Consider the following 143,317-nt stretch of genomic DNA (forward strand, 5'->3'; position numbering starts at 1 on the left):
CACAACTACCATAACAACCCTCACACAACTACCAATATAATATATTTAAATAAATAAAACATCCACCCACTCACACATTCCATGTGATGCCTCTTTATTAATATGAATATTATTATCACTTTCATCATTCTTCTATTTTCCAGTTCCCACACGCATGCAACTCTTTTTTTTTTTTCATCATTCTTCTATCTTCCAGTTTCCACACGCATGCAACATTTTTTTTTTTTTTTTTTTGCCATTGTGACACGGTTTCAAAACCTATTTATTATTATTACACACTATTAGAAATCACCCAATACATTGAAATCTTATAATTTTTTTTCCACTCCCACATATAATCATATATTTATTTACTCATATAATTTTTGAAATTTCATTGCTTAGATCTATTCATATAAGAAATTTTGAATTTCCCTATTTTCATCAATAAAACAACCTATATTCCTAATTTCAATATTTTGACCTAAAAGTTTTAAAATAAATTAACCCTAGCCTAAATCGAAATCTTCCAAAGAATTTTTTTTTTCATCTAAAAACTTAGGATTTCCCAATTTTCAACAATAAATCAAAATCTTAAATTTTCAATATTTTGATATTAAAACGATTTTTTTAAAAAAAAAAAAAAAAGTAAACTAACCCTAATCTAAATTAAAAAAATTTCAAAGAATAACTAGCGTGTTCAAAACCAACTAACGAATATAATATATTAATTTAGGGTTAGAATCTTACTTGGAAAAACCTGAACATCAACTTGAACCTTTAACCCTTGAGTCCTACGATCTCCAATTCTCTAATTCTGGTTAATAGGATTTTCTGAATGAAGAAGACAAGAGGAAAATCTAATTTATACCTAGGATTTTTAATTGTAAAAGGACTCTTTCACCCTTAATGAATTTAATTAATTACTTAGTTACTTTATAAATTACCATTTTGCCCTTAGATTAAATTTTGGGGTGTTACATTAGGCTAATGATAACAAGATCTAAGGTTAGTCTTAGAACTATTATAGTACCCTTAAACTAGTCACATATTGAATTGCTCTATGAAAATAGGCTTTGAAGCCTCTTCAGTATCCTCCACCAATAAATCTACCTTATCTACTAATATGATGGTCATAAATGAAGTTTTCATGCCTTAGAAAAATTGAATATATCATAATACTTTCTGCTACAAATCTAAGACTTTGTAATATAAGGACTAGTTTGACACACATTTTTGTTCTTGAACAAATAAAATAAAATAAAATAAAATAAACCCTTAAAAAATGACTGCCAATTACTTTGGATTTGAAGCTCAACAATTAGGGCCTGAGTAGACTCAGTCTTGAGTGTCTTGATATCTTCAGCCTGACTTAGTAGTTTGGGTTTGATATGAATCAAAGTTTCCAATGTGTGAGAACCCTAATCAACAATAATATGATAAAACACATTGCTTTGTCAAAAATGATAAATAAAAGTGAGAAAATAAAAATAACTTCTTAAAGTAGGTTATCATATATTCTAAATGAAATTCAGTATCATCAATCTTAAGTGTTCAATCTTTTAAAGCAACTCCAAATAGAAAAATGTTCATCTTATCACAATAATTCCTTTGGGTCTGACCTAACTTTTAGATTGTTTTATTATCATATTTAGTTAGTGAGGCTTTACGATTTTTTTTATATCTTTTTAATGTCATTTGACCTCTCATTAAATTTTAATAATTTGGATTAGTATAATGAATTACTCTAGATAAGGCCATAACATATGGACAATTATGTGAATATGTAATTTAACAAAAAAAAAGCTTAAAGAGTTAAAATCATATTATTAGCAAGTTGTAGATATATAGGCACTTTAACCCCTTGATGAGCAAGATTTGTTGTCACCCCCTACACCTTATGCTTAAACTCATGAGGATCATTAATTTCAAACATCAAGCTTAAAGGCTTAACATAAATTGACCCCTCAAAGGAAAAATAAAACAAAATAAAAAGATTGATGGAACTAGCCATTAATTTAAACAGTAGATAATAAGACAATTCAACATGTAAATAATAAATCAACTACAAACTATTATAGGTTCAACAAATGAAATTAACTTGAATAATCTAATAATGTTCATGAAGATACTACAAGCAACATAATGCAAACAATTATCAATCTTAGAAATAAATTGAAGAAAGTTCATATTCTAATAATGTTTTTCAAAAAAATAAATTTATTATGTTCTTGAAAAAGTAAAAGGAACCCAAGGTAGGCTTAAGATCCCACTATGGAATAGAAATGCAATATACTTGTGGATAAAGGTATTTAGAAAATAACATTTCAAATAAGGCATGCTATAATTGCACAATATGCATGCTTTTCTTGCAAATAATTCATATTCTAATAATATACATATTTGAATTATATATATATATCTTTGGTTTATTAAATAGCCTCTAGCATTGTGGAACTAAAGAAAAGGCGGCTAGAGCCAAATTGTTCATCTTAATAGTGGGTAAAATTGAACTTGTACTATTAATCCCTAACTTAATGCATAGAAGCTAAGATTGGATTCATCACATTCCTCACTAAAAGGAATGTTAAGATAAAAACTTAATGCATAAGGTGTAAAAAAAAAAAAAAAAAAAAAGATTCTAAAATGGTATCCAAAATACCATACAACTCATCTTTCTTGATTTTTAAATTTTCAAACAATTATTCTATTTCCTTATGTTATTGCATGAGCAAATTAAACAATAATTCTATATGTAGTATCTGCATTTGAGAGAAAGAATTTCTTTTTTATACAATATAGTGTTTCAATTATATATTTTATTTGTACTAGTTGTAAATGATAATATTTCATGCATATTGGATTAATCTTTATACTTTACTAGTTTTCTTTTCATCCAAAACATGTAAAATTGAAAATAATTCAAAATTCAAAATTTTAGTAGAGATAGAAATCCATTTGCAACCACTCATAAGACATGGCTTAATGCATTAGCACACATGCTAAATTAAAAATAGAATAACCATTTAGGGAAAAAAATATAAAAAAGAAAATGAGAAAAAGAAGAAGAGAAGGTGAAAGAAGATGTAAATAAGAAATGGATAAAAGAAAGAATAAGCTACAAAAGTCTTACTAATGTTTTTAAATTTTAAATGTGTAGAAGAAGTGTGAATAAGCCTTAACAAAAGGCATATATAGGAATAAATATGGTTTGAAAGAAAGCAACAATATCTGCTCATTGTCATGGTAGAATTCAAACTACTATAACTTAAAAATTATATTTGCATAAAATTATCAGACACTAAATTTGAGTAATTGTTATTCATATTTGGTAGGGTTGAGCATTCTAAGTACTTATCACAACTATATAAGTTGTTATTGGTATTGAATTGTAATGATGTTTTTTATTTATACATCTATTTAGAATTTGAATAATGTATGGTAATCATGAAAAAAAAATTAGAAAAATTGATTGCAATCCATTGTTGCAAAACAATATTAAGAATATTTTCTTATTTTGAATTGCTTAATTACTATGGTTACTTTAAATAATTAGTCTACCTCAAGAATTGTTAGTTAGATAAAGTTTGAGTTATTTGATACTGTATCTTTCAAGTATTTAGTTTTTCTAGCCTAAGACAATTTTTGAAAAGAGTTGTTAAAGACATCTACTTGATTTTTGCATAACATACACCTTTTTTTTCTTTTTCTATTTTTTAAATGAATTATAACTATAAAATTACAAAACTATCATCTTCAATCCTAATCCTCTTTGTCTTCCCACCTTGGTCTAGTAGTAAACCTATTTCCCATTCTTCTAATTCTCTTTCCTCCTTCTTTCTTCTTTTCTCATTTTCTTTTCTTCTTCACTCACACCTTTTATTTTAATTTTAATTTTTAAATTTAATTTAACTGAAAAAAGAAAGAGGTGACTATGGTGTATCCTAACGAAAGAGGCAATCACACCATGGCCACCCCCTTCTCTCTTTTTTTTAGTTTATTTTCTTAGTCAATTTTTTTTATATAAAAAAAAATGAATGGAGGCAATCATGCTATACCGCTAGTCATAATAGCCATTGGTGGCTTGCCATGGCTGCCTTTCTCTCTTGCTTGATTTGTTTTAAAGTTGAATAATAAAATAAAAACTGAAGACGAAGACAAGATGAAAAATGAAAAAGGAAGAAGAAGAGAAGGGGAAGAAGAAAGATAAAGGGATTTGAGGTTTGGGTTAGTGTTAGGGTAAAAAGAGAAAGAAAGAAAAGACAATATTGTCCTTTCATATTTATTTATTTATTTATTTATTTATTTATTTATTTAAAAAAAGAAATGAATGTGAAGATTGAAACGATGTATTTGTTTAAAATTTCTCTTTTTGAAAAGTGAGTAGGTAAAGGCTAAATGAGTCATTTCCATACTCGAGGCTTGAAGCCCTGCTAATAAATACCATCTATCTATTCTATACGTAATGATAATAGCATAAAACATAGAGAAGAAGGGTGTCTTAGAGCTTTTAGATCAAGATCAAGAGCGTTTGAAGGACTTGTTATTTTTCAATTTATTCATCTTTGTGTCTATAGGTACGTTCTCTATCTATCTACGAATTTTCTTATTACTTCCTTCTAAGCCCTAAATTTAAAAAGATATAAATCTTAGATGTTTCCTTGGGTTTTTCTTTTCACAGATCTATTAGTTTACCAATAAATCCAAAAGAAAATCCCCTAAAATGCATAATCTAAATAAAAACCCTAGTTTTGATATTGAACCAAGTTTAAGGCATCAACATTGATTGATGGGTATTTGAGATAGATGAAATCTTAATTTATAGAGTACTATCCCAATGGAATTATTTGCAAACAAGAAAAGTGCATTAGAGGGTGTTTTTTGATAGTATCTTAAAAGAATGAGAAATTATACAATGATAATAATGAAAAATTAAAATAGGGTCTTTTCTTCAAATTGTGCCTTGGTTTTTTCCCAATAGGATTATCTAGTTTTGTAGGGTGTTACCTAACAAATAAAGCAACTAAAAAAACCATTATAAACCAAACTAATAGAACCATAAATAATTAACTAAAAAACCATGCTTATAACAAAATAACTAAAAAATTATTCAAATATCCCAAAGAAGAACCAAGGTCACTTATTAAGAATCAAAATAACCGACTTTGTGAAAACTAACAAATATTACTGTATTTTTTTTATCAAAAAAAGTTATTAATCAACGTACTTTTCTTATATATATATAAAAAAATTATTTATATGATCTTTTTCACAAATCAAATATGGCGTCCCAATTCCTAATTGTCCTTTACTAGGTGGAAAAAGAATATGAAGCTTAAACAATTCATGGTATCTCTATCCAACCTAGCTTTGCTCACACAAAATGTTTTAATTTTAATCAAGTCTATCAAACCTTTGTAGAGTATAAGGACACACAAACTAGTTAGCAAACATTATATGACTAATTACTATAATTATATAAGTTATAAACATAAGTAACTATCTAATAATTTTGATTAAGAAAAAAATAGTATTAATATTTTAAATTAGCTAATAAGAAAGAATTCAAGGTTTACTGTCTTGAAATGTGATGAGTTTAAGAAAAAATTACTAGTTAATTACTTATTATAGTGAGTTGAAGAAACAATTTGTGTGCTTTGTTTCATACAATTTGACTTAATTACTAGTTAATTACTTATTATAGTGAGTTGAAGAAACAATTTGTATGTTTTGTTTTATACAATTTGACTTGTCATTGAGTTTGGTTTAATAAATTTAACAAAATGAGTTTTCATGATTAGGTTTAGAGGTTAAATCCCAATAGTGAAGGACAATTTTAGTTTTACAAAATCTTTTACTAATGAAAAAGACACCTTAATTCTAATTTAAATATAATGTAAATATATGAGTCAATACTTCCAAAGAAACTGATAGCATGTCCATTATGGAAAATATGGATTTGCAACAATCTTTAAAATCATTTAGGTAAAATAGTACTTGCCAATCTATGCTAAAAACTTACATTTTCTTTCTTTTTTTTCTTTTTTTTTTTTTTTTTCTTTTTTTCTTTTTTGTATTTCAAATATTATATGTACAAGTAATTGATATCTCAAAACATAAAATGATAAAAATGGTGAGGGTTGTGAAATTTTACCCCTTAAACTACCAAAGTGGACTAAACACTTGCCCAAGCATTCAATTTGACATTTTCCCCATCTTCTCAAATTTTAAGAAATTTTTAACTATTTACTTCATTCTAGAAGCTATTGAACCACTATTAAAAACATAGTAAATTTTGAAAAATAATCATCTACATTTTCAATCTACTTTAATCATTTTTGAACTTCATAATATTGTAATATCCCAATTTCTTCTCGCCTAGTCAAATATTTTTTTTTTAACAATCTATGGAGCATATTTTTAATGTTTTTCTTTTAGTTTTCAAGACTTGTTTCAAATGATAAAAAAAAAGTTTAAAATGAATCACATAAAGTAGCTATTTTTTTTTCCATAAGCAATGAATAGATTAATCTTATATTTATTTTTAATATCAATTATTATTTTTATTATTAGAAAGAGATACTACTTTGGTAAAGAGAGTTTTATATATATACTTTAATTCTAACCTATAAAAAAATGTATATGTTTTTGACTCATCTAACTTATAAAAGTGTTGTTTTTCTTATAACACGTGCAAACCTTTTAAATATTTTATGAAATGGGTTTGAGAGGATTAAAAAAATTAAAATTGAACCCTAGGTTTTAAGAAAGCAATATCTCGACATTGAGATAAAGTGAAGTTAAAATATTAGAAGAGATGATTAAAAAAATATGAACCTAAAACATTTAAAATAATTTTTATAAACTTGATAAAGTGGGTTTAATTTTTTTTTAAAAGAATATTAAAAAAAAAAAAGTTAGGATTGAAAGATTTAGAATGGGTAGAAAATATTGAGAAAATGTAACTTAAAATGTTGAAAATCTAAAATAAATAAATAAATAAATTTTTGGGATAGAATGGGATTAAAAGGGTTAATAAGTAATTTTTATAATGTAGCCTTTTGGTTATTTGGGAGATAATTTACATTTCTTTAGAGGCTTTGGTATAATTTATCCTAATTTTTTAAATGATCTTATTACCCAAAGTAGATTTGTGCCTCTTGTCTATGTCCAAGACTCCATTTCTCTTTATATATATATATATATATATATATATATATATATATATATATATATATATATATATATATATATATATATATATATATATTTCATTTCCTTTACTTTCATTGTTTGATAACTTCTCTATCTTCTTTGAAGAAAAGTGAATACAATGGACATAAACACCAACAACTCCATTGTTAGGAAGGAAGAACAATCAGAAATGTGGATGTCCTCAACATCGCAAATGGAAGTACCATTACAATCTCAACTTACAATTTCCCAACTAATTGATGTCCCTATTGCTGTTCAACTGAATCCAACATCTTTCAACTTGCCTCATAATTGGGTTGTGGAGCAACGATACCGCAATTCCCCTAAATATGCTAATATATCAGACAAGGTATTTTCAATATTTTTAACTTGTTATGTTGATACTTCTTTTAAGGTTTATTTCACTTCAAAATCTATCAAATATGTGTGCATATTTTATAACTTTTGATGGTAAAATTGAGGGTTTTATTTTTATTTAATATTATAAAGATAATTAAGTTTTAGCTTTCAAATAACTAATTTTCTCATAGAAATATCGCCTATGTTTCTTTTGCTTTTCATTTTACTTGGATATCTTTTCTTAGGTTTCTCCTATTGAAATTTCCCTATCTTATGTTATTTTATGATTTTAGTTAAGTTAGCCAATCATTTGACTTAGTAAATTTTGAACAAGTTTTCATTGTTTGGAGGAGTCTTTAAATAAACTAATAAAATTTGTTTATTATACTTTTCACCTTGATGGTGAAGGGTCATCTTAGAGGTTAAACAAATTACATGATTTTTGAAAACATTTGCAAATAGTTATTTCAACATTGGATATTGATGAAATACATCAAATATAAATTACAGGGCTAGGTATACCACTATAAGCATTACCCCATAAGACATATTTTTGTATTCAATCAAAATCATGTTTACACTTTCTTTGTATAATTTCCATCTTAGGGGAATTGTAAAAATAAAATCTTCACTAGCTAATATGAGTATTACTATATGAACAATATTTTATTTAGATTAATTATATATCTATTAATACAAAAATAGTTTTTCCTATTGTTTGAATAAGTGAAACCCTTATATTCACAAAAAATTAAAATTTTCAAATCTTAATATGCTTAGTAATATAGGATAATAACCTTAGATATCTTGTACACAAGTTTGCTTTGATTCAAAAACTAATTTGCATTATGATATTATCATGGTAGTTTGAGAAATGTTTTCTATTTCAAAACAAGATGTAAAATATACAAACTTTTGTGGCTTCAACTCATGTGCAAAGTGGTAACAATGAAGAAACTAGTGTATCCCACATAAATCATGAACTACATGCTAACTCTAGAGGATAAATATTGTGATCAGCTAAGTATTGCAATTAAATAAACATGCAATACAAATAGGAGAGAAGATAAGCAGAGAAGAACATTAGAGAATCTAGAACATGGATTTTGTTCATTTTAACTTCTTTCTAAATTCATTTTTCCTAATTGATTTAGAAAGCTAACATGATGGATGATATTCACAATGTCAAATATTCAAATATTGCCAACCAAAATTAAGTGAACAACTTGTTAACATTATTACTATTCACACACTTTAAAGTAAGAAATTTTTTTATTCTAACAACTATTAATTATAAATATTACAAGCCTAACAACTATTAATTATAAATATTACAAGCCTAACAACTATTAATTATTAATATTACAAGCTATCTTAAGTAAAGGCAAGTTTATAGTTAGTGGATTAGTGATATGTTTCTTTTTATTTGAATTTTTAGATATGATTTGAATAGGTTGATTGTTTGCAAATTCACATGAGCTAAAGATCTAAATGTGTTATCTATGGATAAAAGAGAATATACAACATCATGGGTATATAGTGAGAGTTCTCAAATTAATGGTTTTAATTACTTTTTTTCCTTGACCTCCTAGAGATGGTTCATATAGGATGCATGTCAACATATCAATTTGAATAACATTAGTTAATTATATAAATGTCTTTCAAAAAGATAAAAAGAACAAACATGTATAACATCATGATGGAATATTGCCAACTAGTTACTATATCATAAGATATTATCACTTCTTATATTTCTCAATTCTTTTAATTAGTCATATACATCTCATCAAATCTCTCTAGTGTATTATCATCTCTAAGGCGAATAAAGAGAATAAACATGTGTAACATCATGATGGAATATTGGCAACTAATTACTATATCATAAGATATTATCACTTGTTATATTTCTTAGCTCTTTTAATTAGTCATATATATCTCTTCAAATCTCTCTAGTGTATTATTATCTCTAAGGCCATATAATCTATGCCCTTAATTTATTTTAGCTTTTAATTTTTCCCATTCATAACATTAACATAGATAAGTGATACAATAAGAGAGTATATAAAGAGCCAATTGTAGAGCAAATAATTTACATAATATTTATTAAGTATAATGATTGTAATTTCTTTTTATTTATTCTTTTAGTACAATACATTTTTTACTTTGAAATTTTGTTAAGTGGTCTTTGAAAATTTTATTTTTAGAGTTCAGAATATGAAAATTGTTAGAAGCATAAGTTACTTTTATAAACCCCTTCCTTGTTTAACCCTTTAGGAGTGATATTGTCATGTATATAAGAAAAGAAAATGATATGATAACATAATGATGAGTTAAAAATAATTCATGTATTTTTTTTTTAATACAGTCTCTTAAGGCCTATCAGCTTTTCATAAAGAATCAAATCCGCTAGTGCAAAGTTGATACCAAGTTTATTTACAAGTTTTAAACATGAATTCCATTTGGTAGAATACACAATTGATCAATTAAGAGGTGAATGAGCAATATGAGTGATGGTAAATTTTAAATTTTTTTGCTAAGTATCAATTTCAACATAATATTTCTTTATTTAGGTGACCAATCAACCAATTGCTCCAATTGGAAAACATGACCACCATGAAATAGGGGTTCTACCATGATAGAATGTTATGACTTGTTTAAAATGACTTCAAGACAAGATTAAGAGTATGTTTGACAATTATTCTAGGAAGCGTTTTTAGCCTAAAAATGTTTTTTTTAAGAAAAAAAAAATTTGGTTTTTGGTAAAATTTATGAAGTATTTTTAAAAATCTAAAAAATCATTTAGTATTGAAATATCATTCATAGTTGTTTTTTTTTTTTTTTTTTGGAGAAACACTTGATAAGTGACTCTCTTACAAACACTTCTAAAGAAAACACTTCCACTAAAAATACTTCGAGTATAAACACTATCAAACTCACTATAAGTTATAATCGTTTATTTTCTTGTCATCAAAATTGATTTTAAGAAACCTTAAGCTAACTGTTACACTTTAGGGCATCATGATTGATTTCTATCTCTATACATGGTACATGAAAACATGTTATCTTTCGAAGTTTCAAATTTTACTTGAGGATATATAAAAACTATTCTAAAGTGAGTTCTTTGAAATATTATGCATAAGTGTCTTCTTCTTGTATTGTTAGTCATTATTATTTGTTGTTGTATCCTTTCTTGAAAAGTCAAAATCTTGACAAAGGTTGATTTCATTATGAAGTTCTTCTATGATCCTGACACCGGAAAAAAGTTTCGATCATTGAAATCTGCTCGCAAACATTTGGAGGAAAAGGATAAAAATAAGAACCTACAAAATTTAGAGGTATTAGAGTTGTGTGATTATTTTAAAAATGAGCTCTAAAGTTTACTTTACCTTTTCATCATTGACAATGTAACGACAAAAATGTGTTTCAATTTGATGATTGGTGATTGGATATAAATGTTTTGTTTTGTAGGGATCACAAGATTCCTGAGCAATCGTTGGAGTCTCTATATAAGTAACAAAAAGTCTCCATATGATGTGAAGAATTTGTGGGAAAAAAAACTATTGGAACTATCCTAAACATCATTAATTATAAGTTTCTCTCAAATGAAGTTTAATTAATATTATGATAATTATGATATTATATTGAAATATGTTGAACTCTTACTAACAAATTTCTTATTCTAAACACCTAACAATTATCTTAATGATTAGTTGAATTTATAGCCTTTCTTGCTTTTCTAATGATATGGTTTGTGTTTTTAATAACTAGTTGAATTCTTGTATGAATAATATACACATATTCAATAACTTTGTTGTTGTTGTTTTTACACAAATTCTTTTGAAACAATCTACATTCTGGGTTTTCTTCAACGTTGTACTTTTGGGAAAAAAAAACATTTTTATGAAAAGTAATTATCTTTGTCTAATAATGTTTTTATGTGTTTATAAATCTTCATTTTTTACATTCCTTTAATAAATAAATCTTATTTTCCTAAGAAAAAAAGAATATAAAGAGTTTTATTGTTTTATTTTTCATTATAGGTAACAAAAATTTATTCATAATATCACAATAATAAAATTGAATTGATTGATATTCATGAGTTTAATTAACTCAATGGTGTATCTTCAATAATGTGTCACTTATAAAAAATAAAATAAAAAGATGCATCTAATTAGAGATTATATATGTGTGTGTGTGCGCGTGTGTGCAAGCATGTGCATGTGTGCATACACACATGTTTATTTTGGGCCCAACTAAGGTATACTGTGATAAAAGAGACAACTATTTTATGATAAAATGAAAAAATGAGGTATAACAATTAACCCAAGACAAATCCTTAAGTGATACTTTAGTTTTTTATGACATGAATATTCTTTTTATATTTGTACAAAAGATTAGGGCATGTTTGGTTGCTGTTTTTGAAAACTGTTCTGGAAAACAGTTTTTGGTGTTTTTTTTTAAAAAAAAATTGTGTTTGGGAACTGAATTTTGAAAAACAGTTTTTGTTCTCAAAAACAAAAAAATATGTTTGGTTGAGTTAATAAAAAAAAATATAACAAATAAAATAAGAAACACGTTTGAAAGATGTTTTTTTTCTTTTCTAATTAATAAAATATTTTCTTCAAGTAATTTTATATTATAAATTTATAAATAATTTTTAGATATATAGTTCATTTAAATTAAAAAAATTATTTATTTTATCAATTTTAAAATGAAAATATTTTTTATATTTTTTAAAAATAAATCAAACATAATAAAATCATTTTTATTAATATTTTTTTTATTTAATCTTTAACTTTATTAAAAATTATAGCATATTCTATTAAGTTGAGATAAAATTGTTCTCGTGATTTGTTAATTTTTTTTTATCTCTACTAAATCTAAAATTCAAAATGCCACCCACTTCTCTCACTCGGGCATCAAGAAGCTCTTTTCTGAAGTTGCCCTCCAGTCGGGAAAATCCCTAAAAAAGCCCTTCTCTCACTCTGCCACTCTCAATCCTCGCAGGTACTAATCTAATCATGTTATTATTATTTTTTTTCAACCTCCGTTTGATTCCCAAGAAAATCCATGCCCCATTCAATTTCCGGGAAAATTCATCCTCGTTTGATTTCCGAGAAAATCCATGCAAAACCCCCAAAAATTGCTTTTCTTTTGCTCCCTATGTTTTCTGGATCCGTTTTAGGGGTCTCTTTGCTATTGTGCCATTGGATTTAAATTTCACGAACCCTGAATCAAAACTGAGAAACGGGAAAAATCAAGAAGAGGCGACGCGACTGTGCTGGAGAAGAGATGAGAACGGGAAGAAAAAAAAAAACACGGAGAACAGATGGTTTTTTTGTTGTTTAATTTTGTTCTATAAACAGTAAAAAAACGGGGAAAACAACATTTTGTTGTTCTCTAAACAGTGCCATTTTGAGAACACGGGAAACAACAAAAACAAAAACGACTCTCTCAACCAAACGAGTTTTTGGTGTTTTTTGTTTTCGAGAACAGAAAACAGTTCTTGAAAACACTAAACAAACAGGCCCTTAGTTTTTCTTAGTTTCGTTTAGGGAAAATTTTGATTTTTTAAAGTTTTAAATTTGGTTAATGTAAAATTTGTTTTTTATCTTTTGTATTTTTCTTTTCCATATTTACAAAAATAGATAATTAAATAAACTAAGATAAAAATAGAATTTTCATGTTTACTTGTTTGCCTTATGAATTTATTTTACCATTAAAATAGGTTTTTCTTATTATTTAATTTTAAAAGTGAAGATACGTGTTTTAATAAATTCTAAGAGAGGCAATGTTTAAAATAAAAAATTGAAATATCATGGAAATTAATATTTTATTTTAAATATAGACAATTTCCATGTAATTTTGTTTGTATATTATCCTTACAAATCAACGATGACTCCAAATAGCCATTGGCCTTAAGAGATGTTAATCTCATAACAAAAATAATGTTCTAAGATCTCTAAAAATATTTAAATTAAACACAAAGGTACTCCATCATCTAATCAACATTTGCATATACAAAACCATTTTAGCAAAAGTTACATAATCCATTAGTATAAGTAAACATGAATAAGTATTTCCTAATTAAGCAAAATATTAATTCAAATATTTTAAATTAGCCAACAAATTAGGATATTGAAATAACGGTCTCTATATTAAATGAGTTATAAGAAAAGGTAACATTATTTTTCATCTAAATTTCTATGCTTTCACAATCTTCAAAATTAATAAAACAATAAGTTATCTTTCATTTGATGCCATTGGATATATTGTATTTTCTCGTGACAAAGTGATGATTATCATTTTTTTTATGCACTTGATTGATTTGGTTTCCACCAATGTGACTTTAGTGATTTATCTTTCACAAGTTGTTAGGATAATGGTAGTGGTTAATATGATGTTGTCAATAGAATAACTACCTACTCCAAGTAGTATGTTGGAAATGATGTTATAAACCTACTTATAGATTAATATAGTTCAAAAAATACTAATTTGAGAGGGAGAAAGCGATAGGTCTATGATGAGTTGTAGTGAAAAGGAAGGATTAAAGCTAGGGTTTATGTGGATATGAAAAAGATAAAAACATTTTCATTTTCATATCCATTTTTGGATTTTAAAAAATAAAAATAAATAGGTGGATATAGAAAGAGTTCAAGTGGTTCGTTTGCAATTTCCCTTCATGGAACATCACAGTTGTCAATGAGACCTATGCACTAAGTAATTTTAATAACCCTTGTTTGTGAATTGCTTGTTATTGCATTAAGTTTTGGTATTCTCCTCCATGTAGGTGAAACATATCATGCTTTTGTAGAATCATTAATATAGTGTTTAACAGCTTCCATGAAAAAGAAAGTGTGGGAGCTTGGGGATATACTTCCTAACTTAGAGGACATCTCAATAGCAATGAATAGATTTTCATATAAATGGTTAAATAGTATATAAAATAATCGAAGATGTCTTGTTTTAGTTTACCTCCTAGCTAGATAGCCTAGTTACTTCAAGTAGTTTTGGCCACACCATTTACTATCATCTTCAACGAGTATATATCCTTCAAGGCAAGGCCTCACTTTCTTAGCTCAACAAAAAGTTTACTTTGATAAGTTATCTTGATAACTAATGACTAATCTTGGTGTGTGTGTATATATATATATATATAGTTAAGAGGGATGTGAATCAATGAGAAATAGTTTCCACTTTGTGCTAATGATAGGTTTGAGTCAGGGTTCAAATTTTCACCCATGGAAGTATGAATGTTGGTCAATATGAAATTCTGGCCCATTTTGTGATAACAAATAGTTTATCATTTGTAACTCAAAATTATTCTTTCTATACATTCATCTTGTGCACCCACCTTTCTGTTTCTATATTGTACATATCACTTTCTCTTATTCTATGAGGAGAAGCCACTAGACTTGAGAAATTAATTAGATAGGAATACAATTCCAACAAGGTCGAGTATGAAACATTTCTCATCAATCTTTTCCTAGTGACTCATAACTTATAGTAAATTAATGGGCTATTTGTTTTTTAACTTGAGTTTTGAAGCAAGTTTGTTTTAAGATTTAAGATAAAAGTAAAAAAGAAATTTACTTTTTCTATTAACACAAAACTATCTTAGAAAAAATGATAAGTTAAAAAACAACCATTTTAAAAATGACAAATTTTATAGCAAAAAATAATACTTAACACTATTAAATAGTATTTAGTTTTGAGTTAAATTAAGGTATATATATATGGACACACACACACACACCACCTAAGGTGATGTTTTACTTGGTTGTTTGTTTTTTCTAAAATCTAAATAGATTTGAATTTGGATTGAATTTAAATAGAGCAAAATGTCATAAGTGTTTAGACTCTTTGTGCTTTGTTAGTATTTGAAATATGTTAAGTGTTAAATTGTTTATTTTTACTTATGTCAAAATACTATAAGTATTAAATTTGTTTATTTCACTTGTTAAAAATGTCTACAAAATTAATTATAGTATTTGTTATTATTTTAGTTTTAAAAATTTACAATTTTTAAAACATATAGTAATTTAAATATTTCCAAAATATCAAAATTATTACTCCAATAAAATTTTTATAATAATTAATATTGTAATTATTTAAGCATAATTGGATAATAACGAGGATTTCTTATTATGCTTGGTTACTAAAAAAATATTTTAAAAAAATTCTAATTTGACACTTATTTCTATATGGTGTCTTTAGATTTAAATTTAAATATTTCCCAAAATATCAAAATTTATTACCATAATAAAAATTTTACAATAACTAATATTGTAATTAGTTAAGAATAATTATATAATAATGAGAGTTTCTAATTATGCTTGATTACTAAGAAAATGTTAAAAAAACAAAATTCTAAGTTAACAGTTATTTCTATATGGCGTATCATCGGATTTATGCATTTGTAATTGAAAATTGTGTTTTATTATTGAGATTAATTCATTAATTTTATATTTTAAATTTTTAACATTAAATCCTAACATTTTATTTTTCGAAATTAATTATTTTTGCTTATTCTAATGGATTTTTAGATGAATGTGAATTGTGTTTTGGAGTTCTAACTAAAAAAAATCATTGGAATTGATGATAGTTTATTTTAGTCTTGTTCTACGATAAGAGGTTGAATTATAAAAATTTGTAGTACATACATTTCTAATAAAAATGTTTATGATTTAAGTATTGTTAATTTTATTATTAAATGAGGAATCTACAAAAATTTATGAAATTTAATTTTGTTAAGAATTTGATGAATTATGAAGCAGAAACAATAGCTAAAGGTAGTAGAATTTTGATTCAAGTTTTGGAATAAATGAATTTATTTAGATTAATTTTTTACCCAAAGTAAGTTATTTTTATGTTGTTGGGCTTCTTTTAATAAAAAAATCGTTAAAATTTATAACTAAATTTTATCAAGAAACAAGAGGAAAAATGGACAAAAACAAAGCATATTTCAATCATTTCATTTTTTTTTTCTTGATGACAACTTTGTTAATTTATAATATATTCATTTTTCTTCCAAATTACACAAAATTGAAATAGTTTAATTTGTTTTTAAGATAAAAGTCATCTAAAGTCATAAAAAAAAATGAAATTGATTTTATTTTATGTGAGGAATTAGGTCTAAATATCAAAACAAAGTTAGAGATCAAAAAAATATAAAGAGAAAAAAAATGACTTTTTCTATTAATATAAATGTTACAATTAATTCACTTTTTCCTTAAATATATATATTTTAAAAAAAGTAATAAGTTGAAAAATAAATAGTTCTAAAATGTATTCAGTCATGAAGCACCTTACTTTAAGGTTTGAGTAAAAAAACTAAATAAAAAATAAAAATAGAAAAATCAAACAACCCTAAAGCATTGGATGAGCCAATGATCGGATACTTGATTTTAACTAAGCAGTTATTTGTCAATAATTGAGTTCATGTTCATCTCTACCAAGTACCTCAAAATGAAAAGGAACAAGTTCATATAAAATCTAATTTGTCCTTATCACCCAACACAATTGCAACCATCCACCACCAATTCAATACCTCGAGCAATCAGTCTTTAGGTCAATCCAGAAATAATTGTGAATTTGAAAAAACCTTCAATGTGTCTAATAGAACCAAAATCATGTTATATTTGGGAACATTAAAATCTTGATGTAATGCAACATTTCAAAAGAATTTTTCACTTTGATATATGCTCATATCAACATTTAACTTTGATATAGGCATTTTTCAAAAGAATTTACCTATCTTTTCTTGCTAAAGCCTTAAATTTCTCCCTTCTTTCCATAAACAAACATTGAGCATGCAACTTACTTACTAAATAGACATTACATAAGATTCAAAATTAATTTTCAACAATTCTCAAGTATAGTGTCTATTGCATAAGCAAATATACTTTTCAAGGAAATTTTGACTCAAAACACAAGTGACATAGTCAAATTTTGAAGTAGGAACAATATCTACCATCTTTTTATCATTTCATCTAAGCTTCACCTATTGGCATTTGTTCATCCACTTTCTACCTTCCAATCTATTTCCTTTTGCAACTCTACTTTTTTATCCTTAAGTTAAATTGAGTACCTAAAAATTTCTAAGCATCCAAAACTTTACAAAAGAACTTGTTAGGGTATCCAAATTAACTAATGAACTAAACAAAATGAGAAAAAACACACTCCATGTTTCAACCACAATGATAATGTTTAAAGGCATTATATGCTCCTAACCGACTTTACCAAGATGTCCATATTTTTCATAACCTATTCTATAAGACTTTACAGTTATTTTTCTTAAGGTAAAATGCCATCCACATGCTTTGTCAAGAATAATGTGTGTTAATACAATCACTTTACAAGACTTCTGTAGTTATTTTTATGCATAAAAGCAAAAATTTTCAACATGCATCAAGATAATACGTTTTATGCCCTTCTTGAAACTTACTCTCAAAAACATGTCATCTCAAAATTTGGTATAGACAGTTGTAAACCCATAATTTTGTTCTAATACATATAGCATAGGCTCACTTTACATATTTACTTATGTCAATTTAGGTATTACACTTTAGCATTATCTCAACATTCTCTCTACTATACTTTTATATTAATTATATTTTATTAAATTAAATTAAATTTACATTTTTAAATAATAATATAAAATAAATCATGTGGCAAAAGAATAATAAGTGAGCATTAAATGAAGATGTATTGCAAATGGTGCATGCTTGCTGTAAAAATAAAAAATGAAAAATGATGACTGGATAAGGGATAGAAATGGAACAAAAGACATTGAATTGTTATATGAATTAATATATTTTATGTACTCAAATACAAAAGCATATTATAATAATATTCATAAGGCAAAACCACTATTTTTTTTTTTATTGGGAAACCCATATGAGAACATGGCATGGGGCTCATCATTGCACACACCATTCTCCACAGAAAACCATAGGACTAACACCATGAAAACCCATCATTGGCACCATCCTCTTGACTCTCAATACCTTAACCCTACACATTTTTAAACCAATGTCATCAACCTCTATATATCACGCAACTCATAACCCATCTCTAATTCCACAACTTTCATTACTGTTGTACCACCATTCCCATCATCTCTGCCTCTAAAAACCTACACTCACACCTCTACAAAATGTCACCCTTCCTCACCTTATACAACACCACCACCTCATTAGTTCATCAATGCCTATGGCTAACATAAAAAAACCCACCAGCACCCTCATAAAAAATCAATACTATTTCAAAGTTACACCACATTAATGTCACCATGCACCTTTCCCTCCATTGAATATCCCATACAATCCCTCATTATCACCCTCGTCAAATTCGCAACGCCCCTCTAAATCCTATATGACTCTTAGTTTTACCATTTATTAGGTTAGCGTCCTCTAGTTCTACTCGCAACCACTCTAACTTCCAAAGAAAGAAAATGATAAATGAGCAAGTCATGGAGATTTCTCTTCCTTACAACCTTTTGCTCCAAGTGTTTTGGTATCCTACTATTTGCACATATATGTCTTGACATTAACTTCTACTCAAATATAATCTCTTCTTGTTTTCATGTTTACCTATTTTATACATCTTTCTTTGTAGATTTTTTAATTATTTAATATCTTAAGGTTTGCTTTGGTCATGTTGTATTGTTTACTTTGCACACTAACCAAATGTCAAGGCCCTTTTACATACAACTGGTTCTACCTTAGTCTTTACAATACCTTCCTAAAGTGGACCAAGTGATCTTGTAGAGTATAGTTGTAGATCACTATATCGTCCAAATAATACACCACAAACGAGTCTAGAAAGTCAAATAAGATGTTTATGAGGTTGCAGAAAGTGGCAAGGGCATTAATTAACACGAAATGCATGACCAAGAATTCATAGCTACCATACCAAGTCAAACAAGTTGTCTTTGCATCATCTCTTTAAGCAATGAAAACCTGTCGGTACCCTAATCATAGGTTTATCTTGGTAAAATACTCCACTTCACAAATTGAAGAAGTTTGTGTGTATATATATATATATTATGCCATAGCTTTACATGCCCTCTATTTGACTCCATCTCAACCTTTGATCATCACCCATGGATGCATTATTCTAACTAAATCCACTTCTCCTTCCTTCATCCTCTCTCCATTTTGCATTAGAATTAATCCAATTAACACCACATATTGCTTCTCCATTACCCCACATTGGTATATAGGCAATGAACTTTTTGGTTTTAGCTCCAATGCTTTAGCTACAACTAGGGTCAACTTTATATTATTATGTACCTCAAAATTAAGCACTGATTAATGCACCCTACACATCTCTATTTGGTTCAAATGGCTTGTTGTTGTTCAAATTCATAGTCTCTTCAATATCTTGTAGTTTTCATGAATTCCATTTGGAAGACCAAACTACACATGTATTTTACAAATAGTAAGCCTGAATTTACAACCAACGATCTAACAACTACACAAAGATTCATAATTTCAATAAAATCACACAATATTTATGCCACCTAATTCAATATTTTGAGCACCAGTGAGTGTGAATTAATGGTATTAGAATATTTAGGTATCTTACAGTATGGTTACAAGTTAGTTAAATAATTGTTAGCTTGTTAAATAATCGTTAGTTACTTTTTCTATTTTTTATTTTTTATTGTTTGTAGTTGGTAAACTAGTAGGTTGTGATAGCTTTGTTACCAATCTTTATTATAAAAGCTTTCTTTGTATTACTAAAACATTAAGTGAGAATATTCTAAAATTATCAGAGAACTTGTTTTCTCTTCTTTCCTTTCTCTAGTCAATTTTCTAATATGGTATTAGAGTCATTTCTTTCATCTCTGTGACTTCTCTAACTTTCCCCTCCCATTTATCTGATGGCTTGCAGTGGTGGCAATGCTAATGCAAATCGAGCAGTAGTTAGCACTCCTAATTCCTCTATAATGGAATATTCGAGCAGTCCATTTTTCTTCCATAATAAAGATCACCTAGGCTTGGTTCTTGTCTCACATCAACTCACTAGAGCTAACTATAATTCCTAGAGTAGATCTAAGCACATGGCTCTTATAGCTAAGAACAAGATCAGCTTCGTTGATGACGCTCTTCTTCAACCTCCAACAGACAATCTCATTTCCTTTGTTTGAATCCATTATGATAGTATGCATGACGCTCTTCGTTGATAATGCTTGGGTTGATCTTTATGATTGATTCCACCAAAGCAATGCCCCGCGAATCTTCCAAATCAAGAAACACGTAGTTGTTCTTGAGTAAAGATCTATGGATGTCAACACATACTACACTAAGCTCAAGGTCCTCTAGGATGAGCTCAAAAATTATCAACTCATTCTTGTCTATCACTATGGAGACACAAAGTCTTGGATAGACACCAACAATAGGAGTACATCATGCAATTTCTTATGGGTTTGATTGAGTCAAATGCTTAAACTTGAACACAGATCTTAATGATGTCTTTGCATTAGTTGTTCAAGAAGAATGCCAATGTACTATCAATCAAGGCTCTTTTTTTCTTACCGATTCTCTTATGCCCAACATTTCAAATTCCTCTGCTTTTGTTGCAACAACAATTTTTTCTCGAAATTCAACTTTAAAACCCAAGTGTGAGTGACCCTAATGTTCCCATCGTGGCTTGCAAGGACATACTGTAAATGAATGCTATTAGTTACATGGCTATCATCCTGGCTATAACTCAAAATCAAAGAAACCTAAAGTAAAAAATTCAAGCCACCTAGGCCAATGCAACTATTAATGAGACTATTAACTCTGGTTCACCTCTTGGACCTCTTACTTTAGCTCAGTGTCATCAATTGTTTGCATTCTTGAGCTCTCAACTTCATAACTACTTTCTTGTTATGCCAGAATCTCAATAGCTAGAACACTCTGTTTCCCAGTTCAATGGTATACTATCTTTTTCTTTTGTCTCATAATTTTTCAATTTCTTTTTCCACCTGGATTTTGGACATAGAAGTCGCACATCATGTTTGTTGTTCCTTAAGCACATTTACACAATCTACTCCAACACAAAATTCTTTTGTAACTTTGCCTAATGGTCAATCTGTTGTTATTAATCGCATTGGTTATGTGTTTTTGTCTCCTGATCTCATCCTTAATAATGTCATGTTTGTTCCTAATTTCCATTTCAATCTCCTCTCTATTAGTTCTCTCACTCAGAGTTATAAATCTTCTATTAATTTTATGGTTGATTCTTGCACTATTCAAGGCCATACACGAACCAAAACAATTGGGATGAGTAGAAGACATGGCAACCTATACTTCTTAAATATAGTCAATTTTCATTCCACTACACCACAAATCTTCAGTCCTTGTAATAATGTTTCTTTATCTCAAAATGAAATTTGGTTTTACCGTTTAGGTCACCCTTCTTATGTAACATTACAAACACTCAAAGATGAAATAGAAGTTAAACCAAATTCTGGTGATTCAAGTCATTGTTTAGTTTTCCATTTAGTCAAACAATGCAAATTACATTTTATTTCTCACAATTATTTGTCTGTTTTGCCTTTTCAACTCATACATTGTGATGTTTAGGGTATCCTTCACACATTTACCATTGAAGGTTATAGATATTTTTTACTATTGTTAATGATTGTACTTGTTTTATTTGGGTGTATCTTTTGCGTGCCGAGCTTGATGTTACATAAGTTATTCCTAATTTTTTTTCTTATTGATTCAAACTCAGTTTGGAACACAAATAAAATTAGTTCGCTCAGATAATGCTCCTGAATTGGCATTTTTTTACTTCTTTCGTGCAAAACGAGTCATCTCATTTCATTCTTGTGTTGATTAGCCTCAACGAAATTCAATAGCAGAAAGAAAGCATCAACATATCTTAAATGTTGTATGGTATTTATGTTTCCAATCGTATATTCCATTGGTTTATTGGGGGGATTGCATTCTTATTATTGTACACTTAATAAATAAAACTTCATTCCCACTTTTGTCCAACAAAACAACCTTTGAACTTCTTTGGAAAAAGAAGCTTGCATATTCACATCTTCGTAATTTTGGTTGCCTATGTTATGCATCTACTTTAGATCGTCATAGGACAAATTTCTCACCTCATGTCATTCCTTTTGTCTTTCTTAGGTACCCACCTGGTTATAGAGAATACAAATTATTGAATCTAGTCACTAATTCTGTGTTTATCTCCCATAATGTGGTATTTCATGAGTCTATATTTTCTTTCAAAACTACTCAAACTTATTCTCCTCTTCCAGATATTTTCTCTGATACTGTTTTACTATTTCCTTCTTTTTCTTCCATTCTTGAATCTACATCTTTGCCAATATCAACAATTCCTACTGTTTTCATACCTTCTACGTCTCATTGTCATCCTAATCGTGTTCATAGGCCTCCTTCTTATCTAGCATATTACTACTGCTATTCTTGTTCCCACAGCACATCTTCTACCTCACATCCTCCGACACATGTCCTTGATTACACAAAATTTTCAAATTCATAAAAATAAATAAATAAATAAAATAAAATAAAAAGTTTGTGTTATTTCCTCTAATTTTGAACCCACCACATACTTCAAGGCTGCTACTATTCTAGATTGGCAAGATACAATGTCTGCTGAGTTAGGAGCTCTTGAGCAAAATGACACTTGGTCTTTAACTACTTTGCCACAAGGAAAACATGCTATTAGGTGCAAATGGGTGAACAAAAATAAGTATAGAGTTGATGGAACTATTGAACAATACAAAGCTCACCTTGTAGCTAAAGGCTACACACAACAAGAGGGCATAGACTATCTAGGTACCTTCTCTCATGTTGTCAAATTGGTTACTGTTAAGGTTTTGCTTGCTTTGGCTACCATTAATGGTTGGAGTCTTCCTTAGTTGGATGTTAATAATGCGTTCTTACATGGTGATCTTTTTAAGGAAGTTTATATGACTATGCCTCATAGTTATCACCGTGAAGGAAAATCATTATCCTCACACTCTGTTTACAAAATTCAGAAGTCCTTATATGGCTTGAAACAAGCATCATGACAATGGTTTTCCAAACTCTCCAATTTCTTACTTGTTGAAGGTTTTTAAACATTCTAATGCAAATCACTCTCTTTTTGTCAAAGTTGTCAGTACTCACTTCATTGCTCTGTTAGTTTATGTGGATGACATTGTCATTGTTAGTAATAGTGATGAGCAAGTTGAGAAATTAAAAGTTCTATTTAGGAAAGCTTAAATACTTCTAGGGCCTTGAGGTGGTGAGGTCTAATAAGGGAATTTCCCTTAGTTAGCACCATTATGCCTTACAATTACTATAAGATGTAGGCTATGTTGATTGTAAAACAAGGAAAACACTTATAAATCCAAATGTGAAGCTCACACAAGACAAAGGTGATCTAATAGAAGATCTTTTATTTTACAGAAGAATGATAGGCAAATTGCTTTATCTAACCATAGCAAACCCAAATTTATCATTTTCAGTACATAAATTCAATCAATTTCTTGCAAAGCCCAAAGTTCTTCATATGTGGGCAATACAACATGTGCTTCAGTACTTGAAAAGATGGCTTGAAATATTGGTAAACACGGATATATCGATACTTGGATTTTATGAATATATTGGAAATATTGGTAAAATATCGGTAAATATTGGTAAAATATCGGTGGATATTTTGACAAAAATATTGGTGAAACAAAAATTATTCAAAATTCATGGAAATGTTTGGAAAACTCTAAAAAAATGATAAAATAAGCAAGAATACATATGTTAAAGTTATTGTAAGTGGAATTGACATAAGTATGGTCAATGAGAAAAATATCGAGGGATATATCAATCTTAATAATTTATTATTTATCTTATCAAATTAATTTTAATTTATAAAATATTAGAACTTCATTATTTTTTTATTTTAGTAATGTTTTGAATAAATTTATATTTTTAATATTTTTAAAATAAAAACATTCAAAATTAAATAAAATTAAAAGGATAAACATAAAAAAACAAAAAAGTGAAGTGATAGTAATTTTTAAAAATAATATTAATAAGATAAATGACGATACATTTAATATTAAAACTATAATTTATTTAATTCAAATACATTCAACAATGTAAAATAAATTATGATGCATATATAATTTTTTTGATATTTATATTTTTTTATATAATTGTCATATAAATGATATAAAAAATAAAATAAAATAAAAGACTTGTTAAGAAAATTATAATGATGGTTTTATGCTTTTATTAAATAATTAAATAAAATTTTAAATAAAATAATTAGAATTAATTTATTTATTCTTTTAATGATGAATTTTACCATATTTATTGTGAACATATATTTTCAATGTGGACTTGGCCCAATAGTAGCTAGGCTTCACCCAAGCCTTTTGGCCTAGGTTTGAACCCCCTTGGATGCAATAGAAAAAAATTTGAAGGAATTTACCCGAATATCAGCATCATTTCGATGAAGTCGATTGACTTTCGGTGTACAATATCATGTCGACTCTCCTTGATATTTTGACGATCGACTTTCAGTGTGGAATATCGTGTTAGCTCTCCCTGATAAGCAAAATATCAACAATATTTCACCAAAATTTTGCAACATTTCAGTGTGGAATATCATGTCGACTCTCCCTAATATTTCAACAATTGACTTCCAGTGTGGAATATCGTGTTAGCTCTCCTTGATAAGCAAAATATCGACAATATTTCGCCAAAATTTTGCAACATTTCAAACCATGCTTGAAAGTTATGCAGGACAAGGTTTTTTTTTTTTTTTCATTAATAGAGTTGAAAAGGTTTGTTAATTCAAATTGGGCAACTTGTGCGGTCTGTTAATGGGTTTTGCTTTTATTTTATTTATTGGTGATTCCTTAATTTCCCAGAAATAAAAAATGCAGCATACAGTTTTAAGATCTTTTGTTGAAGTTGAGGACAGATTTATGGCAAATGCAACATGTGAATCGATGTGGTTACTTTCTTTATTTAGAGATTTGCATGTATCTCGTCCTAAGCCTGCCTTGCTATTTTGCAACAATCAAGCAACTCTTTATATTGTAGCTAATCCAATTTTTCACAAGCACACTAAGCACATTGAGATCGATTATCACTTGGTTAGAAAGAAACTGCAAAATGGAAGCTTGAAGACACTACATATTTCGTCTAAACATCAAGTGAGGGACTTGTTGACCAAACCTTTTTCTTCACCTCAATTTCTTTTTCTTCTTAGTAAAATGGGAATTCACAACATTCATTCTCCATTTTGAGGGGGAGTATTAGAATATTTGGGTATCTTGCAGTATGGTTACAAGTTAAGTAAAGAATTGTTAGTTTCTTTTTTTTTTTTTTTTTTTTTTTTTTGCAACTAGATGTGTCTATTCAATAACATCATATGGTTATAGTTAATTAAAGAATCTAAAGAATCCTTTACGTATTAACTATTAAAATAATTTGTTTCCAACTTTCCTATTAAATTTTCTTCTACTTAGGATTTCAAAAATTATAGTTCAAGAAAGCTCTTTCGATTTCTATGTTGCACTGTATCTTCTTATATGCTAGTACAAATCATACTCCTCTTTTTACCTCTTCAATGAATCTTTTTAGGAGTAAGACCACCAAGTGAGCACCCTTATATTGATCCACAAGCTTTTTATTACATATTTTTGGTTTGTGCACACCACCTCAAATTTAAGTGGCCCATAAATTTTATACTTTGGATACCTTACCATCCAATCATAAGCATAAACTAAATTTGAAAGGATAAGATTAGTTTATTTTAGAGAAACTGAGCTCCAAGTCCCCTAGCCAAACATGAAGTTTTGAAGCATGAAATTTTTGTGATGGGACATATTTGCAATCCTTATTAAATTGATCAATTGTGTTATGCCAAGAATGCAAATTATGCATGGCAAAGTGGTTAGAAAGTGTACAAATGCACCATCTTTTTACTTGTTTGTTTACTCAAATTTCTCTGTCAATTTTTTTTTCATTCTTATCCCCCTTGATTGAGGCAAACATGTTTTGGCTAGTGCTATCAAATTCCTTAAATATATTCTTTTCAATATTGTAAACATTTGGCTTGGTCATTGTTATAGTTATCAATTGTGTCAACTTTTACTTTCTCTCATCCCCAATTACATATGCACTTTGTAGTTTTAATTTTTTTTTAGTGATTAATCTTAGTTTTTATCTAATTGTTTGCCCTATAGTCTCTGACATAACTATAAGTGGAACATGCACCTCTCACAAACCAAAAGACATCACTTGTCTTCTTTAATTTAAAAATTTTTGCATCTGTGTAAGATCTGAAACTAGAATTTCACAATATCTCATAGTCATCTTCTCTAGTTGTTTCTCAAAGCTCTCTTCAAGATTTAGTTCATGTTCAATTACCAACTTTGAGTTTTCACTTTTTTTTTTCCCATAAGTCATGAGGAAATGAATTTCAACTGTGTTTCATCTATCCATCTCTCTTAAATTGTTTTATTCAATAGTTACCAATTGTAGAATTGTTTTTATATATTCTTTTCATAGATATTGTTAATAAATTATGCTAAATGAGTAGCTTCCTGATGTGGTGAGAGCTACTTTTGTTATTGCTAGGATAATATCTATTTAACTTTCTTAACTTTTTCCGAATTATAAACCACTCATGCTTTGACCAATCTCCATGTGTTTTTCATTTGTTTGGATTTATGGGCTTTTGATTCTATTTAGTGAATAGATAATAAGGAATTAAGGATCTGAGATTGACATTACTTTAAGGATGTTTGAAGATGACATAGTGAAGTATAGAATATTTTTTTGGGTTGTATCTCCTCGTTTCTCATACTTATGGTGGACATTGATGAGTTGGATTATTTGAATGAAATGAGCTTTGGAAAAATACTAGTAATTACATGAATTGTTGCAATATATTTGAGTGAAAATATTATGTTAGTGTCTCTCCATGTCACTAATTCAAACCTATGACTTTCCATTGTAAGTGGTAGAAATATATCTTTTATTTTCTAGAAAACATTACTCTAACTTGTGAAAAAGGTTCTTATGCCTCCATGTTAAATGTTATATGATGGAAAAAAACCCGAATCTCTCTGTTTCCTCAGTCCGGATCAGGTTAGGAATATGCATAACTATCCTAGGCTTTTTCTAAATTCTATGCACAATAAAAAATTAATTTTTTTTTATACTTTATAAGGATCTAGAAAGTGCTAACGAAAACTATACCTCAAATTTGGATGCTCTCGAGTCTTCCGCCCAATGACTCAAACCTTGATCTTGGCACACTTCCAATGGGGAGGAAATGAGGGTGGAGGCTATAGTTTTCTATCTCTCTGGATGGTGGAAGATAAAAGCTATGGAAACCCTAACCTCTAGGGGGTATTTATAGGGTTCCTAAGTGGGCTTAAGTGACTTGAGCCCATACAGGCTTGGGTCACTTAATCTAACCCAAAATGAGTTCTAACTAATTAATTAACCCAATAAGGCCTGCTAATTAATCAATTAGCCCAATCAAGAGACCTTGTTCACTTACCCCTATACAACCTTGCGTAATTATCAAAATACCCTTATGCACAAAAGTGAACTTAGAGCCAATTCAACCCTCATAACCCATGCCAACAAGGTATATGAGTTCAAAGTTGGGACCATTGGGACCTATAGAAATACTGACTCCCTCAAAATCCAATTCTAAAGTTGATTCAATATCACACTATAGAGAATCAACTAAACTCCAATATCTTATGTAAATAACAACGAGACACTAAGTGATCAGGTGTGTGACTTGCTATCCATTGTGTTCAGTCTCCCCATGAACTAATGTCCATAGTTTAATAAGGTGAAAGCTATTAGTCTTTCAAGACTACCTCTACCTCCTATTTTGTGTTCAATTGACATATCTTAGCTCTTAAAGAGCCTATGTCAAGTTTCATTTAATGAACTACATGACCATAGTTTCCATGAACACACCTCCTTAAGATCACCCAAGGGACACACTATCTCAATCCTAAGAGATATCATAGTGCCTCTATTGAAATACCTATTACTACCAGCTTCTATCAACAATGACCCAATCCATACGGAATATATGATCAGCTTACGATTTCACCCGTAGGTCAAAGTCATTGCCAACTTTAGCGCAAGCTCAATATTCTCTCAAGGTTGAGAGACAACACAATGAAACAGCGTGGTGAGGTCATGACTCAATAATAGCCTTAAGTCATGACTCACCATAGGTCTTGTCCAATGTGTAACCATACACACTAGTGCACTCACCATGGGAAACCCATCCCGATAACCAAGACCAGTGATCCCTCTAATTAGGAGGTGATGCACTACAACCTTTAATGGGTTGCCTAGACCCATGAACCAATTGTGAACAAGTCATCTATTTGCAAAGAACCCATGACTTAGATCTTCTGTGCAACTCCCAATGCATCTAAGTCACGTACAATACAAAAAATGCAGATAAGAATGCTCATAAATTATAATATATGGAATAAGAATAGATAAAAGTGAAACTGGAACATCATTAAAGAAATAATGAATTCCAAATTTATTACATCATGTCATGATTTTAAGGGCTTTATCCTAACATTATATATTTGAGATAAACATGATATAATGAGATTTATGTTTCTTTGTTATAATATTTCAATAAGTAATTGTGTTTTAATTTTAATAAACTATGCATGCATGAAACAATTCAAGTATCATGGGCATCATTGGTATCATTGTGAGACAAAAGTTTCTCTTATTACATACTAAAGAGATTTAAGTTATCAAAAAGTGAAAACGGTTTTATCTAGGCTAGTTTCAAGTTGACAACTTTTAAATTGTTTATCATGTGATAAAGAACTTTTCCCTACAAATGATACTTGAATTGTAAAATTAAACAATGTAGGAAAACATAATATCTATGAAGTTAACTGTTTGTTCTTAATTCAATTTTTAGAAATTTTGGTAGTCTTTCCTCTTATTCTCTGGGTGCATATTTGGATAAAGTTGCATAGTATGCCTTGTCCATTTTACATACTTAGAGAACTATAGGGAAATTCTACTAAAATTTCTTTAAAATGAAATTGACCACATTGGTCATTGACACATAGAGATTATGTATTTCTATATGGGATAGGAACTATTACTGAATTTAGGATGTTGGAGATGTTAGAATGCATAAAACATGCATCAAAATTTGACATACTCAAATGATTTTCTTTATGTTGCTTAAGGAGTTTATTGAGTAAATTGGTATAGACAATGTTTGATGCAAAGGTCATGGACAAACCCAATATAATAATATTAATATGCACTAGTTTTATTGAGGTTATACATCCCTTTTAATGCAAGTATTAATGGTCAACAACATTTATAACTTATTAGTCACTATTACAAATAAGATATACCATGACCTTGTTTTTTCCTTGGCACTTTTAAAAATGTTAATAATTAGCGTGATATTTCAAAAGTGTAGATCTATGTTCATAGATCAAAATGGTTAGAACAATGCTTACTCTTTTTCTTTTAAATTTGGCATCTTAAACAAATGTTGAACTACATTTTCTTGATTATTATTTGAACAAAAAAAAAAAGGTTGTTAAATGAATAGCATACAAAATGTTGCTATTTTCTTCAATTTGAAGTTTGATCACTATTGAAAGTTTGTTCTTAAAAAATGGATCGTTTGTGGATTTCAAAGGATGGAGGATTAAAGGAGTATGGGGATGGGGTAGAACATTTTTATCACGTTTGCAATATAAAATTCTGCATATAAAAACTCCATTAAATGTCCATGCTTGTAGAGTGGTAATATGATATTTCATACTCCTCAAAGATTTCTTCAAAAGATTAGAGAGCATATGTTTTTCTATAGAATTAATCAGAATTACTATATATGGTATTGGCATGGGGAAGCAACTCCAAGTGAACCACCAACTAGAAGGGTAGAACATTATAATATGGTTCAATTTAATGATGTAGATAGTACAATAGAAATGGTTGAAGTTGTACAAGTTGAATGCCAAAATGACCTAAAATTGCTTGGAAGATTACTTCAAATTGTTGAAAAACCTTTTATATCCTAGTTGTAGAAAATTCACACAATTGTTTGCATTGATTAAATTATACAACTTGAAAACACAATGTGAGTGGTCTGATAAAAGCTTTTCAGAGCTTTTAAAAATGCTTAGATATGTTGCCTCTAAATAATGAGTTACCCTTGTCTATGTATGAGGCAAAAATGACATTGAATACATTAGGAATGGAATAAGAAAAAATACACGCATGCCCCATGATTGTATACTTTATAGGAATAAGTTGAAAAATGCATTTTCATGTCCTATCTATGGAACTTCAAGGTGAAAGGTAGATAATATAGGAACTAAAAAAATGACGGGAACTCCTGGGAAAGTAATGTGGTATTTTCCTCCAATTCCAAGATTTAGAAGAAGGTTTTAATCATCAAAAATCATAAAAGACCTCATATGGCATACCTAAGGAAGAGATTTAGATAACAAAATGTGTCATCCAGCTGACTCTCTATCATGGCTAATTGACTATAAATTGCCCAACTTTGTTTCAAAACCTAGAAACTTGAGACTTCCCATTTTAGCAAATGGTATAAATCCTCACAATTCATTGATTAGCAAATATAGTTGTTTGTCCTAAAGAGCTCGAAGCAACAACTATGGACAATGTTTTTTTATCATAAAGACCAAGTTATGGGCAACACTATGGTTGTAGATAGAGGTAAAACCTTTAACTTGTTTTTAGTTTGATTTTTGTTTTCTTTCATAATGGAAATAGAAAATCATCTAAACAAATAGGACCATAATAATTTTTTTTTTATTCTACAATTTATTTTTGAATAAAATAATTTAAAAGATTCCATTCTTATATTTGTTAGACTTTTTTTTGAATGAAGAAAAAAATAGTCTCCCTTTTAGCATATATATTATATATGATTAACAATGGGTATAATAAAATTTATTTAAGAAATAATTGATGTGACATTCTAAATTGAAAGTCATAAATTAGCTCATTAGTTTGATGTTGGCCCTAAAACTACAAGACTTGATTACATACTTAGATTTTGTTCTTGAAATTTAAGAGATAATTGATGTGACATCTTGAATTGAAAGTCATAAATTAGCTTATTAGTTTGATGTTGGCACAAAAACTACAAAACCCAATGACATAAATTTTGTTCTTGAGAAATGTCATTATGGTTCATAGTAAGGCTTAGTTTGGTGTGTCAGACCATGCATGCATGATATCTCTTCACATTCTCTTGCTTTTTGACAAACATGCTACCATACTCAAGGTGTTTGTCAAGGCTCATCTTGGACTACTCAAAACTTTGGGGTCCTTTCTTTGAGTTCACAAGCTTCTTTCCCCTAGTGTCAACCCCAACTCCCAAAATCCACTCCTTAGTAGTGCACTGACGAAATCAACAAATGCACTATAAAGTGAGAATGGCATCATGAAAATGTATTAATGCATATTAGATGTGGGAACTTAAATAAATAAAAAATCTAGAGTTTAGACTCGTTTCTGTTAATTAGAAATTACTAAGCAATGAATCTTGCTAGTGTGGAAAGTACCAATAGATTGACCAAGGAAGGTATATGTAAAAAAGATTGACATTGTCAATTGGGAAAATTCCTCTGCAAATGCCAATCCTATCTTTCTAACCATCATGGATGTTGAGAAGTAGATATCGATGACTATGATGAGGATCACAAAGGATTATCATACCAAGGAGTTAGACATTTGTTGGGTTATCAACAATTTTAATGAGGGTGGTATTAACTATTTGGTTGTTGATAGTGTATTGTGTAGTTCCACCAAGCCAATCTGCTCCTGCATTGAGATCAATCTCAATGAAAAGGTAGCATATATTTTTCATTTCCTAATTATATCAATTGCTTCATGGTGCCTTTGTCTGATAAGCTTAACAGGTTCTTCTACATTTTCACCCTCTAATTCTCTAACGTTCATCATTATAGGGTTGAAATTTCATCATCAAATCAAAACATATCCTCCTATAAGAGGCCTTTGAATTCTGAAATAATCAATTCACTTGATTCTCATATTGGCAAAGACAAGCTTACACTATTGGAAAGACTACCCCTAACCTTTGCCTTCCCAAATAGCAAATATGAGAGAGAACCTTTCACACAATCACAAGAATTATTCAAGTTTGGAATTCATAGGCATTGTTATTGAATTTCATTTGTATAAAATTGGTGTGTTGTGTTTATTTTGTTGGTATTAAAATTGAATTTTTTTAATTGCAAATTGATGATTTTTCTCTCTCTCACATTTATACCCATTAGAGTTTCTTATTAGGGTTTGTGTTTGAAATTTGGAGAAAGTATGGTGCAATTGTTCATCGGTGTGGTGTACCATTTTGTTTGTTGTATCTGATATTTGGGTATTTGATTTAATTTTATTGTTGTTGAAATTGAAAGTTGAAATCCAAGTTAATTGTTTAACTAGCTATTTGTAGTTGACTTGTTTGCACCGATCTTGATTACCCATTTCATGGGAATAATCGATTCCAATTTTCCTTCATGGTTACTGAAAATATATTGTAGGTGAGGAGTATATTAATTCACAAGATTGAATATTGAACAAAGATATGCCTTAGGTCTAGCTTATATGGAATAACATATCTTACATTTAGTTAATTAAATATACTATACAAATTTTGGTTATATATAATATCTATGTTACAAATTTGGATAATTCGAAGTCTAAGTGACTTCATATAATTATTGTTACATCTTAAAAATGATTTCACAAATTAGAATTACAATGACTCCTACACACCTTAGATTCTAACTCAAATTCTCACTTGATTTTATTTTTTTTATTTTTTTTGTTTTCAATCAATTAATAATATGTTATGGGCTACTTTCGCTTATAGTTGAGATGAATTTTATCTAAGAGCAACTCAATTTGAAGCAAATTGAAGAAAAAAATGACTTATTATACCTTATGAAAGATAATATTATCAATTTCCATGTTTTTTTTTTCAAATAACATTTTCATGACATGAACTTATATGGAACATTGTTGTTTTAATTGATTAGGAAATCACTAAGCCTAAGGAAGTGAGAAAATTTAAAAGGGAAGGAATGTCACCATTGCATTTTAGCACAAAGAAATATGATCTCTAGCTATGACGAAAATTCAAGAAATGAACAACTTCCATTAAAGATGAAGGCACAATTGGGTGACATTTAAAAAAAAAATGTCGAAGGAAGTTATTGTTTTAGCTACGGATATGTTCTTTTCTTTTTTTTCAGACTTCTTGTGTTACTCATATATACAATATGCAATGTGATTTCTCTTTTATATTATAAATTTATTACTCTTAGCACTTCATTTATGGGATAGATAAATAATAATTACTTTAATTTTATTTAATTATTGGATAGTTGTTGGATGGATAAATAATTGTTATTTTCTTTATATTTGAGTTATTTCAATATCAAAAGCCAATTAAAATAAAAGAGCAATAGGTGAAGCTAATTTTAGATTGTCACAATACTTGGCACTTCCACTAAGTGTCAAGGTTTAGAGCAATCAACAATGGAAAAGGTGAACAATGTTACTTCCAAAGACGTCAAGGTTATTTCATCTTCAACAATAACAGTTTTTGTAAGTGTCATTATTTACAAAATCAACAATAACATTGGAAAATTGGTACACCTCAATGCTTCTAAAAAAACATCATTATTTGTTCCATATTTACAATGACGCTTTTAAAAGTGTCAACATCGCTCAACACTCTTTACAATGACACTCGATTTCATGGTGCTTTTAAGAAGTGTAATTGTTTGTAGAAACTTATTATGACAAGCTAAGAGATGACACTTCGGAGAAGTGTCATTGTTTGTCTTTCTTGACGGGTAAAAAGTGTCATTATTGATCGATTTTTCTTATAATGAATCCAATTGGTTGTGATTGAGTTAATGAAATGATCACCAACTTTTTTGCAACCATACAACACTACATAACCTTAATACCTATTGTTCATTACGATGTTGTAAGAACATATGCCTCTATGTGACCTATTAAATAAACTAGTCTTATCAACTGAAAAATGTTCCTCTAGTTAGTAAAAACTTCATTCATGTGGTCATTTATGAGCATCATAATAATCCATATAAAAAATATTTAAAAACATTAATGCACTAAAACATTGATTTCATTAACAAAAATACACTCATTCTTTTGCCTTATAGCATTCAAAGATGTTTAAAAATATATATGTACAATAAAACATCATCAAATTTATTAACAATTAAACTTTTAACCCCAAAACAATCCGTTACTTTAGTAGATAAGACACTATTTGGAATAACATTATTTTTAGCTCAAGTTAGAAGTTAAAATGATAAGGTTAAAAGAACAAAACCAACAAAAAAAAAAAGTTATTTTTTGTCAAACTTGACACTAGTTCAAGTTAGATAATGTAGCTCAATGCCCTATTGAATTGAGTCATATAACTAGACTTCCTAATTATATATTATGATACACACACAACCTTTGGTCTAGTATACATGATTAAATTAAATGCCCAACCTAGTTTGCAAAGCTAAACTGGAATCCCAAATCTAGTTCATTATAAATACTCTTCAACCAACTTGCTACAGCATTCAAATAAGACAATGACAATGATAGAAAACCAAAAAAATACCTAATATATCATTGAAAACCCCTTCCTAAAGGAGGTAAAAAAAATCATGAAGTAACTTTCTGCTATTAATAAGAAATGGGAATACAATGATCTATATAGTGTTTTAACTCAAAACTTATGGTATTACAAATATTAAAGAAGAAATTTAAAACACACACACACACACACACACAACAAGCATGTTGTCAAGCTTATAAAAGTTGGAGAAATCTCTGCATATAAGTCTTCAAAACATGATGGAGAGTGACCTTGACATTTAAGTCAACAATATAAAAGGAAAGACAACCCAAAAAGATACAACTTTGAGAACAAACTCTCCTTTCTGCCTTTTTACATAACCCTTTTTTTTTTTCCTTTTTGAAAACTTCTCTCATTTCCTCTAATTGTTACACTATACAACAATCCTAAAAAAACAGAGTTTAAAGGCATGTTTAATAATTGTTTTTAAAAATAATTCTGAAAAATAGTTTTTGAAAATTATTCTCTAATGTTTAATTTGTAGAACAAAAGTTTGTTTGGAAACCCAAAATATTTTTAACATGTTTTTAATGTTGTTAAATATGTTTTAAAAATAATTTTTATGTCTAGTATTTTTTTTTAATCATTCTACATGTTTATGTAATTATTTTTTAAGACAACCCTTAAAAAATAAGTGAAAATAACATAAAATAGTTAAAAGATGTTATCTGAAAACACCTTATTTTATTATAACAGAAAATAAAAAGCGATTTTTGGTTGTCAAACATGTTTTCTTAGTTTTTTTTATTCTGAAGAATAGAAAATTGTTCTTGAAAATAGTTGTCAAACAAGAATCTTTTCATGTTAGTCTAGGTATCACATTAGTTATTGCCCATTTTATGATTTTAATTATTGCTTAAAAACTAGTCTTTCAACTAAAAAAGAAGGTCCACTACTTATGGGTCAAACCTTCAACTTTCAAACCCCAACACAAAGTTATAGTCAAGACTAATATTCACATATTAGTATTAATATAGTTCATTAAATATGAATTTCTATAGAAGGCAAAATCGAGTTTTTAGGGGAAGTAACATTCACTTTCATATTAAGCACTTTTTAACTCATAAGTTAGTACTTGTAACAAAATTTCTTAATAGAGACTTTAGTTGAGTTTTAAGAAAAAAAAAATTGTTTGTCAAAAACCAATTCGAACAAAATCTAAAACTAATATTATTATCTAAAAGACATAATGAACAAAATAAACCATAAACTAAAGTGGTAGTGACAACCAGTATGTAGCGTCAATGAATAATTGAAAATAGCCTCATTTTCTAATGACCTGGGACCTAGAAGCTCTAAAATCCTTGCCTAATTCTTTGTGATGACTTTAGTTCAACCTTAATGGCAATGGCAAAATTCTAAATAATTTTTGTCACAACTCATAAATTTAGAAGAAAAAAATGAGAATAAATGGAATCCCAAATGAGAAATTGTTATTTTTCCCCTTTATGACAAAAATAGTAACCTACTACTATTATTAAATAACGTGGAAAGTGTTCTTTCAACTTTAGTACCATGTATGACATAACTTTAACAACCTTAATTTATAAGATTATTTAATTTAAAAGGATAAAACAATTACATATTCATAAGAATCACTTCTATTTTTTAAAAACAATAAATTTCATTTTTTGGACAAAAATACCCTCCATTGTTTTTATCAACATTTCACAATCGAACACTTACCGGAAAAAAAAAAAAAGTATAAGGGTAGCTATATTAAAATGAGGTTATAATTATAATACTCAATAAGTGGAGATTGTTTTTCCAAATATTGGGATCATCTTATCCATTTGACACAAATATTTCTAATTTATATTATAATTACTCTTATAGTAAGAGAAAAAGAGTAATTTCACATGAAATGGACCCATAAACATAGATTTATTATGAGGCATGTTACTATAACAATAGTAGGAAATAAGACGAAACATGTTACCATAATAATAGAAAATAAGATAAGTAATTCAATACTTAATAAAGGTCTAAAACAATTATGCTTCTCATTAAATGATATTAATGATGGAAAAAAACTAAGGGGTGTTTAATAAAACTTAATATTTATTACTTCATGATTTAAGTTGATTATAAGTTAAATTATAATTAAGTTGTTAATTTAAAATTTATTTATTTTTATTTTAAATATTAAGACTATTTAATAAAATTTATTTAAAATTTATTAAGACTATTTGATAAAATTAAATTAAAATTTATTCTAAATTATCAAATTGATATATTTATTTTCAAAAATTAGAACTAAGGCAAAGGAGATCAAGTAACAATCAATGTCATGGAGTAGTGAAAGAGATCCTAGAGGTAACGGGATAAATTATGGTAAAAAATGTCAAATAAAAATATGAATTTAAGAATAAATTAATTGTTTGTACTTATTACTTAAAGTTATTTTACTAAATATATTTAATTTATTTAATAACTTAAATTAAGTTATTAAATCAGGCTATATAATCGGTTTACCGATCATATCGAGTACATTTGGCTAGTAGGCCAAGACTCAAGAATATTGTTATCATATGTTTTATCACTACTTTCATGTATTAAGGTGCCAAGAATAATTCCCCACAAAATATATGATAAGTATAGGATACAATCTAAAAAATGCACTTGATTTCATCATCTAAATAAATGCTCTCGGCAAATGGATCATCCTAGCTGAAACCAGAGCGCAAGCCGCCATGGACAGGAGGCAACGGAGAAACCCTTCTGCTTCTTCTTCTGCCTTTTCATCTCCAGCTTCATCCTCATCGCGTTTCCGCTCAGAGAAATTCTCCTCGAATCCCCCAAAAACTAGTAACTCCCTGGAGGATGCTCACCAATTGAAAAGCAAATGTGGGAAGCCACAAAGACCAGAGCAAGAGGAGGAAGAAAAGCAAGATCCGAACAGTCTTCTCTCCTTAGTTGGAACTTGCCCCTTCATGTGCCCTGGTAAAAATGCGTGCTTATTTTTCCATTTTTTTAAATTCTATTTTCCTGTTATTCTGTGTTTGGTTTCCGAGAAATTGGAGGAAAACAGTAGAAAAGAGAAGTGAATCTGGAGTTTGTGTCATTTTTGTGGCTTTTACATAAATTTTACAAATAAAATTGATATTCCCCCCCCCCCCCCCCCCCCCCCCCCCCCCCGCCCCCTTTATTAGATACCAATCTGCAGAAGATGTAGGAATCCCAAAAAAAAATTCGCTTTTGCCTTTACTTCCCCCAAATCTTTCATAATGGAAAATGGACTTACCACCTCTTTTATCACTTTTCCTTTACCATGTCAGGTTTACATGTAATCAAACACTGTATTTGGAGTAGAGCACTTATCCTAATGTCAAATGGTGTTGAAAACTTGAATTACTGGATCTTAAGACTCCAGAAGAAATTTGATTGTTTATGATTATTGCTCCATGAGAAGGGAAAGGGATTTCTTTTGTTTTTGCTCACATATATGGCCAAATTGATTTATCTCCTTCTCATACGAACAAATAAGGACATTGCTTGTCTTGCTGCCTTTTATGCCACCGGTTCCATATGCTGATGTGACAACCCTTGTGCTATTCTGTACAAATGGTAGGAAAATTCTGGTAAGACTGGTGGCCAGCCTATCATGTTCAGAGAATAAATTCATTGTATATCTGGAATTCACTCGATATCAGCATAGGGTGTTGATATTGATTATAAATGACTAAATTCAATTTATTATCCTTACATTAGGGAGTGCTAAAAGGATGCAAATTGTTCATGTTATACCCAAAGACATACAAGTGATGCTAGAGATTTTCACAATGTAGATAATCATAGAGTAGAGATGAACACTATGGAGTCTTTTGGCATGTGTTCATTCCATGTATGGGAACATGCATTGGAAGATTATGTTTCCTCCTCCCTCCCCTCCCCTCCCCAAAGTTAATACTATGTTGTCATGGCAAGAACTTTGGTGACATGCTTCTGAGTGGAATAGCCTCCTAGAAGTCCATTTATGTGGCAGTTGGCAAGTTCTTCCAGTCAATGAGAACTTTGTGACTGTCTGATTGTTGTACTAATCATCATCAGATTTTTTTTTAAGTTCAAGTTGCAAATAGCCTTTCACAGTTGAAGGTAGCAATGAAGAGGCCTGTTGACATAATTATTTCTTCTGCTTGAATGGATTAAAATCAGATAGCACACCTTCAGCCTTGAAAACTATGGACTTTCCTATGTACCTGCAATTGGCTGAATACTGGTGTGACACTGACCAAAGGCTCTCTGATGCTGTTATTAATTTCCTGAGCAAATAAGAGAAAACAGAGAGGTCATAATGTGAATCAGTTACCTCTTGAGTAGGGATGAAGGCTTTTTATAACTTTTTACTTTCTGGTTAGGCCTTGGAAGCACTTCTGTGAACCATGATTTTGTACTGTAAAATTAGATGGGATGGATAGGTCACCTTAACTCTACTTTTGGAAGTGATTGGGGAGCGCATGACTGTATGAATATTGATGTGTTCTCCCCATACAGAGCCCAACTTCTTTTTGAACTAGGAAGCATGAAGGGTGGGTGGATGTGGGCTGAGGAAGGAAGATTTGACTTGTGTGCTGCAGGCCTGCGGTACCAATTTGTTCCAGAACTTGATAAGGCCCATAAACTGGTAGGCAAGTTTCATTATTTGGTCACCACTGAATTTTGGCAGTATGGCCACAAGGAAGGTAGGAAGGAGAGGAAGAAGAGAAAACCCCAATTGCCAATTGCAAGCTTCCGGTTGGCACAGTGCTCATTGCTGACATTTTCATTTGATTTTGACCTTGCAACAGATACAGCTTAACATGATGGACCAGTTTTTCACAATCTTGTGATTCATTACCCAACTTCTAGTAACAGTTTCTCAGCAGATGACTCACCCATGACAGGCTGATGATGTCTGCACACAACTTGAAAGGTATTCATGCCAAGGTGTGAAAGGTAATATTGTGACACCATTTTGCCTATTCCAGAAAATGTAACAAATGTATGGCTGGTTCTTGACCAAAAAATGCTGGCATTAGTCACCAAGTGCTAGGGTGATTCTTGACAAAAAATGTTCCTATTGTTCAGAACAATGATTTACAACTTCAGATTGGCCATCCAGTTAACGATGATAAGCACTTGTTTTACAAAGTTCAGTGTCATAAAAGCAAAATAATTTTGTCAACAAATATGCGGATAACTTTATCATAATTACTACTTATGGAAGTTAAGGATAAGTTGGGTAATGTGAGAAAGTTTTGGTCAGAGGATATGAGGATAACTTTGTTGCAATTGCTAAGCTACACCTCCTAGGACTACTAGGAGAAAAGTATGAGCAACAGAACAAATTTACAGTCCATCCCCATTAGCTGCATGGAGAGGTTGGGCTTATTGCTGCTATGGTGGAGGTCACCTTCTTGTAGACTTTGAAATCTGCGAATGAAGAGGCAGATTTCTTAGAGGAATGGGTAGGATTCAGCTTGTGGTAGATATTGAGCTTATTGCCTCTATGGTGGGCGTCACTTTCGAGTGGACTCCAAGCCCCCAAAATGACAGGAGGGGGGGGGGGGGGGGAGGATGGGGGTGGTGGGGGGCCATTTCTAATTTCATGTCTTCTCAATGTGGATTTGAGGTTTAACGAGATTTTTGGGAAATCATTAAGGTTAAAAGTAATCGAAAGAGTGTGTTTGTGGAGAGCAAGAGGGGGAAATGTTTGGTTCCCAACTGGGGTTGCTTCATCTGACTGTTAATCTCACAGCAAACACCGACGGAGCGTTGTTGTTGGAGGCTTCCAGGTACTCTGATCAATTCTCTTGTTCTTTGTTTTCTTTGGGGAAGCGGGAAACCTCTCTTTCTCCTACTCCTTCTGGGCGGGATGGGGAAGGTGTTGCCATTGCCAGGGTTTCCGATCGGGGCAGTGGTTTAGAAGCCGTAGGGGGAGCTGTTATGGGCCCGTTAAGGATGATATTGGCGGATGGGAGGAAGGCCGAGGTCTCGGATTTGGCGGGTAGGGAGTCTGGGACTTTCGAGGAGGTGTCGAGGGGGTTTCGAAAAGGGTCTCCCAAGAGGATGAGGAAGAGAGGGACGAAGAGGGGGAACTGTGTTGGCATTCTAGTAGCTTGGCTAAGTTCAGCCGCTATCTTGGAATGCCGATGGAGGGCTTCGAAGGGGAAATTTTATTTTTGCTTAAAAGAATGAAAGAGAGGAAACTTCAAAAAGGAAAGTTGAATGGCAGAAAAAGGAAAAAATTGGAGTCGTCAAAATTCGAAATATAATTGAGAAAGTTGGAATGGACAGTGAATTATCTTGGAGGAGGAGGAGGAGAAGGGGGAGGAAGTACGAGTAGGTCTAAATGAAGCTCCGACTGCTCACTTGGAATGTAAGAGGGGCCAATAATTGTGATAAGAGGAAGGTGATCAAAGCTTTGATAAAGAAGAATAGGGTGGATCTGGTTTGCCTATAGGAAACCAAGATTTAGGAAATGTCAATGGGCATTATCCGTAGCTAAGGAGTGGGAAGATTCCTTGAATGGGGAGCTGTAGATTCGAGGGCACAGCTGGAGGTATAGTGGTGTTTTGGGATAATAGGGTGTTGGATTTGGTTGACCTTCAAAAATGATTGTTCTCTATTTCTTGCACTTTTAAGAGCTGCGAGGATGGTTTCATATGGATGTTTACAGGGGTTTATGGCCCAACGTTGAGGAGGAATATGGAGAGTTTTTGGGAGGAGTTGGGGGCCATTAAGGGGCTTTGGAATGGGCTGTGGTGTGTTGTAGGGGATTTTAATGCCATTCTAAGTCCGGAAGAGCACAACAGAGGAGGGAGATTGAATTCAAACATGAGAAGGTTCTCAGAAGTTATAGAAGATCTAGAGTTAAAGGATCTGCCTATGGTTGGGGGTCCTTTTACTTGGATTGGAGGGGTGAATAACCAGTCTTTTTCAAAGCTAGATTGTTTTTTGGTTAATGAGGGGTGGGATAGTCATTTTGGTGATGCGAGGCAGTTTGTTCTACCAAGACCTGTGTCCGATCACTTTCCGGTTCTTTTGGATGAAGGGGGCCTGAGAAGATGCCCTTCCCCGTTTAGATTTGAAAATATGTGGCTGAAAGTGGAAGGTGTTAAAGACCTTTTGAAGCATTGGTGGGAGGAAGGTAGCTTCAGTGGATCCCCAAGTTTTATCTTGGCCGAAAAACTAAAATTTATGAAGGCTAAGCTGAAGAAGTGGAACAAAAACACATTTGGTAGGGTTGAATATAGAAAGAATTTGGCTTTGGAGCAGGTGGAGTTTTGGGATACCAAGGAGAAAATTAGCAGACTGTCGTTGGAAGAGCTAGAAGCTAAAAAAGAAGCGAGGGAAGATTATAAAAAATGGGTCTTACTTGAAGAAATCACGTGGAGGCAAAAATCTAGGGAAGTGTGGTTAAAAGAAGGGGATAGAAATACCGGTTTTTTCCACAACGCCAATGCTCACAGGAGGAGGAATAATGTGGACAGAATTAAGATTAATGGAGCCTGGCTTACGGAGGAGAATGGAATTAGGGAAGGGATTGCCAATGCTTTTAGGTTGTTGCTGTCCAATCCAGGGGAATGGCGCCCTTCTGTTTTCGGGCTACAGTTTGAGACTTTGGAGCCTTTGGACGCTAGTGCCTTGGAGATTCATTTTTCTAAAGAGGAGGTCTTCGATGCACTATTGGGCTATAATGGGGATAAAGCCCCGGGGCCAGATGGATTCTCTATGACCTTTTGGCAATTTGCTTGGGATTTCGTGAAGGCTGATGTGATGTGTTTCTTCAAGGAGTTCTATCAAAATGGCAAATTTGTTAAAAGCCTAAATGCAACTTTTATGGTCCTAATACCAAAAAAAGCAGGGGTTGAAGCCTTAGGGGATTTTAGGCCTATAAGCTTGGTGGGAAGCTTGTACAAGTGGCTGGCCAAGGTCTTAGCCAATAGGCTAAAAAAGGTGGTTGGAAAGGTGGTCTCCAAGGCTCAAGGGGCGTTTGTGGAAGGTAGACAAATCCTAGATGCAGTGTTGATAGCTAATGAAGCCATTGATTCGGTTCTCAAGAATAATGAGAGTGACATTTTGTGGAAGGTAGACAAATCCTAGATGCAATGTTGATAGCTAATGAAGCCATTGATTCGGTTCTCAAGAATAATGAGAGTGGCATTTTGTGCAAACTAGATATAGAGAAGGCGTATGATAACGTGGACTGGACTTTTATTCTCACAGTCATGCAGAAAATGGGTTTTGGGGAAAAATGGATCAGGTGGATTAAGCGGTGCATATCCACTGCAAGTTTCTCCGTGTTGGTCAATGGAACCCCTACGGGTTTCTTCCAAAGCTCCAGGGGTTTGAGACAGGGCGATCCCCTTTCCCCTTATCTCTTTGTGATAGTTATGGAGGTCTTTAGTGCTTTTCTTAAAAGGGCTGTAGAGGGAGGTTTCTTATCGGGTTGTAGGGTGAAGGGTAGGAGTGAAGAAAGGGTCCTAATTTTCCACTTGTTGTTTGCTGATGATACACTGGTGTTCTGTAAACCTTCACAAGATCAATTGACTTATCTCAGTTGGTTACTTATGTGGTTTGAGGCTGTTTTGGGATTGAGAATAAATTTGGAAAAAAGTGAACTCATTCCAGTAGGGAGGCTAGAGAATATGGATGATCTTGCTTGGGAATTTGGTTGTAGATTGGGTAGCCTTCCAACCACCTATTTGGGGATGCCCTTGGGTGCTCTTTTTAAGTCAGTTACAGTTTGGGATGGTGTGGAAGAGCGCTTCTGAAGAAGGTTAGCCATGTGGAAGAGACAATATTTATCCAAGGGAGGAGGGCGACTCTTATTCGAAGCACATTATCAAATATACCCATCTATCTCATGTCATTGTTGTGCTTACCAAGCTCAGTTAGACGGAGATTAGAGAAAATCCAAAGGGACTTCCTTTGGGGTGGGGGCAATTTGGAGCGAAAGCCTCATTTAGTAAGATGGGAGTTGGTGTGTTTAAGTAAGAAGAAAGGAGGTTTGGGGGTCAAATGCCTTTCCATTCTCAACAAGGCTCTTCTTGCTAAATGGAATTGGCGTTTCGCAAATGAGAGAGAAGCTTTGTGGAATCAAGTGATTAGAGGGAAATATGGAGAAGATAGAGGGGGTTGGTGCTCTCGGGAAGTGAGAGAGGCTCATGGTATGGGGTTGTGGAAAGGAATAAGGATGGATAGGGAGTTGGTGAGCGATAGGATGGTTTTCATTGTTAGTAATGGGAGGAGGGTGAGATTTTGGAGAGATAGATGGTGCAGGGATTTTCCTTTGTGTATGTCTTTTCCTTCTCTTTTTGATTTGACTGTTGAGAAGGAAGCGTGGGTGGCAGATTTTTGGGACCCTTTGGCTGAGGGGGGTTGGGGGGTGGTGTTGGAACCCCTGTTTTTTAAGAGCTTTCAATGATTGGGAGGTAGAGGAGACGGAAAGATTTTTGGAGAGGCTTCATGGTAAAAGAGTTATTGAGGATGTGGAGGATACAGTGTCCTGGACTGACACTAAGAGTGGTAAATTCTCGGTCAAGTCTCTTTATGTTGCCCTTGAAGCAGGTTGTTCATCTCTGTTTCCTTCAAGCTATATTTGGAATGTGAATGTGCAGCCCAAGATTAGTTTCTTTGCATGGGAGGCTACGTGGGGCAAAGCCTTAACCTTGGATATGGTCCAGAAAAGAGGATGGGCATTGGAAAATAGATACTTTATGTGTCTTGAGAAAGAGGAGACCATAAACCATCTGCTCCTTCATTGTTTAAGAACAAGGGTGTTATGGGATCTACTTTTTACCTTATTTGGAGTGTCTTGGGTATTGCCTTCTTCAGTTAGAGAGACCCTTCTAAGCTGGAATGGTTTTTTTGTGGGCAAAAAACGCAAAAAGGCATGGAGAGCTGCTCCTCTTCACATTTTCTAGACGGTTTGGAAGGCGAGGAATAGATTGGCTTTCAAGGATGATATGTTGTCAATTCAGCGACTAAAACACTCTTTTATCCTTTCTTTTTGGTCCGAGACTAAGTTGTTCATAGATGATTGCCCTTTAATTATAGCTAATTTTATTGATTGGTTGGGCTCTAAGCAGGATTAGGTTGTTGGGCTATCTTTGTTTTTTAGCCTTGTTGGAGGCGGGTGTATAGGTATTATATACCTTGAGTCGCTTTTTTAGCGTTTCTTTTATATATGAAATCTTATTTACTTATCAAAAAAAAAAATGTAATTGAAGACTTTCACATTAATGAGGTAATAAATAACCACTGATACTTCTTCACCCCAAAGTTCTTTCACAAAAATTTGGCAAGTGAAGAACTATTTCGGAGTTGTGAAGCACCAATTCCACCTTCATTATCTTGATCTTTAGAAAGAGGGATCCAACTTGATTTGGGATTTTATACCTGTTAACCCAGTCACTAATTTTTAGGAGAATACTTCCAATTTACCCTTGGGTTGCTTTAGAAAGTTTCTTAATAGTGCCATCTCTCTAGCTTAAGGGGCTTTTGTTAATGGAAGGCAAATACTAGATGTGGTTATCATTAGTAATGAAATCCTAGACAAATACTAGATGTGGTTGTCATTAGTAACGAAATCCTAGATGAAAAATTCTGTTCTAAGGACGAAGGGATGGTTTTTAAAATAGGTTTTGAGGAAGTTTATGATCACATAGATTGGGGTTTCATGTATGATACATACTTTGAATAGGAAAGGCCTTGAACCTGGATGGCACAAAGGGACTGGATATTTTGAGGTTGTTTTTCAAACTGCAGGCTCTTTAATGGTGTTATTGAAGCTGAGTGTTTAGCAGTCAAGGAAGATTCGGACATGGTTGTTTGCCTGGATGTAATGAACCTCCATATTGAAGGGGATTCCTTTGTTATTGTCTCAGAACCTTCTTTGAAGGCAAAGGTCCTTAGTGGATTGCTCATCAGATGGGGTGGCTTCATAATCATGCTAGAGACATTGGCCTCTATTTTAATACATATTTGACTTACTTATCAAAAAAAAAAAAAATAATCATGCTAGAGACATTGCTTGTTCTTCTCTATTGAGACCCAGATCAGCTAGCCAGGTGCATGGCTATATTTTTCTTATAGGGATGCTAATATCTGAAAATTTTTATTGAGAACACTTACTGCTCTTTGATTGGTTTGAGGCATGGAGCGGCTTTTCTGTTCTCTTCTTGCCATACATGCATATCATCCCTCTTTTTGATCTTGTTTAACTCAATAAATTCTCATTTGTTATAAGGAAAAAAAGAGATATTTTGTTACATGATGGAAGGACTTTATTCTGTTATGGAATATGCAAAACCTAGATCTATTGGCTAGAGCTATACAGTAGGTTGTTGGGCTGTTCAGCATTGTCTCTTTTTTGGATAGGTTTGGCCAATGCCCCTTGATGTTACTTTTTGGTAATGTAATTTTCTTTGATTTTTCTTGAAAATTCCTCATTTTTCAAGCTTGCTTGTATATCTTTCCTGCTTCCATTTATGATTGTTTGATTCCTTACTAAAATAAATAACAAATTATGATGCAAAAGGATTACGTTTATGGAGAATTTTGAGATTTTCACCAGATTAGAGTCTCTGAAGCTGGTACTTATCTTGACACAGATAATAGGAATCGTTTTCCCCCCAAACTACATAAGACATGTCTGCTACTTGGTAATGTTCCATTGGCAGTTATAAACTCTCCTGTCAAAAGTGAATCTGTTGTAGCATTCCAAATGGTGTAGTGTCGTACATAGATTGGTAATTGAGGACTTTATTATGGATTTTGTCCTGTTCTGGTTGTGCCAACAAGTTCTATCCTGTTCTTTGTCTTGCTGATTTGGGTGGTTGTGCATCATGTTCCTACAGCTGTATAATTATGCTTCAGGAGCATAGTTATTCTGGTTTTACCAACCAGATGATGGTACTAAAGTATTTGTATTCTAGATTGCACAACTCCTTATATGGGATATTTTTGCACCAAATGCTTAGTGATCAAGAGAACTCTCATATTAAACACAGTCATCTTCTATTAAACTAAATTCCTTAAGTATGCAGTCTCACAACTACATCATACCATTCTTTTCCTTTTTTCTTCCTTTCTTGCTATTACAGGTTGGTTGCCACTAATATAGTAGAAAGCAAATTACACGACCCTGCTTCCATAAGACCTTTCTTATTCCATAGGTTGAAATAGAAAAAACACTTGATGGGACTTATGTTTCTCTTTGCAACCAAGCAAATTAAAATGTTTTGAAACCCATGCTGCCATGATCGTAGCTAATTTGCATTTTATATGTCTACTCCTTTCTATTTACCATAATGATGCATGCATCTAGTCAAATTGTGTATTTCTTATGCTTGTATTTATTTCCTGATGAGTTTATTCTGACTCTTTGATCAGGATTTCTGCAATCACATTGCTTGCTATTGAATTTTCAATGGCTTAATATGAATTATTAATAAAGATGTTGTTTAATTATTTCAGCAGCTTATACTTGGTAATTTCTTTTAACAACTCTTATCTCTGATGTTCATTTGTAATAAATAGCTGGAGAAAGGGCCCAACGTGAACGCCTTCGGGACTTGGCTGTGTTTGAGAGGTTACACGGAAATCCTGGGAAAACATCTCCAAGCCTTGCTGTCAAAAAGGTAAATCCTACATCTCATTCCTCTATACCACATCTTAGCTTCTCATCTTGCATCGGACAATGATACTCTTATTGAATCATCTTTACCATATCAGCCATCAACATGTGCACTTATTGAGCGCTAATTCAGGCACTGATACTTGTGCTTTTGTTTTGTTTTGTTTTATCTTGTCTTGTTTTGTTTTGGAGGTGATTGTGTTGGATGACCTATATCTGTGTTAGACACCAAAGCCTATCTTAATGCTACTGTAAAGTAAGACTATGCTAATAAGCTATTGATCTGTTACAGGGTTTATGCCAAACTGATTTTTTAGTTTCTCGAGTAGAAAACTTGTTTTTTCCCCTATTATATCGGTGCTATTGTTGGATTTGTGTTTGTTGTTGATCAAGCATTTGCTGAAACTTTTTTTTTTTTTCCTTTGCTTCTTGACGTGCAAAGCATTATTGTTTGAATTTTAATGATCCCATTTGATTCACTATTCAATATTTTTATTTGATATTACATCTATCTCATTTGTTTTCTTCTCTTAGTTTGTTTTTTTTTTTTTTTTTTTTTTTTTTTGAATTTGTGACATTTGAATTTGATGGAGCCACCATTAATTTATTTTTCCTTATTATTGTGGGGTGTGCTTTATTTTGTTCAATTGTTGTTGCACTATTATTGTCATGTAACTTTTCTTTTTTGTTTTGTTTAATCTATTGTTCCTATGAGCATTAAATGCTTCTAAAATGTATGGAACAGGCTAAACCTTTCTATAGTTTTTTTAAAAAAAACTCATTTATTATCTATTTTCTTGTGCTCAAAAAATTATATTTTTTTAGTAAAATTGAAAATTTAGGGAGCGCTTAGGCCTCAGTGGCTCAACCCCTAGAGGGTTTAGGCCTATCATAGCAAGATGTAAACCCCCTTGCCTCTTATGCTTTTACCTTATGAAACTATACCAAGAAACAAACACCACAACTCCCTGCTGCCATCAAAGGATACTTCAAAGTTTGCTTCAAATCAATCTTAAGGCTAATTATCATAGGCTTGTCATCATGTCACTAAAATTGGTATTGTAACCAAAGTCCTATTGCGAAATCTTCAAGTTGCAGCTCCTCTTTTTATGTTGGCTCTTGTATTGTTAGGTGGCCACAACCTGTTGCTTTTCTTATGCTTTATGAACTACTCCAGTTAAAATAATGCTTCAAGTAGATGCTTTTTGGATCTTGACTCTAGCAAGAGGCTTATATTGCAAATTTTTTTGTGGAGGCCTAGATAGGTTAACTAGGAAGACAATAGCTTGCTTAAGAGGATTGCCACCTCTCCTTTTGGGTTTGTAAAAATTTTGGTTCTCCCTTGACCTTGGGAGTCCTGTGGTTTCAATTTTGGATGTGCTCTAGGTTGTAGCCTGTGTTATGCTTTCTAAATGGTAATCTTCTTCTTGTTTTAGCTGGGATGCTTTTGTTTATTTTGCTCGTTTGCTTTCTTTGTTTCTTTATTGTGGCTATAGGATCACCAATCAACTTTTTATTCTCTGCAAAAACTGTTTATGTTTCATAACGAAAAAGGAAAAAACAAAGGCAAGTTAGCCTAGAATAGGTTTTATCTTGTTTCTTCTTTTACCATTAGTGTGGATTCGAACTCAGGAAGAGGCCTTCAAACAAGTGGCATTTGTGTTTTTTAAACATATGTCTTTATTCAATCATTGGTAAGTGTTTGCTGTCTTGTCTGTTCTTTTGGTTGTTTTTGTCTTTGTCAAAGTGTATAATTGTAATATCCCACATCGTATAGAGGAAAAAGTTCCTAGCGCTATATATGTATGAACTTCTTTTGATCTTGTTGATTCGTTTTTAAGCCGCGAGGGTCGCTTAGGCTCAAAGAAAATAATATCCACACAACTGGGAGTAGGTTATTATAAATGATATCAAAGTCAATCTTCGACCTCGGTAGGAGAGTTTGCTTGCCCTAAAATGGGTGTCCGTTTATTTGACCCTACAATCCTGTGGAACACAATAAGGACGTTGTGTCTGCATGAGAGGGTGATTGTAATATCCTACATTACAGAGGGGAAAAAGTTCCTAACGTTATATATATATATATTCCTCTTAGCCTTGTACACGTATTTTAAAGTCATGAAAGCCACTTAAGCATAGGATGGATAATATCTATACGGTTGGATGCAGGTGGTTACAATAATTACTTTTGATTTTCCTTTCATATGTTTAATTGCATAACATTATTATAGCAAAATATTAATCTATCATAATGCAACGTCTTGTAAAGCTTATGTTGGGTGTCATGATTTGATCTCTTGTCATTTTTATTATTCTGATTCAACATCATCTTAGCTTATAATCATTTATACACTTGATGCATGAGAAATGAAGATGCCATAAATTGTAGGATCTTTTTCTCCAATTTGTTCCTTGATATTTTATAATGCCATGAAATGTCTATATTTTGATGCAGAAAGCCGTTCACCCTCCATCTCTCTCACTAGTTTTGCAGAACCATTGCCACTAAGCACATGCAGGCGTCAGATGTGCGGCCACTTCCAGTGTTGGAAGAGACTTTGAACTACCTATTAAACCTGTTGGATGCCACGGAACATCCTTTTGAAGTGGTTCATGATTTCGTCTTTGATAGGACAAGATCAATAAGACAAGATCTTAGCATGCAGAATATCGTTAATGATCAAACAATTCATATGTTTGAAGAAATGGTATGAATTTCTTGAAACATAATCTCAATTACCTTTTTTTCTAAGCATTCATCTCCTCAACATACAATAAGTTAGCCAACCCATTGCTAAACACTCTCCTAGTTGGAGAAAATAATCAAAGTATACAAGAGATAAAATGTTGAATAATTGAGTCATTATCCTCTCCTTTTGCTTTATTGAATAAGATAATTTATTCAGTGGAGTCCAAATGAGGTGAAACTGTGATCACACAACTTGAAGCCTACTTTACAATGGATAAATGAATGGTCTGATTCTGAATCTTTCTTGGCACATTAGTTATTATCCAATCCATTCTAATTAAATTATCCACTATTAAGTGTCTATTTCCAGTCACCCTCTAAGTTATGAAAGACCCATAGAACCAAAGCAACTCACACCACCTGTGATAGGAATTGGTGCTCTCTTCCATAATGTCAAGTTTTCCAGTACACTTGCTGACTTTGTAGAATATGCCTACAAAAAGGGCTGCCACCTCCTAATTCCTAATCATAGAAGTTTCTTAACCATATTTCAAAGTTGTATTTCCTGTTCCCTCTCTTAAAGTTTTTTAAACCTATATATCTTTATCCTAGTAATTCGGAAAAATGAGGAAATTATTTAACAAGAACTCCATCAATTTGTTCCTCAAAATTTTATATAGTTTCTCTCTCTCACTTTTGATTCAAATTCTTGAAGCAAAGGAACAAATTCATGGCCAGTAACATTTTTAGCCAAGCAATAGAATGCACAACAAGCATGCATATGAATGAATTGTGTTTTTTGATGATAATAGATCAAATATTTTAATCTCATCCTAAAACCTTTGAGTTAGCTAAAAGCCGCATCTTATGTTCTGACTTGTGGTTTGTTTCATAATATAGGTGAAATTTCATATTATATCCTACCACAAGCTTCGCAGTTGTAGCAGCAAGCCAAGTTTTTCTTCAGTTCATTACCTCAATATGGAGCAGCTGAAAAAGTGTCTGATATCTCTATATGCTCTGTACAAAGAAAATCGAAATTCAAATTCTATTTACAAGAATGAACCTGAGTTCTACTCATTTCACGTTCTTCTTCATCTTGGCTCTAACAGCCAACCATTGGTGGATACTTGCTTCCATTGTTTGTTTGAGTTCATCTTTTTCAGTATCTCTTGCTGCCTTGTACTAGTTTCTGAATATGTTACTATTTCTGTTCTGAAGGGAGAGTCACTCTCTTTGTGGTTGGGTCGTGTACCTTCTCTCATTTTGAAGTCAAAGGAAATGTGTTTTGCTCGGAGACTTTTAAGGTGACCACAAAGCTATTATAGATTCGACTTGCATTTAAATTGTTTATATTCATTTTACATTTAACTCAATGTAGAGTGGTTCTGTTTTCCAATCGATTTTTTTCTCTTCTTTTAGTACCCAATGTTAAAAATTGTGTTTTCATGAACTGAAAGATCTGTCTTTTCTTGTAACAGATTATTTCGGATGGGCAATTATAAGCGTTTCCTTTGTACTACAGCAACTGAGGCATCTTATTTACAGTACTACATAATTGAACCTTACATCAATGAGGTTGCTTAAATATGTTGATTTTGCTAGATTTTTCAGTTTGAAAATATATGCTTCTTTATTGATTTATTGTTTTCCAGTTTCATTTATGAGAATATATCTAAAATCTAGACTCGAGTACTTATGCTTTTGGGTTTTATTTTTCTTTCATTTTTGTTAGTAGTTGTACTTCATTATTCTTAAATTTCTCACCAGTTGTTTCTTTATGTGGTTTATTGCTCCTCACTTTCTTCATTCATCTGAAGTGTTCAAATTCAATTTGCTTGTTTCATAAACCAGGTCTTATTTAGAAGTTCTTCTCAATTGCCTTTTTTTAGTGCTTCTAAAAGACATGCCTGATTTATATACATTTTTGTTGGTTTTCTTTTGACCGTAAAAGGTTCGAGCATTGGCATTGTCATGTGTAAATTATTGTGGCTACAAACTTCATCCGTATCCAATTGCACACTTGTCCAAACTCTTGATGATGAAGGTATGATTGCATTTACTAGCATTAAATTGCTAAAATTTGTCATCCAAAGTTCCAATATCTTTTGAACCTTGAAGACTTCATTTGCATTTTTGTAGGAATTAGATGTGGAATCATTTTGCAATGCTTGTGGTCTTGAGACCAGCACTGATGAACGGGGAAATAAGTTCTTATCAACCAAGCAAACAAACTTCCATTATCCCAAGGAAGTCTTTCCAAGCTACTGCCTTTTGGGTTTGGAACACTTTTAGAGGTAACAATCAATTGGAACTAGTTACTCTTTCAAACTTCTTATTGTACAAATATAACTGCATGTGCAACCATTTCTGATCCCATAATTTCAAGAATTTATGACACCTTCTAGTGGTTAGTTTTTTTGGGAATAGAGTAAAGCAATCTATTCACTCCCAGAAACTATCGTCAAAGGAACAGTAGATAACCTCGCAAGACCAAATTTATGTGTGTGCATGGAGATGCATGTTTTCTGCATCCCAATCATGCAGTGTTGTGCCAAATGGAATAATAGCAATGATGATAAGTGGTATTTCTAAAATCTTCTAAGAGTATTCCATCTATTGTAATATTGTTTTCTCAAAATTGTCTTTGAGTCTTATGTGTAAATATTAGAGTTGACCTCTTGTAAGCTATCAACTGATGTTGTAACTTAACTTGAAAGGGAAATTCTATAAATTTAGCCTTGGTTTGGCTCTTGGAAAGCAAAGAAAAATTAGGTTAATAGTGAGTTGATTTCTTCCCTTCCCATGGATGTAAGCACATTCTTGAATCATGTTAATTATTTTTTGGTTTATTTTGTTGTTTTGTTGTTTATTGTTCAATTGTCTCCGCATAACAAATGGTATCAGAGTTGTTTCCAACACAACAGATGATTCTATGCTAACACAAAGTTTGAGGCTAAATGTAAGATGGTAAAAGTTTCTAGAATATTTCCTATGACAACTACCAATAAAGGATGTACTTAACAGGAAGTTCATAAGGTGTTACATGGCAAGTTGAACAAAACCAATAGCTAGAGATATCTGAAATATTTGGGGCCACTGATCCAACAATAGCAGAGAATAACACAAGAAGAGACCCTCTAATCACCATTTTTGCTTTGATTCTTCTCTACAAAGCATCATCTCCTTTATACAAAAAGACAACCCATTGCTGAGCCCACATTATTCTCTACATATCCCAAAAAAGCCCTCCAAATTTTAGGGCATGGCGCTCTTTTTAGGGGTATTTTGGTACTAAATTTGTGGTAGTCTCTCAAATACCTAAACTACCCTCTAGATTTTAAGGCATGGCCCACTCTTTGAGGTGGTATTTTGGGTACTAATTTTTGTTAAGAAAGGTTTTGGTGTGGAAACTGGAGGGCTTTACACACGTTGCATGTATTTTCTTTTGCATGCATTACACATAGATTGGAGTTTATGCAGTTACTCACTTTTTGTTCATCCAACAATACTGTAGTGCCACGTCACCATATGATGGGCTCTTTAGTCTTTTCAAACCCAAAAAAAACACCAAAAAAAAAAAAAAAAACTAATACTAAAAGGATTGCTAACTAGCTATGTGAAGATGAACCTCTATAGCTAGCTTCTTAGAGGGACCATGATAGCTTAGGCCAGGGAAGTTTAAGGTGATAATATGTATGTCATGCCCTTAGATGTTTTAGGCACATGTGCGTTACATTAATGTATTCAATGAGTCTATAACCTTGATTGACAGGTTTGGGTAATCTTTGAAATTTCATTGTGATGGGAAGGTTCCATGTGAACAACACTTGCACATGGGTTAGTCAATCTTAAGAGACAGGGGAAGCTCATCTAATAGCACACAATGTGCGAGCTTTGAAAGGCAATCGGGTTAACATTTCTGAATTGGGACATGACAGTGGACAACAATATTAGGTAGTCCAAAGATGTCGTCATATTAATTGTTATCAATATTTTTATTTATTCAATAGAGATTGAGGATTAAAAAAATACCACAAAAAATAGAAAAAACAAAATTAATTACATGGCTTACATTTCAAATATTTAATAAAATATTGTATGAAAGTTGAATATCATACACTATTAAATGGTTGGATTCTCTTCTTTAATTTTTTTTAATTGTCTAATCCTATTAAATTACTCATCTAATATTAATTTATTTTAAAGGTAAAATTAATTATATTGTAAAAAACTTTTAACTGACCAGAGTTTGTGCACAACATCTAATATATACTTAAATATAATCCTCCAACTAAGAAATGAAATCAAAACTTAAAAATCATTTATATATATAGATATATGTTATCAAGTTTAGGTAGTGAAGCAATTAATGTGGATATAAAATTAATGCCAAAACTTTTGATTGTTCCTTCACATTCTCCACAACCAAACAAAGGATATAAGAAAAATAAAGAAAGAAATTTAAGGTAGTTTGATTTTTGTTCTCATCTTGTTGTGAAGTTAATAGAGGAATGCTTGGGTTGGTGCTCGATAGTTAAGTGACAGCAGGGTATAATGATTCTTTCAATCGTGTAAATATTATTTGTTTTAATTTCAATGGATCATCGTCACTTTAAATTGCATCCACATGGTTAAGAGCAACTCATATGTATATAATATCATGAATTTCTTCTTATTCGATATGGAATATCAAATTAGGTATCTTTCAATTTTAGGTATTGTGTAAGTGTTTCAACTCAAATGACTTGGCTTAATGTATACTCAAAGCCTTGACAAAGGAACATATATGTAATAAAGTGAAAATTAAACCTTGTCGCCCTTCTATCTCTAGTATGAAACACAAGTCCATTATCCCTTAAACATGTGCAAAAAAAGATATACACCTCTGATACATTAATTAAAATAAACGATAGAAAAAGAGACTTATATATCCATGTACATAATTTGATTAGATTTGTTATATATAGAGAGAGAGAAAAAAAAAAACTGTTTAGATTAAGGATCTCATTAATTAATACCTAGAAAATATAAAAGAATAAGAAAAGATTAGAAGGTGTGAATCATAAGATAAGACTACATTTTTTAATTAGATTCATCGAAAGATGGCATATTGTATGAACATTTTTACTCTATATATAAAAACTTATATTATGGTTGAGATGTATTAATTTGTCATATTTTTGGACATTTAAAGTAATGAGTAATTACACTAAATTAAATTATTGACCTTATTAATCAATACCTCAAGAGTATAAAATAGTAATAAATGAATAATACAAACTTCATCGAAATATTTTATAGGCAAATTACGTAAATATTCTTATTTAATAAAAATTTATATGTCATTAAATGAATAGAGAATTTTAACATTAATTGCAGTGCTAAGTAGAGGAGATCCCATTTTTAAGCTGTTGATTAAGGCTTATTTGATAAAACTTAATATTTATTACTTAATAATTTAAGTTGACTTTAAGTTAGATTATATTTAAGTTATTTACGTAAAATTTATTATTTAATATTTACTTTAAGTATTAAAGTTATTTGATAAAGTTAATTTAAAAATCATTTTAAATTATCAAATTGTCATATTTACCTTCATTAATTTGGTAACTAGATGCAGATAAATGAAACAAAAAAAAAATTTGAGATTAAGAATAAGTTAATTACTTTGATTTAACACTTAAAAGTAACTTTAAGATATAATATTAAGTTATTTTATCAAATATATTTAATCTATTTAATAATTAAATTAAGTTATTAAGTTAATGAATGATTACCAAACACCCTATAAGACCCAAAAAATCGAATGAGTTTTAATAGTTTTCAGGATGGGCATGAGTAGGTGGTGGTTCAATGCTGATTAACCATAATTCAATCAAGGCAAAATATGTAACAAATACATGTCAAACTGCACCATCCAAATGGGCGCCAAGAACGTTACATTTGACAAATGCCATTAAACCTCTATAGCTAGCAATTATTTTGATCACATAAAAAATGGCAAAAAAGTGTGTTGTACTTCATCTTGAAGCTCATTAACTTCATCTTAATTTGATCCAAATTGCAGAAACATGTGAAACTCCATGAATCTATGGTGCTATGGAGGCCTACGTTCATATAACTGGGGACACTTTGGTTTACACTACAATGACCCCAAACAGGGTTTGTAGAGACTTTATCAAGATCACTAGCTTCAAAAGACTAAGGAAAGAAAGATGTTCTCAATGAAAACTTGGAGTCAAATTGCAGATAAAGACCTAAAACTCCCACTCAATGTGTTTTAGGAATTGTTGTTTCATGGGGATAAGCTGTTTGGTTTGTACATGTCTCCTTGGTGATACTTAGAGATTGGCGAAGTATACGTATCCTTTGTGATCTGGTTTGTATATGGGCAGATGAATGTTGATGCCAGGTTCATATATGTTTCTGATATATATCACCCTGGAAGGATCTAGATCAAGGGGATGAGTTTCAAAAGCTTGAGTAGGTTTAAGATGTTCCGAGAATTGGTGAGCATGATATATATCAACATGATATTGCAGAAGACAACAGAGCTTCTGAAATTAATATGTCAGGTTCAATAGTAGGAAATCTTATCAGCTGTCACTTACTGTAATCCTATGCTCTCAATATTCATTTGTTGAAGAAGAAAAAAAAATTGCTTTCACACTATTCAATTACAAGAGAATATTCAATTATAGAAGAAAATAATATTCACTAGTCTCTTTCAACTTAATCAACATGCAGAGAAAAGCAGTGAATAATAACTTACATACATTGTCTCTCTACCCCTACTTGTTACTCATCAGCCAAGCTTATGGTAATATAAGCTTGGGTTCATCTCTCTATGCCACTGATGAAAACTCCACATGGGCTTTGCCTTTCTGGTGATTTTGCATTTGGATTCCGACCCTCTCCAAGTGAAGAGGACCTATTCCTTCTTGCTATCTGGACTGCAAATGGAAGTTAACCGGTGCCAAGAGGATCAAAAGTTTGGCTACCACCAATGGACAGCTTGTTCTCTAGAGGCTAAGATATATGAGACAAAGACTGGTAATGTGAGCAGCGAACCAGTGCATGGTGCCATGCTTGGAGATGGAAATTGTATACCAGTATATGGGAGAGCTTCAAGCACCCAACTAATACCATATTGCCAACCCAGGGATTGGTGTTGGAGCCTACTGTGCAGTTGCTATTTTTGAGGACCTGAGGTTTCCAAATGGAACTGGAAGCTGTTGGAGGAAAAGACTACCTCTTTCAAATGGGAGGTTGGATCAAACTGCTGTTTCCAGAAGTGCTCAAATCAAGATATTGAAATCCAGTGAACTAACTTCAGGCAGAGGCAAGCAAAATAAAGCAATTCTAATACTCTCAGTCCTCTTAGGCCCCTCTGCGTTCTTCTTCTTCGTTTCTCTGGCTGCAATTTCACTAGTTTTCTACTGCTTGAACCTCAAAAATCTGCAGCTTTATCACAGAATCCCGAGTACAAGCAATGGTAGAAGCCTTTGGCACTGTCTATAAAGGGATATTACCATCAGGTTCAGGAAATTCTGTTGCTGAAAAGAAGTTGGAGAAGGTGGTGGGAGAAGGTGAGAAAGAATTCAAAGAAGTTAATGTGATAGGCCAAACTCACCATAAGAATCAAGGCACTTGCTGCGTTACTGCAGTGTGTGGGTGAACACCGACTTCTGGTGTATGAGTTTATGCACAATGGTTCTTGATCAAGCTTCCTTATTGGAGGCGCCCCAGGACTTGTGTACCTACATGAAGAATGCCGTAAACAGATCATCCATTGCAACATAAAGCCCTCAGAACATAACTCTTGGATGATTCTTTTACAGCCAAAGTTGCAAACTTGGACTGGGAAAGCTTCTGATAAGAAACGAGACTTGAACACTCACAGGCATCAGAGAGACTATGGGGTATATTCAGACAACTCTGGCAGCCTAGATCTCTTATAATAACACGTTATGAAGCATCAGCTCAATGCCAGGGTTCAATCTGCAATGCAAGGGATTCATCAATGTTTCCTTGAAACTAAATAATAAGGAACAAAAATGGATCATTCTGCATTTTCAGTGGTGTTTGTTATAGCATTTATACAAGAACTCTATGAATGACTTCATTCCTATTTTGTCAGTGAATATGGTGATGGTGTAATATTATAAATCATAGTGAACTGGTGGAATTTGATCATTTAGCCAACTTCATCCAAAACTGTTCCACAGTTGAGGGGATTGTTAACTTTGCCATGGGCCAAGCAGCAATTTCTTAAGAAGCTGGGTAATAAAGGGTACCATAATTTGGGCAAGTTTCAATGGAAACTCCCCTGTTTTTGTGCATGATATCTTCAGCTTCAGCTTTTCCTTTGCTTTTGACTAGCCTGAAACTGATCCAAATCTCTTCAATCGATTAAATGTATAAATGAATCCTATTCATTGTTTGGAGTAACAACAAATTTCTGGAAGACTGGGAAAGTTGACACTGGAGAGAAAACAAAATGACAGGACCATAAATTCTGGAAGAGGGCTTTGCTTTCTAACCATTACCATAATTTTAGAGCTCAACCTGGATGAGTAAATTATATTTCAGAATGTTCAGAAGATAATTCTAAAGAGATGAACCTTCTACTCACAGTTTCTTGTTCTTCTCGAACAGAGCAATGAACATCAATAGTTCAGCACCCAGGAATCTCCCCTTCCTCCAATTCCTTCACTGGGAAAACTCTGCCAAAATCAGAACAATCTATCCTCTTCCTTGCAGGAAAAGTCACCTTCCCAATCAAGAAAATCATCAGGATTAATTTGAGCAATATGTCAGAGTATACATCAAGAAAGCCTTGCTCAAAATCAAAATACATCAAGAGCTTCCACTTTCTTCTATTTCCTCTTCCCTGAATGGAATGCCTTTTGGACTGAGGTGATCAATGGTAACAGTCTAACACACTCTTTAAGCTCTGAGGACAGGGATTGGCATCTTTAATGACTTTGAAATCATAGCTGTGTGAAGGGAGGCAAACATGAATCACAGGATAATCAACAAGTCAAGAACTATCAATCAGCAAGGAAAAGGAAATACCTTTGGATATTTACAAATAAAAAATTTGAGAGAGTCCAGCTGCTCTGTACAGAAAGGCTTGAGCTTATTCCATGGCCCAGGCTTTAAATGGTTCTCGATATGGATGAGAGGGTTGAGTTTTCTTTCATTCTGCAATAAGATTAAAAGCATCAATGAAACACTAAAAGTTTATATATAGAAGCCCTTCTAAAGATAAGAATTGGTAAGAGAGCTCACCCATGGTCTAGTAAAACAACATCCATTAGATAAGAAACCACCATTCGATTGTCCAGCTAATGCATTTAGATCTAAGATAAGATATGGAAAAAATTGTAAAAAATAGCTAAAGACAGTTCAAAAACTCATTTGACTAATAATTTTCTAAAAACAGTAACATAAAACCCGGATGAAGAATCCACCCCTCTACCTGACACCACTTCAATACCAAATAAAATGTTGTGATGACCATGATGTTGTTTGGGCTCAAGACCTAAGACAAGCCAAAAATCAAGAAGAAAACAACATCAAAATTGGCATAGAAACAAGTACATCAACTATCTAATAAAGAGATTTATGCATGTAACAAATGCAAATGAAATATGATACCAGATTTTCATGGATTAAACAAAAATAGATGGCAAAATAGAAGGATAAGGTCACAGACAGGACAATATTAAAAGAAATTATTATTTTTCCGACCTGAAAATCAAGGCATTCAGAACAGTACAAGTTTGTAAGTAGTCCATGGAAACCAGGGAACATATGCAGATGTTTTATTCTATTGCATAAGGCAAACACTCAATACTTACAAGCATAATCATGCCCAGAAAGCCATGAATCCCTTTTTGTTTTGCCTTTTTATCTATTCCCATCTCTTATTGCCAGAAGTGCCCAGGATGATATAAGCCTCACCAAATAAGTTAGAAACCAGCCCATTCAGTAGGTTGAGTAGCCAGCTTGCCCTCAATCTTCTTTGAGTCAACAAACAGCTGGGCATTATTGCCTCCAATGGAGGGTCTGGAAATATTAGAGCCGGCAGCAGGGGTGGCTGTAAAACTCTCTGTTCCAAAACCCCAAGTTTCAGGGCCAGAAGTTCCTTCTGTGGCTGGTTTGTTGTGATGGCCATTTCGGGTCCTAACAGACTTGCTATTGTTGTCTGGGCACCTGCCTCAGAGAAAGCCTGCCAAAGATTAGAGTCTGGGCCAGGGGAAACGGATTTTCTTTGCTGGAGTTCCCAGTCTGTTGCTTCAATCTTTTCTCTGTGCTGTTATGAGAAGAAAACCTATCAGACACATGAATGGGTACAAAAAGGTAAACTTCAGGTTTTGGTTGTATTGAAAAGCACAGGAAACTTCACAAGAGGCAAATTATACCCCAGACTTATTGAAGAAAAATAAAGTACAATTGACTTACCCAAATGTCTACTTTTTCATTTATAGGTTTCCTCCTAAACAAATCCCCACATCTAGGACAGGAAAAGGAAGAAGCTGGGACTCCACATTTTTCCAACCAAAAGCACTAACTTATCAAAAAACATAGTTTTCCATTCAACCTCGGGAGCTGTATATGCAGGTGTACTGTACTTTCTATGCTCATCCTGATTACTTACAATGAACACTGAAATGAAAAGAAAAAAAAAACACAAAAAATGATGATTAGTTTGATTTGATAAATTTAGCGCACACAATTCCTTTTTTCTTGCATGAAAAAGGAAAGAGTAAAAAAAAAATGAATTTAATAATTTTTTAAAACTAGCAATTATAAAACAAGTTTGGTTCTCAGAAAATTTATGGGAAAGTAGGGAAAAAAAAGTGTAAACTTTTTCTCTTGTTTGATTGTTTATGGAAAAATTGAGGGAAAAACAAATATTTATGAGGAATCTATTTAACATTTTTGAAAAACCAAAAATGTTTTAGATGTTGTCAAATCGATAATTTAAATGTATTTAATTCCAATTAAATGAGTTTAATCAAACACATGAAATTGTGAATAAAATTATTCAAAAGCATTGAAATTTGGTATATTGAAGCAAGAAAAAAACAAAACAATTTGAATGACTTGCTAATAAAGCAGCTAACTAGAATATGCCCTAGAGTTGTTATGTGCCCTGTATATAAGAAATAAATAGAGAACACAATAAATAAATAAAAAAAACTAGAAAATAAAATACAAACAAACGAAATATCCATGGTTCTTCGTTATTTTTTCTTAATTTTTCAATGGTTATAAATGGTTATTTTTGCAAACCACCAAATCAAAACAGAGCATGAAAATGTGTTCAATATTTGTTTCAGGCTTGAAGCTTCAAAAAAAAGAAAATCTTAAATCAAATAAACAGGACTAGCGAATGAATTGGAACTTGAAAGAAAAGTTGAAGTGCAAAAGAATTACCTGACTCTATATTGGCGGAGTGGCACTTTGATTAATATAGCACACGGTTGATCTCTATTTTTGGAACGTGAGCTATATAACGCCATTCTTCCCCTTTCTCAAATTGACACCGTTTTTCCAGTAAAGGACACCCTTCGATGCCCAGATGAGAGAGGGAGTCTGGAAGTCTTTCTTTTGTCAAGTATTTGAGCTTACGACAGTTATAGATCCCCAATATTTCCAGAGAGGTGAGGTGTTGAAGACCCACTTTTGTCAAGGATTGGAGCATTGGGCACTTATTGATCCACAAACTTTCAAGAGAGGTGAGGTGTTGAAGACCCGCTTCTGTCAATGATTGGAGCCTCGAGCATCCTTCAATTTGTAATTGTTTTAGAGAGATAAGGTGTTGAAGAACCGATCCTGTCGAGAACTGGAGCTCTGGGCAGTTTCTGATCTCTAATCGTAGAAGAGAGGTGAGTTGTTGAAGACCCCTGCTGTCAAGAGACTTGAGATTTGGAAGATTCGAGATTTCAAGAGAAGTCAGAGAAGAGGGCAGCAAACACTCCTTGGGAAATAATTCAATGTCTTCACATCCACCTAAGATTCTGAAATGAGTAAGAGAGGTCAGCCTTTGCAAACCCCACTCCACCTGGGGCATGACACCGGAAATTCCAAGTTCACGTCGGTTGGAAGGCAAACCCTCTCTCTGAAACAACAATTCTGGACAATCCCATAAATTCAACGACCTGAGCTTGGAGCACCTAAAAATGTTACAAGACTCCAAGTTGAGAGCGTGCAATTCGATAGATTCAAGATTAGGGCAACCAGCTAGATACAGGAAACATAAAGATGTGGGATCACCCTCTGAAACCAAAATGGAGAGCTTCTCAAGCCCCTTAAGACCATTGATCATGAAATGAGTCAACTTGGGGAAGATGCCTAATGAGAAGGATAACGAGAGAGAATCATCGATAACACCACCTTCGATGTGTAGACATTCAAGGACTGGGAGATGGCATCTGAACAACTCAGGTACGAGAAACGCTAATTTCGAGCACTCAGAGATGAATAGTAATTTCAGTGTAGTGGGTAAACCAACTTTGTGCAGGGATCTAGAAAAACTACAATCATAGATTTTCAGATAATGTATGTTGGTTTGCGAGATTTCCTCCTCTAGCAGAGACTCCACATAATCACATTTTCTAATTGAGAGCTGGTGTGGTGCCATTGGAAGTTGACTCCACTGAGACACATCTAAAATTTCAATTTCTGAAGTTTGAAGAGCTGTGAAGTCACAACCTGCCATTTGCAACCGTAGTTTACCAAAATCCACCATCCTCAACTGACGAATTGCAGGAACTGTGAGTGAAGCCATAAGCTGCGGACATCCATCAATTTGAAGTTCCACCAATGAAAGAAGCTGTTCTGGTAATTTCCCAGTGAGTTTGGGACACTTTCCTATAAAAAGCTTTTGGAGACGAGGGAATTCTCCACAACATAACCATTCCTCCCAGTTCTGCATATCCTCAAATGATAGTGTTTCTAGGAATTGAAAGGAAGCATTCCCATAGAACTCATCACCCACACACTCTACTCCATTCATCCTTGAGATTTGCAGATATTTAAGCTGGGTTAGCTGTCCAAGTGGTGGCAATGTTGAGCAATTGCCACAACCCCGAAGCTCAAGGGACACGAGATTCAACACTGAAGGATCTCCAAGCCAATTTGGAAATCCTTCACCAGGATAGTTTCTGATGGAGAGTTGTTTTAAATTTGGATGAGGTTGTAACTTGTTGAGTATATCATGCGTTGTTGCACCACTTTGTGTAACACCATTGGTACACTCGTCACCCCAACCAAAGATTAACTCATCAAGATAACTTTTATCCTTCATATTAGCCCTTGATGCATCATTAACACTCACCACATTCTCCATGTCTGAAATATAAAGTTTTCCTCGAAGCTCTGACAACTCCCCCAATTCTCCAATTCTTAATCCATTGTTTTGGCCCACAATAAATCGAGTCAACCTCTGTAAACTTTTTAATCGACCAATTCCATGACTTGACATTTCTTCCAATGAATCACATCCATCAATATTAAGATAGCGCAAATTAATCAATTTTCCCATCTTTGAAGGCAATTCATATAGATATGAACATTCTCTCAGCATCATCGTTTGTAAATTGCATAAACAACATACTGATTCAGGTAATTTGTTAATCTCCGTGAAAGACAAATCCAAGTAACGCAAATGTTTCAAATTACCTATTGATTTAGGCAAATCAGTTATTTTATATGCACATAATGATAACACGCGTAAACACCACATTTTTGGTAATATATCTTGCAAAACTCTTTTACTCAAAGCATGGAAAGGAGAGTCTTCCTCTGGATGCACTAGTAAGAATGTCCGAAGAGATTTAGCTTTAGTCATAGCCTCAAAATCCTTAAATGCATCAAGCCGGTAATAATCACTTTTAAAGTACAAAACGTGGTGAGCCTTCTCAGATACTTTTGGTAACTTAACATCATCTTCCACTCGAGCACAAAAATCTCCAGACACGTGTTGAGCTAATTCATGTATTAGATCATGCATTACAAAGCATGGTCCTTTTGTTCCAATAGATGTTTGAAAGAATGACTTGGCGAGAAGTTCATCAAAATATGACTCACCTATCTCTTCCATTCTCCTTCCTTCGTTTTGTTGTGGATGTAAAAGACCTTCTGCCATCCATAATAAAATCAACTTCTCTTTATTGAATTGGTGGTCCTGGGGAAAAATAGAACAATAAGCAAAACAATGCTTCAAAGGTAAAGAAAGATGATGGTAGCTTAATATCAAAGATGGAAGAATTTTGGAGCCACTCTGCCGACGCCATATTTCACTTTCCAACACAACGTTCCATTCCCTTTTTTCGACCTTAGAATACAAGAGACAGCCGAGTGCTTTCACAGCCAAAGGCAATCCTTGGCACTTGTCCACAATCTGTCTGCCTATGGGTTCAAGCTCAAGGAATGCGTTGGGGTCTCTATCTCCAAATGCATGCTTTTTAAACAGGGACCAACTATCGTCAGAGCTTAATTTCCCAAGATCATGATTAGGGGCCGCTTTCATGGCTTCTGCAACAGATTTATCACGACTGGTCACAACAATCTTGCTTCCCTCTGCTGCAGCGAGGAGTGGAGTTCGTAGACTTTCCCAACCATCACAATCACTATGCTCCATATAACATTCATCACGAGGATTCAAATTCCAGACGTCATCAAGAACAACCAGAAACTTCTTGTTACTAAGTTGCTCTTTGAGTTGAAGCTGAAGCTTATTTAGGCTGTCAGAATCAGTTTTAGAACCGATTTCGTCTAGAATTGTTTTAGTGACCTTGATAAGGAGAAACTCAGTGGAAACACAGACCCATGCTTGCAAGTCGAAGTGTTTCTTCACTTCCTCATCGTTATAGAGACGCTGAGCAAGCGTGGTCTTGCCGCTGCCGCCCATGCCCACTATGGACATCACCCCCATTTTGTCGCCTGTTGTATTGTCAGAAAGCAACCACTCCACCATCTCCTTCTGAATTTCATCCCTGCCGACAACAATGGAGCCATCCTCCAAAGAAGTGGATATTAGTGATCTTGGTCTTGGTGACCGTTTCTCGCCCCCACCTTCTGCCAGCCCCAACCCAACTTTTTCTTGTACGATTTCTCCCAGTAGAGCAATCATGTCCCTGACCCTGGACTCCATGCTTTGGATAGCAATTGGAGCCTTCACACAAGCAGAGAACTTGTTCCATTTCCACGCCTTAAGAGTTCCGCCGGTTTGGGAGTCAGCAGCTTCCATCTTGCAACGCAAAGCGTCGGTAGCGATCTCGTCCAACAGGTCTTCCGCATCATACACAGCACCCTTGACATGGACGAGCCACTCTTTGACATTTGGGTTTGAAAATTGCTTCACCTCCGCATCATCGAGCACACTGAGAACAACCACGAGTTTCCTCTTCAACTCGTTGAGGAGTTCATCGCTAAGGTTCCGTCGCCGAATGAAGTTTATGAGCTCTGGAGAAGCCAACCTTTCGAATAGAACTTGAAGCGAAGCTGAGAGGAGGACGTCCGCCATATCTGTGTCGACTGTTGCTTTGCAATAGGAATTCAGAGGATTGGTGTCTGTTATCGCGATACCACCAAACTGCAGAAGACTGGGTTTGGAATACCACACTGCAGAATGGCTGGAGGAATCATTATTGGTGGTGGACCCAGCCGCCCAGATATTTGTCAAACACCATATAATTGAGTGGTGAGAAAAAGAAAAGGAAAAGCAAGTGGGAGGTGGATGCGCTTTCCCCAAGACAAAAGCAAGTGGAAGGTGGATAGCGCTTCAACAAACATTCGGTATTTTTCTTTTTCATCTACGCATTTCTTTCTTCTTTCTTCTTTCTTCTTGTAGTATTATTATTAGTAGACATATACACACAAATATTTGTTTTAACTTTATCATTCCTAATGTTATAAAATTTATTATTAATAATATTTTTGCTAATATTATTTTTTTAATAATTATATTAGTATCATAATTTTATAATTAGTATCCTTACTTTTATTGCTTATAATAATAATAATATTATATTATTATTAAAATTTATTAGTATTTTCACGTAAACAATGATATATGCTAAGACATTAAAATTTTAATATTATGGTTATTATTATTTAATGATAATATTATTATTTGATTCATTATTATATATATGTATTATAAACTAATATTATGATTCATTATTTGGGAGTTTTTTTTTTATCAAATTATGAAAATTGTTGTTTTCTACATCATGGTGGTTAAAACTTTGGATGGTTACATAAATTTTTTTAAAATTGAGATATGTGTAAAAAAAAAAAAAAAAGAGAGAGAAAGAAATAAGACTCATTAATAATTTTATTTTCACCTTCTTTTAAATTCATTACTTTTCAAATATTGAGATCATCAAAGCAAGAGAACAGCTAGTAGCTTGAAAAATTTTAAATCATTATAAAAAATTCCGAGAATAATTCAAGTTTTCATGTTTTTACTTTGAATTCAAAATCCCTTTCTTATGTATGGCATTGTGCAAGTTTCATTTTTAGGAAGAGTTTGGGATTTTTTTTAAAAATTCGAGATGGATTCAAGGTGGGTTTGGGTATTGCCTTATCCCGTTCCATCCTAACTATATATAAAATTATTTTTTAAAATTAAATTAAATTAATTTTTATTTTCTTATTTTTAATACATAATAATAATAATAATAATAATAAATTTTTTCAATAAAATATATTATAAAAAACATAATAATTTTATTATTTATAAAATATATTTATTTTAATGTAATTAAAAAATTAAAATAATTTTAAAAAATTAAAAATTTTTCATAAAAAGTTAAACGGGGCGGCTTCGGGATGGGATGGGACCGACCCATCCCAAAGCCACCCCATTGCCATCCCTAACTCACCTAGTGGTGATTAAGGCCATTTTTTATCATTGTTTTTTTAAATGGTCTTTTATCCTTAAAAAAAAAAAAAAGACAAATACATTTAATAATTAGAAAATAAAAGATAATTTTTTTAAAAAAATAAAAAATAAGGCATTTTTATATCATATCCTTTTAGTTATTTTTACTTATTTTAAAAAAATTATTTTAAAAAGTAATTATATAAATATAAAAAATAAAATAATCTAGATAAAAATTATTTTTAAAATATAGAAAATTAGTTAAGAATACTTTATCTTTTTAAGCTCTTGTTTTATAAAATATCATAAAATAATTTTCAAAAACTATATTTTTTTTAACTATTTTGACAACCACAATCGAAATAATACAAAACAAAAATAAATAAATAAAAATAAAAAGGTCCAAAGAAAGACAAACGTGTTGCAGTAATGCACTTAAAGTTCAATGAACCAAAAAGCCAGATATGCATTGTTGACTTTTCAACGAGAGTTCAGACATGCACATTTTTTTAATTAAAGCACTATTAATATAAAAAATATTTTTAAATAAAAATTAGACTTTTAAAAAAATTAAAATATATTTTTAAAATGTTAAAAAAATTATTTACAATATTTCCTTAAAAAAACATCTTCCAAAAACATTTTTAAAAAAAAATACTTCTATTGATAACAATTCAGACATACTTATTATTTAATAGTTAAATATTCTTTTCAATATGAATTCAACTATCGGTTTGTATTACCATGATACCACCAAACTACAAAAGACTGATTTTGGATTACCAAAATACAGAAGACCTGAAGGAATCATTGATGGTGGACGACCCAGATGTCCACATTATTTGTTAGACACCATAATTGAGTGATGAGAAAACGAAAGAAAAGCAAAGAAAAAGCAAAAAATGTGATGCCAAACATGGTCTTATAAGATGTGGAGCAAAAGCAACAAAGCAAGCTAATTGGATTTTTCATTGCTACTTCATACCTCAAAGGACAAATTTTGAATTACCAAAACACAGAAGACTTGAAGGAATCATTGATGGTGGTGGACCAAGATGTTCACATTATTTGCCAAACACCATAATTGAGTGATGAGAAAACGAAAGAAAAGCAAAGGAAAAAAAAAAGTGATGCCAAACATGTTTTTTAAAATGGTCTTTTATCATTTTAAAAAAATGAAAAATATATTTAATAATTAGAAAATAAAAGATAATTTTTGTTTTTAAAAATAAAAAATAAGGTATATTTAGATCATATCCTTTTAGTTATTTTTACTTATTTTAAAAAAGTAATTATATAGATATAAAAAATAAAATAATCTAGATAAAAATTATTTTTAAAATATAGAAAATTATCTAAGAATGCTTCATCTTCTCATAGTCTTGTTTTATAAAATATTATAAAATAATTTTTAAAAACATTTTTTTTTAACTATTTTGACAACCACAATTGGAATAATACAAAACAAAAATAAATAAATAAAAATAAAAGGTCCAAAGAAAGATAGATGTGTTGCATTAGTGCACTTAAAGTTCAATGAACCTAAAAGTAATGATGAAAATATTGTAATAATGGATATATCGATACTTCGATTTTATGGATATATCGAATATATTGGAGATATATTTTGAAAAAAAATATCAACAAACCTAAAATTGATCAAAATTCATGGAAATATAAGAAAAACCTCGTAAAAATATAATTAAAAGTATAATAGACATTTTAAAGTTATTTTGTTGAAGAATTTGATATATGTGTAATATAATTTATCATATTTGATAATAATATCATATGTATCAATAAAAAATATGAATTTTATAAATATATATTTATTATTAAATTACATCAAATATTATTTTATAATAATATTGTGATATTTGATTATAATATGTCTAATTTTAAAATATATTTAATATTAAAATTGTGATCCATTTAATTCAATTATATTAAATGATATAAAATAAATGATCATATATGTACCGTTGTGATATTTAATAATAATTTTTATAACTTGAAAACATACTTTATGCATATTAATCTATTTTGGATATATTTAATGATAAAAAAATAATGATAATTTGTATAATTATTTTTATTTTAAAATTTTGATAATTTTATTCAAAAATTTATATTTATTTTATATGTAATTATTATATAAAAGTCATAATAACCAAAATTAATTAATTTATAATATATATATATATATATATATATATATAATATGTACATTTAATCAACAACGGCCAAGGGCAAGTTTGAGCTTGAGTGTAGGGGCTCAAATCCCCTTGGTTCCGTAAGCACCATTATATCGGAAAAATATGAAATATTTTATGTATTAAAGTTATTTTGTAAGTGTAATTGACATAAGTATAATTAAGATAACATTTATCAAATTTTTATAAAAAAAATTAGCTTAAATTTATTTAATACATTTATATTCATTTATTTAAAATTTTTTAAAATACTTTTATTAAAATATGTTTTATTACATTTTAAATGAAAAATTAAATTAATTTATATAAAATATTTTATTTGAGATTTAATTTTTAAAATTTTATTAAAAATATGTGGTAACAACTTTTTCTATTAACATTAATTTATTTAAACAATTAAAATTATTAACAATTTATCTTATCAAATTAATTTTAATTTATAAAATATTAGAACTTCCTTAATTTTTTTATATTGTAGCAATTTTTTTGGGTCAAATTATATTTTTAACATTTTAAAATAAAAACATTTAAAATTAAATAAAATGGAAAGGATAAATATAAAAAAAATTAAGAGTGAAGTGATAATAATTTTTAAAAAGAGGATTAATGAAATAAATATGAAAAGTAGTTAAAAATAAAATGATAATATAAATTTAAAATGGATAATTAAAAAAAAACAGGGAAAAATGACATCACCCAAAAAATTGGTGACTTTTCAAAGAAATCGTGAAAAAATCGGTGATTTTTGGAGGAAAATGTCCTCCGCGTGCTCTCCACATCAGATTTTTCGACTAGAATTTTGATTTTTTTACCAAAAAAAATCCCCCAATCGATAATCGGTGGCCGATTTCATTTCGACCACCTCCGATATCCAAAATATTGCTGATATTTCGACGATATTTTTCGATTCTTTCATCACTGTTCCATTCCTCTTGATTTTCCCTTGCTTTTTAAAAATTCTAGTTGTTGCAATCCCACACCGACGGTGCATGACACCAAAAAGGTTTATTTAAACATTGAAGTGGTGGAGGGCTAGCATGCGTGCAGGGTACGCGGGGCTGGTATTGGACCTAGGCTGCATGTTGGGTCTGAGCACGCGCTAGGCTGGGAAGAGTGCGTATTGGGTCTGGGCCTCCTATAAGTGTTTCGGGGAAAAAAGAAATGGGGGTGATGACGTGGCAGCGATATATCGTGGCTCCGATATTTCCCCTATGTATCGTGTCAAAGGTAATGACATTTTCATCCTGCCTAAAAGCTAGATATGCATTGTTGACTTTTTAACCAAGAGTTCAGACATGCACATTTTTTTAATTAAAACACTATTAATATAAAAAATATTTTTAAATAAAAAATAAACTTTTAAAAAAGTTAAAATATATTTTTAAAAAGTTCTAAAAAATATTTACAATATTTCCTTAAAAAAGCATCTTCCAAAAACATTTCTTTAAAAGACACTTTTATTGCTAACAATTTAAACATACTTGTGATTTAATAGTTAAATATTCTTTTCAATAGGAATTTAGCTATCAATTTGTATCCCCCGCGATACCACCAAATTGCAAATGACTGATTTTGGATTACCAAAATGCAAAAGACCTAAAGGAATCATTGATGATGGTGGACCCAGATGTCCACATTATTTATCAGACACCATAATAGATTGATAAGAAAATGAAAGAAAAGCAAAGGAAAGCGCAAAAGACCTCTAAATCACCCTACTACTAATAATAATAATAATAATAATAATAATAATAACACCAAAATTTAAGAATATGCTTGTATAGACCCCCATTTGGGGCTCACCAGGTGCTAGGATCGGAGTCAGCCATGTGTCGACTCCTAAGAGGTCTTTAGAGAATCAGATAGTGGAATTGATGAGCAAATGAGAGTTCGACACCTGTCCAAGGAAGATTCGGAAAAGCTGCAGGCCGTTAGTGGAGGGTGGTGCTTCTGTTACTGGCAGAGGGAAAAAGAGGGGGGGCAGCGTTTCTGTTACGGGGGATTTCGGAGAGCTTGGGAGTAAGCCTGCTGAGAGAGGTTTTTCAGGGAGGCTCTATAGGGGCTATTGAAGAGAAGATATTTTTCTGGGGAGGATTCTGTTAGCTGGGGGGGCTGTTTTTGCTTGAGGAGGAGGTTTTTTTTTCTAAGGGTCGAGGCTGGTTACAAAGGGAGAAGATATTCATTTGGGAGGAAGGAGGATACCCAGGGAAGCGAGACGCAGCTAGGGAGCTGGAGAGAGCTTGAGCTGAGCAGAGGAAGTTAGCTTGAAGCCAATCAAACTTCTGCTTGAGGGGAGCACGGCTAAGTAAGATTGTTTGGGGTTCATAGGTTATTAATGACCATCATACTTCTCTATTCTCTGGTTCATGTGATTATTTTGCATTGTTTGTGAGGTTGTTGTGTTTGGTTATTGTGGCTTCATTCTCTATTTCTCTGGTTTCATCCAAGGATAACCTGACTCTGCTTTGTTTGGTTGTTTCATATTTGAAAACTTTCTTGTATCTTGGACTTTTTCTCTTAAGATGTTTTCCTAGTTTAATCCATCAACCTTCAAACCCACAGATAAAGAAAAATGAAATGGGTTTCTTCATATTAGTTGGGTGTTTGATCTTTATTTATCTTTTTTTTTTAAAAGCTTCATTCCATTGTATTCTCTGTTTCTTTCTCCCCATTATGTGCATGGGTGTTTCCCTCCGAGTCTCTGTTTTGGCTCCCACATTTGAGGTTCCTTCTACGAGTGAAGATCCCAGAAATGGAGCCTGGCCTCTTGTAATTGGTAAAACAGCTGGAGTCACCCATTGGTTTAAAGGAAGCAGGAGTTGTTAACCGGATTGTGTTCATGGATGCTCTGTTTTGGACCCCAATGAGAATGAAACTGGTTTTGTTTCTATCCTTATGGATCTAAAGGTGATCAAAAGGGTCCAGGGAGGGGAAAGAAGGAGATGAGTGTTTGTGGGAGAAAGCCTATGAGAAATATGGCAATGTTGCTAATGATGGGATAGATCCTTCATCTACTTTTCTTCCCCTGTTGTTGCTGGAACAGGATTTGTTCTGGAAAGATGAGGAGCTTCTGTCTCTTTTCTCCCAAGAAGAGCAGTAAGCGAGTCTCGGTGCCGGCAATGGTGGGATGGATGGTGCTCTTGCTGTAGCTCGGCTTCAGGCCGTGGAGTGGATGATGAAGATCAATGCCCATTACGGATTCTCAGTTGTAACCGCGTTTCTCGCCATTAACTACTTGGATAGGCTCCTTTCAAGCCTCCATTTTCAAAGAGATAAGCCATGGATGATCCAGTTAGCAGCTGTGACTTGTCTCTCCTTGGCTGCCAAGGTGGAAGAGACCCAAGTGCCTCTCCTCCTAAACCTGCAAGTGGAGGACAACGAGTATGTGTTTGAAGCGAAAACAATTCAGAGAATGGAGCTTCTGGTGCTCTCAACGCTTCAATGGACAATGAACCCGGTCACCCCACTCTCCTTCATTGATCTCATCATAAGAAGGCTTGGATTGAAGCCCCAAATATCAACAACCGACTGCTTAAAGTAAGGTCTGGAAGACAAGATGACGAAGGTTGACCAGGCATCTGCTGTTGAATCTCGGCGTGCTCAGATGACTGGAACGAGTACTTCGCCTGCTGCAACTACTAGTAATTCAAGGATCTCCATGTTTGGAGCAAAGTCTGGGTTTGTTATCCCGAAAAATAAATTATCAGGCTCTATGGTTCCCATCTTCAGGGGTGGTAAAAAATTGGGAAGTAGTGATGGGGCAAATGAAGAAGGTACCAAAACGGTTCAGAGAAAAACCAAATGGGGCCCTGATCTGACACAGGATGCTGCTGTCAGAAGAAGAACAGCTTTAGCTTATCAGGTGCCACTAAGTGATATTACTGCCTGTGTGGTGGTACAAATTTTGAGCAGACTCGGGTGGATCAAATTACACTACAGCTAAAATCAGGAGTACTGGAGATTGGCGACAATCAAGATTCATCATTGGCAGCCCAGGTTCCTGATCAGGAGTTTCCCAGCCATCAGAATAACAGTGAGTCAGAACTGTTGGAACTTGAAAGACGGGAAGCTATTGGTGAGATACTGAAGTTAAATCCAAGTTACAAAGCCCCACCGGATTATAAACCATTGTTGAAAGAGGCCAGAGTTCCTATCCCTGTGAAAGAATATCCTGGGTACAATTTCATCGGCTTAATATTTGGGCCTGGGAGTGATACTCTAAAGCGTCTAGAAAAGGAAACTGGAGCTAAGGTACAAGTACATGGTACCAAAGCGGATACAGGACAGAAGGTTGAAATTACTCCATCTGATGGAATCCAGGCTGCTCATGAAGAATTATATCTTCATATATCAGCCGAGACATTTGAGAAAGTTGATGCTGCAGTCACGCTGATTGAATTGCTAGTCACTCCAGTTTCAGGAAATCCAGCTGCTGTTTCCACCACACCAACTTCAGTTTCTGGGGATAATGTGAATGTTCATAATCAAAGCCATAAGTGGTTTGATGGGATTGATTGGAAGAGGATGGCAGATTCTGAGGGAGCACCCAATCAAACCTCATTGGCAAAAGCCTTGCATGCCCACCATTAAGTCACGTTCCTTTTATTTATTTATTTTTATTTCTTCATCTTTTATTTTAAAATAGATTCCTAAACTCTAGTTTGCAAATAATTTTTCAAATTCCTTTTTTTCAAATAATTTCATCTCTTTAATTTTTCATCTTTAGTTTTTTTGTTTAGGTTCCAAAAATCCGTTTTTCAATAAAATTTTGCTGTCATCCTTCTTTCTTTCTGGCAAACAATTCTCATATCTCCTCTGTTTTTAAAATGTTTTAAAATAAGCAAGAATTTAATTCCGAAATTCCGAATAATGGATTTAGGGGGATTAGTTCATGTAAGATAAATCGAACTTTGATGGAAGCCCAACATATGTGATTTTACGATTGATTGATTGATTGATTTACTCTATTTCACTCTATGACGTACATGCGATTGTTTGATCGCTAACATATTTTTTCCCCTGAAGTAAATCGGTTCATCACTCAAGTACGTTCTCTGCTTCTCATATTCATTCGGATATTTTGTTGTGATTTTCAATTCAAGTATTCATTGTTTTCCTTTATTAGATGTCATGATTACTTCATTTTATTAGTAGAGACCCGACTTTAGAAACTTAGAGGGGTGTTACGGTCTTTACCGTACCTTCCTGGTAAGTAACTTGACCCCCGAACCCGATCCGATTTTTCGCAGACTATCTTTTCCAAAATAAGGAGTCACACTTAGGGTTTTCTTTCTTATTTTATTTACCCTTTAAAACTAAAACACAAATAAGTGGCGACTCTAAATCATTTTTCTAATAAATAAAATCAAATTTTGTGAAAACGCATAAACCGAAATGCGGGATCCACAACTTGGTTACCAAAAAATATTGAGAAAAGAAAAAAAATATTAAAAAATAATTTTTTATGTTTAGTTTTACTATAGAAAATATAAAAGAAAATCAAATATATTTAAAATTTATATATTTTTAAATTATTTAATCTTGTTATAATATAGAGAAAGGAGTAAAATGAGTTTTAAGGAAATATATAAAAATAATTTATTAAATTTAAACTTTTTTTTATTTTTTTTATTCTACATTTTTTTTATTTTCTTTTTTTCGCATTTTTTCTCAAATTTTATGAAAACCAAACATAAAGGTTTAGAATCTTATGCACAAGACATTTCAATTTTTTTTACAATATTTTTTTATTAGTTAAGAATTAAAATTTAATGTACCCTCACAAAATTTCCTTAATTTACTTGCAATCCACCTATAGTCTCTTCATAGAATCAATCTACATTAGAGTGCGTCAGAATAATAATTACGCTCCACTTACTTAACATCCACTTGGAGGTTAAAAAATAATTAAAGTAAGAAAAGCTAATATATTTAAAATTTAACAATCATTATAAAGAGTTAAATTATTTAATCTTTATATAAAAGAGTTAAATATAAAAAAATTAAAGTAATATATCAAAATATTTTATATACTTTAAATTTATTTTTTATTTTTTTTTTCATTTTTTCTTTCTTTCTACTTTCCTTTTTATTTTTTCCCCTTAAATTTTCCTTCAAATTTTTTGGAACCAAACATAGTCTAAAAGAAAATATATAAAAATGTTGTCTTAATTTTCCCTAATTTTTTTTGTTATTATTTGTTCACCAACCCTTATTAAAAAAATAAAGTTATTAAACATAAAATCAATCACTTAACTCAACAGTGTTTCCATTTCTACTATTGGAATAAAAAATGGAAGTTGAAAATTACGGCAACACCTTGAGAAAATGAATTAAAGTAGTACAAAGGAAAAAAAAAACATAAAGAGAATGTTCATAATCAAAGCCATAAGTGGTTTGATGGGATTGATTGGAAGAGGATGGCAGATTCTGAGGGAGCACCCAATCAAACCTCATTGGCAAAAGCCTTGCATGCCCACCATTAAGCCACGTTCCTTTCTTTTATTTATTTATTTATTTTTATTTCTTCATCTTTTATTTTAAAATAGATTCCTAAACTCTAGTTTGCAAATAATTTTTCAAATTCCTTTTTTTCAAATAATTTCATCTCTTTAATTTTTCATCCTTAGTTTTTTTGTTTAGGTTCCAAAAATCCGTTTTTCAATAAAATTTTGCTGCCATCCTTCTTTATGGCAAGCAATTCTCATATCTCCTCTGTTTTTAAAATGTTTTAAAATAAGCAAGAATTTAATTCCGAAATTCCGAATAATGGATTTAAGGGGATTAGTTCATGCAAGATAAATCGGGCTTTGGTGGAGGCCCAACATATGTGATTTTACGATTGATTGATTGATTGATTTACTCTATTTCACTCTATGACATACATGCGATTGTTTGATCGCTAACATTTTTTTTCCTCTGAAGTAAATCAGTTCATCACTCAAGTACGTTCTCTGCTTCTCATATTCATTCAGATATTTTGTTGTGATTTTCGATTCATATATTCATGTTTTCCTTTATTAGATATCATGATTGCTTTATTTTATTAGTAGAGACCCGACTTTAGGGACTTAGAGGGGTGCTACGGTTTTTACCGTACCTTCCCGATAAGTAACTTGACCCTCGAACCCGATCCGGTTTTTCGCAGACCATCTTTTCCAAAATAAGGAGTCACACTTAGAGTTTTCTTTCTTATTTTGTTTACCCTTTAAAACTAAAACAAAAATAAGTAGTGACTCTAAGTCATTTTTCTAATGAATAAAATCAAATTTTGTGGAAACGCATGAGCCGAAATGCGGGGTCCACAGCTTGGTTACCAAAAAATATTGAGAAAAGAAAAAAAAATATTAAAAAATAATTTTTTTATGTTTAGTTTTACTATAGAAAATATAAAAGAAAATCAAATATATTTAAATTTTATATATTTTTAAATTATTTAATCTTGTTATAATATAGAGAAAGGAGTAAAATGAGTTTTAAAGAAATATATAAAAATAATTTATTAAATTTAAACTTTTTTTATTTTTTTTATTCCACATTTTTTTTATTTTCTTTTTTTCACATTTTTTTCTCAAATTTTATGAATACCAAACATAAAGGTTTAGAATCTTATGCACAAGACATTTCAATTTTTTTTACAATATTTTTTTATTAGTTAAGAATTAAAATTTAATGTACCCTCACAAAATTTCCTTAATTTACTTGCAATCCACCTGTAGTCTCTTCATAGAATCAATCTACATTAGAGTGCATCAGAATAATAATTACGCTCCACTTACTTAACATCCACTTGGAGGTTAAAAAATAATTAAAGTAAGAAAAGCTAATATATTTAAAATTTAACAATCATTTAAATTATTTAATCTTTATATAAAAGAATTAAATATAAAAAAATTAAAGTAATATATCAAATATTTTATATACTTTAAATTTATTTTTATTTTTTTTTTCATTTTTTCTTTTTTTCTACTTTCCTTTTTATTTTTTCCCCTTCAATTTTTCTTCAAATTTTTTGGAATCAAACATAGTCTAAAAGAAAATATATAAAAATGTTATTAAAAAAATAAAGTTATTAAACATAAAATCAATCACTTAACTCAACAGTGTTTCCATTTCTACTATTGGAATAAAAAATGGAAGTTGAAAATTACGGCAACACCTTGAGAAAATGAATTAAAGTAGTACAAAGGAAAAAAAAAAACATAAAAGAGAAAAATATGGGGAAATAAAGTAAAAAATATTGTACCCCATAAATTTTCCTTTCACATCTCTTAAAATTTATTAATATCAATTTTTTTCTAAATAAACAATGAAGAATTTGAAATTGCTTAAAATTTAAACATTTTTTCATTGCATTTTATTTTTCCCCCGACTTTCCATATGAACCAAATAAAAGAATTTGAATTCCTCCCAAGCATTTCTTTTTTTCTTTCTTCAATACTTCCTAACCTTAATCTTCTTTTATATAAAGTATAAAATAATTAGAAAATATTCAAAATTTAAATGATTTTTATGAGACTTTGTCCACCTTCATATACCACATAAATGCAAAGACCCTTTTTGAGTTAAATACATTAAAAGAAAAAAGAAATTAAAATGTGATAGAAAATAAAAGTAACCTCATTAAATTCAAGGAAACAAAACACTAAACTTTTCGTTGTATTTTATTTCCATTTATAAATACAGCATCACAAAAATAGATAGAAATATAAATGAAACCCTTTGGGTCCTTTATTTTATATTTGATCAACTTCAACCAATTCTATTTCTATGACACAACGGATACGATAAATTTGAACAAGTATATAATATATAAAGATATTAATCAGTACGAATTATTCTTTCTTTTAGATAGCTATTTGTCCTAAACAGTAAGCATAATTCCTTCTAGACAATAAAATATGTTGACACGATTCAAATGAATATATAATATATAAAGATATAAAGATACGATTAATCAATATGAATTATGCTTTCTTTTGAATAGCTACTCGTACTAAAAAATAAGTAAAGGTAATTCCTCCTAGACAATAAAATATGTTGACACAAGGAAGAACATATTTACTAGTTATATCATTTGCAATCGCCTCAATCTCAAGACGTTCTTCGAACTAAGCATAGACTTTATTGAGATACATAAACCAAAGGGGCTCTCCATTAGAGAACCATATATGAGAATTTCATTTCGTACAACTCAAACAAAAACACCCAAAATACTAGTTGAAACAAATATATGATAGAAAAACATATTTCAATGGATCCAATCAGTATTTTTCCAATCTCGGATAAACAAACAAATTTTCTTGATTTTGTTTTTCTTCACTAATCTTTGTAAATAAATTATATTTTAATTCAACCAAACACTAAACTTTATTTTAATTTTCATAAAAGATTAATAACTTATCATAATTAAAATTTGTCTCTACAACTGGGTAGAGCTTTGATGTAATAATACTATACAAATTTCAAGTAAAACTAAATTAATCAAATAGAAACTGTAGCTACGTTTGGATACATGTTCTATTTTTTATTTTTAAAATTAAAATTTTGATATAAAATAAAAATTAAAAAAAAATTAAAATATTTTCAAATACATATGATATTCACTTTTTTTTTTTTTAATAAAAATCCTATATTTTATATAAAACTCTATTTTTAAAAATAAAAATAAAAATTGTATCCAAATATAGGCTAAATTGTGAGATTTCTTGGATCCCACAATTCATAGTGAAATGAAGATGACAGATAACTGACCGAACTATGAAAAAGAATAACAACTTATGAGTTTCAGAAATACTAGTTAATGAAAGAGGTTCTCCGCCTGGATGATTGAGAAAAATACTGAAAAATGTGTCATGCCCAAAGCAATGTCACAATGAAGAATAGAATGAGAGCTAGCCCGAAACAAAATCCGACAATCGCCGTGAAAGCCTGGATGCAGAGGAAATGTAACTAGAGACATGTAAGGAATCGTTAAGCAGGTGAGAACAATATCAAAATCTGATGTATGACTTACTTACCTTTCCCTGAGACTCAAACTTGAATTTTAATGTAAACCATGACAATCCTCTATCTACAATAGGTGCAAGTGCAAGGGCCCTGCATGAGAAGCACTTCTACAAAAATCACATAAAACCCAAGGGGGAAAAAGCATTTTTCTACTATTTTCTAACCCAAATGAAAATTTGAATAAATAAATAGAAACAAGTCTACTGGAAACCAGGAGGCTGCAGCAAATAATCCCCAGATGTCATTGTAATGAAAAGGCATGTACTAATGATTTAATATTTTATTTACAAACGCCGCTAAAAGGCCTTTTCATCAAAGAAACATAGAATAAAAAAGGATAAGGAGTCATTTGGATTACAGAGGTCAAAAGATTGGGTTGGATAGCAGTAAGTTTAACCTCCTCGGTAAAAATGAAAATGCAATATCCCAGTTGCAAGTTACAAGGATGAGAAAGAAAATGAACAGAAAACATATATGAGAGAATTGATAGGCCTAAAAACTCATTGTTGAAGGAATCGAGCATAAATCTCTGAACTAGGGAAATTCACTGATTTTGGGTTATTTTGTGTTAAGCTAACTAAAGATTTAAAACAGAATTTAGCTGCTTACCCTCCAGCTCTGACAAGTTTAGTGACCTGGCTGCCTGCCCACACCATAGCCATGATTTTGACAAATCTGCCAATTGGATTCCATATGTCAAGATATTTTGAAAAACTTGTGCAAAAAGAAACTTTTTGGAATAAGTTTTTACCTTTCAACTGCCGCCAAATAACCCATCCTTCCTGGTGCTGGAGCAATATAAAACCTAGAAGCAGCATAGTGAATTCAGAGTTATACTGGTTATTTGAAATCTACTCGGAACACCTATGATAGAGACTGCAGGATGTGGTAAAACACCAAGGCATATTTCAAACTACATTATAAGGTATTTGATTAGAAAATTAAATAAATAAATAAATAAATAAATAAAATAACATAACACAAAATACAAAAAAGAAAAAAAAAATTAACAAACTGAATTTGTCCATATGCAACAATATGCAATTGTTAGCCATGAATCCCAGTTATGTCGGTTTCCAGTATTAATAATTAAGCATGATGTTTATGAACTAGATCAGCATTCTAATAACTCTAGATTGAGGGGCATGGATGTCACATTTGTATTCCATCATGTGCAACTAACATCACATTGAAATAATATCCACTAAAGCAAGTTAAGACCCAGTATATCAGATTAAATTTTTTCTACCATGAGTATAAGCTTGATAAAAATGCAGATGGAAATGCAATGCTTCTTTATATGACATAATGAAGGGAACCAAATACAAGGACTCCCCATTCCAGATCCAGAAAGCCAAGTTATAACCTTTGCCAAATAAAGAGATCCACCATAAGTTCATTTTTAGACATGCTATAGTTGAATATGCCATCAATTAGTGATCAAAAGCCAATTCAGATGGGAATAACAGCCACAATGCTGGGAAGGTCAATAACAAAAGCATTGACTTGAATGTTGGCAATGTCATTTACACTGGCCATAAGAACCAGAGGTAATGCGTACAGTCGGTAAGGTGGGGAGGAGGGGATGAGAAATTGCAAAGTCTTAAATTTAATTGTTTCATGCAATTCCGTTTTCCAATACTCTATATGATAATATACATTGTACAGCACAAGAATTGGGTTGTTTTAAAATTTTGAACAAATAAAAATTTCAAATCAATATCCAATATTTAATAAAAAAGAATGAAAGAAGAGTAAGTACATTCTCTTCTCCTTAACATGGTATTAAAGCAGTCTCCAAACTCTTAACTCCTAGTTGCAAACTTGATTTCCACTGGAAGTTGCAGTTTGCTCATTTTGTTATTCAAGTAAGTTACTTCAATCTATCATAGTTTAAATGACTTGGGATGGTATTTGTCATGGGCATGAATTTTCCCACAAATTTTTCGCATCCATGCAGCGCTTAAGAGGCCCTCTAAGCCAACATACTCAAACCCACATGAGATTGCAATCAAGAAAAAACTCATGAAGACACACAAGGCTATGGAGCTCAATCCCTAACTTGTATTTTATTTCTTCTCTAAATAACAATAAAACACATAGCTCAACAAGACTTCCACAATCTCTTTGGTGAGTTCATGCTCTCTCTCAAGCTATGTTTTAAGAAAGTTCTCCCTCTCAATATACCTCTGTATATTCTCTATGATCTCCAGATTGCACGATAATTAAAAGGGCACTCCAGTCCTCCTTTTATAGGTGTGACACCAACCACTCCCTATTTGATAAGGAGCAAGGAATCCTAGTTCTACTCAAACTACAATTAAAATAAAAATCTGAACTCCTATTCAAACTCAAATTACAATCACAATTTGAATTCAAATCTGAACTTTCAAATGTCTTCAGCCCATTCCCCATTCATTTGAAACTCCTTGTGCTGCTACCTCTTGTATCAGGCCACGTATCAGCCCTTCAATTCCCTGGTTTGTGGTGCAAAACATCTTCCTTAAGCTTGTCCCAATGCCAAGACATCTTTGTTGTGTTCTGCCTGAAGTCTACCCACTCTCGTGCCTTGAGTCAGTCCATTCATGCATTTGAATCAGCCGATGCATCTGATCAGCTTGCTATAGCGTCTCTAGGCAGCCTACTACATGTGTCTCTATGCAACTAGTGTGCATGCCAAGCCCTCTCTTAGCCTACAGATCTAGCAATTTTCCTTGGTGCCAATCTTTCCTTTGGCTCTAGCCCCTTGTTGTTCCTTGAGCATGTCAGTCATGCTCATATGTGTTCCCGCATCTGGATCACGTCCATGCCAAGGCAACCTGCCCATGTTTGCTCTGCCTAGTTGTTGCTATGGCATCATGCCATGCCCAAGCCCTCTTCTTGGTGCAGCAACAAGTCATGGCATTGCACCCATGACTCGTCATCTCTACGCACAAGGCATCGTGCCTTTGTGCTAAGCATTAGGCATCACATCTGAGTCGGCTTCCCTTATCTCTATGCACAAGGCATTGTGCCCATGTGCCAAGCCACCTCATTGCACAAGGCATTTCCCCCTCATGCTACCATCGGGAAGGGAAGACTGCTTAGCATCCCATGTTGTTGCAACCATGAGTTGCACACCATCACATGTCATGGAGCCCATGTATGGCTGCTAGCAAGGCTTGCCCATGTGCCTTGCTCATGTTTGAGGACTTGCACCGAAGCCCCTAAGTGTGGCCATGCCCATGCCACCTCGTCTCCCTTGAGTCACCCCCACCCTCGCCCCCCTTAAAAGAGCATTTTAAGCCCTTTTAATTAATTCAGGAAAAATCTAGAAAATTCCGCTTCCACTTGGAGTCTCCCTTTTGAAGGTTCCTATAAATCTTTTATCTCTAAGAAAATTAACCAAGTCACTTAATTGTTTTGCAACATTCCTTCCCTTCCCATAGTGTATTTCAAGATCTCTTAATGAACAAGACAATTGGTGGAGGGCATGAAGTAAATGGAATTTATCACCATATCGGCCCACCTCTTACTCCAATTGCTCTACATACTTCCATTTCTTCTATGTAGTGGCACACCTTTCACTTCGCATCTTTAGCATATGGGACTTGTAGTTATATTGGACTCCAAGTTAAAGCACCAAGTTTGCGAGTCAAGCAAATAGCATCATCATAGTGTTGTTCTAGTCCTTTTTGTGCTATAATCAATAAGAGGAGTACTAGTCCTTTTCATCTTGTTCATTTAGACATTTACAGTTTATGTAGTGTTTTTCCTAATGTTGAACTAAACTTTTTTATTGCTATTTTATTAATTAGATCAATGAAAATGGTATGAGCATAAAGAGGCTGAATAATAGGTACTAATCTCTTAAAAAAAAAAATTATCTTATAGAAACATCATCAGGTGACTATGGACAAGTAAATGGTCTGACAAGACGTGAGAAAAACATTCATTTTTGTGCAACAACCAAGTATTTGCATCTTAATCAACCAAAGAATAAATGGCTGAAGACAATAGATGACTGAACAAAAAGAAAATCATAAGTTTTAGGCCAGACACTTTTTTCATCAATTATATACAACAATAATAAATCAAATAGTCCTAAATTTCAAAAGAATAATGCTCAACAGCTATGCATACTCACAAGTCACAAATACCTCATCCTTAACTAATTTACATGAATGAATTATTTACTTACCATACCAAGAGAAACGTCGTAAGATAGTATGCAGTATTCAGGAGTCCATAGGATAATATTCCAGAAATTCCATATCTCTTCAGTTTCTTTAGAAGACTGAAAGGTTAAGCAAGAATGAGCTCTCAATGTAAGGAGACATGCATTTCAGCATACAAAGGGCAAAAGGATTGAGGTATCACTTCTTACAGATTGTTTGCATGAAATTCAGTAGTAGAAGAGAAATTAAAATGATTGGGACAAGATCACTCATCCAAACAATAGTTTATTTACAGAGAAAAGGTCTAAAGCATAATCATGCAGTAGACAAAATGAATCGTTTGTGTCATGTTCCAATAATGTTAACAAACTACATTAAATTCGTAAGGTTACATAGAAAAAGAAAGAAAAGACATTGTTGCAATAGTTTGGTTGTTACACTGCTAGCACCCAGACTACGACCAAATCCTTGCATTGAAATTGAATTTCAAACTCCCAATGTGAAAAAGGAAGATACAAAAAAGAAAAGAAAAACAGGAGGAAAAAAAAAAAAAGAGGGAAAGAAAAGAAACATGGGATTTCCATGTATAATACATACATATTATATCTATAGATAAATGCATGTATGTGCATATGTCATAGTGTCAAAGGACAGCTTTGCTGTCCACACCTTCCTTATTTTACTGTCCACACCTTCCTTATTTTAGCCCTTCACACCTTCCTTATTTTAGCCTTCCACACCTTCCTTATTTTAGCCCTCCACACCTTCCATATTTTAGCCCACACTTGCTGTCCACACTTCTTTCCTTAATTTAGTCCACCCTTCTTTCCTTATTTTAGCCCATAATTGTTTCCTTATTTCTCCATTGATTATTCTGTACAGTTAGCATATATTATTTGATAGATTATAGTTTACATGTATAGGGCTAGAATCATGCTGTAATTTATTTGTTTTTATTTGCTTTCCATGTAAAGCATCCTTGTAAAGTCTATATATAATATACAAAACTCAAGGCCAAGGTATTCGGTCATTCACACAATATTTTGACATGGTATCAGAGCAAGGTTGCTAATTTTTCTTCCCTCAAATTCTTTTCTGTCTTTTCGGTTTCGGAGGTGCCTCTCGTATCTTTCGGTCAAGTCTGTGTTGATCCGTGCTGCACCCAACCACAACCATTTTTCTCAGTATTTCTGTGGTTGTTCAGTTTTCTTCTGGGATTTTTTTTGGTCCATCCTTTTGTCTCGGGTTCTATTTATTTTCTATGGATTCCGCACCTCTGTGTGTTAAGTTTACAGGCATAAATTATTCTACCTGGGCATTTCAATTTGAACTTTTTCTCAAGGGAAAAGACCTTTGGGGTCATATTGATGGCACGGATGTTGAAAAACCATCAATTTTTGACAAATCTCAGGATGTTGGGTCTTCTCCTTCATGGGCTGTGCTTGATGCACGCATCATGTCTTGGCTTCTTGGTTCAGTGGAGCCTCATATTGTCACCCACTTGCGGCCCCATCGCTCCGCTCAATCTATGTGGGCTTATTTGAAGAAAGTTTATCATCAGGATAACGATGCTCGTCGCTTTCAATTAGAACATGCGATTGCCACGTTTCAACATGGTAGTCTTTCCATCCAGGACTACTACTCAGCATTTCTGACTCTTTGGCATGAATATGCTGATTTGGTTACAGCGGATGTTCCTATTGCTGCTCTTTCAACTATTCAGACTATTCACGCGACTACCCGGCGTGATCAGTTTCTTATGAAACTACGTCCGGAATATGAATCTGTCCGCTCCTCTTTACTGAATAGATCTCCTGTTCCCTCTCTTGATATTTGTTTTGGTGAGTTACTTCGCGAAGAGCAACGCCTTAGTACTCAAGCTATTTTGGAGCAATCTCATGGCAGTTCCGGGACGACAACTGTAGCTTATGCTGCCCAAGGCCGCGGACCACCTATGCATTCTAAAAACTTGCAGTGTTTTTGCTGCAAGGAATATGGGCATATTGCTGCCACTTGCCCTAAGAAGTTTTGTTCTTATTGCAAGAAGAAGGGTCACATTATCAAAGAATGTCGTATTCGCCCCCAGAATCGTCAGGCCCAAGCATTTCAGACTTCGGTTATTATCCCTCCTGTAGCAACTTCTACAACACACGACTCTCCTTCAGCTGCGTGCTCTATTCCTGCACCTCCTGCACCAGATTACTGTACCCCAGAAATGGTGCAACAGATGTTAATTTCAGCATTATCAGCAATGGGGTTTCAAGGTAACAATTCTACTAAACTCTGGTACGTGGACTCGGGGGCCTCTAATCACATGACTAATAATCCCACCGCTTTGTGTCATGTTCGGCCCTACGCTGGTCAATCTTCCATTCAGACTGCCAATGGCAGCTCTTTGCCCATAGCTGCTATCGGCGATGCCTCCTCTAAGTTCACTGACGTGTTTCTTGCTCCTCAGCTTTCCACGAATCTTATTTCTGTTGGCCAATTAGTTGATAACAATTGTGCTGTTAATTTTTCTGGTAATGGTTGTGTTGTGTAGGACCAGGTAATGGGGAAGCCGATCGCAAAGGGACCTAAAGTGGGGCGCTTGTTTCCACTATTTTTACCTGTTCCAGATTTTTCTCCACTTTCTTCTATTAAGTCTTTTGCTTGTAATAATGTTTCAGATCTTAGTATGGTGTGGCATCGTCGTTTAGGCCATCCCAATACTCAAATCTTATCTCATGTATTGAACTCTGATTTACCTGGTAATAAGGATCGTTATTCTTTATCTCTTGAGTGTGATTCTTGCAAACTTGGTAAAAGTAAAACTCTTCCCTTCCCTTTGCATGCAAGTAGAGCATCTCATTGCTTTGATCTTATCCATAGTGATGTTTGGGGACCTTCCCCGGTTAGTTCACATGAGAAATTTAAATATTATGTGACTTTCATTGATGATCATAGCAGATTTACTTGGGTCTACTTTCTTCGCTCTAAATCTGAGGTCTTTCGTACTTTCACTGAGTTTTTAGCGTATGTTGACAATCAATTTTCTACTTCTATTAAGACATTACGCACAGATTCCGGTGGTGAGTATTTGTCTACTGAGTTTCAAGCATTCTTGGCTTCTAAGGGTATTATTCATCAACGTTCATGTCCCTCTACTCCTCAACAAAATGGAGTTGCCGAACGCAAAAATCGTCATCTTTTAGATGTGGTACGTACTCTCTTGTTAGAATCTTCTGTTCCATCCATGTTTTGGGTAGAGGCTCTAAAAACTGCTACTCACTTGATTAATCGTTTACCTTCTCAAGTCCTACATATGGAGTCTCCCTATTTCCGCTTATTTGCTAAGCAACCTAGTTATGATCACCTTCGTATTTTTGGTTGTGTATGCTTTGTTCATTTACCTCCTCATGAGCGACATAAATTATCTGCTCAATCTGTTCGATGTGCTTTCTTGGGATATAATATGTGTCAAAAGGGATTTGTTTGCTATGATCCTACATTACATCGTACACGTATTTCTAGGAATGTTATTTTCTTTGAAAATCAACATTTCTTTCCTATATCCTCTTCTACTGTGGTCCTTCCCTCCTTTGAGCAACAGTTCTCAGATCTTCATCCAGTCAGTTCTCGCTTTCAACCAGGTATTGTGTATACAAGACGCTCCCGCCCACAGTCTCTTTCAGTGGCTCACCCGATATCTGATCCTACCACGCTCCAGATGCAGTCAGTTGCAGCACCTTCAGTACGTCGCTCTTCTCGAGTGTCTGTACCTCCGAATAGGTATGGATTTCCCTCTTCCAGTTCTGGCAATTCTATTTCAGCCCTTACTGCTGCATTGTCCAAATTTGATATTCCCACATGCTACTCACATGCTGCTAAGCATGATTGTTGGCGACAAGCTATGCAGGAAGAAATTGCCGCTCTAGAGGCCAATCACACTTGGGACATTGAGCCCTGTCCTCCCACTATCGTTCCTCTGGGTTGCAAATGGGTTTACTCAGTCAAGGTCCGATCTGATGGAAGTTTGGATCGTTACAAAGCTCGGCTTGTTGCACTTGGGAATAATCAGGAATATGGTGTCAATTATGAAGAGACCTTTGCTCCTGTGGCTAAAATGACTACTGTTCGTACGATTCTAGCTCTTGCTGCTTCCAGTGATTGGCCACTACATCAGATGGATGTAAAAAATGTTTTTCTTCATGGGGATCTTAAAGAGTGTATTTATATGAAGCCACCCCCGGGATTGTTTCCCTCTCCGACTTCACATGTGTGTAAGCTTCGTCGCTCTCTTTATGGTCTCAAACAGGCTCCGAGAGCCTGGTTTGATAAATTCCGCACCACTTTATTACAATTTTCATTCAGGCAGAGCAAGTATGACACTTCCTTGTTTCTTCGGAAATCAGACATGGGTATTGTTGTTCTTTTGGTTTATGTTGATGATATTGTGATCACTGGTTCCGATTCTGCTTTACTTGGTCAGCTCAAAACTCATCTCTCCGAGTCCTTTCATATGAAAGATCTTGGGTCTCTCACATATTTTCTTGGTCTTGAGGTGCATCATAGTCCCTCTGGTATTTCCCTCAATCAACATAAGTATGCGAGTGACTTGGTGGCTACAGCTGGTCTACAAGGGGCTACTTCTGTTGATACTCCCATGGAATTAAATGTCAAGCTTCGCAAAGAGGAGGGCGACTTACTTGCTGATCCCAGTTTATACAGGAAGTTGGTGGGTAGCCTTGTTTATCTCACCATTACTAGACCGGACATTTCTTTTGCTGTACAGCAAGTCAGCCATTCCTTCAGACTCCTCGTCATCTTCATTTGGCTGCCGTTCGTAGGATCATACGCTATGTTCAAGGCACTTCTACTCGTGGCTTGTTCTTCCCTGCAGGCAATTCTACTCGCCTTGCTGCTTATAGTGATGCTGATTGGGCTGGTTGTGCGGATACCCGTCGCTCCATCACTGGTTGGTGTGTGTTCTTAGGTGATGCATTGATATCTTGGAAAAGTAAGAAGCAAGACAGAGTCTCTAAGTCATCTACAGAATCTGAGTACCGGGCGATGTCTCTTGCTTGTTCTGAAATCATTTGGCTTCGAGGTTTGCTTGCGGAGTTAGATTTTTCTGAGACCGATCCTACACCTCTACATGTCGATAATACAAGCGCTATTCAGATCACGGCCAATCCTGTCTATCATGAGCGCACAAAGCATATTGAAGTGGACTGTCACTCTATCCGTGAAGCCTTTGAAGCTCGTGTTATCACTCTTCCACATATTTCCACCGACTTACAAATAGCTGATATCTTCACCAAGGCTCTCCCTCGTCATCGACATTGCTTGCTAAGTAGCAAATTGATGCTTGTTGATCAACCTGCATCAATTTGAGGGGGGCTGTCAAAGGACAGCTTTGCTGTCCACACCTTCCTTATTTTACTGTCCACACCTTCCTTATTTTAGCCCTTCACACCTTCCTTATTTTAGCCTTCCACACCTTCCTTATTTTAGCCCTCCACACCTTCCATATTTTAGCCCACACTTGCTGTCCACACTTCTTTCCTTAATTTAGTCCACCCTTCTTTCCTTATTTTAGCCCATAATTGTTTCCTTATTTCTCCATTGATTATTCTGTACAGTTAGCATATATTATTTGATAGATTATAGTTTACATGTATAGGGCTAGAATCATGCTGTAATTTATTTGTTTTTATTTGCTTTCCATGTAAAGCATCCTTGTAAAGTCTATATATAATATACAAAACTCAAGGCCAAGGTATTCGGTCATTCACACAATATTTTGACACATAGAGGCTGGTCAGACACATTTCAAGAAGTTTCACAACTTGCTTTGGAATGACAAACACATCGATCAATAAATGGCTTGTCTCCATTATTGAGAAATTGCAGATAAATTTCATCCACTACAGGCATGGGGTGGCTGGACAAAGTTATGCCATTTGGTGGGATGTAGTGGACTTAAGACAGAAAATTCTCAATCATTCTTCTGTCCCTTGTGCAGTGTTGAAGCTGACAATATTATTGAGCATACAAGGAATGTGATGTAAAACATCATTGAGGAGCCATGAGCTGCGAATGCATGGAGAAATTAAGTTATGATTAAGTTTTGGTGAGGGATTTTCAGATGCAGATCATATGGCAAATTATCAACTTCAGAGAATTGCACGTTTTTATTCATTTCCATACACATTGAATAATCATATTTAAAATCTCTCATTCACTTTTTTCGCTTCCATTAGTGCTCCTTCCACATGCCTATTAGCAGCACAGACCTCATGATAGTTTGGTAAAGGTAAGACAATAAAATTGAAAAATACAGCTAAAGCCTAAAATATTGGCTAATAAAGAGAGAAACCATCCAAGTTCTATCTTAAATGACTCTACAAGTTCTAAACAGGGAGACAAGGACTTCAACCTGGTCCATCAATGCATATAAATGGGTAAACATTCCAACAGCCATTACGTTAGAAGTACACTAAAAGAAAATTATTAAACAATGTTGTTTCCAAAAAAATTCCATGTTAAAGAATAGAAGAACATACTGCTATAAATGAAATTCATTCAAAATCAGTTCAAACAGTAAAGTTAAGAATTGTGACTGCAATTTTTTTAAAAAAAAGAAACAACAATTGTGACTGCATATCACCCACACTTGTTTTATTTACAATCCACACAATGTATTATTCCCTAGCATGTTATCCCATTAAGTAGCCTCCAGATAAAACTCCCTTTCCGACTCTGTCAATCAGTCAAAAAATTTCATGTAAAATGTAAAATACATGGGTACACAAAAACAACTATATAAACTGCCATCCCATCATTAATAAATCAGTTGTCTATAACATAGACTAATAGCATTGTAAGGCAAGTAGGAAGTACTCTTTTGATGTGTGCAGTTCTCCTTCACCATTTTCGCCCTTTGCACTTGAGTCTATAAAAATATGTATAAGTAGATTTTTAGAAATATCAAGTTTATCAAATGTAAAATATGGTATCACAAAAAGCTACACCATTTTTCCAGTTATCATTTGAAAGATATTGATACCTTCATGGTTGGCAGAGTAGTCATGACCATTTGACATGCCAGAAGCCTAACCTACAACAAAGGCAATGTTGAAAAAGCAATATTCAAAATTCAATGAAAAAATAGAAGACAAACAAATGAACAAATAGCGTATCATCACACTCAATTGTTTTCCACATATGATAAACTAAATGAAAGAAACAAGGAATATATTGAGAAAAAACCCTATGAACAATGGATATGCAGTCGCATTCCAGCACAGATATAGGATCAAACAAGTAACTAATCTAGACATAGCTGCAGCAAATTTGTGTATCTCTGAATGTGTGTCTGCTTTTTGTGGGGTGGGGGGGTATTTATTATGACATGTTCTTGGTGCAGACAAACCATCTGCATTTGCTTGAGGATTAGGTAAAAAACATACTTTCCATTTAAAATGAGGCCTTGAACATCGAGCCACGGTGAGTTTTCAAATAAGGAAAACGTAATAGCTTTACAATGAGTCCCATAGCAAGAAGGCATATAATTCCATTCATCAGCATACCAGAATATAGAATAGTGTGGACATGTGGACACATGCCAGAATTAGCATTGGACACACTAACATGCCAGTCATACATAGAAAGAATTTCCAAAGATATTAAAGTAAAACACTGGTAGTAAGCAAATTATACCCAGAAAAACATGCAAGTATAGGCCAAGATCAAATCTTAATTTTAATTTCTAGAAAAAAAAAAATTTATATCAACCAATAGAAATGGTATCACCAGCAATTAACACCAAAACACACCAACATATCAGAATGCATAACACGTGTACCCATCTCCAATCAGCACTACACCTATACAAGTTAGCCTGTAGCAGGTCATAATAGGTTCAGACTATAAAACCTTCCAAATCTTCCTTTGCAAGGCTTAGAAACCATTTTCTAAGTAATTTACAATTTTAAAAGCCTGTGACATGATTTTGGATGAAGAGCTTGAATTATATACTCACAAACCCACTCCAAAATTTCCTTAAGGTAATACACATTTTTTGAAGTCCTTTCCAATGTCTTCTCTTATTTGAGTTAGAAAAGCCAATGTTTTTATGAATTGATTACTACGTCTATTGAGGTTTGAGGTGTATAACTAATTTCTTAATATATCATAATTTACATCAGTCATTAGAAATTAAGGTTCCATCCTTTTACACTAAGAAAATCCTGAGAGCAATTAAAAAATACCTTCTTTAATATTATTAAATTTAAGTTTCCTTTAGGTCTTTGAGTCAAATAGAAATTAGTGTAAAAGGAATTTTAATTTTCTTACACTAAGAAAATTAAAAAATAGGCAAAATAATTTTCAAATTTTGGAACTTTATAGGTAATGCTTATTAAAATAAAGCAACAAAGTTTGTCATTTGCCATTGAATGAACCAATTGTAGAAAACTATGCAAAAAATTTTATTAGTATGGATTTTTTTTTTCTACCGATAAATAGAATTCAATTTCAAACCTGCCTCTCCCAACCCACCACTTGCTGCTTGAGACAAGCTTAGAGGCAGAAAACTATTTACAATTCTACGTATGAATAAAAATTATTTCTTAGATTTTATGCCAAATTCCATATTTATAGGTATCAATTTATTATTCTACTGTTGTCAGAAGCTTCAATTTTAGGCGTCCTCATGGTTATGCCACCCTTAAATGAGAACAACTTTGGTCTTCTGTTTTTCTTTTTGAGCTCTTCAAATTTTTGCAAGGTACTTCTATCCAGGTTCTAGGAAACGCCCACTTTTTTAAATCTCCAATAATTTAGTGTTCTGTGGCTGAGGGAATAGACTTATTTTTGGTTGAAACACATAAAATTCTTGGATATGTATATATATATTTTTTGGCATCAGGTCCTTTTAGGTTGATTTTTCTACTTATTTTTCACCCACCAATTAACATTGCCCTAACTCTATTATCTAACCGAGCAAATGTTTACGAACTAGCAAATCATACTAAAATTTCTTACTAGTTGACATGTGCATCATCTCAGCATGTCATTCCAACACCAAACTACAACCATAATCCCACTAACATCCTAACTGCCTCAATGAGTATGGATTACAGAAATGCAATTAAAATATGCTTCCCTATTTAATTTCATAATTTTTATAATAATATTTCAGCAATATTTCCACATAGTAGCTTATGTGAGAAATCCCCATTTCTGTATAAAATCGAAAAACCCTATAGCTTGCGCAAGTAAATAGAAAAAAAAAAAAAGAAAAAAAAAAAGACAGATTTTGCAGAATTGGGAGAGCAGACTCACACCAGCATGGCCATTGATTGAGCAGAAACGCAGATGACGATGATGGTGGTGGAATTGGGAGAAATAGTTGAGTTTGTGGAATGTGGGAACCCTAGGAATGCTGGGATTGAAACCCTGGATTGAAACAAGAGGATTGTGAGAGAGAATTGGAAATTGAAGAAACAAACACAAAAAATAAATCCAAGAAATAAATAAGAAGCGTAAAAATGAAATAGAGAAGAGTGTGTATGACGCACCTGATGATGTGAAAGCAGCTTCAGCTGGTGAAGGCAAACTTTCGACGGGAGAGACATGAGCATACCGGCCTCCGACAACAATCCCTCCAAAATATTCTTTCTATACCATTTATTATTATTATTTTATTATTATTATTATTATTATTATTTTATTATTATTTTCAGGTTATTGAAGTGTAATGTCCACCATACACCCTTGTATGTCATCCATGATGAAGCCTTTAGAACTCTCCATGGAGCCTAAATCTCATAATGCTAATCACCCTATAATAACCAGCATAGAGTAAATTCAAAGTATCATTAATGACAGATTTCAAACTTAGGACCATATATCATTTACTAAGACCACACTTCTTAATGTTCATCCTTAGCGACACACTCATATATATCAAATTACCCAATGACCTACTTTTCCTATTTTCTCATTTTTAGAAATAAAAAGAAAAAATAATAATAACTTCTATTTTTAATTTTTTAATTTTTTTTATAAGTAAATTTTTGTTCTCATTAGGACCTGTGGAACCTCCCACAAGTCCTCCCGAATCCTTTACCACTTGAGTCATGCCTTAATGGCTTGTTTTTAAAAAAATTAATAACAACTTTTATATATAAAAAAAATACTTATAAAACATACTTATAAAAAATATACATGTCATTAAAAGTTTAAAGAAATTTAAATTTGATAATAATTTTTTAAATAATTTAATGTGTTAATTGTTCTTAAAAACTGTAAATAACCTAGAAAAGAATAGTATGGTTGTAAATTGACCAAATTGTTATATGGTTTTAAATAGTCACCTTAACAATGTTACAAGTGAGTTGATTAATTTATGGTAGAGAAGAATTACAATAGAATTCAATTAGTTATCGCATTTGAAGTCTTTGATTATTTGTTGAATAATATTTGCAGCCGGTTAGCTAGGATTGGCTAACCCAAGCCAAACCTACTTACTAATATCTCCAACTTATGCTAAACTCGATTCAAAGTTAGGTTGGTAGTTACTAAACTCATTGACAACTAAAGTTTCTATGGATTCCCACGAGTTTTCATGGATTATCAAATAAACCACATATAATGGAATCTCCTAATATAAAAAAGACATATTTCAAAATTATAAATTAAACCATATTATAAAATAAAATTTTAACAAAGTCATAAATTATATTACTAGTGACTAATTTTAATGGTAACATGAAACACAAGTGTGAATATTTAAAAATATTTTAATAATTAAACAAAAATGATAAACTTATAGTGTAATGTAATAAAACTAGCAAAAGTTATAGTTCTTTCATTATCCCTTTTATAAATTTCATATTTTAAATAAACTAATAAATAATATAATAGTAATGAATTTGCTTAGTCTTCATCATGTAGAACCAATGTGAAGAAATTTTTTTTAATAGGACTGATTAATGACTTAATTAAGGGTAGGTTACAGCATACACTAGGAGTCAAGAAATAAGATGCCAAGACTTGTACATTCTGAATAGGGAAGGGAAAAGTATCCTAACATAAGAGACCAAAAACAGGCTCAGGGAGATTCTCGTTAGGATCAAATTGGGGGCATAGATGTATCTCTTTGGTAAGAGTTCCCATAATTTAGGTATTAATGAAATAGGTATAAAAGAATTATATATCTTGATATGATCATGTTGTTAATGATGATCTAATGAGTTGAAATATTATGTTTTCAACTGTGTATATCTAATAAATACATCAAGTACTTAAACTTTAATATAGAAATGCTCCATAATGGTTTGTATGACTCATCCTCTTATAAACATATTATTTAGATTAGGCTAAAGTAGTCAAAGTAAGAAGAAAACTTGATACTTGATTTGAAGTATGAAGAATTCTTCTTAGACTTTGTGTGTAGTGTTGTTAGCTTATTGTTGTGTTAAAGTCTATTTTGATGTATTTTGGAAAGAATGACCAACTAGAACCACAATAAGATGTTGCAAAACTTATTTAAACAAGGGCTTGTGAGCAAGATTTTTTTTTTTTCCCTTTCATGTACAAATAGTATGATGAATGAAAATTTGATTCTCGATTGTAATTAGTGTTTTATTTAAGTTTTAAATCATGCAATGAATACTTAAAATTAGCTTACGATGTCAAAGAATGTAAGTAAACAAGGTTTTACATGTTGGATATATAATAAATTCAAAACCTTTACCTTCCACATTGAATGATTACATTTTTTCTTTAAGTGCCCTTTAATCATTATCATCTTGTTTAATCATTTTTCTCTAATGTCTTGAGCATAGTAGATTTCTATAAATTTACATGAGCATTCCTTAACTCTTCTTGAGTGATCCTAAACTTAGCATTGAAACAATCGTAATTTAGGCGAAGATGCTTACACGTCTTCATAATCATCCTTGGTTGCTAGCCATTTTTCCTTAATTACTTTAGGATGTTTAGTGAAGATGATTACAAATATTAACTAGTTGACTCATGTATTTTTGTATGAGTGTAGAACAATTGTGCATTCTTTCCACATCACTTATGTATGTTCGTTCCAAGAAAGAAGATATAGAACTCTTATCTTTTGCTTACACCACTTGGTTCTCCAGCCCATTATGCTTATGCATCATTTTTATATCACATATGCGACTTGTTTCTCATTAAGATATTTCACTTACATGTTCTTGTATATGCATAATTTAGAGAAAAACATTTTAAAAAAGAAAAAGAAAAAGCAAAATAGATGTTAATATATATATATATATATATATATATATATATTTGGAACAATAAAACTCAAACTATGCAAGTGACCTTGTCTATTATATAGGTGACTTTGTTTACTCCATAGGTAGAGTATATGATAGTGATAATCAAGGAAGCTATGTGGTTGCATGGTTTAGTGGAGAATTTAATGTTGGAAACCGTTTTGTCTTTTTAATAAAATAAAAATATTTTTAAATTGTGGCCCATTTAACTATTATTTTCCCTAAAATAAATGAAACGTGGGGACACATCTCTTATGGAGTAACCACCCATGTCTACAGACGTGGGACATATTACTCGGTTGAAAACTACCCGAAGTCTTCTTTGATGGGAAGAAAAGAAAATAAATAGATAGATACAAGATTAATTCCAAAAGATGGAAGAAGAGTCACTGGTCTACAAGAATAAGTCTATGAGTTCCATCGATGCATGGACATAAGGTCTTGTAAGGACTAGCCAACTAATCCCTATTTTGTGTGAATCTGATTGCCATGGCTGGAGGTACGATCTTGGATTTTCATTTTATTACTTGCAATTATCAAAGATATTTATCTAACATTTAAGAGTAAAGCAAGATCACATTATGATTTATTATGATAATGGGAATGCCCTACATTTATTTAAGAATAAAATTCATCACTCATTGGTAAGGCATATTGATGTCTAATTTCATTTTATTTAAGAGATTCTAGAAGAAAGTCATATCTTATTTTAGAAAGATTGCTAATGTTAATGAGGTAGGTCATATTTCGAGAAAGATTTTTCCTAAAGTCAAGTTTAGCCATTGTTTAAATGTGATCCATGTAGAAAGGATCAATGTACCTTTAGGTGTGTAGTAGCAAAATCCTTAAAGATTGTTTGGTTAGCTTCATTTAAATTACTTAGTTAAATATTACATAGTCAATTATATGTTTGACTTTTTGAACTAGAATATTTAGATTTTGGTTGTTGTAGTTGTTATACTTACTATTTAGGTTTTTAAAAAGGTATAAATTTAGAATTGTAATTGGTTTTATTATTTTCATTTAAAATTCCCAAGAAACTTCATTGAGGGAAAACAAAGCAAGAGAGTTTTTGAGAATTGCTTGTAATTGTTGTTTATTATTTTGATATCTTTAGTGCATTCATCTTACCATTACCATAGATGAAGGCATATTGTCAAACCACATAAATTGTTTATCTTTGTCTATTGTTTTCTATTATTCTCTTTTACCATGTTTGGATATTTCATCATCATTTTCATAGATTTCTTTGTTTCTTTATAATGAGGAAAATGAAGAAGGTGAGAGATCAAAAATGAAAAAATACATTAGGATTAGGGTTTAAGCGGGAAGATAGACATAGAAGATGATAAAATTTATATAATTTCACATACTTATTTTTGTTTAAACATAAAAAAAAATTAAAAAAAAAAATTCTATTTGGACCTATGCTTTTCTCTTGGAACCTCAATTCTTTATTTTTTAAATAAAAAGTGGACATATCAAATTAAGACAATATCATAGTCCTTTATTATTATTTTTCATTCTTAGTTGGTTTTTGTCTTGAATTTAGAGTGAAGAAGATGTAATAAATGAGTAGGGAAAGAGGAAGAAAAATGAAGATAACATTAGAACTAGGAATTGGAGAAGTGGAAGAAGATGAGGACATTTCTAGCAATGTTGCATGTCAATTTTTTGTTTAATGATTTCCTTATAATAGTTTTCATATTTCATTATCTCTCTCTAAACTAAGCAACATATTTCTTAAATATTTTGAATTCTAATTTATTTTTAAACTCTTTCATTCTCTACCCTTTCACCATTTTCACATACCTAAAATTTGCTCTCAATTTATTTCAATAATGTTGACATAAAAGTAAATAGCTAAAATAAATAAGTTAACCTTCAACCTATTCTTTTTTTTTTTACAAACCAGAATCTAATATTTTTGTTTAGAAACTAAAATTGAACAAAAATGTATAAACTAAGAGAAAGAAAAAGTAAAAACTAGAGACTTGCAATTGTATAAATGTTAAGATCTCAAGTTAGTAATTTATGTTAGTATTTGTATTTTTTGTTTTTTTTTCTTGATTTTTATATACCATTTTAATTAATATTTTCAATTTTGTGATTGAAGTCTCAAAATTTTGAATTTGTGTTATGCTTATTTTATTGTTTCCATGTTAAAAACCAATGTGAAATTAATATGACATGTACACTTATTATTTTGAAGTGTAATGTTGATATCTTATTTTGTAAAGCCCATGGCGATCAATCATTGTCTCTCATGTGTCTCATTGATGATGTGTGAGTTTGACTAATTATATAGTGAGAAAGCAAAGGCCATGTTTAGTTAAGAAAAACACCCAAAAGAGGGGGGGGGGGGGGGGGGGGGGGGGGGGGTGGGTGTGAATTGAGTTTTTAAATAAGCAAAGTAAAGAGATAGAGTTTAGAGAATTCAAACTCGGGTTTATAGTGGTTCGGCACTTCCTTGCCTACATCCACTCTCCTCAACCTCCTAACCGAGTGAGGGTTCCACTAACTTGAATCTTCAACCAAGCTTTCAATCTTCTTACACTTGGATTCCGGCTCCAATGAGCTCTTACACAACTTCTTCAAGATTCAACCCTTTTGAAGGCTTTAACACTTAGATTGTTACAAGATATAATCACTCAACCTAGCTTAAAGATGACTCAAATACAAGACAAAGCTAGGATGACAAACAAGAGTGCACTAAAGGATATGCAAGTGGTGATTTAATGCACAATGAAAGAAATGAGAGCTTTTTGATCAAGAACAGGTAGGTAGGCTTTGAATGCAAGTGTTCTCCTGTCAATAAATGAAGTGGAGCTCTCAATTTATAGGTTTCTAAGCTCGGAAGTCAAAAATAGCAAAAGGCAACCTCGTCCGGTCGAGCTAGGGGTCGACCGGTTCACTAGCCGTTGGAGCATTTAATGCATGACAGGTTACCGTTGCCTTAACCGAACCTCAACCGGTACTCGACTGGACCTCGACTGGTAAGAGAAACACCTCAACCGGGAAGAGAAGGCTACTGGGAGAGAGAGAAGATTTTTGACCTCCCTCGACCGGTCCTCGACCGGACGACCACAACCGGTCGATCGGTTCCTCAACCGGTTGACCGGTTGGCCATAGCCTCGACCGGTTGAGCCTTTTTGGCCCCGAAAAACCTATGTTTTGATTCCTTTCTTTTCTAACACTTAGGCAAGGTCTTTAGGAAAATTATTAAGCCAATTTTGAAACATTTTGCCTAAGGTAAATTAGTTAAAAACTTGGGTTTTAATGAAATCGACGTTTTAAATAATAAACCGAGTTTTCTAAGATGCATGAAACATATGAAAATCCTAAGTGCACTCATGCATTCATCTTACATTAGTTTCCTATGATCACAAGTCTTCCAAGCGTCTCGATCTTGTATCCATTTGATCATTTGATGAATTTTCGAGTTTATACCTGAGATTCTTAAACATTAAACCAATTAGTCACTTAACCATGGTTTGTTATCATCAAAACCCGATTAGGAGAACCCTTGGGTTAACATATAGCATCATGCCTTAAAGATTAGTGCTACATATCGAAGACATCTCTCTAATAAACATGACATTCATTACACTTTTCTTGCCCTTAATCTTTGATACATGGATAGGTCCATGTTCTACCTTCATATCTCCTATGCCATAGTGATACATTATTTGAAAATGAATATTTATCTTCAATAAGACCCTAAGTCACATGGATGCCTATGAAGCATGGATGTTGCCCATAGTGAATGCTAGGAAGGGGGGTAGGGGTGTTTCCTACTCTATTCTTCCTTAAGATGGTATCATGTGCTTCTGATAATTGTTTTATTCTTATTCTAGAAAATACATGCTTCCTAAAAACTAATAGTTGTTACTGGTTTATGATCTTTTATACCTCCTTCTAATGTGTCATCCTTACCATAATGCCTTGATGTCAATAAATCTACCTAGTTCATGAGCAAAGCTCAAGGTTTTAGAATAGACTTTGTGTCCTTAGTGGTAAATCTAGTTTCCCTACCCATTAGCATTTCAAGATTAGTTTGAGCGTCTTGGTTTAGCAATTAGATCTTATACTTAACAAGGTTGGATTAACACACATTGATCTCATTTTAGCTGAAATGAAAGAGGTGACAAGTGTGTCTTCATTATAGGTGTCATATGAAGAAGTTTGTATATCCTTATAGAATAACTAATATTCAAAATACTATTTCAGAACATTATAAAAAAACTTCATTTCTATCCAAATGAAAAAAAAAGAGGTGATATTGTTGTTCTCCTTGATCTTACTGCCACTATCTCTACCCAATCATCTACTCTTACTTTGCTTTGCTCTCATTTAAACTCTTAGGACATTTAAAACTTTCAAGTTTTAGTTGTAAACTTATAGATATTTTTTAGAAAAAAAAAAATGGAAGTGAGATCTAAGATTTTGTTTTGAGAAAAGTATTGAAAAAGCCCGAGGCTTAGAAACTTTGATTTGCCTTTGTCTAAATATGAACTTTTGAATGAAGAAAACAATGTTGTTAGCCCAAGGGTTCTCCTAATCAGGTTTTGATGATAACAAACCATGGTTAAGTGACTAATTGATTTGAATGGTAAAGAATCTCAGGTATAAATTCAAAAATTCATCAAAGGACCAAATGGATATAAGATCGAGACTTTTGGAAGACTTTTGATTATAGGAAATGAATGTAAGATGAATGCATGAGTGCACTTAGGATTTTCATACCTTTTCATGCATCTTTGAAAACTCGATTTATTCTTTAAAATTTCGATTTCATTAAAACCCGAGTTTTATCAAATGTACCTTAGGCAAAATGTTTTAAAATTGGCATATTAATTCACCTGAAGGCCTTGCCTAAGTGTTAGAAAAGAAAGGAATTGAAAAAGATAGGTTTTTGGGGCCAAAAGGCTTAACCGATCGAGGCTTTGGCCAACTGGATCAACCGATTGGGGAACCAGTCGACCGGTTGCCCTTGTCCGATCGAGGTCCGATTAAGAAGTGCTAAAAACACTTTCTCTCATCCAGTAGCTTCCTATTCCCGGTTGAGGTTCACCTCTTCCCGGTCGAGGTCTGGTTGACCTCCGATCAAGGCAACGGTAACCTGCCAAAGCATTAAATGCTCCAACGGTTAGTGAACCAGTTGACCCCCAGCTCGACCAATCGAGGCTGCCTTTTGCTGTTTTTGGCTCCCAAGCTTAGAAATCTATAAATTGAGAGTTTCACTTAATTTATGATATAGAGAACACTTGCAATCAATTGTCTACCTACCTGTTCTTGGCCTAAAAGTTTTCATTTCTTTCTTAGTGCATTAAAACCATCACTTGCATATCTTTTAGTGTACCCTTGTGAGTCATCCTAGCTTTGTTTTGTATTTAAGCTATCTTTGAGCTAGGTTGAGGATTTCTTTCTTGTAAAACTTGAGTGTTAAAGACTTCAAGAGGTTTGAATCTTGAAGGGATTGTGTAAGAGCCTATTGGAGCCGGAATCCAAGTGTAAAGGATTGGAAGCTTGGTTGAAGCTTCAAGCTAGTGGAACCCTCACTCGGTTAGGAGATTGAGGAGAGTGGACGTAGGCAAGGAAGTGCCGAACCACTATAAAATTCAAGTTTGAATTCTATAACTCTCTCTTTATTTCTTGTTTATAGTGTGCTTGAATTTTTTGTATTGAAAAAGTTTTTGAAAAACCCAATTCACTCCCCTCTTGGGTGTTTTTCTCCTTTAAACATAGCTTTTATTTTCTCAATTAGTATCAGAGCTAGACCGCTTGTTTAAGACTTAATCGTTTAAGAGGAAATGACTATTCCATCAAGCTCATCTCAAATTGAAAATTTTACAAAACATAGAGCTCCATTTTTTACAGGAATCGACTATCCCTATTGGAAAACTAGAATGACTTGGTATTTATAATCAACCGATTTAGACGTATGTGACGTCATTGAAGATGACCCAACTTTTCCTACTAAACTAGTTGATGGAGTTTTGGTTCCAAAACCCAAGCAAGAATGGAATAAGCTTGATAGAAGAAATTTTCAATTATATGCTAAGGCTGTTTTTACTTTGCAATGTGTTATGGATAAAAATGAATATAATAGAATATGTCAATGCAAATTGGCTAAAGAAATTTGGAGATTACTTGAGATAACTCATGAAGGAACAAATCAAGTGAAAGAGTAAAAAATTAATTTACTTGTTCATAACTATGAATTGTTTTCAATGAAAGAAAAGGAAACTATTGTTGAGATGATCACTAGGTTCACCGACATTGTCAATGGTCTTGAAGCTTTAGGAAAAACCTACAAGGAATCCGAGAAGGTGATGAAGATATTGAGGTTACTCCCATCAAAATGACATACTAAGGCCATCGCAATTCAAGAAGCAAAAGACTTGACTAAGCTACCTATGGAAGAGCTCATAAGGTCATTGATGACATATGAGATTAACTTGGCAAAGAAGCTATAAGAGGGTGAAGACAAAAAAAAAGAAGAGCATAGCTCTCAAAGCTACAACCAAGAAATAAGAAAATGTTGAAGAAGAAAAACCAAGTGAGAAAGATGATGATTTAGTCCTCATCACAAGAAATCTTAACAAATACATGAGGAGTGAAAGGTTTAGAGGAAGAAAGTTCACCTCTAGAAGAGACCTTTCTAAAAAGGAATCATCATCTCATGGTGACAAGGAGAAATGGGAAGGTAAAAGAGATTTGGTGTGTTTCAAATGCAAAAAATCGAGACACATCAAATATGATTGTCCTCTCTACAAAAGTGAAGCCAAGAGAAGAATGAAAAAGACAATGATGGCCACTTGGAGTGAAAGTGAAGAATCCTTCGAAGAAGAAAAGGAAAAAGAAGTGGCAAACATGTTATTCATGGCAATAGATGAACTTGATGAGGTAAACTCTAACTTTAGTGATGAAGATATGCATGATGTTTTAGAAGAATTATATGAGGATTTTGAAAAACTTAGTTTGAAAAATAATTCTCTTAAAAAAAAATTCAAAAACTTGAAAAAGAACTTGAAGAAGTGAAAGAAAAAATTTCAATTGTTCAAATCTCTAAAACTCATCTTGAAAAAGAAAATGAGACTTTGAGAAGTGAAAATGAGATTTTGAAAAAGAAAAATGAATGGTTGACCTCCTTTCTTTCAATTTTTTCTCGTGGACAAAAATCTTTTGAAATGATCTTAGCTAGCCAAAAATGTGTTTTTGACAAACAAGGGATAGGATTCAAATCCTCAAAAAATCAAAAGTATTTTAAAAACTATTTTGTAAAAGAATCCTCAAGTGCAAATCCTTCTACTACTTGCAACTTTTGTGGAAGAGGATGACACATTAGTAGCACATGTTCCTTAAGAAATGGTTCTCAAAAGAATTCAAATGCTAAAGTTAAAAAGGTTTGGATTGAGAAATCCAAGGTCACTAACCCTCAAGGACCCAAAAAGATATGAGAACCTAAATCAACTTGAATTTTATTTTGTAGGGTTCAAAGAAGGATAAGTGGTTCTTGGATAGTGGATACTCAAGACACATGACCGGGGATGAATCCAAGTTTGCTTTCCTTACAAAGAGAAAGAAAGGATACGTTACCTTTGGAGACAATGCAAAAGGAAGAATCATTGGTCAAGACAACATTGGTAATGACACATTCTCTCTTATTGAAAGTGTTTTATTAGTGGATGGTTTAAAACATAATCTTTTAAGCATTAGTCAACTTTGTGATAAAGGTTTTAAAGTGATTTTTGAAGCATCTCATTGCATCATCAAAGATATTCAAAATGATAAAATCATCTTCATAGGCTATAGATGTTATAATGTTTATGCTATAAATATTTCAAAATATGATAGTCATGATAGATACTTTTCAAGCATGCATGATCAAAGTTGGTTGTGGCATAGGAGGTTGGGACATGCTAACATGGACCTTATTTCCCAACTCAACAAAGATGAACTTGTTAGAGGCCTTCCCAAAATAAATTTTCAAAAAGACAAAGTTTGTGAAGCTTGTCAAATGGGAAAGCAAATCAAAAACTCTTTTAAAAACAAAAATTTCATTTCAACAATTAGGCCTCTTAAGTTGTTGCATATGGATTTATTTGGTCCCTCTAGAAAACCAAGCCTTGGAGGAAAATCTTATGCATATGTTATTGTGGATGACTTCTCTAGATACACTTGGGTCTTGTTTTTAAATCGAAATAATGAAGCCTTTTATGAGTTTTCAAAGTTTTGCAACAAGGTTCAAAATAAAAAAGGTTTTACAATTGCTTGTATAAGAAGTGATCATGGGAGAGAATTTGAAAATATTGATTTTGAAGACTATTGCAATGAGCATGGTATTAACCACAATTTTTCGGCTCCTAGAACTCCTTAACAAAATGGGGTAGTTGAAAGGAAAAATAGAAATCTTCAAGAAATGGCTAAAACCATGCTAAATGAAAACAATTTACCAAAATATTTTTGGGCCGAAGCGGTCAACACTTCTTATTATGTTTTAAATAGAACATTATTGAGGCCCATTCTTAAGAAAACTCCCTATGAGCTTTGGAAAAACAAGAAACCCAACATTAGCTATTTCAAAGTCTTTGGGTGCAAATGCTTTATATTAAACACCAAAGACAATCTTGGAAAATTTGATGCAAAATCGGATGTTGGAATTTTTTTTGGTTACTCAACTTCAAGTAAAGCCTTTAGAGTTTTTAACAAAAGAACCATGGTTGTAGAGGAGTCAATCCATGTTATTTTTTTATGAATCTAACAACTCTCTCCAAGAAAGAGAGAGTTTTGATGATGATTTAGGCTTGGAGACCTCCCTGGGAAAATTACAAATTGAAGATAGAAGGCAACAAGAAGAAATTGAAGAGGATCCTAAGAAAGAAGAATCACCATTGGCACTACCCCCCATCCCTCCCTCAACAAGTGCAAGGTGAATCAAGCCAAGACCTTCTTAAAGATTGAAAGTTTGTCATCAACCACCCACAAGATCAAATTATAGGTAATCCATCTAGTGGGGTAAGAACTAGATCATCTCTTGGAAATATTTGCAATAATATTGCTTTTATCTCTCAAATTGAACCTAAAAATATAAATGATGCTCTAGTTGATGAAAATTGGATGATTGCTATGCAAGAAGAGTTTAATCAATTTGAAAGAAGTGAAGTATGGGAATTAGTGTCAATACCCTGAAATCAAAGTGTTATTGGAACTAGATGGGTCTTTAGAAATAAAATGGATGAAAATGGCATAATTGTTATAAATAAAGCAAGATTGGTAGCCCAAGGTTTTAATCAAGAAGAAGGGATAGATTATGAAGAAACCTTTGCTCCCGTAGCTAGATTGGAAGCCATTAGGATGCTACTTGCCTTTGCATGTTTTAAAGACTTTGTTTTATATCAAATGGATGTGAAAAGTGCTTTCTTAAATGGCTTTATAAATGAAGAAGTATATGTTGAACAATCACCCGGTTTTCAAAGTTTTAACTTTCCTAATCATGTTTTTAAACTTAAAAAGACACTTTATGGTTTGAAACAAGCACCTAGAGCATGGTATGAAAGATTGAGTAAATTTATTTTGAAAAAGAGTTTTAAAATAGGAAAAATTGACACAACTCTTTTCATAAAGACCAAAGAAAATGACATGCTCTTAGTGCAAATATATGTTGATGATATCATTTTTGGAGCTACTAATGTCTCTCTTTGTGAAGAATTTTCTAAATACATGCATAGTGAGTTCGAAATGAGCATGATGAGAGAACTCAACTTTTTCCTTGGACTTCAAATCAAGCAACTAAAGGAAGGAACCTTCATCAATCAAGCAAAGTGTATAAGAGATCTTCTCAAAAGGTTCAACATGGGAGAAGCCAAAACAATGAAGACTCCAATGAGCTCATCCATCAAGCTTGATAAGGATGAAAAAGGTAAATCCATTGACTCAACTATGTATAGAGGCATGATTCTTTGCTATATTTGACCGCTAGTAGACCTGACATCATGTATAGTGTATGCTTGTGTGCTAGATTTCAATCTTGTCCTAAAGAATCTCATTTAAGTGCCATAAAACGAATCCTTAGATATTTGAAAGGGACAATGGACATAGGCTTATGGTATCCTAAGGGTGATAACTTTGAATTGATTAGATTCTAGGATGTCGACTTTGCCGGTTGTAAAGTTGAAAGAAAAAACACTAGTGGCACTTGTCATTTCCTAGGACACTCACTTGTTTCATGGCATAGTAAGAAGCAAAATTCGGTAGCTTTGTCAACGGCGGAAGCCGAATACATAGCAGTCGGTTTGTGTTGTGCACAAATGCTTGGAAGAAATAAACACTTAGTGATTTTAATTTTTCTTTTGAGCATGTTCCTATTAAATGTGATAACACTAGTGCCATAAACATTTCAGAAAATCCCGTGCAACACTCTAGGACTAAGCATATAAAGATTAGACACCATTTTCTTAGAGACCATGCATAAAAGGGTGACATTACACTTGAATTTGTAAGCACAAAAGATCAACTTGCCGATATATTTACAAAACCTCTAAGTGTAGAACAATTTGTTGATATTCAAAGACAACTAGGGGTAATTTCTTTATGATCAAATGATTGCTTGATGAATTCTTGTTGAATATACCTTATGATTGCATGAATTTCATATCATATGCATCATATAGAAATACACTTAGGAAAATGGTCAAATTTTGACCAAAAATCAAAATTCCCTTGGCATTGGACATAAAAAATTGGGGATTTTAACTGAAAAAGACAGGGGAGATCACGAGACGAGAAAATGCACAAAAATCGAAGCATTGACCGTTGACCAGGCGGTTGACCGGATAGGGAACTAGTCGACCGATTCGTCGGGGTGTTGTTTTAAATACTCCTCCCACACCTCATTTTTTCACCTGTTTCCTTTGGTTCTTCAAGAGTTGTGTCGTTTCAACTGCCCAGAAGTGATTTTTGACGCCATTGCAGCATTTTGAGGGGTTCAAATTGATTTTTGGAGGCTAGGGCTTTGGATTTGGGATGGGTTCTTCTCTGTCCGTGCACCTTAGCCAGCTTTAGCTTTATTTTCGCGCGCTTAGGGCTTTTGATTGGGTTTGTTTTCTTTTGGTTGTGTTCATTTCTCTCTCTACCAGCCTCATCTCCTTATTTTATGTTCTTTTGATGGCTCCTAGGAGGGAGACGACAACCTCCAGGGCTCAGGGCAAGCGCCTTACTGAGCCATCTCAGCCTAATTAAATGGAGGCTCGCCGAAAGACGAGGTATGACACGACCCTCATCAGAGGTACAACCAGAAGTTCTCTCAGAGGAAAGTAGTTCCAAGAAGAAATATTAATTTCTCCCAACTTCAGTATTTCGGGTTTGAGAGACTTTTTGGATGGATGGGATGGCTGCCAGTAGTGATGATTTCCGAGCCGATTTTCCTGACTCTGGTGCGTGCATTCTTTTCACAAGTGACCTATGGACTTGGTGGACCGATCATTTCCAATGTTAGAGATGTTGAAATCAGGCTAAGCTCGGAGAGTATTTGCCGCATTTTCAACATCCCTTCAGTTGGACTCAAGGGGTATGAGTCCAAAACTTGGCCCATTGTGCCGGGTTTTGAGCCTAGAGAGGCTATTCAGAGGATGTACGGCCTTGCAGACGCCCAAGGGATGGGCAAACCATCGGTACATAGCCTGACCGTGATCAGTCGAGTCCTTCATCACATGATCTGCTCCATCCTATTGCCACGAGGCGGACACCGAGATGAGGTCTCTTACCTTGAGGCATTCCTCATAGACTCGATTCTGATAGGTAGACGGATTCATGTGGGGTATCTGATGATGATGCACATGATATCATGTTGTGAGAGCACGACCCGAGTACTCCCCTACGGCCGCTTCCTTACTAGAGTATTCAAGGATGCCGGGGTTGATTTAAGCAGAGAGACAAACTTCGAGGCCCCTAACCTTTATGCCACTTATGATGAGCAGTCCTTAGGGCGGATGAAGTTTGACAAGGCCCTCAATGGCTCCTGGATTAGGAGAGCTGAGCGACCACCAGCATAGACCCGGGGACAGGGACAGATGCATCCCAAAGTAGAGGAGGAGGCCGAGATTCGAGAGATGGAGGATGGGTTAGATCCTCATAGAGTTTTTGAAAAGAGAGGGCCCAAGCTTGACATTCCTCCTCCACCCCAGTCAAAGGGTATTCAGTTTGAGGCCACATTCTCTGAGTCTATGATGTCTGAGTCGACTTACACAATGGGACCATCCTCTCAGCCATCTTTCACCGAGCTTGCTCACACAAAGATACCATCTTAGGCACCTCATGCTCCTGATCATGCATCTTGGATGGATTTATCTGCTCAGATCACCTCACTTGGCACTCGTATGGAGGAGCTCGCAGTAGTCAGTGATACTCGATTCTATTCTATGGAGGATCGCATAGATCAGTATCAAACTGGCTTCACCTTTTAGCTTGAGCATTTGTAGCAGAGATTTGAGCGAATAGAGGAGCATATGGATCAATAGCAAGCTATATTTGAGCATCACCAGCAGAGGATTGAGCGCATTGAGAGTCGCCAGGAGAGTCAACATGAGGAGATGATGGCTTACCTCCGCTCCGTGTTTCCACCTCCTCAGCCTTGATTTCATCGAGACCCTCTTCATTTCTTTTTTATGTTGCCAAAAGGGGAGAGATATTTAGGATCGATGAGACCTATACATGCATATCATTATCATATTATCTGTTTGGATTAGCTTTGTTTCGTGTACATTTGACTTTACTATATATGATATGGAATTTTCATGATTTACATTGTTTCCTATTGAAAATTCGCATGTCCTAATTATCTCGATTTTAAATTCATAAATTTTGGATTAATTGATCCATGATTGGTTTGAGGGAGAGATTTCTTTTTCTCTTAGATAACCGAGGTTTGTCATCAGAAAAAAAGAGGAGATTGTTAGCTCAAGGGTTCTCCTAATCAGATTTTGATGATAACAAACCATGGTTAAGTGACTAATTGATTTGAATGGTAAAAAATCTCAGGTATAAATTCAGAAATTCATCAAAGGACCAAATGGATACAAGATCGAGACTTTTGAAAGACTTTTGATTATAGGAAACGAATGTAAGATGAATGCATGGGTGCACTTAGGATTTTCATACATTTTCATGCATATTTGAAAACTCGGTTTATTTTTTAAAATTTTGATTTCATTAAAACCCGAGTTTTATCAAATGTACCTTAGGTAAAATGTTTTAAAATTGGCATATTAATTCACCTGAAGGCCTTGTCTAAGTGTTAGAAAAGAAAGAAATTGAAAAAGATAGGTTTTCGGGGCCAAAAGGCTTAACTGGTCTAGGTTCTGTCCAACCGGCTCAACTGGTTGGGGAACTGGTCGACCGGTTGCCCTTGTTCGATCGAGGTCCGGTCGAGGAGTGCTAAAAACACTTTCTTTCATCCAATAGATTCTTCTTCCCGATTGAGGTCTGATCAAGGCAACGATAACCTGCCAAAGCATTAAATGCTCTAACGGCTAGTGAACCGGTCGACTCCCAGCTCGACTGGTTGAGGCTTCCTATTGCTGTTTTTGGCTCCCGAGTTTAGAAACCTATAAATTGAGAGCTCCACTTCATTTATGATATAAAGAACACTTGCAATCATTGTCTACCTACCTGTTATTGGCCTAAAAGCTCTCATTTCTTTCTTAGTGCATTAAAACCATCACTTACATATCTTTTAGTGCACCCTTGTGAGTCATCCTAGCTTTGTTTTGTATTTGAGCTATCTCTGAGCTAGGTTGAGGGTTTCTTTCTTGTAAAACTTGAGTGTTAAAGACTTCAAGAGGTTTGAATCTTGAAGGGATTGTGTAAGAGCCCATTGGAGTTGGAATCCAAGTGTGAAAGATTGGAAGCTTGGTTGAAGATTTAAGCTAGTGGAACCCTCACTCGGTTAAGAGATTGAGGAGAGTGGACGTAGGCAAGGAAGTGTCGAACCACTATAAAATTCGAGTTTGAATTCTCTAACTCTATCTCTTTATTTCTTGTTTATAGTGTGCTTGAATTTTTTGTATTGAAAAAGTTTTTGAAAAACCTAATTCACATCCCTCTTGGGTGTTTTTCTCCTTTAAGCATAGTTTTTATTTTCTCAAATGTTATGTAATTTAATACTTGAAAGGAGTTAGAAGGTTTTTTCTAATTTTGGAGCATGATGTACATTATGAGCCCAAATCATGACAACTTAAGTTGTTAGGAAGATCGATTGCTTAACATGCCAATAGTGTCTTATTCAGTGGGGGGTTGTGTGTTTGAATCTCACCTCATTATTTCCATGATTTATTGAGCCTCAATGTAAGTCTAAAATGAGGTTAGTTGTATAGGAAAAATTTTCTTTTCATATGTGGGTATGAGGTTGCAGTGAAAGAGAGTGTTAAAGAATGGGATCAAATCTTAATAGTTTAAGCTTTTAGAAAAATCAAAAGTTCGATATGACATTAGAGTCTTATTTATTCGAAGGTTATTAGTTTAGACCTAAAGACATATTATTTCCCTAGTTTATTGAGTAATAAGAAGGCTAGATATGAGGTTGTTGATGAGAAGTTAATGGGGGTCCTGAGTCCAAGTCCTTCCCTCATTATTTATCTATCTAATTATTTATGACCATAAAGTGCTCTCCATGGTAGGTATGGGCTCACATATGAGGGAAGGAGGGGTGTTGGACCATTATATTTGTTATGTGCCCAAATTTTAACAGCTTAATTAAGCTTTTAGGAAAATTTATTATTTAACATTAATATTGTTTTGTAATCAAAGTAAAATCAACCCTAGTTATTCAACATAATAAAAAACATTAGTTTCGTGATTGAAAATGGTAAGGACTAAGTAAATTGATATAAAATAGAATATTTTTAGAGTTTATGAGGTGAAGTATTAGCATTATAATGTTAAGTAACTAATTTGATGACTAGCTAAAACTTGAAAAGTCTTATCTAAGTGAAAAATAAAATAAAATAAAATAAAACTCTCTATTTTACATAATAGCATATCTATATCCCCTGAAATTATGAAATTCATGTTGTTTTTTCAAAAAAAAAAAATAGAAAAAGAAAAAGAAAAAACCTAGAAATGCCTACTCAAAAAAAGTAGATTGATACACTCCCTAACCATAAAATTGAGTTGTAAATATAAATTATAGTTCATCCAAGTCTATATACGACTTTAAGAAATCAATAGCTAGTTTCATTTACACCATTGGTTCGCATTTTTTTATTCCATTGAAAAGAAAGCAATGAAAATGAATTGAGACAAAAATGATAAATCTTTAGATAAAAAAAAAAAGCAATATAAAGAGGAAAAAAATTAGGAACTATCAAGTTAAAAAATAGAGTGTATGGTAAAAAATAAAAAATAAAAAATAAAAAGATAAAAGCAAACAACATTTTAAAGTAAGGGTACAATAGTTATTAAAAAAAAATCTCAATGAAAGTTTTCTAAAAATTGAAAAGAGAGAGGAAAAGTTTTTGGTATGCTTTTATGGTTTAGGGGGTAAAAGTTCATAATACTCGTCATTTTATCATCTTTATAGGAAAAAAATTTAGACTCTACTTTATAACAACTCATATGAGTTAAAAATCTCTTGAATGTATTTTCTCTCAAGTTTCTAATGGATACCCATTTATCAAAGGTATGGACATTGAGCTAAATTCACCATTAAAATTCATCAAGTTCCTTTTTTCCTTTTCCTAATTCATCAAGCTATATTTATGAAATATCCTCATTATTCACTAGTAATATCATATTGTCAAAAAATCCCTTAACAGATCTACACCTATCACTAGTTAAATAGATAACATTAAATCGTTATCATTCTCTAAGAAACATCAAGAACATATTGAGAGAACCATTACTTGAGATAATAAATTGGTCTTGAAAGGAAAAGAAAATCATCAAAGCAATCATATTTGTGATGCATTCCTATTTGCATTAGGTTCCAATATTTGAAGCTCACAAATTCTTCACATTTGGATGAACCTTTTTGTTGCAAACATAGATCAACCTTGTGGTGCTTACCAATGGGAAAACAATTATAATAAGATATTAGGAATAAAAATGAAATATATTAGTTTAGTGTTACATTTGAAAAACTAGAGATAAACTAGATTAATTTTGGCTTCAACTTAGGATAGCCAAATAATTCTAATACCTCTTGATTTAGTACATCCATGTTTGCTTGTTCCTTCAAGTGTTTGTGCGCAGATTTTAATGATCTAAACATCTTTCCTCCATAAGGTTCATAGAAAAACTGCACAATCAAATTAATCTATGCATTTTAATTTGTCAAAGGAATGAAAGCAATCAACAGTTAAATTGGTAAAAACAGTGTGTAGAGTATTGAATAAATTTTAAGCCAAACACATACACTTAGAGCCCATTAGTTTGAGAATGACTTTAGAAGGATTAGAAGCATTTCCTAATGCTTTTTTTACCCAATAGGATGGATTTTTAGATATAAATCCCATTAATTGAACTTGCATAATTTTCTAATTTTCAAGTCTTTGAAAATCCTAGAATAAGCATACAATTTTAAAGAAATTGAGCATGGTCACCATGACTACTACTTTTTTAAGTTAAATTTTAGAAATCCAAAAGTTTGCATGTATAAGGTGAGAAGATGGAAATTAAGTCTATAATGCCTTATAGTGCAATAATTGCAATCTTCTAGTTAAAGAAACTTTCATACTTTTTTGAGACCTATAAAGTCTACATGTATAGGATTTGTGCATAACACACTAGTTTATCATTGTCTCCCTACTTGGTAAAATTTGTAAGTACTAGTTCGAAGAAACTTAAAAATATTTTATCTTGTGCTAAAGAGAAAACCCTTCTTAAACTACTATAATAAAACCTAAGGATGGGTTGTTTATTGGGAAAATTGAGTAAAGATAAATTGTTAAAGAAGAATGATGAATAAATAAGAGTCTAAGTATCACTTTACCACTCAAATGAACTAAAAAAAAAAAATCACTCATATGTGCATTTAAATGGTATAACTAGAAAATTTCATAATCATCATTGCTTATTTTGCCTACAAGTTCCCCAAAATTACTCTTATTGTTATTTTGCTTACAGACATATATAATTTTTTTTTGTATAAGTTTCAATCTTAATAACTTTTTTTATTAAAGTAAATTTCCTTTTTCAAATTTCTTTTTTATCTCCAATAATTTACCACAAAATTTCAACTTTTTTTTCCGTTAGTTTTCATTTGCTTTGAGTGCTTTTTTATGAAGTTTGTTTTATATTATATATATAAGATTTTTTTTATTAAGAAGTTATATCCTACAACTCATTTCTTTTCTAAACATCAACTCCAATTTCTTTCTTCCTATGCAAGAAGGAAGCAAATATGATCATCATCTTTGTAATAGAAGTCATCATCTCTAAAGAAAAATAACTTCATATTTTTAATGCACTATCATTAGTAGATATATACAAACAATAATTTGTAGAGGTACTAGTTGTTATTATTTAATAATAAATACATATCAACAAAAATTAGCACTTATATTAGTCATTGTTCTTTCCCATACTATCCATATATTTTTTTTCTTTTTGGTACTAGCTAATATTATTTCACTTACTTCAATAGTGGATACATATTAACAATGGTCAGTATACAAGTTAACCATTATTCTTTAATATATTATATTAAGACATTTCATGTACTATCCAAATTTCATTTACGCACTACCAATAGTAGGAGTCAAAGCTTACTAAACACTGAAGATCAAAATGATGATTATGGACCTTAGAAGGTTTATATATGAAATGGAGCAAAAAACATAGTGTGAGTGTTTTCTCAAAATGGTGATCATGAGTTTGTTTTCTATGATTTTACTTTTTATTCAAATAAATAACCCTAAAGCAATAAAGGAATCCCCTTTAAATTCCAACTTGTGTTTGTAAAATATATATATATATATATATATATATATATATATATATATATATATATATATATATATATATATATTATAAAACACTTGTTTTTTTTTGGAACTTTCAATAACCATTTTACTTGAGAAAATATTTTTCAATTAACCAATCACTAGAAAATAAAGTCCATCTAATCAACATCTCATCATAACCTATTGATATTTTGAAAAAAAAAAAAAAGATGAGATTTTGTTAAAAGAAATTCTAAAAAAAAAATGGAGAAAATTATAAATTTTTTATAGAACCAATTCTTCTCAAGACAACTAAAAAAAAAAGATTAATGAAAATTTTTATTATCAACTTGAGAAAAAAAAAGTTAATATTTTGTTTACAAATAAAAAATAAAGAGAAAAAATTTTGAAATTTCATTAAAACTAGTTAAAAAAAAGTTACCTAGAAAGAAAAAGCAAACAAAAAAATATATGGTCTAAAATTGAGAAAAAAAGAAAGGTAGATTTCATTTAAAAAAGAAATATTGAAATTTATGCTAAAATGATTATGTGGAGTTTTTAAGAAAAAAAAATGAGCAATAAAAGTAACTTAGATGGACTTTTGGACAAAATGAACTATATAAGTAATTTGATATTTTCCTAAAGTCATTATTTGAATGCTTGTTGGAGGGATTACTTTTTCATTATCTACTTGGATGGTAAAGATTTATTTTTCTCTTAACAATATACCATTATATAATTCTTCCTTTGTTGTATAAATCAAAGAACAATCTTGTAAAACATATCAAAATGTCTTTTATTACTACATTACATACTATTAAGCCTTGTAAGGTTGATATATGGTTATTAACCAATATTATCTAAGCTTAGATTGTGTTTTTTTTTTACTTAATTCTAAATAGAACTTAAGACTAAATAGTGCTTAATAGTGTGAAGTATTAAGTTGTGTTTTTTTAATATTTTATTTTTATTAAGTACTAAAAAGTAAAGAAAAATCAATATGTTACTTTTATTATTTAGAAAAATCTAAATATTTTGACTTTTTTTTTATTTAGTAAAAAAATCTAAGAAATAAGTAATAAGTTAATAAAAAGTAAAATAAATAAATAAATGATATGAAATTTGAAAGCAACTTGTTTTCATAAAAAAGTTAAAAAAACAAATAACACCTTAGTTAGATTCCCAGCCTTCAATAATATTGGTCTAAGGTAAGGGTTTCTTTCATAAAAAATGATAGAATCAAATAATGGGAATAATAAAATTGACTAATGGTGATTTTATTCATAAAACTTCTCTAAGAATGAAACTATAGTAAGAAAAGGTAAATGTAATTATGACTGAATAAATGAAAAATACTTATAACTAAGAAATGTTTGAAGTGGTCTTGATTTTTGTATTCCATGTTTTTTATTTTTCATGATGGTAAATGCTATAGTTTGTTTACTTGAAAATATCTATCAATAATCAAAACTTAATAAATCTTTACGTATCTAAAAATCACTAACTTAATAAATCAAATTACAAAATAATATCAAGTAGAAAGGACTTCAATAATAAGAGAATATATAAAGAGAAAATCAAGTAAAAATTAACACCTAGAAAACTAGTAAAATTATAAAAAAGAACTAAGAAACATACCTGTAAAATAACAAAACAAAAAAATGTTATGTTAATCCTAAAGTCTTATTCTTCTTAAAAATATCATATTATAGTGAAAAATTTAGGAATAAATGACACCATTTTAAATATATTTCAGATCCATATAAACCCTTAAAAGAATTAGATGAACATAATAAGTTAAGCATTGAAAATACTTGTCATATCTTTTCGCGTATTTGGGAAAAGATCTATATCTTTGTTCTATGATCTAATTAGTCGGTATATTGAAAGATATTGGATCTAATCTAATAATAATTGGGGCTTGTATTGGGGTTGAAGTTGGATTCCTTGATTGTAAGGGAATCACCATTAGTGGTTGCAATGGAATATCGGATTCCATTTCCTTCTTCACGATAGTACTATTGGTGTTCATCTTTGATACGTTCACTTTCCTGATGTATAGAGAGGACAAAGTTATCGAGGTGGTAGAGGTAGAGAAGGTAACAAATATATATCTAAAATGTATACCTAACATACCCAATTTTGTGCACATAGTATTAGGCACATAGTCTTGCGCATTGGTTTTGCACTCAAATAAAAGAACATTGACCCATTTTAGTTATATTTAAAGGATTAAACTATTATACAATTTAGGGTAAATTAAATCATACTCAAGGCCTTAATTGATGACATTATATCTCTTAAACTAAAAAGAAAAAAATATTTATATAAAAAAACCCAGATTTACGAAAATATACAAATTGACTTATACTTATTGATTTTTCTCTTTAATTGGTTATATTTTTTAAATTTTATTTCTTTCTTTTTATCAATTGCTCCTTAGTCTCAATCATTCAAACCTATCCAAATCTTTCATATTTTATTTCAATACTCTCTTTCATTTTCTTAATCCCACATTTTAATTTCCATAAAGTTCATTATAAATCATTCAATTTCACTTATTGTTTTTCTTCAAACTTTTCTTCTAATCCTTCATATTCACTATTTTTCAATGTTTCAAATTCGTGTTTTTTCAATATCTAACATTCCTTCCTTTCAAATATTTCATACCTCGGTTTTAAAATTTAAAACAATTGATATGTACTAAAACAAGGTCTTTCTATATAATTAAAATAGATAAAAATAAAAATTAAGATTTGTGAATTTAAATCTTTCTAGACTTTAGAAGGCGGTGGAATTTTACTACTATATTATTTTCCAATAATCCCTTATAGTTATTTAAGGGATTAAACCATTAAGGGGTAAGTCTATTAATTTATAGTAAAAAATCTCTCTTAATATCCTCTAATCCTTTTATTTTTTAAAATAAAAATAGATATGTGAACTTACTAAATATACAATGTCCCACCTTTATATACCCAAACTAATTCCTATTTATAATCTTTTTTTCCTTTCCTTACCTTCTTTGTCTTCCAAATTTATCATCTTTTTCTCTTTATCTACATATTTAATTGAAAAGGCAAAGGAAGAAAAAGAAGGGAAGAGAAGCAACAATTTTGATGTAGTGAAAATATAATATAGAACCATACTTATTGAGGAATGATTGGCAATAAGTAAACAATAGAAATATTATGATCAACAATCTTCCATATGTTTTTATAAATATTATATAATACTTTTTTTCCTTTCTTGTTTAGAAATTAGATCTAAGATTTTTTTTTTTTTTTTGTTTTAGGATAAAATATTTAAAAACTTGGCCATTTGATTTACCCTCTTTTTATTATTATCTTTTGAATGGAGATGAGGTTAATATATCATATATTAATAGCATTGAATTGTTTTAATTAGGTACAATATTAGTTACTAAAGTGAATGAGGATAAAAATTTCTTGAAAATTGAAAAAAATAAAAAAAGAAACAAAGGTTCATAAGCAAATATTTAAGGTTTTTTGGTCAAACCATAAATTTATTTATTTATTTTGGGAAGGGGGGGAGGGGGTTAAATTTTCATGGTATTCATCATTTTTATCATATTTATTTTAAACAATAGTCGTATGTAATACATGAAAAGAAAATGAAAATTGTTAGAAGGGTCTAATAAAGATGAACTTATTTTATTTCACTTAATTGCATAGAAAAAAATAATATTTATTTATCTTCTCTAATATGTCATATGCTTCCAATCTATCAAAAAAATAGATGTAAATATACTTTATATTAAAATTGCAATGATATGCATGACATGGTTTAGTAAAAGATTTTCTAAGTCATGTTTTTCTCCATTGATTTAGATTCAAAGTTAGGTCTTGTCATGACTTATTATGTTAGTCTCATTAATTCATATTCAATGAAAACCAAACAAAATAAAATACAAAAAATGTTCTTGATTCCTTAAATAAAAGTGATAATCCAATAGTAGATAATTTGGTTGAAAATAAGTTATCTATAAGATTTTTTGTAAACTTGTTCCATGTTTTGACTAATACCCTTATTTTTTTTTAAATTAACTAGTTAAAATTATTATTATTATTTTAATTAAAATTATGTCCATAATCACTCATGTTTATTTGATTGCCTACTATACTAGTTTATAATTTGTAAATTGGTTTTTGTGTGTATATCTTTATTACACGGAGTAATAGATGTGAACATAATTAGATTAGTTTTAGAGAACTTAGAGCATTTGAGAGAAAAAGAGAGATCATATTGTTTAAGCTTGTTATGGATTTAAAAGATCGGAAGGAGAAAATAATCTTTCATCTTTAATTTGAAAAGTTTCACATAAATAAATCTTTAAAAGAAAATTAATAACTTTTCTTATGGTTCTTTCCAAATCATAAGAAGATAATTTTCGTTTCACATAAGACACTTACCTATCATTAATCAAAATATCTATTTCAACTTTTAGATCAATTTGATAGGTAAAGAAAAAGAAAGACTTGTATTTCTTTGTTGGTGTGTGTTTGTACGTGTAATGTGGAAAGAATATATATGCGAGTGTGTGCGTGTGTTTGTTTGTGTGTGTGTGTGTATCATAAATGTTTAGCTTAGTGAAAAACTTATTTTGTCTCTCAACATTAGGCCAACACTTCATTCTAACTCAATAACATAGTGTGTGTGTTTTTTTTTTTAAGAAAAAAAAAAAGTTAAAAGGAAAGCAAACAAATGCCCACTCTGAACTTCATAGTAGACTTCACTTTTTTTTTTTGTCTTTCTCTTTCTCTCCTCCTTCTAAGCCTAAATTAGCTCATTCTCTCTCTATCTATCTCCCTCTCTCTTTGTCTTTAGAAATTTCAATTTGTTGGAAAATTTCACTTTTCAAAATTTTTTTTTTATAAAGACAATCTTATTTTGGCAACTGCAAGGGGAAAAAATATAATCACAAAAGATTGAAATGCATAATTGGAATTTAAAATATTAGGTTTGTTTTTTTGTCATTCTATGCTTTGATAGAAATCAAAACCCCTCATATTCAAAATTTTGTTGATTATGCTTTCCTATATTGAAATGCTTAGACCATGAAGTCTTAATGATTTGGCAGTCAAAGTTTTAGTGAATCCTAAGTCGAAGTATCTAGTATAACTTTTTTCTTAAATACAATTATGTACTAATTATTTCTACATAATTACACAAATTTTACTAATTAATGACTAAATAGTAATCAAATTTATAAATGCTTGAGCTTATTAGATAGGAAGATAGACTTGAACTTGATGGCAACATAGTGCGTTAATTCTAGAGATAAAGATTCCATTTTTTTTAAACTTGTTTTAGCATCTAATAAGAGAAAAATGAACCTTTACACCCTTATTGGATTTCACATATTGGAATTTATATTTTGCATGTTTGACACATGGATAATGATTATGGAAGTATACTAATAAGCTTATTGATTAATCCTTTTAGGCCTTTCAAGCTTCATTTAGAAAAAATTATAAGAAATCTATATCAAATTTTAACATATTATCTTTCGAGGACTTTCAAAGTCATTGAAGACATTAAAACAAAGGTTTGAAGTATAATATGAGTTATTAATATTTGTAGGAACTTTTTTAGAGACTTCATATTCATCCTAATTTGTGTAAAACATTGATAAACTACTTTCCAAAATTTGATCATCAATAAATCCATCCCAAACTAGAGATATAATATTGTCTTATTGAAGTCTTTGAAGTGATCTCTCACATCTAATCAAATCCGGAAAGAACTTGACAAAGTTGAGTAGGAACATTGAATTAAGCAACCTTACTATAACCACCTTTTAGGTTGGTAAATAGACTTAAAGACCATTGATTGCTTTTGAGATATCACATTATAGTATAGTAAATATAGATCTAAAGGTCATTGATTGGTCCACCCTAGTACTTAGAAAGTAGTTAATCTATACGCTAGTTCTTAATGCATTTGAGATTCTTTGGAATCTAACACAGTTTTTTATCCTATGTTTGATTCTTTACTTAGGAGATACAAAATACATGTGAATAATTAATGTATATTTTATCATATAAATTTGTTCAATATGATAAAGCTTATTTGAACTATGATTTTGAAGCATGTGAAAAGATACACTTCATTTGATCTTTTTATTGTGTCAAGTTGCTTTACAACTATTGCTTCTATCTTGTCATTAATTATTTAGGAAATTTATATTTGTTAATTTTTTTTTTCAAAATCATTCTCTTTATCTTCTCTATTGCATAACCTAAGAAATTAGAGGGTGTTTGATAAAAGCTAATATTTATTACTTAATGATTTAAATTGACTTTAAGTTAAATTGTTTTTTAGTTGTTGACTTAAAATCTATCACTTATTTTTTACTTTAAGTATCAAGGTTGTTTAGTTAAGTTAACTTAAATTTTATTATAAATCATCAAATTGACATATTTACCCTCGTTAATTTTAACAAATATTTATATTCATTAATCTTGAGCAGTAATTTATTTGTTAAACATTCGTATTTGAAGTATTGTAGAAACATGAGATAACTACAAAAATATTTACTATAAAAGATGAATTGTGAATATAAAGTCATAGTTGTGCAATATACTTTCACTAAAATATGGATAAATGAGGTAAAAGATACTTAAGATTAAGAATAAGTTAACTATTTTGTCTTAATACTTGAAAGTTATTCTTGACTTTAAGTTATCATATTAAGTTATTTTAGAAAAAACCAAAAAAAAAATTCAATAGTTGAGCATGTAAAATGCAACCACCCTTAAAGAAAAAAAAATGAAGTAATTAATCCTAACTTTTTATTTAGGAAAATGGTTAAGTAGAGAATTCTAAAGACCAACATTTTTTTTCCTTTCTTATTTGGTGGGAACTAGAGTTCTTTTTAGATTTCTAAAATAACAACTCCAATATTAGTTAGTTCATGATAATATGCAAGCCTTTGGATATGACATGTTTGATGAAGACATTATGAATCCCTTTACTTCTCATTCGAGTTGAAATAGAATTAGTACATGTCAATCTACCTCAATGAGCCTTTAATTCTAGTCGCTAAATTAGGAACCAAGTCTTAAAGTACTTGATAGTGTTGAAGCCACTTCTACTGTCGAAGTCCACCAAATCCAATTCCACCTCCCTTAAGCTCTACTCCTAAGTCAAACAATCTTATAAGCATCAATGCATTGTGTCAAAGGTGATACCTTCAAGAAGTTATAGGAGATCAACCAATTGTAACTATTTTCAAGGAAATCATACATGCTTTTCTCTAATAAAAATACATAGGATCACCTTTATCGAAAAGTAAGGTAATAAGACTCTCTCAACATCCACTAAGAGAGATCATCCCTAGTTCTGGCCTATGAAAATTTCACCCAAAAGTATGTTATGTGCTTATCTTTCTAGCACACTTCTGAGTAATTGGAGGGGAACTTACATCCTTTGTGTGCAACATATATGGGGACACTAATAAAGACTTGTTGATTCTTTAAGGGACATATTTGTACATGTTCTCTTGACTTTGGGATTCATTTGGATGTTTGGTCAATCAAATTAATGACTTAATATGACTTGATGACTTAATTTAAGTCACTAAGTAGATTTTTAGGATATTATATCATTTTTCTAAAAAAAGAAAAAGAAAAAAAAAGAGTTATTAATTTGTACCAAAAAATCTCTCTTCACAACCTTTAACTCTTTTGTTATTTTAAACAAAAACAAGAACTTAACTTGCTAAAATACACTCATCTATCACATTCATCCAACCTAACCCAAGTCGTACTCATAACCTATTTTCACTCATTCACTTACACTTCATCTTCTTTTTCTTTTATTTTTGTAACATCCCATATTTTTAGGTAGGAAATTTTTTTAGTTTTTAATTGAAAATTTGTTAACGCAATAGAAAAAAAAAACTTACAAATAGAATATTTGAAAAGTACTACTAAATTAAAAATAATTAATGAAGTAAAAAAATTATAAATTAGCACCATCAATTTACCAATGATGACTAGTAAATAATAAGAATAACTTATATATATATATATATATATATATATATATATATATATATATATATATATATATATATATATATAAAATGGTCAGTTGTTGGAGTGCTTGCTTTATATATCTATCTATATAACTATCTATCCATCTATCTATCTATATATATATATATATATATATATATATATATATATATATATATTAAGAAGAAAGCAAGGGAATAGTGAGCTGACTTTGGTCTAGGGTTACTAACCCTTCTAAAGTGCTTTGTTTAAGCCATATTTTTACCCTATTTCCTTGCAAAACTCATACAAATTGATAAGACACCCTAAAACAAGATAACTTGAGTACTTTTATGGGTGAAATGTCATGAGTTTGTATGATTTAACTATAATAATAATGAGTAATTTTGTTCTAATCATAGCTCCCAACCAATGTGTTGCTAGTCCCTAGCAATGAAAGTGATGGAACTAAATCTAAATGTGAAATAATGAGAAAACATGCTTCAATTTATAAGAGTTAGCAAACCATATCAACTCATACTATTTAACAAGAGAGAATGAAATCATACCAAGTAGTAGAAATGAATCCAAAAGTATTACTGAAGCTCTCAATTCTTAGTTTCTTTCATAACATTTCAAAACTATCATTTGGTACTAATTTGGCTAACTTCCAATTCTATGTATTAGATTTAACAACCCCTACTAGTTCATTGCTACCCTCTCATCTCTATGGCTAAGAATACATTCTTTCATCTTTTCTTATTTTCTCAAGCGTTCCTTGCCACTTAAGCACCTCATGGGTTAGTTGGCTTGAGTGGTCAAGCTATTTCTATCGAGAATTTTTCATGCTAATTCAATTGAGAATTCTTCCAAAACCAAAACTCTTCAGCTTAGTGGCCTATAAATTCCTCATTATAACCCATTAAGGGTAAGAGATTGGCAAGATATCTCATACAATTTGAGAGGGTTTCATTGAGGAGAAAGCCTAAAGTGTCATACCATTCCTGATTTCTTATTCAAAGAATTCAAGTGTTGAATCTTGGGTTGAAAACCTTCATCCCGTCAGTGAGGCTAAAGTGATCCACTAGAGCAATCAAAGGTTGTTGCGTCACGGACATGAATCAAATTGTAGGTACTGGAGAGTAAGTTTTTAGGGTAAAACGGATAAGTAAATCTGTGTAATTTTATTTCATATAATGGATTTAGATTAGTAGGTCTTAGACCTCATGATTTTTTATCTCCATAGTTAGTGTGAGGGTTTTCCACATAAAAATCTCGTGCCCATTACATACCTTTTAATTTTATTGTTATATCTTTGGATGCTTGATTATCATTGTTATCGCTAATATCTTGTAGGTTATCCCTAGGAGATAAAAATCATAATTTTATACTCAAAGATTTTCAAATATTGTCCATTTGGTTATACAGGGCATCCCTATTATCTCTCAGGATAAACAAATTTGGGGATAATACATACAAACCTTTATTTTAAATTTAAAATCACCCATTCATCCATTCTTCCCCTCTAAGTGTTCCCTATTGGACTTTCGGTTTTTCATCCAAGAGGATTACACAAATTATCATCAGAAGATGCTTGTTGTTACAAATGCCAGGTTTTTTATGAAGACTATATGATAAGGAATGGGGCAAGAAATGATATAGATTATAATATACTATAATATAGTCTCACATTGCACAAGATACTATGAATTTAGAGGTTTAGAGATATATCATTCCTATAACTTCTAGTACACCAATACCTTATCATAGTGATAGGTTTGTGTCCCACGAATTATGATGATGCAATAAGTGATGTTGGTACTCATTTATGACAAGGAGTTATAAAAGATAGTAAAATCCATGTATTCTAGCATAGTCCGGGTTTTTATAGAAGCACCTGAAGGGATAAAACTCATAAATGTAGGTTGGTCTACAAGAAGAACAAAGGAATAAATGAAAAGTTTGAGTTTTATGTGGCTAGGCTATAGTTATAGGTTATAGTTTGAAACTTTGTTTCAACAATGGAAAACCTTTTCAACAGTAGTCATACTCAAATCCATTGATGTGCTCCTATCCATTACGGTGCATCTCATTTATGAGATACAGTAACTAAACATTTTCATAGCAAAAGGCCTTGTGTGTACAAGAAGGTGTAAGGAAGCATGGTAGTGCTCTTAGATCTTGTAAGTGGATAACAATCTACTCATTTTGAATGAGGTAGGGATATTGTCATCAGTCATGATTTGTTTGTCTACTCAGTTCTAGATGAAAATCTAGAAGGGGTGCAATATATCCTTAGGTTTAAGTTCCTTTGGGACTTCAAGAATAGAAAAATTATGCTATATCACCTACGTTGATGAGCATTTGGTTAAGTGCATGATGTAGAACTCTAAGAAAGGTTTGCTACCCTTTAAATTTGGAGTTGTCTTTCTTAGGATCAATGTCCTTGGACATTTGAGGAGAGAAATTGCATTAAGGTTACGCATTTGCAATGGGTAGCCTTATGTATGCGATACTATGTGATAGATCAGATATTTGCTTTGTTGTAGGAATAGTGAGTAGATATTAGTCCAATCCAAGATTGGAGATTTGGGTGGATGTTAAGCATATACTCAAGTATGTTAGTAAAATGAGGGAACATATGCTTGTGAGTCTTTACTTTGAGTTGGTACTCCTTAGGTACTAAGAATTAGACTTTCAATCTAATGAGGACTCTCATGAGATTACCTTTGGGTATATGTACACTCTAAATGGTTTTTGTTGCTTATGAAGCAATAAAGGAAGCTTTTTTAGCAATAATTGTTTTGTTCAAGATGTTGTTATGTGATAACAATGGGGTAGTGGCACAATCGAAAGAACCAAGGTACCACTAGAAGAGAAAAACATATAGAGAGGAAGTACTTATTTTATGAGATAGTTAAGAGTGGTGATGTGACTGTAGAGTAGATTCTTACTGCAATGCCCAATCTACTTTTGGGGCTAATGGGAGTTTGTTGGGATTGAGCCTCTAAAAGCAAGATATGATGTAACAAAGTTAAACTTGACTATTCCATAGTTATTCCTTTTATGCATTGACATTAATTTGATCATTCATCTCATATTACCTTCATTGTATATGACTTGGGTGCATTCTGAGTTGCATAAATGATACAAATAATGGGTTTCTTGCAAAATGATAAGTTATTCACGGTATGTTCATGGATTTGGGCAATCTGGTAAAGACTATAGTGCACTACCTCCTAATTAGCAGGATGGTTTATCTTGACTATCGAGATAGGTTTCCTTTTGTGAGTGCATTAGTGTGTATGGTAATACGATGAGGCCTATAGTAAATCATGACATATGGCTATCAGATTGTCATGATTCACTAAGCTACTATGTTGTATAGACACTCAACCTTGAGGGAATATTGAGTTTGTGTTGAAATCAACATAAGACTTTAACCTATAAGTGAACCCCTAAAGTGACTATATATTCCTACGAATTGGGTCACTATTGATAAAGACTGGTGACAATAGGTGTTCTCAATAGAGGCACCATGATATTTCATGGGATTAAGATAGTGTGTCTCCTTAAATGATTTAAAGGACATGTGATTATGAAAGGAGAATTTAACATTTGCTCCTTAGAGTTAGAGTATGTCAATTAGTCACATAATAAGTGAGATCTATAACTCAAGGATTGGAGAGATAATCTTGATAGGTGATAGCACTACCTTGTTAGATTACAAACCCTAATCAATAGGGAGTCTGAATGTAATGAATAGTAGGTCATAGACCTGAGCTTTGTCTTGTAATTTCATTGGATACTGGAGTGTAATTAACTCTTTTTGGTGGAGTGTTGAGTCAACTTATTCAAGAGAGCTAGTATTTTCCTATGGGTCCCAATGGTCCCCACTCGAGCTCTTATTTCATGGTGGCATACTTTGAGGGTATTTTGGCTCCATAATTCGTAAGTGTGCATAAAGGCATTTTAGTAAAAATGCAATGTTGCAATAGATCTTATGAATGATTTTTCTAGAATGGGGTAATTAATTAATTGGAGTCCATTAGGGTTAATCAATTAGGGAGAATTGTGTTTTGGGCCCAGCTGGGCCCAAAAATTAACATTTAGTCCATATAGCATGCATATTTAAGCCCAAAATCCAAACAAAGTATGAAAATTAAGATGAAGGATATTAGCTTTCATTAATCCCTAAAATATCCTTAACCCTTACATAGGCACAAGTGAGTGTGAATTTCAATTTTTTTTTTGTTTTTTTTTTTCCTTTTCTATTCCCTATTAAGTATTACTTATTTCTAACTTTTTTTTTTCTTTTTCTTCCAATCTATATTTCTATTTTATGTCAAATAAAAAACAATAACGTTTTTTTGTTTTTCACTTTTAAAGATATTGAATCTTTTTTATCTTATTATAAGCAATGATAAAAATTTTGGGATTTTTCTTTTAGTTTAATTTTCATTTTTATTTTAAATTTATTTTACCCTTTCATTTTTATTTTTCTCTTATTTTTAATTATTTTTTATATTTTCTACATTAACCATATTTTAAAATTTTTAAAAATTGACTATCACTTCACTTTATTATATATATATATATATATATATATATATATATATATATAAATCCTTTTAGCTTTTTACTTTTTAATGTTTTTATTTTAAAATTTTTAAAAAGATAAATTTATTGAAAAAAATAACTAAGATATGAAGTTCTAATATTATATTAATAATTTTTCTTATCTAGATAGACTAATGTAAAGTATTTTGACTCACAACAAGAAAATTGTCAATACAATTTTTTTAGTTAAACTTTAAAAATTAAATTTCAATTAAAATATATTATATAAAATTTTATCTAAAAATTATTGAAAGTGGTATTTAATTTTTTTTTTATTGACTTTCAAACTTATCTAATTTTTTACTTGAAAGGTAATAGAACATGTTTACAAAAAAAAAATTAGTTTTTCATTTTTTAAATAAATGAGTATAAATATATTAAAAGAATTAAAGATAATCTTAGTAAAAAATTTGATAAATATGATTATAATTTTAAATATAGATTCATTTGGATAAAATTTCACCAAAAAAAAAAAATAGTGGAAAGAAAGAACATTGCTAAAACTACAAAAAAAAAAAAAAAATGCAATTACAAAATTTTGATGATGAAATTTAAAAATAAAATTGAAACAATTCTTGAGTGATAGAATTTGAGTGGAAAAAAAAATATTTGAGTGGAAAAAAATAGGAAAGTTTTTCAAAATCACTTGAAATCCTTAACAAAAAGTAGTCTTGTACACCCTTGTACAATTAGTAAATTTGTTTTGTACAGTTAGTGTAATACCCTTGTACAATAACTCAAATTTCATACATCATCTCATGAATATCCGAAAATAGGTCAGTTAACCATGTTTGCATTGGTTTGGTTTTAAAAAAGAAGAAAAATTGTTGTATAATTTTGTTTTACAATCATCATAAGTGAGGTACCTATTCAAATGACCATATACAGGTTAGATAAAGTGCATGAGATGAATGTATGTTTAACCAATGTGTGTAAGGAATGTCATTTATCCTCGGTTAGGAGAAATAAACAAACAAGTTTTTCAGAATCACTTAAAATCTTTCACAAATAATAGTCTTGTACACCTTTGTACAGTTAGTATATTTGTCATGTACACTTAGTGTAAATACCTTGTACAGTGACTCAAATTCCATATACCCCCTACTCAATGTGTAACCATAGGTAGGTTAACCATGTTTTCATTGGTTTGTTTCAAAAAATAGTGGAAGATGGAAAAACAAAATTTTCTCTCAAACATCATTAGTGGGATAAATATTCGAATTATCATGTACAAGTTAAATAAAGTGCATAAGATGAGTGTGTAATAGAGGAATGTGTACCTTAAGAGTGTGCAATCCTTAGATGACAAGACAAAAAAAAAAAAAAAGTTTTCCAAAATTGATTAAAATCTTTCACAAAGGATAGCCTTGTATACCCCTTGTATAGTTAGAACTTTTGTCTTGTACAGTTAGAACATTTGTCTTGTCCAATTGAATATTTACCTTGTACAGTTAGTATAACACCCTTGTACAATGGTGCAAATTTCATCCATATGCATACATTATGTGTCACATATGATGTGTGAACCATATTTTCAATGGTTTGATTTAAAAAATGATATAAAACGTAAAAACAAAATTTTTCTCTAAACATCATTATCAAGGTAAGTATTTGAATTGTTATATGCGAGTTAAATAAAGTACATGAAATAAAAGAATTTGTGGTAGGAGAATGTATAATCCTTAGATGACAAGAAAAAAAAAAAGTTGTTCAAAATGTACAGTTTTGTACACCCCTTGTACAATTAGTGTAATAGCCTTGTATAATGGTATAAATTTCATATATATGTATAAATTATATCCACATGAGTGTGTAAACTATGTTCCCAATAGTTTGACATTTAAAATAATTAAAACAAATAAAACATTATTTTATTTTATTTTCAATACAAAATGTAACTAAAAATAAGACAAAGAAATTACTTAAGAACTATTATTTAAGCCAAATTTATTTATTTATTTCCTTTTATTTTTGGAAATAAAGAAAAAAGAATAAAAAAATTTATTTAACCATAAGAAATATGAATATAAGATCACTTAGAAAATACCAAATTTATTTATTTATTTCATTTTATTTTTGGAATTAAAGAAAAAAATTTATTTAACCATAAAAAATATTGATATAAGATATGTTAAAAAATATAAATAACCCCAAATTTATTTGCTTATTTCATTTTATTTATTTAAATTAGAAAGTAATTTATTTTAATAGATTAAAATGTGCACAATTGATTTATTACTTTGTTAATTATGGATATATTAAAATTTTCTATTAGACAAAAAATAAATAAAGAAAATAAAATTAAAAAGAGTAATAAATATATAATTTAGTTATTTAATTATTTTTCATGTAAAAGATAGTCCCACAAAAAATACATAATTGATCAATTTCTTTGTTTAATTGTAAACATACTATATTTTTTTTATTATTAAAATAACTAATGGAAAAAAATAAAAATGGATAATCAATGAATGAAATTTAATTCTTTTTATTATTTTCATATAAAAAATAGTACTAAACAAGGTTTTCAATTTTTATTTTTAAAAATAGTTTATTTTTTAATTAAATGTTTTTTCAAAAAGAAGATATAAAAAATATAAATCATATTACCATTTTTTTAGAAAGTATTTTCTAAAATAGTTTTTGAACATAATTTTTCTTTATTTATAATTTAAAATAGAAAATATTGTTGATTTTTAATTATTTATATAAAAAAAGAGTAAAAACAATGAAAAATTTAAATTGTTAAAATAGAATTATTACGGTTGCATGAATAATGGTACAATAAAGACAAAAAAAACTTATGTGAAAGGTCATTGGGTATTTTAGTCCATCACTATTTTATATCTTTAAAATGTAATATATAGAAATTTGAAGGATATATTGGTCTTTTAACATCATATATCATTTCTATCAATTATGGAAGTTATATGGATCAAATGTTAATTTTTGGGTCCAATTGGACCTAAAACACAATTCTCCCAATCAATTAATTGGGACCTACGTGGGCTACATTAGGTGACCTAAGCTCAAATTGGGCTTAAGTCACTTAAGCCCATAAGGAAGCTTATATAAACCCCTTTCAAGGGTTAGAGCTTCATTTTTTTTGCTCATATTTTTAAGATTCCAGAGAGAGCAACTCTAACCACCCTTTAGAAAGAGAGGGAAACTCACTTTGCTCTCATGTTGAAAACCATGAATAAATAGATCGAATGAAAGACACTTGTATAGATGAGATCTATGATGACTAACACATTTTCAACATCTTCATCGGATGGGATTTGATCTAGGAATATCTAGATCACAAGTTTGAGTTTCTACCTCTAGTTCTAATATGTTTTTTTTGGCTTTTGAAACCATTCTTTTCCAATGTGTTAGATCTAGAGAGTCTTGGGTATAAATAGCATGCACTTTAATCCAAGGCCAAGGAACAGAGTAATCTAGGTTCCTAACAATTGCTTTTAAGGGCTTTATCCTTACAGCTCCATGTCAACCATTGACACTTGAAGAATCTTCTATCGTCACATAGTGGGATTTGTGAGAGACATGTGGCACAAGTTTGAAGACCCATCTTTCAGTTACTTGAGATGAAAGCAACCAAGAATGGAGAATTGTGAGAGAAGATGATATGGTGAAATCTAGGGGAAAACAAGTATTATAATTTGGTGTGAAGTTGAGGCTATTAAAGGGCATAAGGATAAGCGAGTAATCAGGGAGAGGGATAAATACTTTTCTCGAACCTAAGGAGAGACTCTAGAGAAATTTCTCTAACTTGGTTTTAAAGAGGAGAACTAAAACTATGGATAAAGCAAAGAACGAGATCAAGGCACCACCAATCGCATTTCATTTTGTCGTTGATGATATCATATTTGAAATTTAGATACCATAGGACTTGTATCATTTTTGGTATCAAAATTTTTTATTTTAGTCATATTTTTATTCCTTTACACTACATTTCTTCAAGTTTTTCTATGTACACACCATATCTTCTAATTTGAGTTCCGACCACTCACTCATCAATTTAATTTAATGTTGATTACAGTTGAAACCCTTGGGCAAAATAATTAAAAACATTTGTTGACTGATCTTAAGTCTTATCCATGTTATTCAATTATGTGATTCATAGATTTCTTTCTTTTCTATTGTGAAGTTGTAAATCACCATGGTATGCCATTGAGTATATGTTTCATTATTGTATTATATTGATTTCTTTTGGCATTATATTTTAATTATTGATTAATTAATTAAATGTCAAGATGGTTTTAATTCACTTACTAGAGTCCAAGTTATTTTTGGTTCAATAGAGTGTCTATTGGTCAACTTGGGCCTAACATATCCTTCACTCATAGATTTTGTATTTTCATTTTTAATGTCACTTAAGAGTTTTTTTCTTATTTTGTTCCCTATTTGAAAATAAAATAAATAACAACTCCAAATTATAAAAAAAAAAAAAAAAATTGATTTTCAATATAAACAATCCAATAAATGGTTCACTATCGAGTGGATGCACCAAAAATGTGGGTCCACACTACGATTCTTTACAAATAATTTTAATAAGCCTTATTGGGTCCTCAATAATGATCAACAAAAGAAGTCCATTCCCCCAATAATCAAATTTCCCAAAAATCTTTAACCATACCACAAAAAATAATAAACCCCATATTTTAAAACAAGCATTTGTGTGATTTATCACAAATTGAATTAAAAAAAGAAAAAGAAAAATATGGCATCACATATATCAATTTCCATCCAAGCAACAAAAAATCACATTCATTAACACATAGATACTCAATTGCAGGTATGGGAAAGAAGAACAACAGAATATAGAAGCACTAAGAGTTATGAAGTTTAAGACGAGGAAAAGACCCAAAAATTGAAGAAAATGGTTGGGTAGAGGAAAGAGTGAGCACCAGCAGTGGAGTGAGTGGCAATCATACAAGAGACTGATAGATGTGGCTTGTGAAGCCAAATTAGGGCAAACAAAGAGGAAATCTTGTTTTCTCAATTCCCTGAATCAGTCTATGAGGGTTTTTCATAGAAACCATTCTCCCTTATGAAGGAATGGATTTCCTCAGTCTCAAGTTGATTCTCACATGTAATATAATTCCCAAATTCATGCAAACAAACTTTTAACCTCATGGAATCAAGTGAATTAACAAGCTTTAGATTATGTTTGGTTCCGAAAAGTGCTAAGAAAAAAAAGTATTAAAGAAAATGATTTTATCATTTTTGATTTTATTATAAAAAATATAAAATCAAATCAAATATAATTAAAATCAATTAAAAATTTATATATTTTAAAATTATTTAATATTTATATAATATAGAAAAATAAGCAAAATGAATTTAAAGTAATGTTTAAAAATAATTTTTTGGCTTTAAATCTATTTTTTATTTATTTTTCACTTTTTTTCCCTCTTTATTTTTTTGCCCTTACATTTTCTCTCAAATTTTTCAACAACTAAACATAACCTTAGAGAAGGAAAAAAAAAAAAACTATTTATTTAGATTTCTTCGACAATAGTCCTCATGCATACATACTAGCCAAGTAAGCTATTCATATTAAAACTTGTTTGGTATAGTGTTTAATTTTTAAATTTATTAATAAAATAAATTAGAAATAATTTCCACTTTGATATGATTAAATTTTATTTTTGGGAATTGTAGAAATAATTTTATTAAAAATAAAGACAATTATGATTTTAAAGGTTTTAATCTAAACCCTAAACCCTTTTTTAATAAACATTTTGAAGGCCTATAAATAAAGTTATCTAAGAAGATCTATCCGAGAAGAAAATAAAATTTAATTATTTATATTTATCCACATAGTTATATGTTATGTTATTTTATTATCTTCAAAGTAATATACACCTATAAATATGTCCATTTTCCTACTACCCTATTCAGATATGGCATGGACAATAGTACATTATTATTAGTTTATGGTAATTCTAGATGAATACTTTATTCAGACATGGTTCCGTTTAGTGTCCTAACTAGCTACGCATTTTTTCAGTCGAGAATTAGTAATCAAGGCAAAAATGATGTCCTCATTGTGGCCAATGGTTGAGTGGATGATTAAACTGCTTGCATTTACAATTCCGTTTCAGCTCTAACTTGAGATATTATCAATCTAGAGATTACAACGGATGGGTTTGGGATGGGTCGCTCACATCCTAACCTTATCCATTTATTTAAAATAATTTTTATCTTTATCCTATTAAAAAATTAAATGAGATGGAATGAGGTGGAACTGGTATGGGAAATTCTCATACTTGTCCAATCTTGTTTATTTATTTATTTGAAATTTTTAAAATTTTTTAAAATTATTTTAAAATTTTTTGAATTATATTAAAATAAAGATATTTAATAAATAATTAAAATATTATAATTTTTTATGACTAATTTTTTTTTAAAAGTGTTTTATTATTATTATTATTATATTTAAAACCTAAAAATAAAAACTACATTAAATTAATTTTTAAAATTAACTTTACATATAATCAGGATTAGACGGTCAAATAAAGTAATACTTCAAAGCATTTTTTAATGCTTGAAAGTGTTTTCTTATAAAGATTAAGTATACTTTTGATAGTGATTTTAAAAAATATTTTTAATATTTAAAAAATAAAAAATTTCAAATATTAGGAATATTAAAAATGTTTCCAAAAATGACTATCAAACAAACTCTAAGTGTTTTACAAACTTTTTAAAATCATGTTTTTAGTGTTTTACAAACTTTTTAAAATCATTTGAAAAACATGGAGAATCACTTTAAGTGATTCATAGAAAATCACTTGGTGGATAATTCTTCCAAAAATCACCATTGAATAGTTCTACAAACTAAAAGCATTTTAATCAAAATCACCCTCGATTGGGCTATTAGTCCCCTCCAAATGGAGCCATTTGGAAACATCTTAGGCACATAATTTTGGAGCAGAAGCCCCTCATCATGGTTTTAAGGTTTGATTACGAATCCCAACACTAACAACTAGAACTAATCAAAAGGTGGGTTGGAGCTCCAAAATTTCATGCTAGCACAACATGGTTTAGGTCCCCTTGGCCCTACAACAAGAGATTCCCAACTGAAGGCATCCCTGGGTTTATAGGGTTCAACATAGTACTTAAACCCAAGAATTTCAGAGGACCTTGAACCCTATATTTACATAATAATTATGTCACTGTTTCAGGTCTTTTTCCACAACAAAACACTTGGTAAAGAACACAGACAACCCACCAAATCAAACTCATTATAAACAGCCCAAACCAGGCTGGACTCCAAAGCTCATTGTCATGTCCAACCATGGTAAACAAAGTAGCTATCAGTTATCACAAAGAAACCAAGCAAGGAAGCAATAAAAAATGGAAAACCCACTTACCCACAATGACAAACTTCTCAAAACGTTGGTTCCTCAGCCTAATCTGCAGACAAAACAAAACAATGTACTTGGCCATGCCTTTTGGGCACCATAATGCAATATTCAACACAGAAAAGTAACTTGCAGGTTTCTTTATTGAATATATTGAGCTGCCAAGATCAGTTCCTTGTAATCCAATGGCTTATTTTGATTCCACCATGCTACAATGTATTGAATTAAGCATAGGGATTAACAATTCCAATCATAAACAATAAGAGATCCTCCCCAACAGCATAAAAAACTTGAGAGACCCGAGGCTCGCATCTCAGAATATGCTCTTGAACTAACACTAAAGATGCCTAGATTCACCACCACCCTTTCCACCCCAATGTTGTTAGAAGTAGAATCTAATCAAATGAAGAGTGCCTGATAGTTGTGAGTTCTTATGATTTTTCTCCATCATTTTCTGACTTTTTTTTCATCTATTACGTACATCCTTCTGAGTGGAGTTCTCCTTTCATGGTATCAGAAAATCATACTCAATGAATTCGTTATAACCAGACCATAACCAGAACCTCCATGGCGTGTTTTTCCTGTGTTTTTTCTCAAAATATAGCTACATTTATACATATTTTTAAGAATATTAAAGGCATTATCAAAGGAAGAAACCGAGAAAACTGATTGTATAGAAATCTATAACTGTGCTTACTTTCAGTCCTAGTTACAAAGTTTCAACCAGATAAATCATGTCGAGAGATGCCCAGAAAGTGGTGGTGGTCCAGGATGCATCCAGGGATGTTAGTTCAAGAGCAATCCTTGGGATTCTCCATGACTTAACACTTAAGCCTGGAGATGACCTTACACTCCTCGGAGTTCTTCACCAGGTTAATAATCCTTGTACGTTTTCTTTCATGGGAGGTAGGAAAATAAGTAAGAATTCATGCCTTTTTTTCTTTTGAGTACAGAAGAAAAATCCAAGAAGAAAAAAGTATTAAACATAGCACCAGGAAAATAATATATACCAAAAGGGAAATTGTGCCGGTCTATAGATTGATGAATGATGTGCTCTGAATGATTTCCCAATACAACTATTTTATTCTAAGGTATACTTTGATAATAGAGACAACTATTTTATGATCAAATGAGGTATAACAATTAACCCAAGACAAATCCTTAGGTGATACTTCAGTTTTTTATGTAATGAATATTCTTTTTATATTAGTATAAAAGATTAGTTTTTCTTAGTTTCATTTAGGGAAAATTTTGATTTTTTAAAGTTTTAAAGTTGGTTAATGTAAAATTTGTTTTTTATCTTTTATATTTTTCTTTTCCATATTTACAAAAATAGATAATTAAATAAACTTAGATAAAAATAGAATTTTCATGTTCACTTGTTTGCCTTATGAATTTATTTTACTATTAAAATAGGTGTTTCTTATTATTTAATTTTAAAAGTGAAGATACATGTTTTAATAAATTCTAAGAGAGGACAATGTTTAAAATAAAAAATTGAAATATCATGGAAATTAATATTTTATTTTAAATACAAACAATTTCCATGTAATTTTGTTTGTATATTATCATTACAAATCAACGATGACTCCAAATAGCCATTGGCCTTAAGAGATGTCAAGCTCACAATAAAAATAATGTTCTAAGTTCTCTAAAAATATTTTAATTAAACACAAAGGTACTCCATCATCTAATCAACATTTGCATATACAAAACCATTTTAGCAAAAGTTACATCATCCGTTAGTATAAGCAAACATGAATAAGTATTTCCTAATTAAGAAAAATATTAATTCAAATATTTTAAATTGGCCAACAAATTAGGATATTGAAATAACGGTCTCTATATCAAATGAGTTATAAGAAAAGGTAACATTATCTTTCATCTAAATTTCTATGCTTTCACAATCTTCAAAATTAATAAAACAATAAGTTATCTTTCATTTGATGCCATTGGCTATATTGTATTTTCTAGTGACAAAGTGATGATTATCTTTTTTTTTTTTTTTTTTTTATGCACTTGATTGATTTGGTTTCCACCAATGTGACTTTAGTGATTTATCCTTCGCCAGTTGTTAGGATAATGGTAGTGATTAATATGATGTCGTCAATAGAATAACTACCTACTCTAGGTAGTATGTTGGATATATATGATGTTATAAACCTACTTATAGATTAATATAGTTCAACAAATACTAATTTGAGAGAGAGAGAGAGAGAGAGATAGGTCTATGGTGAGTTGTAGTGAAAGGGAAGGATTAAGGCTAGGGTTTGTGTGGGTATGAAAAAGATAAAAACATTTTTATTTTCATATCCATTTTTGGATTTTAAAAAATAAAAATAAATAGGTGGATATAGAAAGAGTTCAAGTGGTTCGTTTGCAATTTCCCTTCATAAAACATCACAGTTGTCAATGAGATCTATGCACTAAGTAATTTTAACAACCTTTGTTTGTGAATTGCTTGTTACTGCATTAAGTTTTGGTATTCTCCTCCATGTAGGTGAAACATATCATGTTTATGTAGAATCATTAATATAGTGTTTAACAGCTTCCATGAAAAAAAAAAGCGTGAGAGCTTGGGGATATACTTCCCAACTTAGAGGACATCTCAATAGCAATGAGTAGATTTTCATATAAATGGTTAAATAGTATATAAAATAATTGAAGATGTCTTGTTTTAGTTTACCTCCTAGCTAGATAGCCTAGTTACTTCAAGTAGTTTTGGCAACACCATTTACTATCATCTTCAACGAGTATATATCCTTCAAGGCAAGGCCTCACTTTCTTAGCTCAACAAAAAGTTTACTATGACAAATCTTATAGAAAAAAATAATATAAAAAAATTATACTTAACACTATATATATATAGACACACACACCACCTAAGGTGATGTTTTACTTGTTTGTTTGTTTTTTCTAAAATCTAAATAGATTTGAATTTGGATTGAATTTAAATAGAGCAAAATGTCGTAAGTGTTTAGACTCTTTGTGCTTTATTGTATTTGAAATATGTTAAGTGTTAAATTGTTTATTTTTACTTATGTCAAAATACTATAAGTATTAAATTTATTTATTTCACTTGTTAAAAATGTCTACAAAATTAATTATAGTATTTTTTATTATTTTAGTTTTAAAAATTAGAAAATTTTAAAATATATAGTAATTTAAATATTTCCAAAATATCAAAATTATTACGGTAATAAACATTTTATAATAATTAATATTGTAATTATTTAAGCATAATTGGATAATAACGAGAATTTCCTATTATGCTTGGTTACTAAAAAAATATTTTAAAAATTTTCTAATTTGACACTTATTTCTATATGGTATGTCTTCAGATTTAAATTTAAATATTTCCCAAAATATCAAAATTTATTACCATAATAAAAATTTTACAATAACTAATATTGTAATTAGTTAAGAATAATGATATAATAATGAGAGTTTCTAATTATGCTTGATTACTAAGAAAATGTTAAAAAAAATTCTAAGTTAATAGTTATTTCTATATGGCGTATCTTCGGATTTATGGATTTGTAATTGAAAAATGTGTTTTATTATTGAGATTAATTCATTAATTTTTTTATTTTAAATTTTCAACATTAAATCCTAACATTTTATTTTTTTGAAATTAATTATTATTGCTTTTTCTAATAGATTTTTAGATGAGTGTGAATTGTGTTTTGGAGTTCTAACTAAAAAAAATTCATTAGAATTGATGATAGTTTATTTTAGTCTTGTTCTACTATAAGAGGTTGAATTATAAAAATTTGTAGTACATACATTTCTAATAAAAACGTTTATGATTTAAGTATTGTTAATTTTATTCTTAAATGAGATATCTACAAAAATTTATGAAATTTAATTTTGTTGAGAATTTGATGAATTATGAAGCAGAAACAATAGCTAAATGTGGTAGAATTTTAATTCAAGTTTTGGAATTTATGAATTTATTTAGATTAATTTGTTACCCAAATTAAGTTACTTTTATGTTGTTGGGCTTCTTTTAATAATTTAAAAAAAAATCATTAAAATTTATATCTAAATTTTATCAAGAAACAAGAGGAAAAATGGACAAAAACAAAGCATATTTCAATCATTTCATTTTTTTCTTGATGACAACTTTGTTAGTTTATAACATATTCATTTTTCTTCCAAATTACACAAAATTGAAATAGTTTAATTTGTTTTTAAGATAAAAGTTACCTAAAGTCATAAAAAAATGAAATTGATTATATTTTATATGAGAAATTAGTTCTAAATATCATAACAAAGTTAGAGATCAAAAAAATATAAAGAGAAAAAAAAATGACTTTTTCTATTAATATAAAAGTTAAAATTAATTCACTTTTTCCTGATATATATTAAAAAAAAAAAAAAAGTAATAAGATGAAAAATAAATAGTTCTAAAATGTATTCACATGAACACAATTATTGACAAATAACTGCCTAGTTAAAATCAAGTATTCGGTCATTGGCTCATCCAATGCGTTAGGGTTGTTTGATTTTTTTCTATTTTTATTTTTATTTAGTTTTTTTACTCAAACCTTAAAGTAAGTTGCTTCAAGACTGAATACATTTTAGAACTACTTATTTTTCATCTTATTATATATATATATATATATATATATATATATATATATATATATATATATATATATATATATATATAAAAATTAAAATAGAAAAAAATCAAACAACCCTAAAGCATTGGATGAGCCAATGACCGGATACTTGATTTTAACTAAGCAGTTATTTCTCAATAATTGTGTTCATGTTCATCTCTACCAAGTACCTCAAAATGAAAAGGAACAAGTTCATATAAAATCCAATTTGTCCTTCTCACCCAGCACAATTGCAACCATCCACCACCAATTCAATACCTTGAGCAATCAGTCTTTAGGTCAATCCAAAAATAATTGTGAATTTGAAAAAACCTTCAATGTGTCTAATAGAACCAAAATCATGTTATATTTGGGAACATTAAAATCTTGATGTAATGTCATTTCAAAAGAATTTTTCACTTTGATATATGCTCATATCAACATTTAACTTTGATATAGGCATTTTTCAAAAGAATTCACCTATCTTTTCTTGCTAAAGCCTTAAATTTCTCCATTCTCTCCATAAACAAACCTTGAGGATTCAAAATTAATTTTCAACAATTCTCAAGTATAATGTCTATTGCATAAGCAAATATACTTTTCAAGGAAATTTTGACTCAAAACACAAGTGACAGTCAAATTTTGAATTAGGAACAATATCTACCATTTTTTTATCATTTCATCTAAGCTTCACCTATTGGCATTTGTTCGTCCACTTTCTACCTTCCAATCTATTTCCTTTTGCAACTCTTCTTTTTTATCCTTAAGTTAAATTGAGTACCTAAAAATTTCTAGGCATCCAAAACTTTGCAAAAGAACTTGTTAGCGTATCCAAATTAACTAATGAACTAAACAAAATGAGAAAAAACACACCCCATGTTTCAACCACAATTATAATGTTTAGAGGCATTATATGCTCCTAACCGACTTTACCAAGATGTCCACATTTTTCATAACCTATTCTATAAGACTTTGCAATTATTTTTCTTAAGGTAAAATGCCATCCACATGCTTTGTCATGAATAATGTGTGTTAATACAATCACTCTACTAGACTTTTGTAGTTATTTTTATGCATGAAAGCAAAATTTCTCAACGTGTATCAAGATAATATGTTTTATGCCCCTCTTGAGACTTACTCTCAAAAACATGTCATCTCAAAATTTGGTCTAGACAGTTGTAAACCCCTAATTTTGTTCTAATACATAAAGCATAGGCTCACTTTACATATTTACTTATGTCAATTGAGGTATTACACTTCAGCACTATCTCAACATTCTCTCTACTATACTTTTATATTAATTATATTTTTATTAAATTAAATTTATATTTTTAAATAATAATATAAAATAAATCATGTGGCAGAAGAATAATAATAAGTGAGCATTAAATGAAGATGTATTGCAAATGGTACATGCTTGCTGTAAAAATAAAAAATAAAAAATGATGATTGGATAAGGGATAGAAATGGAACAAAAGACATTGAATTGTTATATGAATTAATATATTTTATGTACTCAAATACAAAAGCATATTATAATAATATTCATAAGGCAAAAACCACTATTTTTTTTTTAATTGGGAAACCCATATGAGAACATGGCATGGGGCTCATCATTGCACACACCATTCTCCAGAAAAAAACCATAGGACTAACACCATGAAAACCCATCATTGGCACCATCCTCTTAACTCTCAATCCCTCAACCCTACACATTTTCAAACCAATGTCATCAACCTCTCATATCACGCAACTCATAACCCATCTCTAATTCCATAACTTTCACCACTGTTGTACCACCATTCCCATCATCTCTACCTCTAAAAACCTACACTCACACCTCTACAAAATGTCAACCTTTCTCACCTTATACAACACCACCGCCTCATTAATTCATCCATGCCTATGGCTAACATAAAAAAACCCACCAGCACCCTCATAAAAAAGCAATACTATTTCAAAGTTACACCACATTAATGTCACCATGCACCTTTCCCTCCATTGAATATCCCATACAATCCCTCATTATCACCCTTGTCAAATTCGCAACGCCCCTCCTAAATCCTATATGACTCTTAGTTTTACCATTTATTAGGTTAGCGTCCTCTAGTTCTAATCGCAACCACTCTAACTTCCAAAGAAAGAAAATGATAAATGAGCAAGTCATGGAGATTTCTCTTCCTTACAACCTTTTGCTCCAAGTGTTTTGGTACCCTACTATTTGCACATAAATGTCTTGACATTAACTTCTACTCAAATATAATCTCTTCTTGTTTTCATGTTAACCTATTTTATACATCTTTCTTTGTAGATTTTTTAATTATTTAACATCTTAAGGTTTTCTTTGGTCATGTTGTATTGTTGACTTTGCATACTAACCAAATGTCAAGGCCCTTTTACATACAACTGGTTCCACCTTAGTCTTTGCAATACCTTCCTAAGGTGGACCAAGTGATCTTGTAGAGTGTAGTTGTAGATCACTATATCGTCCAAATAATACACCACAAACGAGTCTAGGAAGTCAAATAAGATGTTGTTTATGAGGTTGCAGAAAGTGGCAAGGGCGTTAATCAACCCGAAATGCATGACCAAGAATTCATAGCTACCATACCAAGTCAAACAAGTTCTCATTCTCATCATAATCGTGTCCGTAGGCCTCCTTCTTATCTAGTATATTACTACCACTATTCTTGTTCCCACAACACATCTTCTACCTCACACATGTCCTTGATTACACAAAATTGTCAAATTCATAAAATAAATAAATAAAATAAATTAAAAAATAGTTTGTGTTATTTCCTCTAATTTTGAACCCACCACATACTTCAAGGCTGCTACTATTCTAGATTGGCAAGATGCGATGTCTGCTAAGTTAGGGGCTCTTGAACAAAATGACACTTGGTCTTTAACTACTTTGCCACAAGGAAAACAGGCTATTGGGTGCAAATGGGTGTACAAAAATAAGTATAGAGTTGATGGAACTATTGAAGAATACAAAGCTCACCTTGTAGCTAAAGGTTGCACACAACAAGAGGGCATAGACTATCTAGGTACCTTCTCTCATGTTGTCAAATTGGTTACTGTTAAGGTTTTACTTGCTTTGGCTACCATTAATGGTTGGAGCCTTCCGTAGTTGGATGTCAATAATGCGTTCTTACATGGTGATCTTTTTAAGGAAGTTTATATGACTATGCCTCCTAGTTATCATCGTTAAGGAAAATCATTATCCTCACACTCTGTTTACAAAATTCAGAAGTTCTTATATGGCTTGAAACAAGCATCACGACAATGGTTTTCCAAACTCTCCAATTTCTTACTTGTTGAAGGTTTTTAAACATTCTAATGCAAATCACTCTCTTTTTGTCAAAGTTGTCAGTACTCACTTCATTGCTCTGTTAGTTTATGTGGATGACATTGTCATTGTTAGTAATAGTGATGAGCAAGTTGAGAAATTAAAAGTTCTACTTAATAGTCATTTTAAGCTAAAAGACTTAGGAAAGCTTAAATACTTCTAGGGCCTTGAGGTGGTGAGGTCTAATAAGGGAATTTCCCTTAGTTAGAACCATTATGCCTTACAATTACTATCAAATGTAGGCTATGTTGGTTGTAAAACAAGGAAAACACTTATAAATCCAAATGTGAAGCTCACACAAGACAAAGGTGATATGATAGGAGATTTTTTATTTTATAGAAGAATGATAGGCAAATTGCTTTATCTAATCATAGCAAACCCAGATTTATCATTTTCAGTACATAAATTCAATCAATTTCTTGCAAAGCCCAAAGTTCCTCATATGTGGGCAATACAACATGTGCTTCAGTACTTGAAAGCATGGTTTGAAATATTGGTAAACACGGATATATCGATATTTGAATTTTATGGATATATTGGAAATATTGGTAAAATATCAGTAAATATTGGTAAAATATCGGTGGATTTTTGACAAAAATATTGGTGAAACAAAAATTATTCAAAATTCATGGAAATGTTTGGAAAACTCTAAAAAAAAATATGATAAAATAAGCAAGAATACATATGTTAAAGTTATTGTAAGTGGAATTGACATAAGTATGGTCAATGAGAAAAATATCGAGAGATATATCAGTCTTAATAATTTATTATTTATCTTATCAAATTCATTTTAATTTATAAAATATTAGAACTTCAATTTTTTTTTTAATTTTAGTAATTTTTTGAATAAATTTATATTTTTAAAATAAAAACATTCAAAATTAAATAAAATTAAAAGGATAAACATAAAAAAAATAAAAGTGAAGTGATAGTAATTTTTAAAAATAAGATTAATGATATAAATGATGATACATTTAATATTAAAACTATAATTTATTTAATTCAAATGCATTCAACAATGTAAAATAAATTATGATGCATATATAATTTTTTTGATATTTATATTTTTTATATATATAATTGTCATATAAATGATATAAAAAATAAAAATAAATAAAAAAACTTGTTAAGAAAATTATAATGATGGTTGTATACTTTTATTAATTAATTAAATAAAATTTTAAATAAAATAATTAGAATTAATTTATTTATTCTTTTAATGATGAATTTTAACATATTTATTGTG

At 31.5% G+C, this 143,317-nt stretch overlaps 4 protein-coding genes and 1 pseudogene across 22 annotated transcripts; 3 read left to right on the forward strand and 2 right to left on the reverse strand.

Moving 5' to 3' along the window:
- The first annotated feature begins 37,902 nt into the window (after positions 1-37,902).
- On the forward strand, positions 37,903-57,117 carry LOC117928847 (SAC3 family protein C). Of its 2 annotated transcripts, XM_034848915.1 has the most exons (9): positions 37,903-38,202; positions 47,785-47,885; positions 50,368-50,589; positions 51,471-51,692; positions 51,792-51,877; positions 52,052-52,148; positions 52,525-52,617; positions 52,713-52,867; positions 56,641-57,117. In XM_034848915.1, exons 1-8 carry the CDS (start codon positions 37,953-37,955, stop codon positions 52,863-52,865), a joined length of 1,224 nt encoding a protein of 407 aa, XP_034704806.1. In that variant the 5' UTR covers positions 37,903-37,952; the 3' UTR covers positions 52,866-52,867; positions 56,641-57,117. The 2 variants fall into 2 exon arrangements, with proteins under 2 accessions (XP_034704806.1, XP_034704804.1); XM_034848913.1 differs by lacking the exon at positions 56,641-57,117 and having other exon boundaries at positions 52,713-53,350.
- A 107-nt stretch (positions 57,118-57,224) lies between these two features.
- LOC117928845 (putative disease resistance RPP13-like protein 1) lies at positions 57,225-66,201 on the reverse strand. Of its 16 annotated transcripts, none has more exons than XM_034848910.1 (11): positions 64,677-66,201; positions 61,183-61,247; positions 61,044-61,095; positions 60,440-60,894; positions 60,058-60,120; positions 59,868-59,938; positions 59,652-59,780; positions 59,209-59,572; positions 58,475-58,574; positions 58,207-58,333; positions 57,225-58,088 (listed from the first exon to the last, which is right to left on the reverse strand). In XM_034848910.1, the coding sequence occupies exons 1-3, from the start codon at positions 66,112-66,114 to the stop codon at positions 61,078-61,080; spliced, it is 1,521 nt and encodes a 506-aa protein (XP_034704801.1). In that variant the 5' UTR covers positions 66,115-66,201; the 3' UTR covers positions 57,225-58,088; positions 58,207-58,333; positions 58,475-58,574; positions 59,209-59,572; positions 59,652-59,780; positions 59,868-59,938; positions 60,058-60,120; positions 60,440-60,894; positions 61,044-61,077. The 16 variants fall into 16 exon arrangements, with proteins under 16 accessions (XP_034704801.1, XP_034704802.1, XP_034704800.1 ...); XM_034848911.1 differs by having other exon boundaries at positions 60,440-60,912; XM_034848909.1 differs by having other exon boundaries at positions 61,044-61,247.
- Positions 66,202-72,368: 6,167 nt separating this feature from the next.
- LOC117928280 lies at positions 72,369-73,230 on the forward strand (annotated as a pseudogene).
- On the forward strand, positions 73,182-74,310 carry LOC117928050 (splicing factor-like protein 1). The gene is made up of 2 exons (XM_034847816.1): positions 73,182-73,551; positions 73,602-74,310. Exons 1-2 carry the CDS (start codon positions 73,246-73,248, stop codon positions 74,277-74,279), a joined length of 984 nt encoding a protein of 327 aa, XP_034703707.1. The 5' UTR covers positions 73,182-73,245; the 3' UTR covers positions 74,280-74,310.
- A 5,126-nt stretch (positions 74,311-79,436) lies between these two features.
- LOC117928763 lies at positions 79,437-93,530 on the reverse strand. 3 transcript variants are annotated; one of them, XM_034848769.1, is made up of 9 exons: positions 93,421-93,529; positions 93,185-93,298; positions 90,906-90,951; positions 90,740-90,791; positions 83,878-83,973; positions 80,449-80,502; positions 80,307-80,372; positions 79,709-79,787; positions 79,437-79,619 (listed from the first exon to the last, which is right to left on the reverse strand). In XM_034848769.1, the coding sequence occupies exons 1-9, from the start codon at positions 93,481-93,483 to the stop codon at positions 79,542-79,544; spliced, it is 648 nt and encodes a 215-aa protein (XP_034704660.1). In that variant the 5' UTR covers positions 93,484-93,529; the 3' UTR covers positions 79,437-79,541. The 3 variants fall into 3 exon arrangements, 1 of the variants encoding a protein (XP_034704660.1); XR_004653658.1 differs by having other exon boundaries at positions 79,529-79,619; positions 79,709-79,801; positions 93,421-93,530; XR_004653657.1 differs by having other exon boundaries at positions 79,529-79,619; positions 79,709-79,804; positions 93,421-93,530.
- Between the last annotated feature and the right edge of the window lie 49,787 nt (positions 93,531-143,317).

Source organism: Vitis riparia, chromosome 13, assembly GCF_004353265.1.
Source record: "Vitis riparia cultivar Riparia Gloire de Montpellier isolate 1030 chromosome 13, EGFV_Vit.rip_1.0, whole genome shotgun sequence".
In the NCBI taxonomy this organism is placed as follows: Eukaryota; Viridiplantae; Streptophyta; class Magnoliopsida; order Vitales; family Vitaceae; genus Vitis; species Vitis riparia.

Bases quoted from the DNA above. Each gene is read 5' to 3' on its own strand.
- LOC117928050 (XM_034847816.1), top strand. From the start codon at position 73,246: ATGACGAAGGTTGACCAGGCATCTGCTGTTGAATCTCGGCGTGCTCAG. The intron at 73,552-73,601 runs GTGCCACTAAGT...AATTTTGAGCAG, and splicing joins GAACAGCTTTAGCTTATCAG to ACTCGGGTGGATCAAATTAC.
- LOC117928847 (XM_034848915.1), top strand. From the start codon at position 37,953: ATGGACAGGAGGCAACGGAGAAACCCTTCTGCTTCTTCTTCTGCCTTT. The intron at 38,203-47,784 runs GTAAAAATGCGT...TGTAATAAATAG, and splicing joins TTGCCCCTTCATGTGCCCTG to CTGGAGAAAGGGCCCAACGT. The intron at 51,878-52,051 runs GTGACCACAAAG...TTCTTGTAACAG, and splicing joins TTTGCTCGGAGACTTTTAAG to ATTATTTCGGATGGGCAATT.
- LOC117928763 (XM_034848769.1), bottom strand. From the start codon at position 93,483: ATGCTCATGTCTCTCCCGTCGAAAGTTTGCCTTCACCAGCTGAAGCTG. The intron at 83,974-90,739 runs GTACTTCCTACT...TTAACCTTTCAG, and splicing joins GAACTGCACACATCAAAAGA to TCTTCTAAAGAAACTGAAGA. The intron at 80,503-83,877 runs GTAAGTAAATAA...TGCTGCTTCTAG, and splicing joins ACGACGTTTCTCTTGGTATG to GTTTTATATTGCTCCAGCAC.
- LOC117928845 (XM_034848903.1), bottom strand. From the start codon at position 64,599: ATGCATGATCTAATACATGAATTAGCTCAACACGTGTCTGGAGATTTT.